Here is a 121,896-nt window from a genome sequence, read left to right on the forward strand (position 1 = left end):
GAAGATACTTTTAAAAAACCCAAATCGGGGACTTCCCTGGTGGTCCAGTGGTTAAGATTTTGCCTTCCAATTGTAGGGGGTGTGGGTTTGATCCCTGGTCAGGGAGCTAAGATCCCACATGCCTCGGGGGCCAAAAAAATCAAAACATAAAACAGAACAATATTGTAACAAATCCAAGACTTTAAAAGTGGTCCACATCAAAAAAATCTTAAAAAAAAAACAAAAACAAATGGAACTTCTAGAGATGGAACTAACAGTAGACTATATACTACAAAAGAAAAAAAAAAACAAACAAGATTACTGAACTTGAGACACAGAAAAAGAAACCAGTGAAAGTGGAACAGAGGGAAAAAAAAGACTTTAAAAACTGAACAGAGCCTAAGTGATCTGTGGGACAATATCAAGTGATCTAACATAATTGGAGCCTCCCCAAAACAAGAGAAGGCACAAAAAAAAATTTGAAGAAGGGAATCGCCATTGTAAATCAACTATACTCTAATATAAAATAAAATTTTAAAAACACTGCTATATATAATCACTGCTATATAAAAACACTGCTATATATAATCAACAAGGACCCACTGTAGAGCACAGGAACTCTACTCAATATTCTGTAATAACCTATGTGGGAAAAGAATCTGAAAAAGAATGGACATATGTATGTGTATAACTGATTCACTTTGCTGTACACCTGAAACTAACACAACATTGTAAATCAACTATAATATAAAATAAAATTAAAAAAAAAAAGAATCACCAAAATGTTCCCAAGTTTGATACTATTTGAAGTAAAAAATAATAACAATGTCTTATGGGGTTTATAACATATGTCGAAGTAAAATGTGTGATCACACTAGCTTAAAGGATGGGAGAGAAGAAATGGAAATACTTTGTTGTGAGGTACTTACATTTTACATGGAGGTGTATAGTAACATTTGAAAGTATTCTAGGATACGTGGTTTAGCCAAGGTTGCACATATGGAACTGGGATTCAAATCATGGGTTCTAGCTGGCAAAGCCTCACATGGAGAGAGAAGATGGGAGAACAAACTCACATAGACTTAGAGCCATACATACTCCAAGACAGAGATTTACCAAAGGCTGCGGGAATTAAGCTCTTTTATCCCTGTAATGGGTAGAATTATGTCCCCTAAAAAGATATGTTCAAGTTCTAACCCCCCTGGACCTGTGAATGTGACCTTATTTGGAAATAGGGTTTTTGCAGGTGTAAACAAGTTAAGATGAGGTCAGACTAGATTAGGGCGGGCCCTAAATCCAGTGACTGGTGTCCTTATAAAAAGAGGGAAATTTGGACATGCAGGGAAAATGCCATGTGACAGTGGAGGCAGAGAATGGAGTGTTTACATCTATAAGCCAAGGAACACCAAGGGTTGCCAGCACTACAGCAGCTGGAGGAGGTGGGGAGGGACCCTCCCCTATGATCCTCAGAGGGAGCACGGCCCTGCCCACACCTTGAGTTTGGACTTCTAGCCTCCATAACCATGAGAGAATACATTTCTATTTTTTCTCTTGTTTTTAAGTTGAAGTATAGTTGATTCGCAATGTTTCAGGTGTATTATAAGATAGTGAATATGGTTCCCTGGGCTATACTGTAGGTCCTTGTTGATTATCTATTTCATATATAGTAGTGTATATCTGCTAATCCCAAATTCCCAGTTTTTCCTTACCCCTCCCCTTCCCCTTGGTAACCACAAGTTTGTTTTCTGTCTGTGGGTCTATTTCTGTTTTGTAAATACGTATCATTTTTTTTAGATTCCACATATGTGATGTCATATGATATTTGTCTTTCTCTGCGTTTCTATTATTTTAAGTCTCGAAGTTTGTGATACTTTGTACAGAAGCCCTAGGAAACTAATATAATCTCTAAAACTTTCTTTTCCCTGACGTCCCCAGTCTTTTTTTTTTTAACATTAAAATTTTTTTTTAAATACTTTTTTTTTTTTTTTTTTTTTGCGGTATGCGGGCCTCTCACTGTTGTGGCCTCTCCTATTGCGGAGCACAGGCTCCGGACGTGCAGGCCCAGCGGCCATGGCTCACGAGCCCAGCCGCTCTGCGGTATGTGGGATCCTCCCAGACCGGGGCACGAACCTGGGTCCCCTGCATCGGCAGGTGGACTCTCAACCACTGTGCCACCAGGGAAGCCCCACTTTCTTTTTTTTTAAATTAATTAATTAATTAATTAATTTTTGGCTGTGTTGGGTCTTTGTTGCTGTGCGTGGTCTTTGTTGCGGCGAGCGGGGCCATTCTTTGTTGCAGTGTGCGGGCTTCTCATTGTAGTGGCTTCTCTTGTTGTGGAGCACAGGCTCTAGGCGTGAGGGCTTCAGTAGTTGCAGCACATGGGCTCAGTAGTTGTGGCTCGCAGGCTCTACAGCACAGGCTCAGTAGTTGTGGCACACGGGCTTAGTTGCTCCGCGGCATGTGGGATCTTCCCAGACCAGGGCTCGAACCCGTGTCCCCTGCATTGGCAGGCAGATTCTAACCACTGCGCCAGCAGGGAAGTCCAGTCCCCAGTCTTTATAAGCTTAAAAAGCTCTGGGGGCCCAGGTGTGAAGAGAATGCTGAAAGCAGGGCTCTAAGCTGACAAAATAAACCAGCCTTAGGATATAAGAGCCATGAAGGAGGGAACTGGTTGGACTGGTTTTCCCGTAAAACTCAGTGACTTTAATCCCCACCAGGTCGAATTTTAAAGTTAACTGATTCAGTGAGTGGGGCTGAGCAGCTGTGTGTGAGGCCCTGTGCTAGGCCCACTGGGGAAAAGCCGGAGGAGTCACATGCCCTCTGTCTGTGAGGAGCTCTTTCTAACAGGACTCGTCTGAGCGCAAGGTGTAATGGAATCCATGAGTGATTAATCAAAGTGTGACTAACAGGCTGTAGAGGCTCCAAATCAAGAGAGTGATTCATTCCACCTGGAAGACGATCAGCCAGCCCCTCCTCAGGGGTGGGGAGGGGGTGGAAGAGATGTCACCAAATAATGCCTGACTGTGGAGTCCACAGCCCAGAGGAGATACCAGTCTTATGAGACGATCAGAGACCAACAGGGGAAAGCAAATCTGCCAGGAATGCTGGTGTTTTTCCGGGGAGTGTTTCACCACCCATTAGGTAGTGTTGTCCGCTCTGTGGAGAGGAATAAAGCTGTCCAGCCCCTGCTTGATTGGGGGCAATTCTTTGGGCTCTTAGAATCTTCTCTTCTTTTTCTACCTGGTTTTCCACTCAAAGTCAATGTTCCTCACCATCTTCTGCAGAGGATGAGGAAGGTGGCGAAGTGGAGAAGGTATGGGGGGATGTGCAACTGCTAATGAATGATCCCTTAACTACTACGTTTTCTTCGAGAGATGGTGGTGTAAGAAGGAGGGGACAGGCCCTTGTCTGACATTTGCAGTTTCCAGGGTAAAAATACAGCCTGCTTGTCCGAGCTCTATCCACACTGCCAATAAGTGACACTCCTTGGCCCCAGGTGGGCCTCTTCAGTAGCATGGCCCACAGGTCTGGAAAAGGGACCCAGAGAAGAGACCATGTCAGCCTTGAAAGCAGACTTGACCGTTTTGAGAAAGGAATTTTGACGTGCCAGAATGTGGTCCGGAAGCGAGGCGAAGGCTCCAGTGGGCATATTCCCTTGACCCTGTTGGTCCCTTGTCCCATGGGAAGGGACATGGCTGGGATAGGCCTAGAGCAGGACCCTCTAAAGCCTAGGACCCCAAGCTGACTGACCCTTAGATTTATCTAAGGTAAAACTGGGCAGGAACACTCTTAAACTCAGCATGTACTGACATTAAGTTTCTTGGTTTTGTTCTGGTAGCTGGTTGAACTAATACCCATCATCACAATAGACTCTATGAAGAATTTCACTGAAGGTAACTTGTCTGAGGCAGTGGCTCTCAACTGGGGGCAATTTTGCCATCGAGGGACATTTGGCAATGTCAGGAGACATTTGGATTTTCACGTTTGGGGGATGCTACTGGCATCTAGTGGCTAGAGGCCAGGATGTTGCAAAATCTCCTACTACCCTACAATCCTACACAACAGCCCCCCTGCAACAGTGATCCAGCTCCAAATATCAATAATGCTGAGTGTTTGATAAAGTGAATTTTAATATCTCGAGCCTGCGCATTCGGACCTGCCTGCTGCAGGATGCTGCCGTGCCTGGAAAGTGTAAGATCACAGGCAGTCAGGGCTCCTAAAGAAGGACCCGGAGTGACTGCTTCCAGAAAAAAAAAATGGGTCAGTATCAGCAGAAAAGCAACTTGATGGCGAACTTGGAACTGTACTATCAGCCTCAACAAGTGCACTTGAGGCCCAGCAATTGGCCATGCCAAGCTCCCATGAGACCAACCAGTCCTGAACCATGGATCCCTCTTCTTTGTGCAACTTGGCAGCCATTGCCCCCCACCCCCAATCCCCTTGTCTTTGGTCTTCACAGGAGCAGCTCTCATTCAAACAAATCTCCAAGGTTGAAACGAATTGGCTGAGTTTTCTTTACAGCTTAACACCATGCCCCACAGTGTCTACTTTTCTTTTATCAGACTCTACACCTCAGGACACAGACAGAATTTGGACTTAGGTCTGTGTGGTCAACAGAGCAACCAGTACTATCTCCCCAGAGCAGCCAGGAGTCTGGGAGAGATGCTTTGGGCAACATTTTACCAAATGTTTCTGTCTTCCCTCTTGCCCGTAGCAGAAAGTGGTGGTCAGGACTGGTTGGGTTCTAAACACCAAGCCCCCTTTACCCCTTCCCCAGGTTGATGACAACTTTTTAAGGTGAGAATACTGCAGCCACTTAATTCTTCTAGACATAAAATAATCAGTAGCTGTGTCCACTCTGAGCCTGTGAGCAGGATGGACCAAGGTCAATACCACTGCCTTGTCTGCACTGTAAGGCCTGGGATCCCAGCAGTTCTGGGGTCTAAAGGCTTTTCAGTTTCCTAAAACTTCCTCTATATCCAATAATATTTTTCTCTGAAAATTTCCCCAGTAATTAGCTAAGCGAAAAGGAAAAGGTGTACCTTTATTGACACTCAATTCTTTTTTTTTTTTTTTTTTTGCGGTACGCGGGCCTCTCACTGCTGTGGCCTCTCCCGTTGCAGCCCAATACTCAATTCTTGATTAAGAGGAATCCTCCCATTTTAGATATCACCATCTTCCTCTTTTGTTCCACTGTTCTTCATTCATTCATAAATATTTATCTGACATCTCCCAGGTCCCTTAGCACAGGGGTGTACAGTGGTGAAGGGTCATTTTCCTGTATAAAATTACCGAGGCTGACTCTAAGATTTGACATCTCAGTCATGAAAAGGGGAAAAAGTTTTAATGAAATACGTGTCATGCAACTTCACCAGTGTAAAAACAACATCCCAGGGAGATAATTCTTTATACCTCAGTTATTTGGGTGATATATGAAGGAGACTTAAAAATAGTGATATCATCCTAGAAAGGGAAGGGAAGGATCCTGAGTGACTGGTTGTTTTTTAAAAGCACCTTGATCTCGTGCATTTCCTACAAGTAAATAGGCGCCCATCTTTCAAGATCTGAGAACTACTAGCGAGTGGCAGTTTTATGCAGAAATAGAACTAAGCTTGCTTTCTGCAGTAAGGATAGATTAGCTTGATGTTGCTTTTTTAAAAAAGTTTCCACTGACCTTAAAAACACTGAAATCTACGAAATTGGATACTGGAGGGTGAGGGAATCCCAGGGTTGTGGACACAGAGCCACATCCACGAAAAAACAAAAGGAAAATGACAGAAGGGGGCTGCTGCCTGAAAGACTAGGAATCATGGTCTCTGCAGGGATCCCAGGGGACTGCGAGGCACACGGCTCCATTTGTGCCACGTGACCCTTCTCTCAGCCTCCCCGGGGCCTGGAGACAAAGGAGACGGGAGGAGACTTGAGGACAAAGAGCTGTGGAAACCAGCCCTCGGGTGAGAGTTTCTGCCTTTGTTTTTGATCTCACCCCAAGGAAGTTAAAAATTAACACAAGCTGGTAAGAGGACTCGAGTCTGTAAAGGCTGTGAGGATCCTTAAGGGTCCCTGCTCCTCCAGTCTGTTCGCCGTTCTGAGACCAGAGAGCGGACGAGAAAGACTTTCGTGACAAGCTCGAGCCTCGCCCCTCCCTTCCGGTCTCTCCTACCCTCAGGGTCTCCCCTCCCACCCGCCGGGAGCTCTGAGCAAACCTCCTCTCCCTGCCACCATCTGAGCGTTTGTGCCTTACGTTCCCTGTGCCCCGGCCGACTGGTTACAGAAGAGAAACTGTGCAAATGAGTGTCACCGAAAAGCCAAGTGGTGGGAAAAGAGATCTTTTATTTGTTATTTGATGTTGTTCAGAAAAATGCAAACATCATGATAATGAGGCCAGACTAGAACAGGTCGGGAAAGCGGGACTGAGATTCAGGTCCCTGCATGGCCGTGGAATCCATTTCCTCTGGGTATGGTGAAACTATTTCCTCTAGCTTCAAATTGATGACGATATTCATTATTTGGAGTGTTTGTGAGTTTCTCCTCACTCTCTTCTCCCCCTGCCCCCTCCCGGCCGCCCCCCCCCCCCACGCATACTGAGAGCGAGATGCAGTTTAGAAATCATCTCTGTTGAACAGACTATGAAATTAAATTTTGGAGAAAAGGAATAAAAATCCCAGTTCTACAGCTCGATGTTGAGTTTATCTGCCTAGTCTTTTTATTAGTGGTTTTGTCTTGGTTTCCCATCTGCTCTCTTCCCCTCTGATTTATCTTCTGGCTGATGGAGAGGAATCTTGGAGTTGCAGGCTCTTCTAATCCTTTTCCAATCTTAGAGTGAGGATGTCCATTGATGAGGTCAGGTTCTCGAAAGCGGCCCGGTAGGCAGATATAAGGAAACGGCACGTCATATGTTTTCTTTGGTTGCTTATTAGTCTGTCATTAGCTCTAAGGACGCCATTTTCCTTTACTTTTCACTTTTTTGAAATTGAGTTACAATTTACAAACAATAAAATGCACAGATCTTAGGGGTAAGGTTCAGGGAGGTTTTTTTTGTTTTGTTTTGTTTAAGCATCTTTATTGTGGTATAATCTACACACCATAAATTAACTTAAGCATACATTTCAATGAGTTTTAGTAAGTTTATGGAGTTACAACCATCACCACTATCTAATTTTAGGACATTTCTCTCATCCCAAATCTGTCAACGTATTTTTTTTTTTAAATAAATTTATTTATTTATTTATGGCTGCGTTGGGTCTTCATTGCTGTGTGTGGGCTTTCTCTAGTTGCAGAGAGTGGGGGCTACTCTTTGCATTGCGCGGGCTTCTCATCGCGGGGGCTTCTCTTGTTGCGGAGCACGGGCTCTAGGCGCGTGGGCTTCAGTAGTTGTGGCACGTGGTCCCAATAGTTGGGGCTCGTGGGCTCTAGAGCTCAGGCTCAGTAGTTGTGGCGCACGGGCTTAGTTGCTCTGCGGCATGCAGGATCTTCCCAGACCAGGGCTCGAACCCGTGTCCCCTGCATTGGCAGGCAGATTCTTAACCACTGTACCACCAGGGAAGTCCCAGTTCAGGGAGTTTTGACAAATGCATACAGTAGTGTAACTCACACCTCTATCAAAATAAAGAACATTTCCATTACCCACCCCCACCCAAATTTCCTTGTGCCCTTTCGGAGTCACTCCCCTCCCAATCCCACCCCTGTCCAAGGCAACTTTGTTCTGATTTCTATCACTTTAGATTGATTTTGCCTGTACTAGAATTCCATGTAAAGGGAATCATACAGTACGTCCTGTTTTAATCTGGCTTTTACTGCTTAGTATAATATTCTTGAGATGCATCCATGTTTTTGCAGTTATCTGTAGTTTGTTTTAAAGGTACTTTGATAACAAAAGCCCACAATTTACTGGGCACCCTCTGTGTGGAGGCTGATGTTAGGCACTGTGCTTGGTGGTGAGAGCATGTATGGCTTTGTTTTGTGTCAACTTAGCTGAGCTGGAACTATGGTTCCCAGAATTCCCTTCCCTGTATTTTCTAGGTATGTGTTGGCTACAAGAGAAATTTGTGTGGTATTTGGAAGATGTATATGGAGCAGCAGCCATGTTTTTCATTCTCTGAAGGCAGGTGTGGGGCAGCAGGCACTGAAGCAGTTCACATGCTCTGCTAGTAGTTCACAGGCATGAGGCAACATCCAGTCCGCAGCTTTGCCAGCTCCCGCCAGATCTCCCTTAGCTTCTCTACTGTCCGGGTCAAGTGCGTGTGGCTCCAGGTGAAGGTGACAACATCTCTGGCAGGGCACCCGTAGCATCAAGATTGGAAGTTGTGAACATCAGGCCTGGGTTTTAGTTTGTCCTCATGAGTTCCCGTTGTCCTTGCTCTCATTCAAGTCCAGCTCTCTTTTCTGACTGTCAGTATGGTGACCCATAGAGCCTGAAGGCTAAACACTAGATACACTGGCAACAGCCTTGCTATCTTCCACCAGTTTCCACAATTATGTAATTCTATATAATCCTTATAATACATTGCCTATTCTGTATCATTCATAAAGTTTCTGCTTCTCTGTTCAAATCTTGACTGATTCGGGAAGAACTAGAAGTCAATATTCCTTGTAGGCAATAGGCAGTGCATCCAACATAAAACATAGCCTCCTAGCTCCTTAGATTTAAAACCCAGCAGTCCTGGACTCTGAAAACCCCTGGAACTGCTCCACCTCTACATCTCCCAGCACAAATGCTCTTACTTACCTTCCCCTCACTACATCTGCTCCTGGACCTGATCTAGACTGTCTGCTCTTGACTGCTCCTTTTTTTCTCAGTCCATAGCCTTCTTCTGGCTTCCCTTTATCTCTTCTCCAGTCTGCATCTCATAGAAGACCGCCTGAATGACTTTCTTGCCAGCAGCTTCAATGCCGTTAAAAAACAATTTCCAAACTTGGAAACTAGGCAAGAGGATGACTACATGTCCTTTCCATGTTAAGCATGGTTTAACAGGCTTACCCATGATTATTTAGTTATCTAGAAGAAAAAATCCAAGATTGACTTTGCTACTTACTATTGATTACATCCCAGGCACTGTGAAGTTACACGTTAACTTACACTTAAGTGAAGTTACACTTAACTTAGATTGTTGTCCAATAGAGATGCAAATGATTTCCGTCCAGTGGGAAAGATAAACTATGGGTTTGTTGCCCTGTTGGCCATCAACCACTTTTGTATCTAACTTAGCAAACATATTCTAGCATTTTGTTTGTTTGTTTGTTTATAAATACCCAGTTTCTCAGTGTTCTTAGAACAATCTTTACCATCTCACTGGTTCATTCATTAATTGATGAAACTTTGACACGTGTTTGTTTCATATTTGTGTCAGAATCATGTTTTTAAATTTTGAAAATTTTACTTTTTTAAAAAAAATTTATTTATTTGGCTGCCCCAGGTCTCAGTTGCAGCACACGGAATCTTTGTTGCAGCGTGTGGGATCTTCAGTTGTGGCATGTGAACTCTTAATTGCGGCATGTGGGATCTAGTTCCCTGACCAGGGATCAAAACTGGGTCCCCTGCATCGGGAGCGTGGAGTCTTAGCCACTGGACCACCAGGGAAGTCCCCAAAATTTTACTTTGACAATATCTTCACTCCTGTCCATTTGGAACATCAGGTCTATAAACCACCAACCCTGTGTGCATCCAGCCATTTGCACCAAACTGTTCTGGGATGTGGTTTTCCTCCAGCAGTGTCCAGCAAGGCCAGATGTGGATAAGGCAGTTATGGTTACTCTGCAGTAGCTGCATTAACCACCACTCTTTCCTATATCTTCCCCTTCTTCCTCCACTCCTCACCCTCAGCCGCCAAATACGCTCAAATTTCGCCTATCTTGAAAAAATATCACTCTTGACCTGAGAGCAAACACCATGGTTGTTGCTGGGGTTGTCACACTCTTGAATCACTGACCTTTCCTCTCTTGGAGTGGGATGAGCCAAGATTTAGGTAAGAAATTAGCAGGGAAGGAGGAAAGACAGGCCTGTTTTGATTCTTGACTTGAGGTTACCCTGACCCCAAGCAAAAGTAGTTCTTCATCTTTTCTGTCTTTGCTTACTGGATCTTCCTAGAACCTGAATTTCGAGGCCGAAGTCTCACTTATAACACTGGATTCCTTTGCTAGCCACATACCTTTCCGTGTGTATTTCTTATGAGGACCCTCGTTCATTCATCACATATTTATTGTCTACATAAATAATGCACTGCACTAATTGCTGGTCCTTGCATCACAGAACCCATGGTCTGCTGTGAGAGATGGATGTTATTCAAATAATCCCCCAGTACAGAGCTACATCTGTAAAAAGTACAATAAGGGAGAGCTACTTAGGACTCTAGGAGGATCTGACCTATTTGGTAGGATCAGTAAGGGTTCCTTTGAGGAAACCATGATCGTGCTGATGTCTGAAGGATGAGTAGGTATTAATTAGACAAAACTGAGGAGCCAGGACGTTTTGGACAGGGAACAGAGCACTGGCAAAGCCCTGCAGAATTGGGGAGGGCCAAGGGAGAGCACAGCGTGCAAGGGAGGAGCAGAGAGAAGACTAGAATGACAGGGGCTCCACGAGGCTGGACAGGCAGGCAGGACCAAACCACGAGGCACTTAGGAATTAGGATTTCATTCTTAGAGCAACGGAAGGCCAATGGAATGGAGGCGGGGCAATCAGATTTGTGTTTTGGAAGATTACTCTGGTTGTTGTGCACAGAAAGAGTCTAAGGGGTACGTGAGTGGATATAGGAAGGGGTGGCTAGAGGAGACCAGGATACAGCTTAATGCCAGGTCCCTTGACTAAGGGACCTTCGTCTCACACCAAGCACTCCCACACACCTTCAACCTCTTCTCTGTTCCTCCTTGGAGGTCTCCATTACCCTATTTCTCCCTCTACCCCAGCCTTTATAAAAGTGTATAATTATTGTCTCTTTCACTAGCATGAGCACTTTTCAATGGCAACGACTGTGCCCATCACTCTCTCCCTTCCTCACCCTCCCGGTGTTTGTAGCCTGATGATAGATGCATAGTAGGCTCTCAGAGAAATGTCTGTAGACCTGAAGTGTATCTTCCTCCAGTTTTCACTCCAAGGTCAGGGAAAGGCTGTACTCGCTGCCACCGCCCTTCCTCTCCCATTCATTTCCACCTCCTCTACATTCTGCCTCCAACACGCCAGTGAAACTTCTCTTGCTAAGATCATCGCAACCTCTGGGTGGCCAAACACGATGGACAATTTTAGTTCTTGTTTTAGCTTGAACTCTGCCCATTAGTTTCTTTCAACTGTTCCTCCCTTTCGAAAACTTCTCTGCCCAAGTTTCTACAACACCACTCTCTTCTGGTACTTTATTTATTTATTTATTTTTAATGTTTTTTGCCGTGCCTGACGAGGATTGAACCCACACACTCGGCAGTGAAAGCACAGAGTCCCAACCACTGGACTGCCAGGGAACTCCCTGTTCTGGTACTTTAATCCTCTGATTGTTTCTTCTCAATAATCTTTTTTTTTTTTATAGAGTTTCTTTCTTTTTTTTTTTTTTTTGGCTCCGTTCCGTCTTCATTGCTGCACACAGGCTTTCTCTAGTTGCAGTGAGCGGGGTTTACTCTTCGTTGTGGTGTGCAGGCTTTTCTCATTGCTGTGGATTCTCTTGTTGCAGAGCATGGGGTCTAGGCGCACAGGCTTCAATAGTTGTGGCTCACGGGCTTAGTTGCTCCGCGGCATGTGGGATCTTCCCGGACCAGGGCTTGAACCCGTGTCCCCTGCATGGCAGGCAGATTCTTAACCACTACGCCACCAAGGAAGCCCTCAGTAATCTTTTAAGAACTCTGGTTCTTCCATCTGTCCCTCAAATTGATGTTCCTAGAGATCCAGTCTCAGCTTTCTTTTCTTCTCTTCCTGGCTGATTAATTCATACAAACTTACAATTTCAATTATGACCTTAGGTATTGATGACTCTAATATCTATCCATATATCCATCCGAAAACTTTCTTCTTAGCTCCAGATGTGTATTTTCAACAGTGCTCTAAATAGCTGTACTTCGATGTACAACAAACACCTCAAACTCAAATATGAACTCATCCTCTTCTTAGAACCCACCTCCAAACCTGCTCCCTCCCCTTCACTCCTTGATTCTGTAAATGACACAGCCATTTCCCTTGTCACCACGTCTAGAAAACTAGACTCATCCTAAACTGCTATCTTTTTCTTATCTCCTACATCCTGTTGACTCTACCTCCCAGGCACCTCATAGGTCTGTACCCTCTTCTCTGGGACTTTCTCCCCGTCAGTATCAGTTCAAGCCCTTGTTTGCTCTACCCATTTTTATGGTCTCCCTGCCTTAGTCCTCTGCCCCTCCAATCGATCCTCTGTAGCACTATCAAAGGAATTTTTCCACGCATCTGACCTCACCACTCTCAGGATTAGTCATCACTTAGATAAAATCAAACTCCCTTAACATCTGGCCTTTACTTCATCCATCTCTCATCATCTCCCTGTATGCACCTTTTACTCAGTTTGGGAAGCTAAACTACTATTAGCTTCCCAAATTTGTCACACAGTTTCCCCATCTTTAGACCTTTGTAGAGCTGTTCCTTCTGTTCCGAACGCCCTTTCCCCACTTGCTGACCTGACAAATTCCTGTTCATCTTCAGGACAATTTGAGCACCCTCTCCTTTGTAAAGCCTTCACTGTGCTCTCATAGCACCTTCACATTTGTAAACCACACTACTTACCTTCTACTGTAGTCATCTTGACCTGCCTTCATCCTGACTATGAAGTCTTTGAGCAGGTTGACCATGTCTTGACCATCTTAAGATCCCCAGTGCCCAGCACTGTGGTGAATCCAGTAAACGTTGATTGGAAAGACAGATGATTATGTGAAAAGAAAACCTCTTCAGTCAAGAATTTTACTATTGGATAAAAATAGCTAGTATATAAATAAAAATGCAAAAGGAATGTAGAGTTATATTCAAGTGAATGGAAATTAGTAAAATGCCATTAGACTAAGACCAGAACTTACTAATAAGACAAGCATCATGAGTCTCTTGGAATGAAATGGGTAATTCATTTAATGATATTGGAAATATATTTTATTTTAAAAATATATTAATTTAAGGTCTTGACCTCATGCCATGCCCCAAGATTAAGTTCATATGAGTTAAAGAATTACTGCAAATAATAAAATCATTTTTATTTTTTTACTATTATTATTTTTTTAATAAAATCATTTTTAAAAACTAGGAGAAAAATTCATCAAATAGTTATTTGTTTTCTGAATAGGAAATCTCTTTCTAAGCATAACAGTAATAGAAGGAAAAAAACCTGAAATGGCTGATAGATGTGATCACATGAAAATATAAATCTTCTGTAAATAAAAAAATCATAAATTACAAGTCAAACAATAAACTGGGAAGAACACTTGTCTATAAATATGACAAAGAGTTTTCACCTAAGTGCTTACAAATTTTTTTCTTCCAGGTTTATTGAGATGTAATTGACATACAGCACTGTATAAGTTTAAGGTATAAGCATGATTTGACTTACATATATCATTAAATGATTACCACAATAAGTTTAGTGACCATCCATCACTTTATATGATACAAAATAAAAGAAAAAATATTTTCCTCGTGATGAGAAATCTTAGGATTTATTCTCTTAACTTTCATATATAACATAGAGCAGTATTAATTATATTAATCATGTTGTAATTATATACCTAGTACTTATTTATCTTATAACTGTTACCCAGCTTGGGTCTGCTCACCTGATGCACAGTAGAGCCAATCTACTGACACCAGGTTGTGGTAAAGGAAAGTACAGCATTTATTGCAGGGTGCCAAGCAAGGAGAACAGGTAGCTTATGCTCAGGAGACCCAAACTTCCCAGTGGCTTTTAGGGAAGGATTTTTAAAGACAGTATGAGAGGACTTCCCTGGTGGTGCATTGGTTAAGGATCACCCGCCAATGCAGGGGACACAGGTTCAAGCCCTGGTCCAGGAAGATCCCATATGCCACGGAGCAACTAAACCCATGTGCCACAACTACTGAGCCTGTGCTCTAGAGCCCACAACCCACAACTACTGAGCCCATGTGCCACAACTACTGAAGCCCGCGCACCTAGAGCCCGTGCTCCGCAACAAGAAAAGCCACCACAATGAGAAGCCCGTGCAACTCAATGAAGAGTAGCCCCCACTCTCTGCAACTAGAGAAAGCCCATGCATAGCAGCGAAGACCCAATGCAGCCATAAATAAATAAATAAATAAATAAATTTATAAAAAAAGAAAAATAAAGACAGTATGAGGGAGAGGGTTGAGGTGTATGTGATCAGCTTGTGCACAGTTCTCTGACTGGTTGATGGTGAAGTAACAGGGTTATGTTTCAGTAATCTCAATCATCAACGTTCTGGCTCCAATTTGTCTAGGGTCTACGTGCTGGTGGTTAGCATGCAGTTAATTTCTTCCACCTGGTGGGGGTTTCAGTATCTGCAAAACAACTCAAGGATATGTCTCAGAAAATTATCTGTAGCCCTTGAGGAGGAACTAAAGGTCCCTGACTTTGCTTTATGGCTACACTATTACTATTTTGTCTCACTTAACTGTTTTCCTTTGTTTCTGCATTTTCTCATGTCTCTGATTAAATCTGCTGTTTCGAATTTGGGGAAAGCCTAGGAGGCTAAAGCTTTTCTACAAACAAGAGGTAGGGGATACGGGGGGTGGTCCCTCCCCAGGAAGACCCTACAGGGTACTGCTCAGTTTCATAACTGGAATTTTGTACCTTTTGACCACCTGCATCCAATTCCCCCTCCTTCACCCAGTGCTTATAAAAATTTATTTTAAAAACCACTAAGATTTCAACAGAAAATATACAAAGTACACCTACACATAGTATAAAAAAAAGAAAGTGTAATAGTTAATAAATTAACATCATTTGTTATCAAAAAATACAAATTAAAACAGTGATTAGGTACTATTTTTTTGCCTATCAAATTGGCAAAGATTTAAAAGATGGTAATAGTCAGACTTCCCTGGTGGCACAGTGGTTAAGAATCCGCCTGCCAATGCAGGCGACATTGGTTCGAGCCCTAGTCCAGGAAGATACCACATGCCGCAGAACAACTAAGCCCGTGCGCCACAACTACTGAGCCTGTGTGCTACAACTACTGAAGCCCGCACACCTAGAGCCCGTGCTCCGCAATAAGCCATCGCAATGAGATGCCCGCGCACCACAACGAAGAGTAGCCCCCGCTCACCGCTACTAGAGAAAGCCCGCACTCAGCAACGAAGACCCAGCGCAGCCAAAAATAAATAAACAAATTTATTTTAAAAAATAGTATATACATTAAAAAAAAAGATGGTAATAGTCAATGAAACTGAGGGTCCAATGAATCACACACTCATGCCCAGCAGGAAGAAGCTTAAATAGAATAACTTTCAGAAAAGCAATTTGTAAATAAGTATCAAGGAGCTAAAAATGCTCTCACCCTCTTACTCACTAATTCCATTTCAAGAATCCATCCTATGAAGAAAAGAGAAATATATGTAAAGGTTTATATGCAAATATATTTGTCTTGCCATCTCATACTGAAAAAAAAATAGAAGCAACCTAAATGTCTAAGAATACGGAAGTTATTGCTTAATTATAGCATATTCATACAATGGAAGATTATGCAATAATTTTTAAAAATCATGTTTTTGAAGAATAATTAACGGCATGGAAAATATTTATGATATAATGTTAAATATTCAGTGTATAAAACTAATATACCAGGGCTTCCCTGGTGTTGCAGTGGTTAAGAATCTGCCTCCCAATGCAGGGGACACAGGTTTGAGCCCTTGTCCGGGAAGATACCACATGCCACGGAGCAACTAAATCCGTGCACCACAACTACTGAGCCTGTGCTCTATATAGCCCGTGAGCCACAACTACTGAGCCTGCGTGCCACAACTACTGAAGCCCACGCACCTAGAGCCCGTGCTCCACCAACAAGAGAAGCCACTGCAATGAGAAGCCTGCACATCACAACGAAGACTAAATAAAAAAAAAAAACTATATACCATGTGATCTAATTTTTTAAATTACATGTTCTATAGCATTCTAAATATGAATACAAGCAGATATTCTAGAAAAAAAGTAAGTATATGTGGATTTATGAGTGATTATGGTTTTCTTTTTTAATGATTTTCTTCTTTTTTAATGATTTTCTTCTTTATGCTTTTATATATTCCTCCAAGCATGTGTTATTTTCATAATTATAAATCAGTTTGGAGTTTTTTTTAACATCTGATTATCAATATATTAAAAAGGTTGGTTTAAGCATCTGCAATGGTGACTTCAGCCTCGACTCCTGGCTCAATACTGATGGAAGTAATCTGCTTGTCAATCTTACAAGGACTGTGCAAGTTAATGAGTCGCTTGTGGATGCTCAACTGAAAACGATCCCAAGTCTTAGAACCTTTACCACAAGGAGTTTTCCTTGTAGTTATTCTCAGAGTCTTGGTAGGCATCCGAACGGGTCCTTTCACTTTGAGATTGTTTTTCTTTGCACCTCTGATCAGGTTAGCACAGACCTTCTCCAAAGACTTCACGTTGCAGCTGGTTAGAATAATTTTAATTCGGTGAATTCTCCACCTCTGGCTCCACCGGAGTCTTTCTGGTATCTTTAAAAGCCAAGGCTATGGCGAGGCATCCTGACCAACTCCTTCCGCGAGAGCGAACAGCGGTGAGTCAGAGAAGCGGGCAGTCCGGGGCTCTGTTGCAGCAGCGACGGGCGATCGTGTCTTCCTCAAAGAGCCAGTTTTGTTTTTTCTTTTTTGGGTTTTTTTTGACCCACATAGGTTTGAGGGGAAGCTGAAGTCCATGTGGAGGTGAGATCCATCAAGTAAAGCTGACTGCCCAGCAGGCGGCTGATGCCACCTTCACCTCTAGTCTTCCCATCTACTGGAGATGCATAAGTTAGCAGCATCAGTTAGGAAACTGTGCTTCTACCAGCAAGTCATCTATCTTGGGCAGAGCTAGCTCATGGGGAAGTGGTGTAGTTCCCTGGGTTCCAGCCTGGCTCTGCTATGCTCTACCACTCTCTCTGCTCTTGGGAAGCTACCTGACTGCCCTGCATGCATTTATAAAGTGGAGGCAGTAATGGTAACACTTAACACCCATTTCAAAGAAGGAAGGTCCCCTGTAAAGATGAGCATTCAATTACAAGCTTCTTTTGGAATCAGCCGGAAGTTAGTAAGTGCCAAAGTTTATCTGATACACAAATAAACATTTCTTTTTTTAAAATATTTATTTTATTTATTTGGTTGTGCTGGGTCTTAGTTGCAGCAGGCATGCTCCTTAGTTGTGGCACGTGTGCTCCTTGGTTGCGGTTGGTGGGCTCCTTAGTTGTAGCATGCAAAATCTGAGCTGTGGCATGCAAACTCTTAGTGGCGGCACGCATGTGGGATCTAGTTCCCTGACCAGGGATCGAACCTCAGCCCTCTGCACTGGGAGCACAGAGTCTTAACCACTGCGCCACCAGGGAATTCCCACAAATAAACATTTCTGTTAGTCTTCATGACTTAGACATAAACTTTAGGGTTGACATCTGCATTCAGTGGGTTAATGCATATATCCAATCAATGATTTCACAAATTATTGAAATATTGTAGCTTAAGGTCTAAATTGTTACAATTTCTTAAAACTGGACTTGCATGAGAAATTAAAATATAATAATATGGTACTTAATTATTAACCAAAATGCTCTCTCAGCTGAAATGCTTACCCATTGGTCTGCCATGAATGTGTTCAAATAAGAATCATTCTCTTTGCTGTTAAGGAGAAGGTCAGTATCCAGACTGAACTTTGGAGCCCTGAAAGAAAAGCAATTAAGTTCTCCTGAAGGATTCTTCTGGAAATTAGTTCATGAACTCCCCAGACCTCAGTCTCATGATGGATTTGGGTACCGCAATGTATCTTTCTTCTGGAAAGCTTAATGTTGTACGCTAGTATTATTGTCTGGTGTTAATATGCAGCTCTTTAGTTTTTAACTTCACGTGTGTCTGATCTCTCCCAGCTGGGCTGGAGGTTCTTGAGAACAGGCTCTTTTTCTTCCTAGACGCCATTAATTACTCCTTGGATGCCATTAAAGCTTAGTACAGTGTTGTATAACTTAAATAATTTAAGTACTTAGTATCTATGTATTAAGTAAACAAGTTACAATTTAATGCCAAGCCAGCCCTGTGCTTCAGGGCAGCGATTTGACAGGTACGGAAAAACCGTGCTACCTCAAACACCTCCCTCAAAGACATGCTTCTATGCCTAAGATTCCTATCATCACTTGCCTCTTTTGGATAACAATTGTCTCCAGAAGGCCTGAATTAAAATGTAAATATCTAACCTTGGAGATGTCACTCACTAGCACATTGTCTTTAATAGTTTCCTAGCAGGGAGCTTGGGCCTAGGATTGTGTCCAGGGAAAGAGTCAGAGAACCTAACATCCAACTTTGGGGTGCAGATTACATGGAGTACCCCAACCACGTCTGTGACAGAGGAGGGGTGGAGCATAGAGCAGGAGTCCACTGGGCTGGGCACCGGTGGGGTGGGGCCGGGAATGCCTAACTGGGCCAAAGTGCATCTCCCGAATGGAGCTATAGCAGAGAGCCTTGGCAAAGTAACACAGCGCTGCTGGGTATGAACCAAGTATTAGAGTGAATTCCCATCTGACCAAGAGGCACAAATGACTGGTCCAAGGGTACACTCAGAGCGTTGTCTGAGTGGTGACTAGAAGCTGGGTCAGTGCTCTTTGCAGGCTGTTCTACTTTCAGAAATAAGTGCTGATTTCATTGCAATTGCAAAGAGAACCAAAGCAGGAGAGCGGAGGAGAAACAATTTAGGAGGGAACCAGGGGGCTTTATTAACTCAAGCCCTCAAGAGTCATGGGGAGATGGGTCGATGTGGTGTGGCCCTTGACCCACAACCAATATAGCTTCTGAATTCTCAGCCATGTGTACATAAACATACATGCCCATGTGCAACATACCTACGCTCAAGTGCCTCCACATATATAATTCCAATTTTTTTTTTTCTATAAGTTTCCTGCTAGGATGGGGTAGGAGTCAGAAGTCGGCAGCCTCCCGAAGTCAGTGGAAAGATCATGGCTAACAAACAGGGTCCTCTCTCCTCTACCAACCCCCAGCAGGAAGCAGACAGGGAGGGTTCCAATGGTCGTAAGGGCTTGGCTGCTTTATTATGTTCATTCTTATGGGCGTTTTTACAAGAAATAAGCAAAGTACAAAATATTGTATAGCCTCTCAGTTAGAAAGTATGACATCCTATTTTAAAGAATGAAGGCCCCCTGTAAAGATGAACACCTGACTACAAGCTCCTTTGGGAATTAATCCAAAGTTATTAAGTGCCCGAGCTTATCTGATACACAAATGTTTATTTCTCTAAGTTTTGACAACCAAGACATAAGCTTCGGGGTTGATAGCACTGAAGCTACATGACGTGGGGAAAGAGTATAGGTTTTGGTGTCACAGACCTAGGGTCAAGCCAGCCGTAGCATCACCATTCATTAAGGAGATTTTGGGCATTACTTAACTTTGTTTAACCAGTTCTCTCACTTGTAAAATGGAAATAAGTGACACAGTCTCTGTGAAGATTAAATAAGATAATGTGAAGAACGCATCTTTTGAGTGTGTACCGAATGTTCATTTTCTCTTCTCTTCCTTTCTAAATGGTCAGCTGAATTAACAAACCACTAAGGAAGATTTCTGACCAGGAGCCAAATAAGGCTCTGAAAACTTTTGAGGGTAAGAAGAATCCAAAAAAATAAGCTGAAAAAGAGAAAACAGCCTGTTTCATTAACATTTACAATGATCTAGAACTGGGTAGTAGCCAGACCAATCCAGATCCTATTAATTCTACACACTGGAGTTATCGGTGTGGGTATATGTCTCACCACTGAAGCTGGAAACTCATCGACTGAGAACCCTAAGAATTCTGTCTTACTGAAACAGGATCTCCACAGAAGCAGAATGGAGACCCACAGTTTGATTGTTGATTAAAACAGAAGCATTTTAATCTCCCCTCCAACTGGTTCTGAATCATTTTAATCTCCCCTCCCCTCCCCTCCAATTGGTTCTGAAATATCATTAGGTAATTTTGGATTCCCTTAAGGCTTACTCATTGGCCAGCTTTCGCATTTTTGCCCCCACTTTATGCCTCCAAATGAATTTACCTATGCTTTCAGATGGACCTATTTCTACGGGGTGAACTAGCTTGAATGGCATATAAGCTGAGCTACAGCTGTGTCCTTATCTATACTTGTGAAATTCCACTGGTTAGCGATCGCCATTCAACACACCTGCAGCTTTCTCCTACAAAGCCCTTTGGACCTAAGGATAGAAGCAGAGTGTGATGTCCTCCATGTTCACATGGCTTACTAACCCTTCATCAGTCTGAGATATTCTTTGAACTATTGGCAGCATTTAGACCCGCATGCTATTTTTTCTGGGCTGTCTTTTTGACCAAAGAGGAGATAAAAATTGGTCCCTAACAGTACTCCAACTGTGTAAGTGACTCAACTCACCACGCATTAGCTCCTAGCTGTATTCCAGCAAGTTCTGTCAGCAGCTGACCACAGGGGAAAATGCTAACTGTAGATTTGTTCTCTACAGGACTTTGTATCATCACCATCATCACACCACCCCTATTATAACCTGCTGCTTGTTCACCTAACAAATCTTTTGTGGAAATGATAATGTGGTCATTACTTTATCACAAGACTTCCCTACAAACTCCTGGCAGTTCCCCTTCTTTTTTTTTTTACAAACAGGGAACCAACAAAGAGATGACATGCCCTCCCTCCCCTCTCCTCTATCCACATTAGTTATTTCCTCCTCTCACTTCCTTCTACCAGTTCAAGGCAATCATTCTCCCTCTTACTCGGTCCTCAGTGACTGCTGATCCTTAGCACTAGGACAGGGGACAGCCCAGACTCCCTGGAACATTATCAAACCGAGTACATTCTGAGTCAGTACTATATGCAGTGATGTGTGTTGTATGTGGTTCAGCTGGACTGTGACACTTGGTAATTCACTCATCCCGAGGAGGAGTACCAATGAAATTAAGTTTGTGACATTTAGTTCATTCTTATCACACATCTTGATTTTCTAGGGACATCTCAGGAGTCCCTATTGGGACATACAGATAATTTCAGAAAGGAAAGCAATCTAAGTGTGCATTTTTATCCTTTGTTGTTTCCTTATCATGCTTTGTAAACTGCCAATGCATTCATTCTCAACCAGCAACATGAGAACCCGGGGCCACTATCTTGTTGGGCCCTGTCTAGTTACCAGGACAGGGAACTTCCTCACAATTGCGTATGTATACTTGGTTGCTTCAGAGATGTCATTAAACATGAACACTGAAAAAAGCTCTCAGGTTTCATCAAGGCTGTTGCCAACACCATAAATGACCCATCATAAAGACCCCACCCCTCTCTGATACGGATAAGGCAAAGGTTAAGGTCCATCTCTGTTTGTTACACTCTTATTTCCTTCTGTCTAGGCCAGAATACAATTTCTGGAACCAACTGATTCCTCTCTCAGCTGTCTTTAAGAACACTGTATTCTTTTTACACTGTTGAATTCACTCATACACAAAGTAAATGCCCAATATTTGTTATGATCATGACTCAATCATTCAGGTGGTTATGAGCTAAGACTGGTCACTCCATAGCCCCTATGTTACCATACTCTCCAAGAGACCACAGCCACCCCTCCCCATAAGACTGTCACCACCACTACACTCTGCGGGCGTGGGCAGTCATCCTGAAGCTCCTGGACCTTCCTACTAAGTATCCAAAATCCACACATCTCGGGCTGATTTCCCGTCTCCCTCCAAGAGCCTGTCGGGTTAATCCTGTCATGCTTTATATCTCATTTGCCTCAGTCACTGCCAGGAAAACAAGCCCTCTAGGAGACCCAGCATCAACACTGGACACTCATCCCAGAGTCCCTGAGTTCATCACTTAATCTGATCCAACCCTTCCCTGCCCTCCCTGAACTCTTCCGCTGTTCCCTTTGCAACTCCAGATCCGTCCCCATCAAACATCCTGGTAACCTCCTCTTCTTTGAACATTCCCTCCATCTCCTGGCAGTAAGTGAAACTGGTGGTCCCTGATTATCCCATCTCCCAAGCAGCCCTCTCAGGTAGGAGGTACTCATGTCCCAGGCACCTAAGGGCCAGCGGGTATAGTAGGTGTGCTGCTTGCCATTCCCAAATTCTTTCTTTCCTCTCCTCCTTCTAAACATCCAGCTCCTTTGAAGTCCCTCCTATCACCTCCTGTCCTTCCACATCACTTACTCAAGAGCTCCCATTGTCACAGCCCTTCAACCTTGTCTGGTAGCTGCTTTTCTCTTCTCTCATCTTCACTTCCAAACCCTGCTTAGGTTCCATGGCCCAGCATTTTCATCGCACTTCTGCAAACATCTTCCCTAACAATCTTGTCCTTCTCTCTTCTGTCATATCCTATTCTCTTTGAACCCAACTTCCTACCTTCTCAGAGCCTGCACCCAAGCAGCTGGTCATTGCTGGAGGAAATCACACAAAGTAGTTGATAGATTTCACTTTGAGTTGGTGATCATGAACCTCAAATGGACACTGCACACTGCCTGGCAAATACTATCAAGTTTTCTGGGAAAGTTCACTTTCCCACTCTAAAATGACTTTCTCCGTTTTTCCTCAAAATCTCCCACATTGCAAAGTTTTAAGGAAAAATAGAATGTTTACATAACCTCAAAGTATCTCCCCCAGAATATCTATTAAAATTCTGATGGTTTCAGGGAACTCCCTGGTGGTCCTGTGGTTAGGACTAGGTGCTTTCACTGCTGGTTTGGGCCCTTGTCAGGGAACTAAGATCCCGAAAGCCACGTGGCATGGCCACCCCCGACCAAAAAAAAAAAAAAAAAAAAAAGCAAAAAACCGTAACTCTGATGGTTTTTAAAAATTAATTTAATTTAATTTATTAATTAATTTTTTGCTGCGTTGGGTCTTCGTTGCTGCACGGGCTTTCTCTAGTTGCCGCGAGCGGGGCTACTCTTTGTTGCAGTGCACAGGCTTCTCATTGCAGTGGTTTCTCTTGTTGCAGAGCACGGGCTCTAGGCACACGGGCTTCAGTAGTTGTGGCACACGGGCCAGTAGCTGTGGCTCACGGGCTCTAGAGCGCAGTCCCAGTAGTCGTGGTGCACGGGCTTAGTTGCTCCGTGGCATGTGGGATCTTCCCGGACCAGGGCTCGAACCCTTGTCCCCTGCATTGGCAGGCAGATTCTTAACCACTGTGCCACCAGGGAAGCCCTGATGGCTTTAACATCTGTCCACAGTTTCTTTTATACTTCATCATTCAGGAGGTGATACTTAACTTTCCTCCCCTTGAGTGTGGGCTGGATAGAGTGACTCAAATGAATAGAGTATGAAAATGGAAATGTAGCAACTTCACAGTGGGAAAACCTGGCAGACACCACCTTATACAAATGATCCAAGTAATAAATCATGTTGATATCTTGTACCCCCGATATGATTCAATGTGTAACACCTCTGTGGCATTCTTCCCCCAAACACATAACCTCTGACTACTCATGAGAAAACCTCAGACAAACCCCAACTGAGGGACATTCCACAAAACTGTACTATACAAAATACTCTTCACAAGTGTCAAGGCCATGAGAGAAAAGGAAAGACTGAGAAGTTGTCACAGATTGGTAGACACTAAGGAGATATGATGCCTTAATGAAATATGGGACCTTAGATTGGTTCCTGGAACAGTAAAAGATCATTAGTGGAAAAACTGGGAAATTCCCAATAAAGTCAACAGTTTAGTCAATAATACTGTACCAATGTTAACTTCTTATGGTTACGTGAGATGCTAACACTAGGGGATACTGGGTAAAGGACATACGGGAACTCTATACCATATTTTCATCTCTTTCATAAAATCTAAAATTATTTCAAAATAAAATTTAAAATAACTCATATCTCCTCATCCTCATACCCTTCTTGCAGCTGGTGAGCTCACCTCATACATCCTTGATAAAATAAAATGGTCAGAACAGTTTCATTCTCCACCACATTAGTTAGTATATCTGCATCTGCCTCCATCCTCCTGTTACGGTAGGAAACCTGTCCCTGCTCTTCTCAAGGGCTCACCCCTCCACTCTGGGTCCCATCCTCTCTCCTCTCTCCCTTTCTCTATGTTGTCCCTCCTCTGGTTATTCCACATCTCCCCTATTTCGTCAATCTCCCCTCTCTCCTGGACCACTTCCATCACCATAGAAACATGTTATATTATCCCTGGGATTAATAAGACCCTTCCTTGAGCCCTCATGTCTCTCAGGTTACTACCTTATTTCTCTCATTGCCTTGGCTACATAATTTCCAGGGCCCGGTACAAAATGAAAATATGGGTTCCTTATTAAAATATTAAGAATTTCAATATTGTTACAGTAGAGCATTATACCAAGTATGGGGCCCTTCTAAGCATGGGGTCCTATGTGACCGAGCAGGTTGTATACCCATGAAGCTGGCCTTAAGTGCTAGACTAGGCAAACTAATTTATGGTGGAAAAAATCAGAATTAGGATTGCATCTGAAAGGAGCAGGGATTGATTTGAAAGAGAAAAATAGAACTTTCTGAAAATGATGGTTATATTTATCTTGATAAGAGTCCATATCACAGGTGCATGAATTTGTCAAACTCATTTAATGTTACACTTACATTTTTTTTCTCCTTATTCTTTCACCACACCAAAAAACCCTCTAAGCAAACACTGATCTCTACATAATGATACACGTACTGAAGTAGTTAGAGAAAAATGTGTAATGAAGCCTGCAGTTGACTTGGAAATGCATCAAAATAATAAGACAGATGAGTAGATAAATGGATAGCTATGTGATAAAGCAAGTACAGTAACACATTAATGGTATAATCTAAGGCTGGATCTCTTCTCTCAACAACTGATAGAAGTAGACACAAAATCAAAAGGAATTTACAAGACCTGAAAAATACCATCAACCAACCTGAACACTCCACCTCACAAAATTGTTATTCTTTTCAAGTGCACATGGAACATTCACCAAGACAGACCATATGCTGGGGATGAAAGACACCTTAAGAAAGTGGTTGCCTCTGGAGGAACAAGAATCAGGACAGGAAGGAAGCTCTTATTTTTCAAACTTTATAGTACTACTTGACTTTTATACAATGTACATGCATTTCTTTGATAAAAGTAAAACTTTACTGTATTATTTTAATTATAATAGATATCACTTAATAAGCATGTACATATTGATATTAATGTACTAAATAGTATACTAAGTGCTTATTATGTGGTGCTTTGTATTTTATAAAATAATTTCAGGGGTAGAAAGATATGAAAAGGGTTTTTTCATGGTAGGGGTTAGGCATTTTGCTTTGGAGACAAAGTTTACTTTAATCACAAACATAATGACACTTGATAAAAAATTATGCACACATATGCATACGTATTAAGGTGGACTCTGAATATACAGACTATTTTTATAAACCTAAACCAAACTAAATAATATTTCCCACTCTGCAGAGAGTACATCCTATGTAACCAGGTTCTTTAGGATATGTGAGAAGTAATGAACAAGTAGTATGAATACCAAACTGTTAACAAGGATTATCTAGGAGAGAGGGGTTTGCTGAATAGTGGTCAAAAAGAGCTTTCATTCTTCATTCTATATAATGTACTTTTGTTTTCTACTAATGTATTATTCATGAAATAACTAAAATTTTAAGAACTAGTAGCCCTTTATAGCAAATGTTTACACATTACACTCTCCTCTAGTCATCTGCAAGAATAACATTCATCCCATTTAAGGTTTCATTAAATTTTACATATTACACACATATACACACACACACACTCTAAAATCTATGTGAAGAAACTATACTATAGAATATTAAATAAGTAATTTTCTTAAATAGTACCCCTAATTGTTTCTTTTTAAGGAACATGATACTTAACTTTTCTCCAATACTATTTATATTTAACATGTTATCTTTTTGATTTAGAAGTATCTCTTAACATTCAAGAGAAAGTCACAACCAAAATCCCTAACCTAGCAATACTTTGCACTACCCATTATATCTTTTCTTAACTAGTTTCTCTCCTTTTCTATCCATTCTTTAGCTTTGATGTTGGTTTTTTAATTGGGTTCTTAACTGACGGACTGCAAGAGTTTGGTCAGAAAAGTTTAAATACAATTTTTTAGTAGTGTCATATTTTTTCTTAGTCAAGTATATATCAAACTGACTACTGTGAAAATTAAAAAGCAACACCTGTAAATTTTAAGAACAATTTAAAGAATATACTTAGGTAGGAAATCTTACCAAGATTTTACAAAATGTTCTTAAATATGGCACTGGAACTAAAAAAGATTCACAAAGCATAAAAGGAGAGCAATTTTGAGCAGTGACAAATTGAGAAGGTGTTAAAGAGCTATCAAAATAAATAATATCTTGGATGTATACTCAGATACTATGAGTCAGATTAGTGTGGTGTTTTGTCATTTATTTAATAATCATGTTTTTTCAATTCACATTATTGAAATGAACCATTTAATAAACAGCTGTCAAGTTATAAAAAGATGAGGTTTTTCTTGATTAGGTAGGTAACAGATTTAGACCTGGCAAAGGAACATTTTGCAAATAAAGCCACAATAACCAGTTTTATTCTTGGGAAAAGTGTGTGCAGTTTGGGGGCTGGCAGTGTGTAACTTCTTGAAAACATCCAAAATGCAGAAGATAACAAAAATCTGGTTGATAGTTGTTCCTGACTTGATAGTACTATTCTTTTCATTTAAAGAAATTTTTGAACAGATCACCAAGCTCCAGAACTAGGTCTAGCTCAGATTTAAAATACTGATAGGATTTCCTTAATGTGTCAATAATCAAATAGTTAAATAACTTATTTAACGTCCAACTAAAATTCACATTATACTTGTATTTACTGCAACAAAGTTATTATTTACATTAATCAACTGGCAATAGGCGGATACAACACACTTAAATTATTGCCCAATAAAAGCATAATCCATGACTTGATATATATTTATAGAAATTAATCAAATTTAGTTGAATCTTTAAATTGCCTGTTCACTTTTCCTCTTTTGAACTCTTTTTCCGATGATTTAAACTGAAAAAAAAAAAGACTTTTAAAAACAGGTCATAATAATATTACAGCTAACAAAAATACCATTAAAAACACTTAATACTTTTAATAATTATTAAAAGCTTCAAGTCACTACTTAAGAGTGTAACAACAGCGTGTTGTAATTTGAATTCATTTGCACTGAAATAAATTATTGTCCTTCGTTTCTACTTCTATTTTCGAAGTACTCATCAACATTGTTCTCTAATATGAATCGACCCTGGTAATCTCAGTTTCCAGCATTTCGCTCTATGGGAACACCTTCAAGCGCTAAAAAGGCTTATAAAAAAAAGAAAAGAATTATTGAGAATAATTATAAAGATCACATGAGTTTGTCATCCCGAGAGCTAGGGAGATTCTCCTTTCTTTCTAGTTTCAAAGGAGTACAATTAAACGTACAGGTAAAGCTCGAAGGTCTTTTTTTTTATTGTGCGTGGGACGGTCTTCCGCTTCTCTTTGTATTCCATTTTACCTTCAGCCTTCATCCTCCCGGCCCCCTCACTCTTTCCTCCAGGTCCAATTTCTTCGAGGTTTCAGAGCCGTGCTCCCTCCGGTAAAAAGGAAGTCTCGGTATTTTCAAACTTTCTCCGTGGCCACCCAGGCTCCCACCCTCCCCGCCCCTACCGGCCGCAGGAGCAAGCACCTGGCGAACCCGGCGCGCACCTGGGGGGGGATGGTATCCCAACGGCCTCGTTCCGAGTGGGGGAGGGGAGGGGAGTCTGCTCCCTCCCCCCGCCTCCCGGCGGTGACTCATAGTCGAGAACTGGCCGGCAGAGGTGAGCAGCCGCGGGCAGGGGCCGGGGGCGGGGCCGCCAGGTCTGGAAGGTCTGCTCCGCCCCGCCGAGCGTCCAAAGCGCGCAGCCCGTCGGCCAGCTCGCACCGTGCTCCTGGCCCCGGGGCACCTCGCTGTCGTCCTCCCGACGCGGACCCGCGCGTCCCAGGTCTCGCGCCTTCCCGCCGGCCAGCGGGCTCCCGGCGGCCTACTCTGTCCGCGCGTCCTCCCGCGAGCCCCCGGCCCGCCTCGAGCCCCTCGCGCCCTTGTCCTCGGCGCGCGCAACATGGCGCCCCCCCACGTCCTTGCGTTCGGGCTCCTGCTCGCCGCTGCGACGGCGGCGGTGGCCGCGGCCCAGGAAGGTGAGGAGCGGAGTTGCGGGGTTAGGAGGACCAAGGGGTGGCGGCCCTCGGCGCCCTAGACGTAACCTGCGGGGACTGGGCGGGCGGCCGCGCTTCTCCGCCCGGAGACGGACGGCGCGGGGCTGCCTAGGCTCTGTGCGGGTGGTAGGCAGCGGGAAGGCGCCCACTCGCGCGGGCTGGAGAGAGCAGCCTCGCCTGGCGCTCTGCGCGCCTCTCTCGGGATATGGACCGGGGCAGGGGCGGAGGGGCAGGCGGGGAGCAGAGCGGCTGCGGCCGCCTCGACGCGCCCACCTTCTTCGGCCCCTGCGCACTGGGGTTTTGGCGAAGTGGAAACCTGCCCGGGCCGGGAGGGGACTCTGCGACTGCGACCTGCGGCCCCGCCCCTCCCCGGGCACCTGCGGTGGGCCCCGGATGTGGGTCTCGGGCGGGGACTAGCGGCTGTGGTGAGGCCTCTTGGGCCGCTACGCACCTGTGCGCGGGGAGGAGGGCCTTAACTACGAGGTGTGTGGATGTTTTCTCTTCAAGGATCATATAAATAATGCCAAGTTTATTGTAGGGAACCCAGATGTATCGATAATCGTAAAAAGTAAAAAAAAGTCATATTGGGGCTTCCGTGGTGGCGCAGTGGTTGGGAGTCCGCCTGCCGATGCAGGGAACACGGGTTCGTGCCCCGGTCCGGGAAGATACCACATGCGGCGGAGCGGCTGGGCCCGTGAGCCGTGGCCGCTGAGCCTGCGCGTCCGGAGCCTTGCTCCGTAACGGGAGAGGCCACAACAGTGAGAGGCCCACGTACCGCAAAAAAAAAAAAAAAGTCATATTGGAACCACGTTAAGAGAATCCCGTAATTAATAATTGGGTATTTTTTTCTTTTAGATATTGCTCTAAACATTACCCTAAACCTAAACACATTGTTTTATGTCTTGATTTTTTCCCCCCTACATAATATCCAGAGTTTTCCATTTCCTTTAGTCTTGAAAAGCATGATTTAAATGGTACAAAACAATTTATAGCCTGGAAGGTCGCACCATTATCCTAATGTTGGACATGTAGTTTGATTCCAGTTTTTCTTACTCTGGAATAAACATCTTGGCTGCCATCTCTTGATTTATTTGTAAGGTCGTGGCTAGCAGTGAAGTGTCAGTTAGCCACAGTTTTGTGGAAAGGCTTTTGTAGTCTTACCAGCAGGGCTCAGCCTAATTCACTACACTTTCAAAATAATGCAGTTTAATCAACTCATGTTTTTTCAACTTCAGTCTGAGGCCAAATACTTAATTTTAAATTGCTTTAAAGTGATGATAGCTGCTGTAGGAGTATGTTCAGAAAGTCTGATTGGTCTCTTTTAAATTTCACATTGTTTAGTCATAAATATGTGCTCTGAGCAGGTATAGCGTAGTGCTGCATAAGATTTTAACGCCTTGAGGACCGCTCTATACTTTCTCCTTTTATGACCCCGATACTGAGTTTAGTGCTGGACAGATTATATAGGTGGTTCGTATTGATTATAATTTAAACAGGGAAAAACTAAAGCCAACTTGAGATATGAAGGAGCAATATATAAATTCTTTGGTCTGTTGTAATTAGTTTTTATTTTTAAAGATTGCACTTTCTTAGCTAGACGAAGAAATTAGATGTGCTTGCCATTTGAAGTTAAAATGAACTTTTGAGGGCTTCCCTGGTGGCACAGTGGTTGAGAGTCTGCCTGCCGATGCAGGGGACACGGGTTTGTGCCCCGGTCCGGGAAGATCCCACATGCCGCGGAGCGGCTGGGCTCGTGAGCCATGGCCGCTGAGCCTGTGCGTCCGGAACCTGTGCTCCGCAACGGGAGAGGCCACAACAGTGAGAGGCCCGCGTACCGCAAAAAAAAAGAACTTTTGAGATAGTCGAAGATATAACTATTAAATTGACATCAATATCCAGGATGGGCTGCTTAATAGCACTTTCAAAATCAGGTTCTAGAATTTAATTTAGTTAGGAAACGCACATCTGGAGGTACCTCCAAATTCAATTGAAAGTATAATTTTTCTAAGATACGAAATTGTCCAAGGGTTGAATATGTTCCCATTAAGTCTCAAGAAGCATCTCTTATTAAGAAAATGAGGTGGGAAGAGGGAGGTAATGTGAGTTATTCATTGATCATAGAATTGGTACTTTTTTAAAGTTAATTTTTATTATATATTGGGATCTAGTTGATTTTACAATGTGTTTCAGGTGTACAGCAAAATGGTTCAGTTATACATATATCCATTCTTTTTCAGATTCTTTTCCCATATAGGTTATTATAGAATATTGAGTGGAGTTCCCTGTGCTATACAGCAGGTCCGTGTTATCTATTTTATTTTATTTTACTTTTTAAATTAAAAGAATTTTTGGCCACGCCGTATGGCATGTGGAATCTTAGTTCCCCGACCAGGGATCAAACCCACGGCCCCTGTACTGGAAGTGTGGAGTCTTAACCACTGGACCGCCAGGGAAGTCCCTTGGTTATCTATTTTATGTATACTAGTGTGTTGATTTTGGGGAGAAGACTCCGTGACCGACAGACAAATGTTTATCTAGCAGGACAGGAGGAGGGAAGAAGCTGAGTCTGGGAGTATCATGAAGGCAAAGCTGAATCTGCTGTTTGGAGGGTTTATTGGTTTAAAACACAAAAATTGGAATGCATGCAAATTAGACTGTCTATATAATATGTACAAACTATTTAGCATAGTGTCAGCCACTCCAATTATAGCTGAAAAATGACACATTCAGGACCACTTTTTAAGGCTGTATGTTCCTGTAACTTGGGCATTATTGTCAGAACGTAATTTAGCTGATCCACCATCAGAGTTGACAGTTGGATCCTCATTTTTTTTTTTTTTTTTTTTTTTGTGGTACGCGGGCCTCTCACTGTTGTGGCCTCTCCTGTTGTGGAGCACAGGCTCCGGACGTGCAGGCTTATCGGCCATGGCTCACGGGCCCAGCCGCTCCGCGGCATGTGGGATCTTCCCGGACCGGGGCACGAACCTGTGTCCCCTGCATCGACAAGCGGACTCTCAACCACTGCGCCACCAGGGAAGCCCTGGATCCTCATTTTTAAAGTGGATTTTTTTCCCCTGCAGGATGTGTGTGTGAAAACTACAAACTGACCACAAACTGCTCTGTGAATGCACATGGTCAGTGCCAGTGTACTTCAATCGGTACACAACATTCCGTCATTTGCACAAAATGTGAGTAGAATATCCTCATTACCTTTAAGTTTTATTTTGACTTATACTTCTTTAATTGATTTGTCTTGAGTCGGGAAGCGTTTAATTGGCTTAAATCTGAATCATGTTATTTTGTCAACATTATCTCATCTCTGAAGTTTCTCATGATTTAGAAAGTAAACCTGGGAACTTATAAGTCTACGGTAATCTTTGGCCCTGGAAGTTTGGAGTAAATTAAATTTTTTCCTTAAGCATACAACAGCAGTTATTTTTCACTTTGACGTGATGCTTTCTTTTCAGTGGCTTCCAAATGTTTGGTGATGAAGGCAGAAATGAGTGGCTCCAAGGCTGGGAGAAGAGTGAAACCAGAGGGCGCTATCCAGAATAATGACGGGCTCTATGATCCCGAGTGTGACGACAAGGGGCTCTTTAAAGCCAAGCAGTGCAATGGCACCTCCACGTGCTGGTGTGTGAATACTGCTGGGGTCAGGAGAACCGATAAGGACAGTGAAATATCCTGCTCCGAGCCAGTGAGGACCTTGTGAGTTGGGCTGCCTATAAATTACTTATTTTCATGCTTTTCGGATTTGTTTAATTAAATTTAGTTTTGAACATGTAATATGATTTTGTGATTTAGAATTCAAAAGATAGAAGAGAGTGGACAGTGACAAGCCCCCATCCCATCTCAATCCCCCATTTACTCAGTTTACTTCCGTAGAACAGATGTCATCAGTTTATGCCATAACCTTCCAGAGATCTTCTGTGAATTTACTAGCAATGTAGTTTTTCTTATTTTTAAATTTTTTTCTTATGGTAGCGTACTAAACATAATTTTCCTTAATTTATTTTTACTTAACACTCTTCAGTATTTTAAAGTACGATTAGTGTTAAATGTATATGAATGATTTAAGTTATGTATATATTTGCTCATTTATTGTGTCTTACAGCGAGGTATGACTGTTTCAGGGATTAGGTAATGGAAAGGAATGGAAACACACTGCAGCTATCTTAAGCCAAAAAGATTTTATTGGAAAGGACTAGAAAGACCAAGGCAGACACTCTCTCCACTTCTGTCTTCTGGAGCCTTGTGGCCACTTTTCTGTTTCTCTCAGTGCCTTTTTGTCTCTTCCCATGAACGTGACCCAACATGACCAACTAAGCCTTAGCTGCCTATATGTTATTTGTTTTCGTGCTTTTTGGATTCATTTAATTAAATTTAGTTTTGAATATGTAATATGTGATCTTGAGTGTGGTGACCAGAGGCCAGAGGGTCCATGTTAGAAAGCCTGAGTTCTTTATGAATGATGTGTGTGAGGGCCAAGGAAGAAATGAAGGGCATATCTTTTATATAGATCCTTTTTCTGTTAATTCTCCTGTAATTCCACTTGGGAATTTGGGTATTAGCATATTAAGAAAATAATATAAAAGGCTGAGTTGTTATGGTCAATCAATACTGTCTTTTTACTTTATAGCTGGATCATCATTGAACTAAAACACAAGACAAGAGAAAAACCTTATGATGTTCAAAGTTTGCAGGCGTAAGTGCTATTAAATGCATTATGTTTGCACAGTTGGTACTCAGAACTTCCATCCCACACCATTAGATAAACTAAAACAAGTCTCAATTCATTTTCATATTTCTGAAAAATAAAATACTGTAAATAATATTTTTAACTTTTTTAAAAAATAGAGGTGCAAGAATTGTATATTGTAGTACAATTGTATCCTGTAGTACCCTTCGCTCAGATTTACCAGTAAACATTTTGCCACATTTTCTTTTTATATGTGTATGCATATGTGTGTGTACTTTCTATATCTGAGCATGTATAAATATTATTTCCCCAGAACCATTTGAGAGCAAGTTCTAGATGTCATGCACCTTGACCCCTAAATACTGTGGTGTATCTTTTCCTAGGAAAAAAGGGCATTCTCTTACATAACCACTATACAGTTATCAAATTCAGGAAATTTAATGTTAAACCACATCGTGCCAGTTTTCCCGATGTCCTTTGTGGCAATTTTTTCCCCTCTGACCCAGGACCCAGTCTAAGATCATGCATTTAGTTGTTATGACTGTTCAGTCTCTTTAAATATGGAACATTGCTTTGGCATTTCTTAGTCTTGTTTTTCCAATAAAATTTAAATTTTTAATAATATTTGAATTATAAACCATGACATTGATATTTTTGAAGAGTATGGGCAAATTGTTTTATAGAATGTCCCTCAATTTTGGATTTGTCTCATGTTTCCTCATAATTAAATACAGGTAATTCATTTTTGACAGGAAAGCTACTTAAAGTGATCTTGTGTCCGTCTCAGTACTTCACATTGGGAGGCACACAACATCAGCTTGTCCCTTTACTAGTAATGTTAACTGGTCAGGGTGGTGTCCACCAGGTTTCTCTGCTATGGAGTTACCACTTTCCTTTTTGTAATTAATAAGTATAACCTGTGGGTAGATACTTAGATACTGTGTAAATATCCTGTTTCTAGTCAAACTAGAACGCAACAGTTTTTGTATCAATTATTATGATGATAGTTGCAAAATGGCATAAAATTTTTTATTTACAGTGCACTCAAGGAGGTAATCACAAGTCGTTATCAACTGGATCCAAAATATATCACAAATATTCTGGTAAGATTTTTTTTTTTTTTAGCAAGTGAACTTTAACAGAAAATTGGTCAGATAGTTTGGTTTGGGTATGATTTTTGATAGTGGTTAAACTGCATTTGAATAACAGTTTAAGCCCTGGGCACTTAATCCTGCAAATCCCCTGTTATTGTTTTCCTTCCGTAGTCTTTGAAAACCTCAGTTTACCCTTAAAGAAAATGTAGTATCTCTTACTATTCCTAACACATGCCAGTCTTCACACCTTGGAAAACCTCTGTCTGTGGTTGTTTTTGGCAGTACTTAGGATGCTACGTAGTCCTGTTTCCTCTGGTTTCAGGAGCTAGTCTTTAACCAGTTAGCCCTTCCTTAACTCTTTCAACTTTGGTTGAAAAATGCTTGAATAGTGTGATGGAACTCTTTCAAGGCAGAAAATTGCTGTCATTTTTTAAAAGACTTTTTGGTAGGGACAGACTTTTTTCCTTCCTAAAAACAGAACATGGTAAATGCCACTGCGTTTTGGATTGCATTTCTTTAGCATTTTAGCATTAAAGTAGTTCTAACCAAATAAGGTACTTTAATATCTTGTTTAAAATCTTTTAAAAATTCTCTTTTGAAAAGAAAATTATAATTATCTTTGGTTGCATTGCTATTTTAATTCCTTTGGATAGATTTTTAAAGCCTCCCAAAGATTTTGAAATTATTAGTGATAAACCCAGTTATCCACTAATGGCAAGAAACACTGACACATGTAGATTACAGAAAATCAAACACTGAATATTCCGATTATTGAACAATGATATTTTCATACAGTTTCGGTTATAGTAATATTAATTTGTATTTTTCAATTTTTCCCCCAGTATGAGAATGATGTTATCGTTATTGACCTGGTACAAAATTCTTCTCAGAAAACTCAGAATGATGTAGACATAGCTGATGTGGCTTATTATTTTGAAAAAGATGTGAGTATAATCTGCCTCATTTTATTCCTGTGTTTAGAAATGTAATGTTGTCTGTCATGCCTCAGTGGTTTCAAGATCTTTCACCTGTTTCTCTACTTTTAGATCTACTGTATGAATAACTGTTCTCCAACTGGTTCTCATGCTGCAATTAATTTTGTCCTCCTTGTCGTTCATACTCATCTTTCTTATACCCCTTTCTTACTTGCTTGTATATTTATGCCTTTTTATCACATTGTTCTGCCCAGAATATCTTCTCTCCTATGATTCTTACTACCTCCCTGGCAGTTATTTAGTTTGTGAGTGTAGCCTTCCCCTACTATAATTTCCATTAACAAGAGACTATGTAAAAAATGCTGTGTGGGGCTTCCCTGGTGGTGCAGTGGTGGAGAGTCCGCCTGCTGATGCAGGGGACACAGGTTCATGCCCCGGTCCGGGAGGATCCCGCATGCCGTGGAGCGGCTGGGCCCGTGAGCCATGGCCGCTGAGCCTGTGCGTCCGGAGCCTGTGCTCCTCGGCGGGAGAGGCGACAACAGTGAGAGGCCCGCGTACCGCAAAAAAAAAAAAAAAAGCTGTGTAACTGGTGTGATTAAAATGTTTGTTTAAACTTTAATATACTGAAGTGAGCTATTTTCTTTTTTTTTTTTCCTGAGCCCATCTCCTGGAGTTTCAGTTACGTGTATGTTAGACCACTTGATAGTAACGACAGGGGCACTGAGGCTTTGTTCTTTTTTAAAAAGTTTCTTTGGCTGTGCTGTACAGCATGGGAGATCTTAGTTCTGACCAGGGATCGAACCCGTGCCCCCTGAAATGGAAGCATGGAGTGTTAACCACTGGACCACCAGGGAAGTCCCTTAAGTGAATTATTTCCTGATGAAATCTGGGATTCACTTCAAAATAACAAGGCCAAGGAATTCCCTGGCAGTCCAGTGGTTAGGACTCCGCGATTTCATTGCCAAGGGCTTGAGTTCGATCCCTTGTCAGGGAACTGAGATCCCAGAAGCCAAGCGATGCAACAAAACAAACAAACAAAACAAAAAACCAGGCTGGGAGGGGCTGGGGGGTGGTGGGGATAGAAGGAAGAGTAGATAAAATAAGGTTGGCCATGTGTTTATGTTATTGAATCTGAGTTAACAGGTACATGGGATCTGATTATTCTCTTCTCTCTACTTTTGTATATGTTTGAAATTTTCCTGTCATTAAAGTGGTGGGTATTTTTCGTTTTTTCTTCCTTCTGTTTCAATGGATGAGATTGTTATCACCAAAACCGTAAAGGTTCTTGGCAGCAGTTCTTTTGGTACATAATTGGCATGTAATTCTATGTGGCCGTGGTAGGTTTTCTTAACTATTTTAAATTGCTTTTCTCCTTCTCAATGTAGGTTAAAGATGAATCCTTGTTCCAGTCCAACAGGATGGACCTGAGAGTAAATGGGGAACTACTGGATCTGGATCCCAGTCGAACTTCAATTTACTATGTTGATGAAAAACCACCTGAATTTTCAATGCAGGGTCTACAAGCTGGTATAATTGCTGTCATTGTGGTTGTGGCAGTAGCAATTACTGCTGGAATTGCTGTGCTGGTGAGCATAGGACAAGTAAAATTTCATTTCAGGGTCTCTTCTTTGAAGAAAAGGTGATAATATGAAAAAGCCACAACGGTGTGCCAAAACAAGTTAATGAAACCAAGTCTTCATTTTTTGTAATCCTTTATGCTGAATGAATCTATTGCATTTCCGGTCCCTTTTTATAAAATAGTCAACCTTATGAAGCAAGAAAGGATACTGATCTGAGAAAAGCTTGTAGCTGAGCACCTCACAGGCTGGTTACATTGCTGTCAAATAGCAAACGTCCTTCAGTTGTCCTCACTGCACACAGGAGTGCAGTTCAACACTGTTGCCAGGGTTAGTGCAAAGTAACCTGAATTCCCAAACCATTCACTGAGATGAAACTACAGAACACAAATCAATGTTAGCATAAAAAAGAATTAAAAGGGATAAGTGTGAAGCAACAGTTCAAAATAAAAGATTTAATGTAAACTGAACTTAGCAGTGCTTCAGAAGAAGACTGTATCACCTGAACAAGCAGCATTTGTTCTAGATATGTAAGGGTGCTTCAGCATCAGGAAATTTTACCAACACAACAAATTCAGAAATAGATTTGATGGTATATGAGAAGTTATATTTTCAGTTCAGCAGCATTATCACACTTGGCTGTCCATCTGGAAGAAAACAAAAGTTGGATACCTGTTTCACCCCACCAGGGCTGGCCGTATTGCTCAACTGTGTGTGAATAGCACGTTTTGGAGCACAGCAGCGTGAAAGGAGTTGGGCAGTATACCCATGTTCAAACACAAATTCTAGACGGGGTATAGTTCAAAATGTTAAAGAATAAAGTAAGTCTCAAAATTAATTTAGGAGATGTTGTACAACCTTGTGATAAAAGAAACCAAGTAAGGTGGGAAATCTGGAATCCATGAAGGAAGAAGTATATATTTGACTTCATTGAAATTAAATATTTTGTATGGCAGAGATACTGTAAAGTGAAAAAAATGTCAATGATAGGCTCAGGGAAAATATTCACTACGCATAAAACAAAAGATTATTATGCATACTATATAAAGGGTTCTTAGAAAATGATGAGGAAACTAAAGAAAGAGGGGTAACAGGTGTGAATAGACAATTTACAGAAAAGGAATTCCAGATGGCAGATAAACACATGAAAGGTTCATCATAGAAATCTAATTGTTCTACAGAAATGAAAGCATAAGTACATAAGGAAGCATGGTCAAGGTCATGTATTCCAGCGTTGCTAGTAAGGTGAATCTGGAAACAACCTGAGTGTACATCCAGCGGAGGATGGATGAGTAAACTGTGGGATATCCATGCCGTGGAATAAAGTGGCTATTAAAAAGAAGGAGTTCAAAAAAAAAGGAGGAGTTCAATCTATAACTTTTGATCTGGAAGGATTCCTGTGATGTGGATACAGGCTGTGCAAAGAGGGAAGTGATACTCTGCATGATCCCATTTGTTTTTTGAGACCCCCTAAAACTTATATGCATATGTTCATATATTTGTGTTAGGATGGAAAAAGATGTGGAAGAATGCCCACTACGCTGTTACATTTCACTCAAGATTATTCATTGTTTTCTCAGTGCATTTGAGAAACAATGTCTACGGATAGATTTTAAAATTAAATTTGTTCATATCAGAATTGTGTTCATTAAAAGCATATGTGTCAATTTAGACTAACTTTTTGTTTGGGTAGCAGTCCTCAAATAGTAATCATTTTTCTTCCATATAGGTTGTTTCCAGAAAGAAAAGAATGGCAAAATATGAGAAAGCTGAGGTAAGTGGATTATTTAATTAAAAGGCCCTTGTTTTAATCTCTCACTCCTAATAATCCCTATACCTTCCAGACACTGACAGGTCTCAATTACACTTGAGTCCCTTTATAGTATAGTCCTTAGGGTCTTAGGGAGAGTCTCACAATGCTAAATTTTCTTGCACGAGTTCTATAGCAGACCAGATTATATTGAATTCTGACCACTTATTGGCTAGGCAAGTTATTTAACTTCCCTTAAGCCTCCATGTTTCCTTTATCTGTAAAACGGGGATAATAGTACAGACCCATTGTAAGGATTTAATAAAGTAATCTGTGTAAAGTGCCGATCCCATGCTTGCCGCACAGCAAGATGTTTGCCATCCGTAGTAGTTGTCATCTTGTCTTGGTTCTGCCTATGATTAACTGTGTGATCTCAGACACATCATTTAATTCTAAACTTCAATTTCCTCACCCATAAAGTAAAAGATTCAAAATAGAAAATGAATTAGTTCTTCCTATATTTAAAAATGGTATACATTTAACAAAAATATTACCCATTCTTAAAGATTTAGCTTACCTGCTACTTCTCTCTGTCACTTTGGCCATCTTCTCTCTAAAAAGCAATTTGGATCATGTACTTAATGTGTGTTTCCTTGTAATATACCTTTTTTAAAAAAAATTTAAGTCATAAATGTGGAAGAGAATTTTCTTGCGTTCCTTTTTGTTTTTTAAGCTATTTCCGGAATAAACAAAAGACTGGGTCCAAAATTATTTTAATTTTTTCTTTTTCCCTCTTATTTCAGATAAAGGAGATGGGTGAAATGCATAGGGAACTCAATGCATAACACTAATTTGAAGAGTAACTATAAGAAGGGAAATTAGCAAACAGACTCAGATTACAAACGTATGAACATGGGGCAAAGAGAAGATCTTTGAAGACCACTATTGTGTTAGTTAACATCATATATTTGTAACAGTTAAACCTGTACTCAAAATATAAGCAGTTTGAAATTGACTTTACTAATCTTAAAGTTTGACCACAAGTATCATATATATGCAGATCTGATATAAAACCCAGAATTTGAACTGCATAGTTTGAATTATTTATGCCTAACATTGAAGGGTATGCATTAAATATGCTTCCACAGTAGAGTCTGAGTGACTACTGTCTCGTCTGTTTGTGATTAAATAGCTGCCTTTCTGTCTGCTTTGAGTCTTGTACATATAAATGTTTTTTATGAACTATGAAATAAAAGATTTAAAAAATGACTTTCCTAACTTCATTTCAATCATATTGAATCAAATTTCATAGTATACAAATAAGATAATAGGTTAAGAAATGCTCTGAATCCTAGCTACAAATTAGAATTTGCATGAGTCCTTATAATCATGTATATTCAATATAAAATTTATAACCTGTAGTGTGTAACTTTTTTTTTAATAACATCTTTTTTTAAAAAATATTATTTATTTATCTATTTTGGCTGCGCCAGGTCTTCGTTGCAGCACGCAGGCTCTTTAGCTGTGGCATGTGGACTTCTTAGCGGCATGCAGGATCTAGTTCCCCCACCAGGGATTGAACCTGGGCCCCCTGCATTGGGAGCACGGAGTCTTACCCACTGGAGCACCAGGGAAGTCCCTGTAGTGTGTAACATCTACACAGAAAAACCAAACAATTTTATTCTGCATGCATCTAAGATTCTATTTTAGTCAAAGTGACATTTTGAGAGACACTTAATAGAATTGATGGAGAATGTTGTGAACCATGAATTCCATGGTTGGTTGAATTAGAAGCACCATTTTTTTCAACTGAATAATTACGGTACAAACACATTTTATATGAAGTTAAAGTATCCTGAAATGTTTTGCTTTTCTTAGGAAATTTTTAAAAACACTATGAAAAGAACATTAAAGAAAATATAAAAACTAGATTTAAACATTGGGATATGTTTTTTAACATATGTTTAACATTTTTTAACATTATGTTTTAAACAAGGGATATGATTTTTATCCCTTCCGTAGTAGGCAAATCCTAGGATGGCCCCTAAGATTTCTTACCCATGATGTATATGCTCTATGTAATTTCTTCCCTTAGAGTGTAGGCAAGATCTGTGAATATGATAGGCTGTCACCCCTGAGATTGTTATATGGCAAAGGTGAAGGGATTTTGTAGATGCAGTTACGATCCCTCATCACTTGACTCAATTAAAAGGGAGATTACAAAAGAGTGCCTAAAAGTAAGAGACAAAAAGCAGAAATAGACGTGCTCTCCTGTTAACCTTAAAGCAAACTGCCGTGTTTTGGAGAGAGTCACCTGTCAGGAAATGGCAGGCCGACCCTAGTGGCTGAGGGCATCAGTCCCTCAACCATGGAAGTGAATTCTGTCAACAACCAGTGAGCTCAGAAGAGGACCTCAGCTCCTGATGAGAGCAACCCTGGTGACATTTTCACTGCAGTCTCGAGACCCTGAGGAAAAGACCCAGTCACGCTTTGCTTGGACTCCAGACCTATAGAAAGTGAGGTGATAAATGTTTATTGTTTTAAGATGCTAAATTTGTGGTAATTTGTTACACAGCAACAAAAATTAGTAGTAGAAAGTAATGAGAACTTTAAAGACAGAATAGCAGATACAAGGAACAGGCACCACCCCAGGGCTGAGACAGTACCCAGAGAAGAGACCCTCTACTTCCGCCAAGCCCCACACCCTGGGCTGGAATCCAGACCTTGTGGGAGAGGGCATTATGGTTTGATAAAGAGCAGAGAAGTTGCTGTGGTGCTGCACTGGCAGAACTTTTTGAAAATCTCTCTTGTGGAACTTACTGGAAAAATTTGCTCTTAAGGGCAGGAGTCATCAAACTATAACCTGCAGCCTGGTCTGCCACCTGTTTTTAAACAGTCTGGGAGTTACGGATGGTTTTTGCATTTTAAATGGTTGAAAAAATTTAAAGAACATTTCATGATATGTGAAAATTACATGGAATAAAAATCTGTGTCCATAAAGTTTTATTGGAGCACAGCTACACTCATTTGTTTATGTGTTGTGTGTGGCTGATTTGCACTACAAGGGGAGTTGAGTAATTGTAACAGACCGGGCCAGTGGAATGCAAAGCCTATCTATTACTCTGGTCCTTTACAGAAAAAGTTTGCTGACGCCTGCTCTAGGGTGCTGAGGGATAGCTCCTCATAGGGAGGTGTCCTGCCCGACACCTACGGCACTGTATAAAGCTGCCTTTTATAGCTGGGGTGTAGCAGTTGGTGCTCCGGGAAGCTGCCATCTGCTGTCCAGGGCTGCAGAAGCCCTGGGTGCTGCAGGAGCTGGGCACTGGGGAAGCAGCAGGTGCCACAGGGGAAACAATACCCTTTCTTCTTGCAGTGTCTCTCCAGCGCCCTCTACCGACAAAGCTTCAGAGCATGCACAAAGGGTGAATTTGGAGCTGAGAGGTAATAAATCAGTAACTCTTCAACCCAGTGCCCTCTAGTTTCTGTTCTACCTCTTCTGAAGCTACTCCTGCCAAAAGTCAACACTGACCAGCTAATTGCCAGTTTCCCTGGTATTGAATCATTTGATCTCTCCACAGCTTATCACCACAATGACTGCCCCATATCCTACCCCAGTATGTTGCCTACAGATTTTCTTCTTTGGCTTCACTGGCATTACTCTCCTCTGTTTTGTTTTCTCTTCTTCTGACTCTGAAATACTGATGTTCCCAGGATTTATCCTTTCTTCTATTTTTTCCTTTCTTTTTCTTCCGGGAGGATTTCATCATTCCCTTGCTTTAGTTACCATCCAAGTCCTGATGATAACAGAAATACCATCTCCATTCTTTTTTATAAAAAAATAATTAATTTATTTATTTTTGGCTGTGTTGGGTCTTCGTTTCTGTGTGAGGGCTTTCTCTAGTTGCAGCGAGCGGGGGCCACTCTTCAGCGCGGTGCGCGGGCCTCTCACTGTCACGGCCTCTTTTGTTGCGGAGCACAAGCTCCAGACGCACAGGCTCAATAGTTGTAGCACACGGGCCTAGTTGCTCCGCGGCATGTGGGATCTTCCCAGACCAGGGCTCGAACCCCGTGTCCCCTGCATTGGCAGGCAGATTCTCAACCACTGCGCCACCAGGGAAGACCCAATCTCCATTCTTGTAATTCACCCTGAGTTCTACACTAAACTACGTTTCACTTAACTAGCCTTTAATGACCTCATCATCTTCCTCCAAAAACCTAGTGAACTCTTATATTCTCAGAATCAGTTAATGGCATTGTCACCAGGTACCAAGTCCCAAGTTCTTTTTTTCTCTCTTAACTTCTCCATTCTTTTAGTCATCAGGCCCTGAGATTCTCCCTCAGGAATAAATCTGCCTCTAATTTGCCTCTCTTACACATTTTCACTGATCTCTTCACCACCAATCTATTCCCTTTCTAAACCAAATCCCACGTTGCTCCCAGAATTATTTGCCTAAAGTTGATCATAGCACTTTTCTGCCCCTTCCCCCTGCCAGTCTGGCCCTGCACTGGGTGCTGTTTCCCCTTTTGGCTGACCAGCTTCCCATCTCCTCTTCCATTTGGGGAGAATCCTCCTGTGTGTGGTATTGGCAGCCAGTTCTCCAACTCCCTCTGCAGAAATTTAAGGGTGGTTATCCTCCCTCTGCTCTGAGCATCAGGGTACAGGCACCTCCACCTAGGACTTGGAATCTTGTGATGAAAACAAAGAACAGTTGAGAAAACTCTCAAGGACAGCGATGGGGTGAGACCAATGGCAGCCACAGGAGTGTTCCACGAGTGGGATCCCAGCCCTCTAGCTATGGTCACTCTGCCTGGCCTCTCTTGGTTCCTCCTTTGTCTCCAGTGCCAATACCCTGCTCCAAAACTTTACCACTTGCCTAGATGTAATTTCTGGCTTCCTTCCTCTTCGCTCTCAATCCTTCCTGTGTATTATTCCCAGAACAACGAAAATGGTCACAATCTACCTTATTTCCCATTATACTTCAATATATCCAACTTTGCTGCATTCAAGATTTTCCTTCCCATTCCTCAAATTTTCCTGTTCCCCAGTCCTTTTATACTTTGCTTGGGCTTGACCATGCCTTTGCTTATGTTCTTTCTTTTCTTTTTTTTTTTTTTGCGGTACGCGGGCCTCTCACTGTTGTGGCCTCTCCCATTGCAGAGCACTGGCTCCGGACGCGCAGGCCCAGCGGCCATGGCTCACGGGCCCAGCCGCTCCGTGGCATGTGGGATCTTCCCGGACCGGGGCACGAACCCGTGTCCCTTGCATCGGCAGGCGGACTCTCAACCACTGCGCCACCAGGGAAGCCCTTTTTTCTTTTTTTTTAAAATTGAGGTATGGTTGATGTACAATGTTATATAAGTTTCAGGTGTACAACATAGTGATTCACAATTTTTAAAGTTTATATATTTTTTAACATCTTTATTGGAGTATAATTGCTTTACAATGGTGTGTGAAAGGTTATATTCTTATGTTCTTTCTTACATCTGGAATATCCTCTACTTAGTCAAGGCCCAGCTTAAGATTCCCTTTCATGAAGCCTTTCTTAACACTTTAGTCTCAGCTCTTTCTACTTCTTTCAACATGAAGGGGATCAGGATATGCTACCCCCAAATATGCCACTTTGGCATAAGGATTTTTTTGAGCTAAAGGCAATTGAGAATCAACAGATGCAGAAAGAGTTCTCTGCCCTCCACTTATCTGCCTAAAATCAGGGCATAAATTCCCTTTGTGAAGGTGTTTCCCCCGACCCATCACCAGAGAGAGAGAGTTGACACTGAGATGAGTTTGCATAACTAGACCTTACTACAACAGCCCTTATCTTCCATTAGTTCTCCCATATATTTCCTGGTTACTTCCCCACAATTGTCATCTCTGGAAGCCCAAAGCCTCTTTCCTTTGTTAAGAGGATATATGAGACCCTGAGTCTAACCGATTCTTTGATATTTACTTTTCTGTGAACTCCTGTGCATGTATATATTAATAAAAATTGTGCCTTTCCCCCCATTAATCTGTCTTTTATTAGTTTAATTCACATACTACCAGTAACTGAACTTAAGAGAGTAGAGAAAAAGTTTTCCCTCCTCAATAAACACAACGGTTTCTGTAGATACAACATAATTTCAGTTATTTCCCATCATCCTAAAACATGGCCCCCCAACCCCTCTAAAAATTCCCACTGACCTTGCTTCCCTAACAAGCTGCCATTTCTATCTCTTTTCCTTTCTTAACAAACCTCTTAAATAGAACTAACACATTTTGTTTTCAGAATGAAAATTTCAATCCATAGAGCTTCTGTTGCCCACATCAACCAACCAAAGAGCTTTCTCAAAAACCAATGACTTCTTCAGATCATTTGCCCACTTTTAAATTGGGTTATTTATCTTTCTATTATTGAGATGTAAGATGTCTTTATGTATTCTGAATACGAGTCCTTTGTCAGATATATAATTTGCAAATATTTTCTCAGAAGAACATACAGAGCACATGAAAAGATACTCAATATCATTAGTCGTTAGGGAAATGAAAATCAAAACCACAATAAGATACCATTCATACCCACTAAGATGGCTAGAATCAAAAAGACAGACAGGGGCTTTTCTGGTGGCTCAGTGGTTGAGAGTCCACTTGCCGATGCAGGGGACACGGGTTCGTGCCCCGGTCCGGGAAGATCCCACATGCCGCGGAGCGGCTGGGCCCGTGAGCCATGGCCACTGAGCCTGCGCGTCCGGAGTCTGTGCTCCGCAACGGGAGAGGCCACAACAGTGAGAGGCCCGCGTGCCGCAAAAAAAAAAAAAAGACAGACAGCAACAAGTGTGGGTGAAGATGTGGAAAAGCTGGAACACTTATACATTGCTAAAGAGAATGTAAAATGTTGCAGGCATTTTGGAAAAGTTTTACAATTCCTCAAAATGTTAAACATAGCATGTTAAACATATGGGTTATAGTTTAACATGAGGACTACAGCTAAACATATACTAAAAGTATGATACAGTAGTCCCACTTCTAGGTATATATCGAAGAGAAATAAAAACATTTGTCCATATAAGAACTTGTAAATGAACGTTCATAGCAGCATTGTTCGTGATGGCCAAAAGTGGAAACAATCCAAATGTCCACCAACTGATGAATGAATAGATAAAATGTGGTATAGCCATTCAATAATACATTATTTGGTAATAAAAAGGAGTGAAGTATTGACACATATTATGACGTGAATGAAATTTAAAAACATTATGCTTAGTGAAAGAATCCAGTCACTAAACACCCTATATTGTATGATTCCATTTATATGAAATGCCCAGAAAAGGCAAATTTATAGAGACAGAAAGTTGATCTGTGGTTGCCAGGAAATAGGGGGAGTAGGAAATAGGGAGTGACTGCTAATTTGTATGGAGTTTCTTTTTGGAGTGACAAAATGTTCTAAAATTAGATTGTTGTGATGGTTATACAACCCTGTTAATATACCAAAAATCATTGAGTTATATACTTTAAATGGATGAATTATGCAGTATGTAAATTATATCTCCATAAAGCTGTTTAAAAAAGAAAAAGATGTCTTAATACTTAGCTCCAGGGGCCATTTTTAGTCGTCCTTTCTCTGAAACTGCAGCTTCTGACATTGTTGACAGCACTTTTCTTATTGTCATTTTTTAAAAATGGAATAATACAACCAAATTACAAAAATTTTAGAAACTAGAGAGTGATGGCAAAATTAGTGTTGAATATGAATTTCTCATGGGCATATTATCATAGAAAACTGAGCTAACAATAATTTATTTATTTTTATAAATTTATTTATTTATTTTATTTTTGGCTGCATTGGGTCTTCGTTGCTGCGCCCGGGCTTACTATAGTTGCGGCGAGCGGGGGCTGCTCTTTGTTGTGGTGCATGGGCTTCTCATTGCGGTGGCTTCTCTTGTTGCTAAGCATAGAATCTAGGTGCGTGGGCTTCAGTAATTGTGGCACGTGGGGTCAGTAGTTGTGGCTCGCAGGCTCTAGAGTGCAGGCTCAGTAGTTGTGGCACTCGGACTCAGTAGTTGTGGCACACGGACTTAGTTGCTCCGCGGCTTGTGGGATCTTCCCAGACCAGGGCTTGAACCCGTGTCCCCTGCATTGGCAGGTGGATTCTTAACCACTGTACCACTAAGGAAGTCCCTGAGCTAGCAATAATTTATTTTTAAGATTAAGTTAAGATGCAAGAGGGAGGAGATATGGGAATATATGTATATGTATAGCTGATTCACTTTGTTATAAAGCAGAAACTAGCACACCGTTGTAAAGCAATTATACTCCAATGAAGATGTTACAGAAAAAAACGATTGTTAAACACTTTAAAATTTACTAAACACTTCTATTTTTGGTTGTTTAAAAATCTTAATTATTACTTCTTTCAAGAGTCTCTTTGTTAGGTACATGTGCCTTTTTGCCCAATACTTACTTACTCTGATTATAACAGTAACAGTCATTATGAATTTGGAAAATATGAGAAAATTAAAACCCATTTGGTGGTAATGATTTTATTGCACCCTATCAATAATATTGTACCATGTCTTCCAGTTATATTTTTGCAAAATCCCTCTTTTCTGTTATTTTTAGAAATTCATAGTTTCCTCTGTAGGACTAGAAAATATAAAAAATTTCTATGACAACTATTTGACATAACTTTCGAAATTATCATAAACATTTAATATGTGCACATGGCTTTAAAGAAAAGATATATATATATATTTTTAATGAATTTATTTATTTATTTTTGGCTGTGTTGGGTCTTCGTTTCTGTGCGAGGGCTTTCTCTAGTTGCGGTGAGCGGGGGCCACTCTTCATCGCGGTGCGCGGGCCTCTCACTGTCGCGGCCTTCTCTGGTTGCGGAGCACAGGCTCCAGACGCGCAGGCTCAGTAGCTGTGGTGCGCGGGCTTAGTTGCTCCGCGGCATGTAGGATTTTCCCAGACCAGGACTCGAACCCGTGTCCCCTGAATTGGCAGGCAGATTCTTAACCACTGCGCCACCAGGGAAGTCCCTGAACATATATTTCTAAAACAATGCAGCAAATATAATAGAGATATGAACAAAATCATACTCCAGAAGATAATTCAACTAATTACACCTGGGGGAACTGGGCATACTTAAGCCCTGAGGACGGAAGAGTGACCAGTAGTTTGCTACACAAAGGGCAGGGCAAGCCCATTCCAGAGCACAGGGACAAGTTTGTGTTAGAGCCACAGGTATTGAAAGGTAAGGGGAAGTTTATTGCTCCAGATCACAGAGCTGGGGTGGGAGGAGGGAGCACTGCAGGAAGTGGGAGATGTAGTCAGCAGTCAGATGGTTCAAACTTTCTGCTTCTGAAACTATTTGAATCAAGTGGTTTCTAAACTGAGCTGATTGTCAGGAATGTCCAGGGAGCTTTCTTACAGATCCCAAGATCCCACCTTCAGAAATTCCAACCCATTATGTGTGGGTGGGGCCCAGGAACACCTTTGAAAAGCCCCCGGGGTAATTCTGCTGCTGAATCAGGGTTTGGGGCTGCTTTTATGGGGGAAGGGTGAGCAAACAGGAGAGTGCAATACCTTTTGTAAGGCAGGTAACTGTGCAGGACGTATCCTGACCTCCTTCAAGTCTTTGCTCAACATTAAAAAAAAAAAATCACCCCCCCCATCTTTTTTACCTAAACACTTATCTTCTAGCAGTTTACTTACTCTAAGTTTACTTAGGATATTATCTGAATCCATTCATTAGAATGTAAGTTCAACAAAGGCAGTGGTTTTTCTCTTCTTTACTAGTGATCCTCAGATCCTAGAAGTCTGGCGCATAGCAGGCCTTCTGTTTTTGAAGGTATCAATCAATCAAGGAGTGGACGATACGAGAATTTGGCCAGGACAGAGGCTGTGGAGAAGAAACGTGTAAGCTTGATGCAGGCAATTTGCTTAAAAACGAAAACTGAGGCAGTTGGAGAGAGAGGGGCACAGGTTAAAAAAATACTGTGATAGGGAGGAAGGCTAGTTTTTCCTTGTTTTCAAGTTTCTTTCTGATTTCACTCTCTTGCTTCCGGGTACATAACAAACTCAAAACCTGCCAGAACTTTCCACCTGGTCTCCTAAGCTAGCTAACCATACACCTGGGACCCACACCAGTGCAGCCGAGAAAACCCGGATAACTGTATTCTTTCAAGGACGGGTGTCTGCCGCGGCGGCCTGCGACCTAGGCTCAAGCATGCGCAATAGACAGAGTCACCAGCGTGCGCGGGAAGCTCGGCCGCGTCCGATTATGATTGGCTGTCGCGGCGCACTCCCACCCACCGAAACGCAGCGCTGGATGCTGATTGGGTGTCTCCTCAGAGGCCGGACGCCTCACGGGGGGCGAGGGAGGGGAGGCGGGAAATAGCTTAGTGGGTGCGGGGTCGCGCAGTTCCATCAGGCAGGCGGCGAAGAGGTTCCGAAATGGCGGTGCAGCCGAAAGAGACGCTGCAGCTGGAGAGTGCGGCCGAGGTCGGCTTCGTGCGCTTCTTCCAGAGCATGCCGGAGAAGCCGACCACCACGGTGCGCCTCTTCGACCGGGGCGACTTCTACACGGCGCACCGGGAGGACGCGCTGCTGGCCGCCCGGGAGGTGTTCAAGACCCAGGGGGTGGTCAAGTACATGGGACCGGCAGGTGAGGGCGGGGACGGCGCGGGCTCAGGGGAGGACCCCGCGGAGTTGGCTTCTCTCAGGAAGTGGGAGGGTGTCGGGCAGGGAGACACGGGGGCGGGGACGCTGGTGCCTCGTGGGGCCACTGCGCGTGCTCCGGCCCCTGCCTGGCCGAATGGGGCGCCACCCGCCCCCTGCCCTGCCTCCATCCTGAGTCTGTCCCTCCGGAGCTGCCCCGGATCAGACCTAATAGCGACCGCTTCGTGCGAGGCGTTTTAACACATTGTTCTATTTAATTTTGCTGCAGTCCGCGTGGGTGTCTGCTTCTCGCTCCAGCCTTGGCGCTGTGGATATCATCACAAACGCCGCCAGACCTCTTTATCACAAACGCCAGTCCAGGATTGAGATTTAGAATAGAAGGGGGTTAGGGAGACCGATTTATGTCGCCAGCGTGATTTTGCCTGTTTAGCGAACGTCATTTATATCGCTGTTCAGCGCAGGGACCTATAGTGTCTACTGTTAATAGGCAGTATTGCCAAGTGGTCAGGACCTCGAACTGGAGCCAGATTGCCTGGCTTCAAGTCGCAGCCCCTCCACTTACCAGCTGTGTGGCCTTGAGCTAGTCATGTATGTCTGCCTCAGCTCGGCATTCAGTGCCCTCGGTAACCCATCCCCATCTCTCTAGCATCATCTCTCCCTGGAAAGCTATAAACTTCTCACCCTCTTGTAGTTAGATATTCTGAATATCGAGTTTTATGTTAATCTCTTTTATCCTTGGCTCCTAGGAATGAACATAATAGAAGGAGTAAGGAGTTGTGGGTTTTAGTCCTGCCTCTGCCATATGCAGATGGAAGGTTACTGACAAAAGCTGTTTCATTCATTAGATAGACATTTATTGAGTGCTGCCTTGTCGAGCAGGGTTATGGACACTGGGAGTACATAGATCAAAAGGCAGTATCCCAGGGCTTCCCTGGTGGCGCAGTGGTTGCGAGTCCGCCTGCCGACACAGGGGACACGGGTTCGTGCCCCGGTCCGGGAAGATCCCACATGCCACGGAGCGGCTGGGCCCGTGAGCCATGGCCGCTGAGCCTGTTGTGCGTCCGGAGCCTGTGCTCCGCAACGGGAGAGGCCACAACAGTGAGAGGCCCGCGTACTGTTAAAAAAAAAAAAAAAAAAAAGGCAGTATCCTCACCTTCACAGAGCTCCCCCTTGTGGAGAGCAAGGCAGAAGTAATTCCAATTCCAGGTGAAGACCTATGGAGGATGCTCCATAACAAGTTGCCAGAGGCAGAGGCAGGATTGCCAAAGACTGGAGCCATCAGAAGAGGCATTATAAGAGAGGTTAAAGTTCACTTGAGTCTTGAGAAACCCTGTACCCATTAGCAGGAACTTTCCGTTTCCCCTGAGTCCTCCCAAACCCAGGCAACTGCTAATCTGCTTTCTCTCTCTAGATTTGCTTATAACATTGGTCTTTTGTGACTGATCTCTTTCACTTAACATTTTAAGGTTCATCTGTGTTATCAGTACTTCATTTCTTTTTATTGCCAAATATTCCGTTGTATGGATATACAATATTTTGTTTAATCCATTCGTTAGTTGATGGACATTTGGGCTGTTTCTTTTCTTTTTTTTTTTTTTTTTTGGGCTGTTTCTTGAACCAATACTTTTAATGTCGTCTGTACCCATTCTCTCCTTCCCTGTTGTGCCAGTGAAGAGATGAGCCTTTTGCTGTGGTCTGGATCCCCTCTCCTCGTCTCACAGATGGCTTTTCTGTTGATCATTTCTTCTCTCTTTGGCTCATTCTTTTGGCATTTAGACTTATTCATATCCTTTTAGCTACTTTTCTCTTACTTTTCAACAACTATCAAAACATTATTTTAGGGGCTTCCCTGGTGGCGCAGTGGTTGAGAGTCCGCCTGCCGATGCAGGGGACACGGGTTCGTGCCCCGGTCCGGGAAGATCCCACATGCCGCGGAGCGGCTGGGCCCGTGAGCCATGGCCGCTGAGCCTGCGCGTCCGGAGGCTGTGCTCCGCAACGGGAGAGGCCACAACAGTGAGAGGCCCGCGTACCGCAAAAAAAAAAAAAAAAAAAGAAAAAAAATTATTATAATAAAGCTCTGTGAGGTGGGTTAGTACCTAGCTTCAATTTATAGATAGGAATCTGAGTCCCTAAAAAAGGAAGTTCCTTATCTTTTGCCTCTTTTGCTGTCAGAACTCAGCTTAGAAGCATCTCCTCTTGGAAGCCTTTCTTAACTCCCATCTTAAGGCTGCCTGGTTAGCTGCCCCTCTCATGTGTTCCTTGCCCTAGGACCTTCTCCTTACCTTAGACACAGCATTTATTTTACTCTATGCCAATATACTGAAAGCTCCCAGAGGGCAGGAACTCTGTCTTAACCAGTCTCTGCCTTAGAATCCCAGCACCTGGCACAGTGCCCACATGTAAGCAGACACATTATCAGCTGAATGAAGATGGGGGCTCCAAATTATTCTTGAAGAGGAGAATCTTGTATCAACCTGAGGTTTTTTTTCTGCACCACGTGGAGGCTGGGTAGCTTTCTCTTCCAGTTCCCCTTCAGTCTTACTTCCCAGCTTTCAGACTTAAAGCATACAGCCAGGCTCTTCACCAGGAACATCCAGTGTGTCACAAACAGTCCTTTGAGAGAAATAGTATCTTCGGAGGATAACCTTTTTTTTTTAATATAAATTTATTTATTTTTATTTTTGGCTGCGTTGGGTCTTTGTTGCTGTGCGTGGACTTTCTCTGGTTGCGGTGAGCGGGGCCTACTCTTTGTTGCGGTGCGTGGGCTTCTCATTGTGGTGGCTTCTCTTGTGGAGCACGGGCTCTAGCCGTGCAGGCTTCAGTAGTTGCAGCACGTGGGCTCTAGAGTGCAGGCTCAGTAGTTGTGGCACACAGGCAGCAGGGATTCTTGTCCACTACTTATAACTAGTGAACTGATATTGAAAGTATCAGCTGCGTTTTGCTGTACAAAACAATTGTATTATGTCATTTAATTAATCTTTATGCTTATTTGTATTTGATATTTGTACTTGATATGATCTATTGTTAAATTTAGTTTAAATCTTTCATAAGATCCAGAATTGTCAGAATAATCTACAACTATAATCTGAATTACCTTTAAGTGAATAATTTGTATTACCTATATTATATGAAAATTGAACTTTAATTCCATTTGATGATGTGGGTGATTTTATTTATTTTGTAAAGAAATTGTTATTTACAAATCAGAACTAAGGTGAGACACTATATTCCATCTAAGACAATTTTTTAGCCTTGGCACTATTCATATTTTGGACCGAAGAATTAATTTGTTACTGTGAGGGGCTATCCTGTGCACATTTAACAACATCCCTGCCTCTTCCTACTAGATTCTGTTATTATTCCCTTTCCCCAGTTGTAACAACCTAAATGCCCCCCAGGCATTGACAATTGTCCGCTAAGGGAGCAAGATCTTCCCTTTTGAGAACCAGTGATGTAAGATGAAGGCCAGGAAGTTCGAAAACTCAGTTGACTGGATAGGGGAAATAGGTGCACTCATACTTTACGGGTGGTAGTGTTAATTGGTACAGCCAACCAAGGGGGATAGTCTGCAATATTTATAAAAATCACACGTATCATCCTTTGATAAAATCCAGTTTTAGGACTTTGTCTCACAGATACACTCAGATATTTGGAGAGTGAAGCACATACAAGGTTATTCATGCAACACTGTTTCAGTAACAAAGATTGGAAACAACCCACAGGGAAGAGGCTAAATTATAGAAATTCCTTAGGTTCATTGGAACGTTTGCAGCTGTAAACAGAAAGAAGCTGATTATGTACTGATGGAACAATCTCCAAAATACTATATCAAAGTTAAAAAAAAAGATACAGTACAGTGTGTATAGTGTGCAATTATTTATGTAAAAGTGGAAAAAAGCAATGCCTTATATTTGCTTGTGTGTGCCTAGACTATGTTTGGAAATATATTCTATAAAGTGATAACTTGGGTGGTGAACTGGATGTGTAGGGGACAGTGGTGGAATGCAAGTCTCCTTTTTGATGTACCTTTTTGAGCCTTCGTTTTTTTTTTCTTTTTTTTTGAGGTGGACGATTTTTTTTTTTTTTTTTGCGGTACTTGGGCCTCTCACTGTTGTGGCCTCTCCCGTTGCGGAGCACAGGCTCCGGACGCGCAGGCTCAGCGGCCATGGCTCAAGGGCCCAGCCGCTCTGCAGCATGTGGGATCTTCCCAGACCGGGGCGCGAGCCCGTGTCCCCTGCATTGGCAGGCGGACTCTCAACCACTGCGCCACCAGGGAAGCCCTAAAGTCTTTATTGAATTTGTTACAATATTGTTTCTGTTCCGTATTTTGGCTTTTTGGCCGCAAGCCATGTGGGATCCCACCTCCCTGACCAGGGATCGAACCCACACCCCCTGCATTGGAAGGCCAAGTCCCAGCCACTGGGCTGCCAGGGAAGTCCCTGAACCTTCAAGTTTTGAACTATGTTACCTAGAACATTTTATAATGAATAATAACTAATTTATTTTTGTAGACCTTTTGAAAAAAATCCTATACAAATACTATTGTAGTTATTACATAAGAGTTTTATTCAAACTTGTGAAAAACAAATGATAAAAAAGGACAAGTAGGATTAGCTGTATGTATATTGACTCATTCTTTTGTCTTTGTGTCTTCTCAATTTTTTATTTTGATGTGTAGGCTCCACAGGTGCAGGGGGTTATGTCTATCCACCATTTTATACCCTTTATCTGCTAAAGTATCTAGGACATGTAATAGGTGCTTGATAAATAGTTTATTGAGTGAATGAATTACTGGGAAAACAACATAGCTTGGGGGGAGGCATTGTGTTAGGTCTTCAACACTTATGACTTCAAATCCTCAAATCCGTAACATGTATTTTTAATATTTTTCTTTAGGAGCAAAGACTGTGGAGAGTGTTGTACTTAGTAAAATGAATTTTGAGTCTTTTGTAAAAGATCTTCTTCTAGTTCGTCAGTACAGAGTTGAAGTTTATAAGAACAGAGCTGGAAGTAAGGCCTCCAAGGAGAATGATTGGTATTTGGCATTTAAGGTAATTATCTTCCATTTAAATTTAGTTGTGTTTAAGAGTAGACAAAATAAAAACATGAGAGAATTCTGTGTTGGTTTAATATTTTAGCCAGGTTGTGATAGTAAAATGCTGTGAGAAGCTTTAATATTCTTTAGCATGTGGTTTTTAACATAACAGTTTAATAGCAATTCAGAAATTCAGTAAATCCTTATTATGAGTATGAATACTCTGAGCTTTGTCACTGTCCCTAAAACCTAAATAATAAATAGCCTTTACATAAAGTTGAATACCAGCATTAAAGAATATTTGATTTTACTGTTTCTGAAGTAATATCACGCAAATTTACATATCCCAAATATCTATTTATACACGTTTGTAATGTGTTTGGATATTTGTATGTTCCTTTCTCTTTCATTAGACTGTAATGTTTTTAGAAGTGTGGAACTTTGTTTAATGCTGATCATATTCCTAGGTGTGCGTAGAAGGGCTTATTGACGTGCTTCTAATGCCTTCATGGAGATGGGGGTACTATTTTGTTTTATTTAAGGACTATCTTTATTTTTAGTCTGTAAAATCATGTTTCTGTTTGTTCACACACAATACCTTCACATAAATATTGGATAGTGGTTAAAATGTTGGGGAGGTGAGATTTACCCTCGAAAGGGAGTAAATGTGTGGTGAGGCGGGACAGCGCTCTGGCCTTGTATTTGGCTGGTCTCATTTCTCCTCTGTCCCTCTGCATGACCTTGGCAAATTTCCCAGCCTTCTCCTGTATCTGTTTCTCTTTAAACAGTAAAATTAGAAGGTTTTTAAGATGTTTTCTGACCTGAAAGGCCTGTGAAAGTTTTTTTGTGAGGTTTAATACAACATTTCAACATTTGATGTTGGTGTTGCCCCAAATAGAATATTCTTCAGTATTCCTTCCATATTGCCTGCTGTCACCACCCCCCGCCTTTGTAAATGTTGACGTTTACTGAAGATTATATCTGAGATCTTTTATTCTTTATTATGGAATTTCCTCGGAATTTTCATTGCTACTTTACTGAGAAAAGTGGGACTTAAAGTTTTATCCTACATTTTGAAAGATTTTAATAGAAAATTGAGGGTACCGCAAAGTGATGTTTTTCTATCTCATTCTTCACAGAGCTCAGTTAGTAACAACACCAAAATGTGGTATCATGAGTTCAGCTGATTAACTGGATTATCAGCCCATCACACCTCACTCCTTTGTGTCATCAGAATCCTTTGAGATGCATTGTTTTTAACCCCCTACCTTTTAGGTCAGGCGGAAAAAAATCTTCAAATATGTATCTTCATCAGGTTAAAAGATAGTATCTTCATCCTGATATTTATTTTAAGAAGTTCAGATCTAAAACTGCTAAAACTGATTTATCTTTTAATTTTTAGCTTATTGATTCTTTTGTAAAGTATTAGTGATATTTAGGATAATTGACCTCTATAATTGACTTTTTGTTTGTTTAATTTTTGGTCTTGCTGTGCGGCTTGTGGGATCTTACTTGATAAGCTAGCTACTAGTTCACTTCTGAGGGTTTTTTTAAGGTGTGCATAACCTGTGCGTGTAAATCCAAAGCATGTATGTGAAAATATGATGTTCATATTTGTGATTGAATCAGTGCTTTTTAAATTTGAGTATCAGGTAATACTAGCTTTCCATTTTTTTTTTTTTGGTCACAGGGATTGAACCCAAGCCCCCTGCAGTGGAAGTGCAAAGTCTTGACTGCTAGACCGCCAGGGAACTTCCTCCATTTCATTTTTGATCCAGATTTTAATCAATAATCCATACATAGTTACAGGATATTCAGAACCATATTGAGAAAACATAAATGATTATCATGATTATGATGCTAAAGACATTTGAGAACTATTGATGGCTACTGGTTGCTTAAATTTGGCTTGTCACTGTGCTCATTTGGACTGTTTCTGACTATCTCATGTTTCATACTGTGGTCCATCAGTTGCCCCAGAAATGCCTCACGTTAACAGCAACCTGTTAGCTTCTGATCATGTTGAAGTACTGTTACCCACCAGCTTGACACAGGTGGAGCCAAAAGCAAAGAAACTTGACCCTTTACTTACTTTGTACAGTCTTAAAGAGATTTCTAATCTTTTTGAAATTTTGAAAATAGGTCAGGAACTTCTCTGGTGGTCCAGTGGTTAAGACGCCGCACTCTCAATGCAGGGGGCCCGGGTTCGATCCCTGGCCAGGCAACTAGATCCCACCTGCCACAACTAAAGATCCCGCATGCCGCAACTAAAAGATCCCGCATGCCTCAACTAAAGATCCTGTATGCCTCAACAAAGATCCTGCATGTGGCAACAAAGATCCCGTGTGCTGCAACTAAGACCCGGCACAGCCCAAAAAAAAAAAAAAAATTGGTCAAAGACCCTTTATTTGGAAATCATTGATCTAGAAGAATCTTTGCATTTTACAAATAAATACATTGATATAGAGAGATGTCTATCCAAGGTTAATATTTAAGCTAATAATACTGTTTTTCTATGTGGTATAACTACTCAGTGAAAATTCTGATACGTGCAACCAGTAGGTAGTTTGGCAGAGTGTAGAAATTTAGGCGTACCATTGAGAGGGTTATCACTTTGGGTACCTCAGTGATTGTGTGAGTGAGTGTAAACCTAGATGCCAAATTTCAAACTGAAAATCGCTTTTGATACTGTTATTTTTAGATGTGCCCAAGTGTTCTGAAATTAATTGGAAAAGTAGAGAGGATACTTTATAGAAAGTGTGGTAATATTAATTGGACTATATGGTTATAAGTAATTTTTTTGGTAAGAAAACGTTTCATTAATAAAATTCATCTAGGTTGGGTAATTTCTGTTGGTTAGTAAAGTTTTAAAGTACATTCAACAGTTTCTTAAAATTTTTCTTTATTTTTGCTTAGGCTTCTCCAGGTAATCTTGCTCAGTTTGAAGACATTCTCTTTGGTAACAACGATATGTCAGCTTCCATTGGTGTTGTGGGTGTTAAAATGTCTACAGTTGATGGCCAAAGACAGGTTGGAGTTGGGTATGTTGACTCCATACAGAGGAAGCTAGGACTGTGTGAGTTTCCTGATAATGATCAATTCTCCAATCTGGAGGCTCTCCTGATTCAGATTGGACCAAAGGAATGTGTTTTACCAGGAGGAGAGACTGCTGGAGACGTGGGAAAACTGAGGCAGGTAAGGAAATGGAGTGTAGAGATAGAGGAGGATCCAAGGCTAGGAATGGCTCTAAATTAACATAATACTGTTTTACTGAAGGAAAAAAAATTTAAAGGCAAAACCTTTTAAATCTAATCACAACAGGATTTTGAGGAATGTCTTGATGTTTATCTTTGATAGAAACTTTGTATCTTTAATAGGACTTCAGAAGGAGCTGTTTCTTGTTTAAGACTTGTTCTACCTCAGATCATCCCCCCTCCCCCCACCTCCCGAAAGAGTAACTCAGTGCCATTTTAAAGAGATCACAATTGATAAAAGGAGTGCTTTCACAGTTGGGGGGTGCAGGGTGGGGAAGAGATGATTTAGGGCCATTAAAGAAAAAAAAACTATGACTGTATTTAGCCTGGATATATCAAATAAGTTGCAGTTCTTCAGGATTAATTTTTAATAGTTCAAGTGGAACTTTAGCCTATTATTATTATTATTTAATTTTTGACTGCGTTGGGTCTTTGTTGCGGTGCTCTGGCTTCTCATCGTGGTGGCTTCTCTTGCTGTGAAGCACGGGCTCTAGGCACACAGGCTTCGGTAGTTGTGGTATGCAGCCTCAGTAGTTGTGGCTCGCAGGCTCCAGAGCGCAAGCGCAGCAGTTGTGGCTCACGGGCTTATTGCTTTGCGGCATGTGGGATCCTCCCGGACCAGGGCTCGAACCCATGTCCCCTGCATTGGCAGGTAGATTCTTAACCATTGTGCCACCAGGGAAGCCCTAGCCTCTTATTATTTTACTGATTCTTTTATTTTAACAAAGTTCGATTTTGCTATTTATGTAGATATATGGTTTATTATTTAGATGTTTAAGGGATGTTGTATTCCCCCCAAGGATTCTTTTCTTCTCATGAGCCTCAAATACAATAAGAACTACTTGAGAGTTAGCATATCTGTGATGGGCATTTTTAGCATAAATAGTATTTAGGCAACTTTCCACAAGTATTATTCTGTTAAGAGTTTTTACTATTTAGACTATTTTTTGAAAGCTTTATGTGAGCCTAATTTTAAATTTCCATGAAAATTTCATTTACAGATTTTAAAAATACATGTTAATACATATATTACCAGTGTCTTCTTGCATGTTGCATAAAAATTTAATGTGGGTTAATAATTTGTTAAGCTGTTGTCACTTTATATTTGTCAGTGATACAGCATTCCTTATTGCTTTTCTTGTTCCTTTTCTCCTAGTAATTTAAAATATTTCTTGTAAAATAGGTTATTCAGAGAGGAGGAATTCTGATCACAGAAAGAAAAAAAGCTGACTTTTCCACAAAAGATATTTATCAGGACCTCAACCGGTTGTTGAAAGGCAAAAAGGGAGAACAGGTGAATAGTGCTGTGTTGCCAGAAATGGAGAATCAGGTATGTGGATTACAAATGTGAATTTACCATTAAATAGTGACTTTTTAGAAGGCTGCTTCTGTCATCTATATCTCAAAGCCTAAACTAGATCACTGATATTTAAGCTTATTTTAATCTATGAAGAAGCTTGTGAAAAACTCAAGGACTGACTAGAAAAATTTAAACATAACCTTAAATATAATTTCATTATATTTACACAATATGTATCCTTGGGGTAAGGAAGAGTTTATTGTTTTATTGGTTTCACCTGAAAGAGCCTGATTACTGTCACCTAAGTAGGTGAGGTAGCTTAGTTGTTTAGGGGGAAAAAGACCTATCAAAGTTTTATAATGTACGAGCTGTGGGGTTTTTAATAAATTACTTCAGTTTCATTATCTGTCTTAAAGGATCGTTGTGGAGATTAGGAAGTAATACGGGTGAAAGTATATACAGTGCATAATAATTGCATAATAAATGTTACATTTAAACAATTCAAAAATTGGCACTGGTTATGTATGTTCAGTGTAGAAATGAATATGCAAACAATGTAACTTTTTATAGGATTTTTCAGTGGTTGAAGTTTATCTTCAGTTTTTCAAATCTTTGAGGCAAGCATGGTTTGAGGGATGTATTTTTATGATAAAATATTAGAAACTCTTGACAGGTTATTTGTGGATCACTGATAAGTAAAATGAAGAATTGTATATTTAAATAAGAGCAAGCTCTAGCTTATAATTTTGAAAATTGATTTCAAACTACAATAAACAGACTATTATTACTATCATGATTTTGCAGTGATTGCTTATCACATGATAGTTTGATCCTTATAAGCTAAGTTTACCTGTTTTACTTTTCTTGTGTGACAGAATCGGAAGCAGTTGTGTATGAGCAATAATCCCAATATAGACGTTCCCTGACTTACGATGGTTGAACTTACAATTTTTTTTTTACTTTACAATGGTGCGAAAGTGATATGCATTCAGAAGAATCTATACTTCGCATTTTGACCTTTTCCTGGGCTAACAATACCAGTGCAATTCTCTCGTGATGCTGGGCAGGGCAGCGTGCAGCAGCTCCCAATCAGCCACGCAATCACAAGGGTTAAATGGCCGATACACTTACAACCATGCTGTCCCCATAGAACCATTCTGTTTTTCACTTTCAGCACAATATTCAATAAATTTTGAGTTATTCAACTTTATTATAAAATAGGCTTTCTGTTAGATGATTTTGCCCAACTATAGGCTAATGTAATTCTCTGAGCACATTTAAGGTAGGTGAGGCTAAGCTACAATGTTCAGTAGGTTAGGTGTATTAAATGCATTTTACATTTATGATGCGTTTATTGGGATGTAACCCCATCATAAGTCAAGGCAGATCTGTATTAGAGAAACTTACTTCAGCGTTGAAAATGGGAAGAAGCTTTTAGGGCTACTAAAAGGTGTTATCATCTGTGCCTTGTGGTGACGTAGCAGGAGATTCTTGTGACAACCTTATATATTTGTTAGAGTTTGGCAGAGGCAGATAGATGACTGTGTTATCAATTAGGAAATATATGCACATTCACAATGAATCTGGTATCGAGTATAAGTAGAACTTGTCATTGGGCTATCAGTTTGATGTCCTTAGCTTCTTTATTTTATGTAGTAGTAATATAGGCAGTTTATTTAAACATTTTATTTAAATACACATATAGGAAAGTGCATATATCATAAGTGTATAACTAAATTTTCATAAATTATAAGTACCCACATGACCAGCACCCATGAAACAGAATAGTATCAGGATCGTAAAGACCCTTTTTGTTTTCTTCCAGTTGTTACCTCCACCAGGGGTAACCCTGCTTCTTACCTGACAGTATGGATTAGTTTGGTCTATTTTTGTAGTTTATATAAATGGACTCATACAGTTCATGCTCTTGTGTTTGATTTGTTCAGTATCGTGTTTGTGAGATTTATCTATATTGTCGCATGTTTGTGCTTTGTTTGTGCTTATATCTGTTGTTGTGTGTAGTATTCCACAATGTGAACATGCCAGGCTGTATCCATTTTACTCTTGGTGGACATTTGCATAATTTCTACTTTGGCTATTATAAATAATGTTGCTGTTACAGTAAATTTTCACTTTCTGAAAATCATTTTTTAGTCTTAGGTTTATTTAAACTTTGATTTTCTTGCTTTGGATTGGGAAAGAACAGGGAAAATGATAGTGTTTGAAATTTATTTTCATCTTGCCATTTGTTTTTTTAAAAAATCTCTGGAATTCTGGTGATAGTCATCTTTTATTTTAAATTCTTAATCTTAGGTTGCAGTTTCTTCATTGTGTGCAGTAATCAAGTTTCTAGAACTCTTATCAGATGATTCAAACTTTGGACAGTTTGAACTGACTACTTTTGACTTCAGCCAGTACATGAAATTGGATATTGCAGCAGTCAGAGCCCTTAACCTTTTCCAGGTAAGAAAAAAATACATGGGTTAAAAATATTGAGTGGTTAAAAATGTTTCTCTCTCTCTCTCTCTCTCTCTATATATATATATATAAGACTCTTACTAAGGAGCTTAAATATTTAAAAATATTATACTTAAAAGAGATAGTTTTGAATTACTGTATTTTTCTGATTGCAAGCTATATAAATAGTATTTGTCCTGGTTTTATGAATAATTTTGTGTATTAATAGCAGTTTTTAAAAATTACATTCTAAGAAGTTTTATGTCTAGAACTGCAGTAATTTTGTGGTTTTGGTTTGGGGAAAAATATACAGCAGAAAATCAGATTAACAGGTTGAAAGTTTGATTTTCGGATGAGGAGCCTTTGTGTACATTTCTGTTTAATATTTGAAGAATGTTAAGTGTTTTTTGTTTGTTTGTTTTTACAAGTTTGGGGAGTTTAGGGGTTGGTTATTTTTAAATTTTGTTTGGCTGTGTGGCTTGTGGGATTTTAGTTCTCCGACCAAGGATCAAACCCAGGCCCTCGGCAGTGTTGGCACAGAGTCCAAACCACTGGACTGCCAGGGAATTCCCAGTGTTAAGTGTTCTTGTTCCCCAAATTACTTAATCATTATTCATGGCATAGTAAAGTTTTCACTAATGAGCATGCCATTTTTCTATTTTATTTTTTGTTCACTAGGGTTCCGTTGAAGATACTACTGGCTCTCAGTCTCTGGCTGCATTGCTGAATAAATGCAAAACCCCTCAAGGACAAAGACTGGTTAACCAATGGATTAAGCAGCCTCTCATGGACAAGAACAGAATAGAAGAGAGGTATATTACTAGTGTATTCTTTTGTAAGCTCTGAGTAACTTCCAGTCACTCCATATGATTATACCACTTATTGTAACATGCAATTTTGCACCTATATTTTAGCATCTAGCTGCACAGAAAGCTAATAAAGTAATAGAGTAGTAATGATTTAGATTGATTAAATAACTTATTTTCTTAATTATTTTTTTTTCCTCCACTATGAAAAAGTAAAATTTTATTAGGGAGGTGCTATGGATAATGTCTCAGCATGAGCTTGGGAGCCGGATGACCTTGGTTCATGTTAAGGCTCTACCACTTAGGAGCTGTGTTATATTGGGTGTTATTCAACCTCTGTGTGGCAGTTTCTTCCCTTTTGAAATGACAGTAATAACACACCTACTTCTTAGGGTTGTTATGAGGATTTGATGATTTTCTGAGGATTAGATGATCTAATGTGTATAAAGTACTTTGAACAAGGTCTGGCACATAGGAAGCACTTATGCTTTATTATTCTAGAAAGGATTTAAGGCAGCCTAAATGTATTTCAGAAAATCTTCAAAATTGAGGAAATAAAAGTTATATAATGCTGCTGTCCTAATATAATTAGCATTGGAGTAGGTTTTATTTTTATCTTTTGTTTTAGATACAAGTTTTAAAACTTAAATGAAGTATACTGTGCATAAGAGCACAACTCCTAAATGTGCAGTTTGATGGATTTTCACAAAGTGAACACATTGGTAATAACACACAAGTCAAGAAACAACATAACTAGCATCCCAGAAACTCCCCTCAATTATCCTGATAGTTACTACCTCTCCTCATTTCAAGAGTAATTACTATCCTTCTAACATCATAGATTAATTAGTTTTGCCTGTTTTTGAACTGCATATAAATAAAATAATTTTCTATAGTGCACTGTTACGTTTGATAGTCTTTTTAAAAACATAATTGTAATCCTAATATAGTTTTGTGCCCTTGTTTTTTCCCACTTGTGCTTACATTATCATAAGCATTTTTTAGTGTTGTTTTATGTTCATATTCAGCATTTTTAATAAGTACATAATTTATTGACTGGATATACTTTACCTTTTTCAGTAATTAGGTTTTCATGTGACCTTATTGTATACCTAATGTTTTTTTAAAAAATTAATTAATTAATTAATTTATATTTCTTTTTGGCTACTTTGGGTCTTCGTTGCTGCGTGCGGGCTTTCTCTAGTTGTGGCGAGCAGGGGCTACTCTTCCTTGCGGTGCGCGGGTTTCTCATTGCGGTGGCTTCTCTTGTTGCAGAGCACGGGCTCTAGGCGCGCAGGCTTCAGTAGTTGTGGCGCACAGGCTTAGTTGCTCCCTATACCTAATGTTTTTGATTTGGTAAATTAAGATATATTGCCAGGATAGGTAAAAGAGAGTCAGTATTTTTATGGATTTGATGTTGTCAAATTGTTCAAGAATTTGTTGAATATCTACTGAATTCTGATGGTATAAAGCATGGTGATCACTTGACTATTTGGGACTCTGTGTATGCCAGGCAAACGTAAAATAGTTGATCAGTATCATAAGACACCCTGCAGATAACTACCAAGCTAAGTGTTGATCCTGTGGATTCTCAAGGGTCTTACAATAAAAATAACTTATGAAGTCAGTGATTCGTGGGTATGTTGATATATCATTGAAAATGCAAAAATGGAAATGCTAAGGCAACTTTCTGAAGGTAGTTTTGTTGGGGAAGAAAAGTGGAATTTAGTAACTTAAAATAAGAAATAGGGCTTCCCTGGTGGCACAGTGGTTGAGAGTCCGCCTGCCGATGCAGGGGACGCGGGTTCGTGCCCCGGTCCGGGAAGATCCCACATGCCGCGGTGCGGCTGGGCCCGTGAGCTGTGGCCGCTGGGCCTGCGCATCCGGAGCCTGTGCTCTGCAACGGGAGAGGCCACAGCAGTGAGAGGCTTGCATATCACAAAAAAAAATAAAATAAAATAAGAAATAGGAAGGATTGGATATTTGCAAGTAATTAAGGCAGTTTACAATTTTTTATTTTAATTATTTGTGAGTAAGTAACTACATTAACGTGTGTCAAAAGTCCAACAGAACAGAAGGATATACAGTGATGAGTCTCTTACTTTTGTCTTCCAGTTTCTCAGTACTCTTTTCTCAGGGCCTCTGCACAGCTCCAGGGACACATTTCTTATTGTACTCTCTGTGAATTGCCAACACCTGCCCTGGGAGCAACTGGTCTTAATCAGTTTCTTGAGTATCCTACCATGGAAAGCCTGTGCCTAAACAAGTAAAAGTTTATGTCCGTTCTCTCTCATCTTTTAGTTGTTTCTTAAAAGAAATATTAGGTAATTTAAATAATTCCCAAGATCTAGGTCATTGGTTTTATTTTTAACTTTGGGCTTGTGGGAACAGGGCACCTGTCAGTGGTCCTCTTCCGGCTTAACAACTAGAGCCTGCATGTATTTAAACCCTTCAAAAACCTTACATACTGTTACCAGAATAACAAATTATTTAGAAGACGAGATATCAAAATTAATTTTTTTGACTGTAAGTAAAGGTTATTTTCAAAGGACATAGCAATAATTTCCAAAATCTGGTGGCGTTATAAGACTTATTAATTAGAAATAACATTTGTGAGAAAGGCTTTATTAGTCAAAATATGATCTACTAAGATAAGAGGAAATATTTTCCCCTTTTTATCTTGGGGACAATTTTTTTTTTTTAACCAGCAGTTACTAAGGCCTGTGGTTTTCAAAGCCAAATGCTGAAATTCCATAGACCAGGAAGAAAAAGTTATACTCCTTAAGGCAGACTTTCATTGGAACAGTCTCCTTTTTTTTTTTTTTTTTTTTTTTTTTTTTTTTTTTGCGGTACGCGGGCCTCTCACTGTTGTGGCCTCTCCCGTTGCGGAGCACAGGCTCCGTGCACAGGCTCAGCGGCCATGGCTTATGGGCCTAGCCGCTCCGCGGCATGTGGGATCTTCCCAGACCGGGGCACGAACCCGTGTCCCCTGCATCGGCAGGCAGACTCTGAACCACTGTGCCACCAGGGAAGCCCCAGTCTCTCTTTTTTTTTTATCACCGTTTCTCAATTCCACCTGCTGTGATACCTCATACTTTCTAGTTAATGCCTTCCTGGGGTTCTCAGGGCAAGTCTATTAACTCCCTCTCTAAGCATTTAAGATTGATCTTCAGGATTACACACTGAATCAAGTTTTTTCTTTTTTAATATTTATTTATTTTTGGCTGCGTCGGGTCTTAGTTGTGGCATGCCGGCTTAGTTGCCCTGTGGCATGTGGGATCTTAGTTCCCTGACCAGGGATCGAACCGGCGTTCCCTGCATTGCAGGACGACTTCTTAACCAGTGGACCACCAGGGGAGTCCCCAGTTTTTTCTGTTTTTTACTGTCATTGTTTTGGGATGATTTTCTAACAGAGAAAGTGGTGGAAATCTCTACTCCACCCTCTTAAACAGTAAGTGAGAAGTTAATTTTAAAGTGTGTGGCTGTGCGGTGAATTCTGTTAAGGAAAGGAAAGATTTCTCTTTTTCTTCTATTTTTATTAGAGCAGACATAGGGACAATTATGACTAGATCTTTGAGTTTGATGCATACATCTTGTCCAGGACTATAGCCCAGTGCTAGGTTCAGGAACAATGATGAAAATAGGATTATTTTAAGTTACTGTCAGGCTCTTAGGAGGAAGAGAAGACAGGTTGCCTGGCACTGTGCTAAGCATCTCATGTTCATTAGCTGTGTGGTGATGGAGGCTGGCTTTAAAGCCAGGCTGGGCTGACTCCAGAGCCCATGCCCTTAAACGCTGTACTGTATTTCTTTTTTTTATATAAATTTATTTTATTTATTTACTTTTGGCTGCATTGGGTCTTCGTTGCTGCATGCAGGCTTTCTCTAGTTGCGGCGAGCAGGGGCTTCTCTTTGTTGCGGTGCTCAGGCTTCTCATTGTGGTGGCTTCTTGTTGCAGAGCACGGGCTCTAGGTGTGCGGGCTTCAGTATTCGCAGTGCGTGGCTCAGTAGTTGTGGCTCGTGGACTTTAGAGCTCAGGCTCAGTAGTTGTGGCGCATGGGCTTAGTTGCTCCATGGCGTGTGGGATCTTCCCAGACCATTAGCAGGTGGATTCTTAACCACTGCGCCACCAGGGAAGTCCCTGTACTGTATTTCTTGTTTCTGTCAGTTGTATTTAATTTGATCCAAGTTGGATTAACATCAGAAGTGAAATGTACTATTTTGGCTTTTATTTAAGTTATATCCATGGAATTGCGTTGTGTGTTGTAATGCTCATTTTTCCATTCATTAAAACCTATTTGCACTGAGACTACAAATACTTTTTAGCTAATGGCTTAAATACTTTAATCTCCAAAGAGAATTGATATGTTATTACCTTTTAGGAGTGAGTTTCTGGGTATTTCTTCCTTTTGTGCTTTATCTAACAATCAAATTAGGAATTATAAGAACACTGTCCATATTACTATTTTTGCACTTATTTTCTGATAGGTCCAAAGAGTCCTCATGTTTGCACATACACTAGGACTGTTACTATTACTTTTAATCTTCTGGGATTTTTTTTGTTTTTGTTTTTTAGTCTTTCCATAGATTCATCTGAAGCCTTGGTAATTTTCCCATGTTTTTTCAAAGTTACAATTCTTTAAAGAACATTGAATATATGCTAGCATATGAAATAGTTCACTTGTGAAATTGCTGATGATATCATTTGCATATGTTGAATTTGGTATTCTTATTGCCTTCTAGTTTAAAACTGAGTATTTCTTTTTCTATGACATTTAATATGATTAATGTAGCAATCTTATTAGAAATATATATCTCCAAATGAAAGTGGTTCTGGGCTTCCCTGGTGGCACAGTGGTTGAGAATCCGCCTGCCAATGCAGGGGACACGGGTTCGAGCCCTGGTCCGGGAAGATCCCACATGCCGCGGAGCAACTAAGCCTGTGCACCACAACTACTGAGCCTGTGCTCTAGAGCCTGCAAGCTGCAACTACTGAAGCCCACATGCCTAGAGCCTGTGCTCCACAACAAGAGAAGCCACCACAATGAGAAGCCCGCGCACCGCAACAAAGAGTAGCGCCCCCTTGCCGCAACTAGAGAAGGCCCGTGTGCAGCAACGAAGACCCAACACAGCCAAAAATAATAAATAAAGTAAATAAATTTATTAAAAAAAAAGTGGTTCCTATAAATGTAGAAGTGGTGGTGGTGCTTATGTGATAATATATCATGCTTCTTGAGGCAGTGTACTTCCAGGGTTATATTAAGACTTAGACCTAGACTTCTTTCCAGGTTATATTAAGTATCCTTTTGTGCAAGGATGTCTTTAGTTAGTAGTCTGTATTCTGTAGAAACAGAGAGGTCTGGAGGTCATACAGTGAGTGCAGTTTCTTTAAAACAGCAAAGCATTGCTCTGGCCTCAGAGGAAGAACAGGAGGGCTATCACTCTACTGCTTTTCCACCACTTTTCTCTGCTTCCAAATCGAGTTTAGTGGAAACCCGTTTTTTCTGGTCTCTGGGCTGATCTGCTAGTCCCTTTGAATTTTATTTGCCTTCCTGTCCAGTCTGCACCACAAAGGCAACCCTCTTTCCAGTGCTTTCATGGGGGCCATAGAATTTCTTGCCCCATTGGTTCTTTGTCATACTGGCCCCTCTCTCCTTAGCTTTCTTTCTCAATTAAAAGTTTCTGGGGCTTCCCTGATGGCGTAGTGGTTGAGAGTCCGCCTGCCGATGCAGGGGACACGGGTTTGTGCCCCGGTCCGGGAAGATCCCGCTGGGCCTGTGAGCCATGGCCACTGAGCCTGTGCGTCCGGAGCCTGTGCTCCGCAACGGGAGAGGCCACAACAGTGAGAGGCCCGCGTACCGCAAAAAAAAAAAAAAAAAAAAAAGGTTCTCGATAAGGTCACACAATGCTGATTGGACCCACTGTACTTTCAAGCTATCTAGTTTTCACTGCTGCCTGGTATTACTTTTGTTACATGACTCATTTCAGTGACCAATCTAACATTTTTTATTTTCCCTTCAGCTGCCTCCTACGTGTAAGCAGATGATCTCCTCCCTGATTCTTACAATCTCAAAATGTACCTGTATTTTCAGTCTTTTACTCCCTGGCTCTTTCTCAGAAGAGGAAATAATGCTCTTTCCTTTCCAAAGGCAACCTTTCCATTTTGCCTTGGTTATAGTTTTTTTCCCTATTCCTTCTCTGCTTCAGTTTTCTTCCAGTGCATCCTGTACTGTTCTCTCTTCAAGTCTCTGCTCTTGCTGCTCCACCCTCCCCTCCCAAGCATTTTCCTCAAATCCTATCTCTTTAAATCCCAACTGTTTAGAATATAGGCAAATGAAATACCCCAAAATGAGGTTCCCCAGCTCCCATAGGAATTCTCTGCTTTCTTACTTGTATCACATTTCATTGCATTTTGTATCTTGGTTGTTACTCAGCACTAACTGTAAGATGCAACATGTCCTTCTCCTCCACTAGATTGAAAATTCCTTGAAAGCATGTTCCTTTCTCTTATATTTTGCCATACTCTTTTTTCTTTTTTAATTTTCTCAAGCCTGTGTAGCAGATTATCTGCTATTTAATGTATCAAATGAGTGGTTCTGTCTGCGTTAAACCATGTGAAGAACAGATAAAGAAGAGGCTCAAAAACTTGTATTTAGGTACCAGATTTGTTCTCAGCCATATAAATAAGCTGTCATGAAATTCCAGTCAACTGTTTTTACAGTGAGAGATCAGAAGTGCTGGTTTTAAAGAACAGAATGGTGATTTTAAAATATCAAAAATTTCATGACTAATTTTATAATTTATTCTTTTGGAATTTTAGAGATTAACTGACCCTAAAAATTATCTTGTATTCCAGTCAACTTGTGCATTAATGTATCAAATTGTGACAGCTGAGTAATTTTGAGTAGAATTGACAGGTATACTCTGTTTTGCCAACACTAACTTTGGTACTTCTGAAATTGTGATTTGAAAGTGGGATTGTCATGGAAACAGTAGAGCAGTCTTTTTTAAAAAAAACCTCTGTTAGCCAGAGCACAAACTAATACTGTAATTATTTCTGAAATGGCATGTCGAATAGACTTGTGAAACTAGCAATTTATTAGACTTTTTTAAAAAAATAAATTTATTTATTTTTGGCTGCATTGGGTCTTTGTTGCTGCGCACGGGCTTTCTCTAGTTGCGGTGAGCAGGGGCTACTCTTCACTGCGGTGCACGGGCTTCTTATTGCAGTGGCTTCTCATTGCAAAGGACGGGCTCTACCTGTGTGGGCTTCAGTAGTTAGTTGTGGCACATGGGCTCAGTAGTAGTGGCGCACGGGGGCTTAGTTGCTTCGTGGCATGTGGAATCTTCCCGGACCAGGGCTCGAACCCGTGTTGCCTGCATTGTCAGGCGGATTCCTAACCACTGCGCCACCAGGGAAGTCCATTATTAGACTTTTAATGATATCCAGACCAGAGACTGAGGGGGCTGTGTATCTTGCCTTGTGCTATGTGTTTTAGAAGCTTTTTCATTCTCTTGCTGTTTTACTTAATACTCTTTCTGGAACTTTATGCTCTTTTTTTTTTTAAAATTAAAGTATAGTTGATTTACAATGTGTTAGTTTCTGCTGTACAGCAAGGTGATTCGGTTATATATAGGTATATACATTCTTTTTTTATATTCTTTTCCATTACGGTTTCTCATAGGATATTGAATATAGTTCCATTTGCTATACAGTAGGACCTTGTTGTTTATCCGTTCTATATATAATAGCTTACATCTGCTCACTCCAACCTCCCACTCAATCCCTCTTGCCCTTGGCAACCACAAGTCTGTTCTGTATGTCCATGAGTCTGTTGCTGTTTTGTAGATAGATTCATTTGTGTCATATTTTAGATTCCACATATAAGTGATATCATATGGTATTTGTCTTTCTCTTTCTAACTGACTTAGTACGGTAATCTCTAGTTGCATCCATGTTGCAGCAAATGGCTTTATTTCATTCTTTTTCATGCCTGAGTATTATTCCATTATATATATGTACTACATCTTCTTTATCCATTCATCCATCAGTGGACATTAGGTTGCTTCCATGTTTTGGCTCTTGTGAATAGTGCTGCTGTGAACATAGGGGGTGCATGTATCTTTTTGAATTATAGTTTTGTCTGGGTATATGCCCAGGAATGGGATTGCTGGATCATATGGTAATTCTATTTTTAGTTTTCTGGGGAACCTCCATACTGTTTTCCAAGTGGCTGCACCAACTTTCACTCCCACCTTTTCTCCACACCCTCTCCAACATTTGTTACTTATAGACTTTTTTAGTAATGGCCATTCTGACTGGTGTGAGGTGATACCTCATTGTAGTTTTGATTTGCATTTCTCTAATGATTAGTGATGTTGAGCATCTTTGCATGTGCTTATTGGGCATCTGTATGTCTTCTTTGGAGAAATGTCTATTTAGGTATTCTGCCCATTTTTCGAATGGGTTGTTTGTTTTTTTGTTGTTGAGTTGTATGAGCTGTTTGTATATTTTGGAAATTAAGCCCTTGTCAGTCACATTGTTTGCAAATATTTTCTCCCAATCTGTAGGTTGTCTTTTCGTTTTGTTTATGGCTTCCTTTGCTGTGCAAAAGCTTCTAAGTTTGATTAGGTCCCATTTGTTATTTTTGTTTTTATTTCTATTGTCTTGGGAGACTGAGCTAAGAAAACATTGGTAGGATTTATGTCAGAGAATGTTTTACAAAATTATTATCTCTTCTAGGAGTTTTATGGCATCATGTCTTATGTTTAAGTCTTTAAGCTATTTTTTTTTTCTTTCTTTTTGTGGTATGCGGGCCTCCGCGGCACGTGGGATCTTCCCGGACCGGGGCACGAACCTGTGTCCCCTGCATTGGCAGGCGGACTCTCAACCACTGCGCCACCAGGGAAGCCCTTTTAAGCCAATTTGAGTTTTTTTTGTGTGTGGTGTGAGGCTGTTTTAACTTCATTGATGTACATGTGGCTGTCCCAACTTTCCCAACACCACTTGCTGAAGAGACCGTCTTTTTCTCATTGTATATTCTTGCCTCCTTGGTTGAAGATTAATTGACCGTAGGTGTGTGGGTTTATTTCCGGGCTCTCTATTCTGTGGAACTTTATGCTCTTGAACAATGTTGGTTACTTATGATTCTGTGGTCAGCTTGAGAGGAAACAGTGATAAGATACTTGGTGGAACAGGAAAGAAGCATAGGGAGATTCTAGATCAGAGATGTCTTCTCTGTGAATACTTACCATTTATGGAGAGTGGCCTAAGGAGTTTGAGGAAAAGAAAGATGAGGTAGGTGAAGCCAACATCAGGTTTTCCTGACCCCCTTAAACTTCTCTTCCTGCTTTATCATGAGAACTCAGAAATTTCTTGTGATTGTTAGAACTCACTTTTTTATACTGTTCTGGGCCGAAGAATCGCTTGAGAAGCTCATTGCAATTTCACAGGTGGGCCCCAACCTTGGGGATTCTGTATTCCACCTCCAAGTGATTTTAATATGGGTAATCTTGGATCAAACTTGGAGAAGCCCAGTTAGAGCCAGAGGATTAGCTAGGAAGGCCCAAATTTGCTGTGATTTGGCTGCATCCCTGACTCAGTTTTGTTTGCTTTATTTTTAAAATCTAGAGTACAAGCCATAGAAATCTTTTCTGGAGCAGTGAGTGCCTGAATAATTGCTTGTTTATATAGCCTGTGACTGGTTCGTAATACAAGCTTGGTAGCAGATTATTTCCCCACTAATTTGGCATTTGCTACAACAAATATATCTACTACCAACTCCCTGAATATTATCTTGACATTCTATAGAGTTTGTTATTTTTCTCTGTACTTTCATCTTTTAAAGTGATTCAAGGTCCTTTAAACCAGTGGCCTAGCCTGGGGCTGTCCTCCCCTCCCCCGCCGCCTCTGGGACATTTGGCAGTGTCTGGAGACATTTTGGGTTGTTACTCTGGAAAGAGTATAGTGGGTGGAATTCAGGGATGCTGTTAAACAGCACAGAACAACCCCTCACAGCAAAGAATTATCTAGCCTAAATGTCAGTATTGCCAAGGTTGCAAAATCTTTTTTTTTTTTAACTTTTTACTTTATATCGGAGTATAGCTGATTAACAATATTGTGATAGTTTCAGGTGCACAGCAAAGCGACTCAGCCATACATAAACATGTATCCATTCTCCCTCAGGCTCCCCTCCCATCCAGGCTGCCACATACCAAGGTTGCAAAATCTTGCTTTAATATTTGTAGTCATTATATGATAACTACAGGGGCAGCATATTTTTCCCTTCACATGACATGCTAGATGAACATTATGATGATGCAGGAATTGTAAATGCTGATGAAGAGATCAGTAAATAGTTAAGAAATTTAAAAAGCTGATTTGGCTCCTTTTCCTGTTCCTGTGCAATTTGAGGATTAATTTACTACTCATATAATTTACATATGTAAGGAAAATCGTTGTTCATCTGATAGCGTTCTAAACCTAGGATTGTCTTCTGTGCCCACGCCATTTCCCTTACCTTTGAATGTTAAAGTTTACATTTCAGCTATTACTTCAATACCATCTACTACATGGTTTTTCATACTGCATGTTGTGACCCAGTGGTGGGTTGTGAAGTTAGTGTAGCAGGTGATAACTAGCATTTTTGAAAAGTTAAATACAAGAGAAAAATAAAAGAGTGCACCACATATAGTAAGAGTTAAGTTTTGTCTTGCAAAACCTATTTTAATTATGTTGTCAGGGAGGAAAGTTTCTTTTTCCTACTACTCTCCTAGTTCTTTGGCTGTGGCCCTGTGAATTGGACTGACAAAAGACAGATTAACAAGAGAAAAAACAAACATGTTTATGCTTACATGTGGGAGCGCTCAGAGATGAGTAACTCTAGGGTTAGTTGGAACTTGGGCTTATATAGCATCTTAGCAAAAGAACAATAAATTTTCAGAGAAGTGACAAGACAAAGGAAAAGGACTTTGAGTTCCTAGGGCTACAAATTGTGGGAAGGGAAACGTATGGAAACTAAAGGTAGAGAAAGACTAGCTGGTAGGGTTATGTACATTCCTCTGTTGCCATCTCCAGGCTGTTAAGGGTCTAAAGTTGAGATTAATTGTTGTCCTTCCTGGTAAAGAAGGAAGGGGGAGCACCTTGGTAAATTTATGTCCTGCTTTTGGGCAATTAGGGAGAAGGCAAAGAGCTTTCCTTCTTTCTGCTCCTTCTCAATTGTCCTCAACTAAAAATAGTCCTTAAGGACCAAAGTAGTCCTTATGGACACTAGAGTGGCATGTTTTGAGGTGGCTTATTTTGCCCGCTTCAGTATCTGTGCATGTGTATGCTGGGTCATGATGTAAAACTATATTTCTTGCTGTGGATTACAGGGAAAAAAATGGAAAGCGACTGATTCCAATAAATTACAAAAGCAATATAAGCTGTGTGTTTTATAGTTCTTGAAACAAGCTAAGATTTTATTTACTGATTTTGTGAAGCAATAAACTTATTTCAGTTTTTTAATTAGAAAATTTTGGCTTTTACTATCATGAGGTAATTTTAGAATGCATTTTCAATTTGTAAGACTTTCTGATAGAATAAGTACTGAATTTGGCAACATTCTTGAATTGTAATTCTGTTTCGTTAAAGATGTTTCATTAAAGATCATTTTGGCTTTGTACTATCATGAGGTAATTTTAGAATATATTTTGAATTTATAAGACTTTCTGATAGAATAAGTATTGAATTTGGCAACATTCTTGAATTGTAATTCTGTTTCATTGAAGATCATTGTTTCCATGTGCAATAATGTGTCAATATCAACAGTCCCAATAATGAGATTCCTCTATTTAAGAAATGTCAATTTGATGAAAGGCAAACAAAATTGGGTATATTTCAGTATCATATGATACTACTTAACTAAACATTAATTTGGTTATTAACTAATCACAAACTGCTTACATCACCGTGTTATGGAGCTTTCCATCCTCTACAGAAAACTAACATTTCAGAATAGATTCAAGCTTCTTACATGGAGTTTTTGAGTTGAGACATGCACCTAGTTGCCAAATTTTAGTTTCACACTAAAATATTTAAGATTGATTCTAGTATAATTTATTTCAGATTAAATTTAGTCGAAGCTTTTGTAGAAGATGCAGAATTGAGGCAGAGTTTACAAGAAGATTTACTTCGTCGATTTCCAGATCTTAACCGACTTGCCAAGAAATTTCAAAGACAAGCAGCAAACTTACAAGATTGTTATCGACTCTATCAGGGTATAAATCAACTCCCTAATGTTATTCAGGCTCTGGAAAAATATGAAGGTAATAAAATGATTTTGTTTTTGTTTTCCTTCACTCTCAATATACTTAGCAAATGTTCTGTCCTTTTAAAGTTGGTTCTGGTGGCTCATCTTTACGTTTTCCTAATAGGTTTGTATTGCCCTCTGGCTGTATCACAGAAGCCAGAAGTCATGAGACAATTTAGAATTTTTGTTTTTTAGAAATGAATATTAGGATTACAAGGTTTATTAATAGGTGTCTTGCACTAACAGTGGCAGTTGAACAGGGTTTGATTGCTAAAGACTCACAGGACCCGAAATGACAGTGCTTACAAACACATGGTTTATTACGGGAAAAGGATACAGTCTAGCAGCCGCACTAAAGTAAGGATAATGCATCACAGAGAAAGGCTGTCACAGCAAGGGGGCCGGGGAGGTCAGGTGCAGGTACCTATAAAAAGGTCCTTGGTGAGGTGCACCTTCTCCGATCAGGGACCATTATTGTATGCAGAACACCCTGGAACCAGGGAGCCTAAAACAGTCTTGCTGGGCTTCTTAATATTTTGCTGGTCTTGTGGGCGTATTCCTGTTCTGTAACTAGTTTCTACAGCAGAGCCCTCTTGGGGCCTCAGTGAGACCAGGTGCAAATCATCGATCACATGGTGCTAAGCTGAATGAACCACCTTGAATCTCCTGGGAGGAGAGATTACAAAACAACACAATTAGTATGTTTCATGCCTTGACCAGGGGTCATTGCCATGCAGGAACTTGAAGAAAACACCGGAGGCTAATTCCAGGCCTGCTGGAATTAACCTTTCCAGTACACCTATGAAAGAAAGTTAAGACAGAAGGTGTTGGTGGTAACAGTTGAAGTCAGAGGGAAGTTACTACAATAAAGTAAGCAAAGTCATATATTAGTTAATCAATATAGTATTGGTGGATAAAACCAACTTGCTCTTACAAGCATAGTTTTTAACTTTAAGTGAACATTAGTTTCTACAACAAAATATTTTAGTAAGTACAAAGTTGTATGTCTAATACATAAAGCATTTTAAGTTTCAGAGTTAAAAATCAACATCTCTTAGAGCTATGGAAAACAAACCTTTCAATATTATGAGAAAGCTTTATGAATTTTTTTGTAGGCAGACTTAAAAAACTATGATGACTGGTACAAAATAAGTATAGATTTAATTTAAATTTTATGGTAACCTTCCCTCTTATTTATCTAACAGAGTGTAAAAGAGGAGCTAACTGCTTATCGTTTCAGAGTACCACTGTATGAAAAGTATTGCTATTCTAGTCAAGGCTCCTCATTAGACTGATGAGGCTTAAATGCCCTAGAATTTAATTTAGTCCCACCAAAGTGGAATTAAAGAAAATGGGTCTTTAATCTTTTCTGTTTCACATTTCTTTAGTGTGGCTTAATTTCCCTCCTTTGTGCCTCAATTTCCTCGTCCTGTAAATGAATATCTTCTACTGCTACCATTTTCTGATTGTCTCCTCTGGCCTCATTCCAACAGGATCAGTTGGAAGCACAAGGGGATTGACCGGTGTTAGGGATGTAATCATGGAGATAGGCTCTCTAAACAATTTACTCTTACCACTTAACATCAGCTGTTTTAAACATTTCTCTCACATCTCTTCCCTCATGAGGTAAAAAAGCCATCCTTGTCCCTGTGTCCTCCTCTTGTACCTGTACTCAGTGAAGTTTCTGAAAGCCTACATTTCCATATTCCATTCACTCCACTGGCTTTAGCCCTGACCACTGTACTGAAATGGCATTTGCTAAGTGACTTACTTGTTGCTAAATTCAGTGAACACGGTCCAGTCCTTATCTTACTAGGTTTCACTGGTGAGTGTGACAGGCTTTTTTTCCTCCCAGTTTTACTGAGATATAATTGACATATAACATTGTATAAATTTAGGTGTACAACACGATTTGATATGTATATATATACTACATAACTGATCACCACAATAAGTTAACATCTTATTAACTTATTAACATGAGTAAGTCACCTCACTTAGTTTTTTTTCTTATGATGAGACCTTTTAAAGTCTAATCTCTTAGCAGCTTTTTGAATATACAATACAGTTTTTGTTTTTTGTTTTTATTTTTTTTGCGGTACGTGGGCCTCTCACTGTTGTGGCCTCTCCCGTTGCGGGGCACAGGCTCCGGACGCGCAGGCTCAGTGGCCATGGCTCACGGGCCCAGCCGCTCCGCAGCATGTGGGATCTTCCCGGACCGGGGCACGAACCCGTGTCCCCTGCATTAGCAGGCGGACTCTCAACCACTGCGCCACCAGGGAAGCCCTTATTTTTGTTTTTTAATTACAGTCACCATGTTGTACATTACCTTGCCAGGACTTAAATCTTATAACTTGAAATTTGTACCTTTTGCCCACCTTCACCCATTTCCTCCACCCCCTGCCTCTCGCAACCACCAGTCTCTTCTGTGTTTATGAGTTTGGTTTTATTAGATTCCACATATAAGTGAGATCACAAAGTATTTGACTTTCCCTGTCTCACTCTTTTCACTTGACATAATGCCCTCAAGGTCCATTCATGTTGTTGCAGATGGCAGGATTTCTTTCTTTATCGTTGAAGGATACTCCGTTGTACATATGTATCACAGTTTCTTTATCCATTCCTTCGCTGGTGGACACTTAGGTTGTTTCTGTGTCTTGGCTGTTGTAAATGATGCTGTAGTGAATGTGGGGGTGCAGATATTTCTTCGAGATAACGATTTTGTTTCCTTTAGATATATACTCAGAACTGGAATTGCTAGATCCTTCTATTTTTTGCCATCCTCTTCAGTGTAGTCACCCCAAACCCACCCCACAATCCCCAGTTGTATTTTTGCGCCCCTTTTCACTCAGTACCTGAAACTTTAAACCTGGGATTTTTGAATGAGTTCTTGAAAGTATCCTGAAATTTTATGCAAAATTTTGTGTATATGTATTTTTGGAGGGGTAAAGGATCTGCAAGTTTCATCAGATATTCAAAAGTATATGTAAACCACCACCACCCCCCAAAAAATGTAAGAAATATTGCTCTGCATATTCTCTGGGGAATCTTTCTTATTCCCTGAGATAAGCATGGAAGTTAGGAATTGGATTTGAAAGGCTTGGCTCTTTTCATGAACCTCTCTGCATATGTGTAGATTAATGTACTTGAGAGTTTTCAACAAGTCAGTAATTCCCTACTTTTTCGGTGTTACACTTAATATAAGTCCTGTGAGATATCATACCATTAGACATCATCACATATAGACCTGTGAGATATCATAACATTATGTAAATCAAATGCTTTACATTATCAGTTTGATAACTGATGTCCAGTTAAGGTATTTGAAATCACCCAGCCTAGAAAATATTAAAGGAGGAAGACTGTTCCAAGTTTTGTGGTGCTTAGAGCTGTGTATTTTCTTTCAATAACATGGAACATTGGAGAATCTAGGTATATCCTAGTCACTGGGAACCTAACTAATCTCTCTTGAGTTGATTTACAGTATTAGTTTCAGGTGTACAACATAGTGATTCAGTATTTTTATAGATTATACTCCATTTAAAGTTATTATAAAATACTGGCTATATTCCCTATGCTGTACAATATATCCTTGTAACTTATTTTACCCATAGTAGTTTGTACCTCTTAATCCCCTACCCCTGTGTTGCCCCTCCCCCCTTCTCTCTCCCCAGTGGTAACCACTAGCTTGTCCTCTATATCTGTGCATCTGTTTGTTTTATTATATTCATTTGTTCGTTTTATTTTTTAGATTCCGCATATAAATGATAACATACAGTATTAGGCTTTCTCTGTCTGACTTCATTAAGCATCATACCCTCCAGGTCCATCCATGCTGTTGGAAATGGCAAAATTTCATCCTTTTTTATGGCTGAGTAATATTCCATATATATATATATTTATATATATGTGTGTATATGTACACACACACACACACACAGACACACACACACACACATCTTCTCTGCCCATTAATCTGTTGATGGACACAGGTCCCTTCCATATCTTGGCACTTGTAAATAATGCTGATAGGAATATTGGGATTTGTGTATCTTTTTGAATTAGTGTTTTCATTTTCTTTGGATATATACCCAGGAGTGGAATTGCTGGATCATATGGTAGTTCTGTGTTTAGTTATTTTTTTTCCATACTGTTTTTCACAGTGGCTGCACCAGTTTACACTCCCACCAACAGTTTATGAGGGTTCCCTTTTTTCTACATCCTCGCCAACAATTTCTTATTTGTGGTCTTTTTAATGATAGCCATTCTGACAGGTGTGAGGTGATGTCCCATTGTGGTTTTGATTTGCATTTTTCTGATGATTAGTGATGTTGAGCATCTTTTCATGTGCCTCTCTTGAGTTTAAAATGGCATTTTGCAGAGTTCAGCATAGCTCCTTAGCCTACTGACTTCATGGAGAAAGTCAAAACTGAGGCTAATTTATGAGGAAAAACCAGATGCACTCTCCTTAAAAGTAAAATCATTAAAAGTTTTAAAAAATATATTTGTATATTACTAGAAATTGAGTGTATTCTGCCATCTTGTGATGTTTTGGTTTTGATTAACTCTAGGTTTAATGTTATTTAAATGTTATTCCTGGGAAAAAAATGAAAAAAAGTAAATTCAGTGACAGCAGAGGGCAGCAACAGTTTAGAAAGTAGATTTGCATTGAGTGATAAAAGCTCTACTCTAAATTATCTTTCTCCTGTTAAAAAAAAAAAAGGCTATGTGAAAAATGTACTTGGCCTCCCTTATTCCTTATCTTTTAAAATTGAAAAGCTGAGACACACATTTGCAGCAACATGGATGGATCCAGAGTTTATCAAACTAAGCGAAGTAAGTCAGAAAGAGAAAGACAAATACCATATAATATCATTTATATATGGAATCTAAAATACGACGTAAATTAACCTATCTACAAAACAGAAACAGATTCATAGACATAGAGAACAGACTTGTGGTTGCCAAGGGGGAAGGAGGTCGGGGAGGGAAGGATTGGGAGTTTGGGGTTAGCAGATGCAATCTATTATATACAGAATGGATAAAAAATGAGGTCCTACTATATAGCAAAGGGAACTATATTCAGTATCCTGTGATAAACGATAATGCAAAAGAATATGAAAAAGAATATATACATGTAACTGAGTCATTTTGCTGTATAACAGAAATTAATACAACATTGTAAATTAACTATAGTTCAATAAAATTTTTTTAAAAAATGGAGGCACAACCTAAAACAATGGTATTCTGCATTTGGAGCAAATTTCTGATAGTGCTTAAAACAACTCTAAGTATCTAGATTTTGTTGATGAATTTTATTGTAACAGCTATCACACTGAGGTTTGTAACCCTTCCTTCTGCCCACGTCCAAGTAATCATCCTTTTCTGTTTCAGTATATTTAAAAACCTTACATGTGCTATTTTCCCTCCCCTGGTCATTCATTGCATCCTCCTCAGTGAACCCATAGTAATCTTTCTTAGCACGTCTGATCATATCATTTCTTCACTTTCGGTTATGAACACATTAATTTGCTTCCCATAACCTACCAGAAGAAGCCCCATTCCTGTGCCTGGCTGGCTGTTACTTCTCAGTCAGCCTCCCTTATACTCCCTCACCTACTCTTCTCCTCACTGTACTGGTTCTCCAGACTGCTCTGATTTTTTATGCTTTTCCCCATGTCTTTCCTTTGTCTTAAATGCCCTTCAGTACCTTGTCCACGTGATGGAACCCTACTAATATTTAAGATTGAGCTCAAATATCACCCTTTTTGTGAAGCTTTCTCTGCCCTCCTCATGCAGTTTTCTGGTTTCCGTAGCACCTTCTGCTTATCTCCATTGCTTTCTAACCCTAAATAACATAGTAAGTTAGTCTAATAATAATCCCCCCTTTTAACCTGATTGCTCAGTTTCCTTCTAAATAGAAGATAAGAATATGAAAGCAATTTGGCATTTCTGAAAAGGAATCTGCTTTACTAATGTAGCACTTTTTAAACTTTAGCCTATAAAGCTGCAATTTAAGATCTGGTTGGATTTTGTATTTTGGAGATATTTTCTTTAAATTTCATCTTTATCAGTTTATAAAAGCAAGGTAAACTCTTTGTAGTAATTATACTACCATCCAGAGGTAACCATTATTAATATTTTGCTTTATGTTGTTTCATTCTTTAAGCAAAATTATAGAAGGTCAGTTATGCTTAACACTTTCTTTGACAAGGAAGACTTGTTGTAATGTAGTTCATATATTAGGAAACAATTTGAGCATAATGTGAATTTTTTGTTGCTTATGCACATTTTGCCCATGGGAAACACTGGGTGAATGCAGAAAATTGCACCCAGCTGAACTGAGCAGTGTAGGCATACACAAAATGTACACAGACACACACCTCCAACATCCACCATGTGTTCATGAGCCACACTCGTTTGCATGTGGTGTTACAGCTTTGCACTCACTGCACTTCAGAGGACTCACCATGTCACAGTAACTTACAAGCTGCAGCCTTTTGGAAGTCCACCTCCACAAGCAAACTTCAAGTCTTTTGTGAGGTAAAATGCATTATTTATTGTAGTATTTTTGTATTTCCTATACATTTAACTTAATTTAACATGTGTAAAACTGCCCTTTAAAATTTTTTTGTTTTTTATCTCTTTTCTTAATTTTATTTATTTTTTCATGGACGTATAATTGACTTACCCAGTTAGTATCAAGTCATAGAGGTTAAATTATGGCAACTAACAATTAGTACTATTTTTACTATTGTAAAATCAGTACTATTTATTTATTAAATGTACAATTAGAACATTTTTATCCCACCAATATATTCTGTTACACTTTTGCATACAGCCAGTTCTGTTATAATGCAACATATGCATCCCTGTGCAAAACTGTGCAATAAAAACTAGTTTACGAGATAAAAGAGGTCAAGACACAACACTCAGAAACTTCATCAGTTACATTTCTGGTCACCAAATGTGTGGAGGTTTTGCCCCCCACACCAAGTGATTTCCTGTGACACTAACTGGGTGTTCTGCAGTTTAACTCAGTTGTGACACTGTCTCCCTGGGGATAGCATCAGATCCCATAGGTTAAGGGTTCAATCCCACAAGCCTGGTACCCTGCAACCTCTCTACCCAGTCTCAAGCCCAGGGTATTACCTGTACTTCTGACCAACCAGTTACAGATGAGGTCCCAATGACCCCCTTCTTGGGTTTAATCAATTTGCTAAAACAGCTCACTGAACTCAGGGAAACACTTACACTTAACAGTTTATTGATAAAGGATGCAGATGAACAGCCAGATGAAGAGATACAAGTCTCGGGGTGGGGGGCGGGTCGGGTCCTGAGCACAAGAGCTTCTGTCCTGTAGAGTTGAGTTGCGTCACCCTGCTGGTGGATGTGTTTACCCTCCTGAAAGCTCTCTGGACCGAACATGCCCCCCGCCACCACTACTGGGGTTTTAGGAAGCTTCCTCACGTAGGCATGATCAATTATGAACTCCATTTCCAGCCCCTTTCCCCTCTCTGGATGATGGGGGAGTGGGGGGTAGAGCTAAAAATTCCAAGCTCCTAATCATGACTTGGTCTTTCTGGTGACCAGCCCCCATTCAAGAGCTCATCTCGGGTCACCTTATTAGAACAAGAGATGCTCCTAGTGCTCTTGTCACTTAGGAAATTACAAGGGTTTTAGGAACTCTGTGTCAGGAACCAGGAGCAGAGACCAGTACATTTTCTCTTATCTCACAGAGACTAGCATGGTGTAAAATGATACTCATAACTAATCAGTGGAATCAGAAGAGAAAGTCAGCATAGGAAAGAAAATTACTGTTTTGTCAAAATGACAATAGTAAGAAAGGAAAATGAGGTATATTGTCAGGGAAAGTATTACCTGCAAATGAAGGAACGGAAACAGGTGGCTGTGCTCAACAAAAGGGGTGACGTGACCCGAGAATCTGAAAAGGAAGAGAGGGCAGGGGCCATGAGGGAGGATAAGAGGCCAAAACTATAGGGCGGCTTGGTGGTGGTGGAGGAATAACGGAGATGCCCTTGTGCTAAAGGTTGTTATTCAGAGCGATAGAATTATTTTGATCTTTTACCATGATTGACTGCATTTCAACTGTTGGCTTCTTTGCTAATTTGGTAATGTTTTGGCTCCAGCCTCATATTTGTGTGAATACTGTAAACTTTCATTAGCAGCATCTTGCTAGCCTTTTTTCCACTTACATGAATTTTTAAATCCATTTCATAAATATATTTAAAGAGTCAGATAAAATTTAATTGTACTTCATAAAACTTCTAGGTTGGAGTTAAGGAAATTACGTTATATTAGTCAAGGGAACATGGGCATAGAATAAATTTTTAAATCTTTGTTAATTGAAACTCATGTCTTTTTATTATCATTTACCAAAATATTTACTAGAAGAAGGATGTTAATACTAACTTGATAAGTAATTTAGACTTTAGGTTGGTTTTTCCGGTCGTATTCTATTTGGAAAGTCTGATTCAGCAGATTTGTGACTAGTGGTGGGCCTTGGACCTGAGTTAGTGTCTGGAGGACACATGTAGGGAGGCACCTCATACCTGTTGCCCAGAACTCTCCTATAGTTCATTTTGATTTTAGTGTTACTTGCTCATTTAACTTGATTAGAAAATCTTAGTGTCTTTTTCTTAATTATTTTGCCAGCCGTTTCCAGTTACTTCTCAGTTACATTAAATAAAATGTAAATGATTTGAGAGAGAAGACGTTTACCAGTGAGTATCAATAATTTAGGTGCAATTACAGCCAATTTACCCAGCAACCTCAATTTTGCCAGACACAGATCTGGAAAAGTCTTCTCGTGGTGGGAAGTTGGGGGCCTGTGGTGTGGTTGGTGTCTGCCTGTGGTGAATAAGACCGGGCATTGCAAGCTCATGCCTGAAGGGGCCCGTCAGTTTGCAGATAATGAGGCAGAATGGTGGGCTGATATTCTGATGAGCTGGGGAAGTCATGGTCTGACTAAAGTGGACCGCTGCTGGTTGGACTACCTGATTATCACTGAATGGGAATTCTGACTGAGGATTTCTCATATGGACACATGTTTCAAAGTCTACTCTGAATTCCTCCCTCTAAACTCTGCTTTTGGTGTTCTCTCTCTCAGTAAATGGCCCCATTATCTACCCGGTGGTCTAAGCCTTGGGAATCAGCCTTAACTGTTGCCTCTCCCATTTTGCATTCACTCAGTCACCAAGTCCTGTTGGTATCGCATCATATATATCTTCACTTTGGACACCTTTCCATCCCACTGCCAGCACCCTAGTCCAGGCTGTAGCATTTCTTACCTGAATTAACTGTCAGCCTCTTAATGCTTTTACTGTCTCTTGTCTTGGCTCTTTCTAATCCTTTCTCTTTGCTTCAGCCAACTGTCTTTCTCAATATGTAAATATATTTATAAATAAAAATATAAATGTCTCGTGAACGCTTCAGGGGTTTTTCACTGCCTTTATATATTTACTGCCCTTATATTTCACTGCCTTATATTTTTGTGCGATTACTTGTCTAATGTCTGTTTCCCTCACGTGCTATAAGGGCAGAGACAGGGCTGTTTTGGGGTTTGACAGGCCCCTCATAAATTGTTGCCTCTGCCTATCTGTCTATCCTTTCCCTCCTAGGACTCATTGCCAAAGTTTCTCAGACTTTTTTGACCATGTCTCACAGTAAGATACACATTTTCATTTGACTTAGTGCATACCCATGGGTGTGTCTATGCAGTGTTAAAAAACAGAATTCAACTGAGTGAATTTTAAAGATCTTACTGGCTTTATTGAACAGTTCATGAATTGGGCAACATCCCATCCAGGAGATAGAAAGGAGCTCCCTAGAGCTGTACAAAATGAAAGACTTTCATAGGCAGAAGGGAGCTGAAACAAGGAAGTTATAAAAAGCAGGTTGGTTATTGTAAGATTACTTTCCTTTAGGGTATTGTAGGGGTCTGTCAGGTGTATTACCTAACTGGTGCTGATCAGGTGATTCCTGATTGGCTGGTTTAAGATTCCATTTCTGGGAGAGCCGAAACTGTAATTAAGGTAAGCCTTGATTTGGGTACATGAGGCCTAGCATAAGCGACTCCATTTGGGGCCTGTTGTCTGTTTTAACAACATGTATACATGGTATATATAAAAACTGAAATAATTATATAATAAGTTGTATAAGCTGAAATAATATGTAAAACTGAAACAACAATACAGTGTACTTTGACATTTTTCAATGAAAAATGCTAAGATTTATTAAATTTATGATGGAGAAAAGTCTGCAATTTGAAAGAACAAACTGCATTTGTTTTTTGCATCTGTTCAAGTGAACTTGAACATCCTCCGGATCTCAAATATACTGCACACTCTTTGGCCTTTGTATGTGCTGTTCCTTTAGAATCAGACATTTATCCCTTCCTGTCTCACCTGGCTTTGTTGTCTTCATGTTTAGATTTTCACCTTCAAAGTCATTTCTTTGGTTAGACCTACATTTGAGTACACTCCTGTCCTAGTTATGCGTTTCCAAAGCACCCTGTATTTCCCTGTCATTATACTTGCCATCCTTCTTAGTAATTAGTTTAATGACTGTGTCATCTCTCCCCGACACCTGAGTGTACGGTATGTCCCCAGGGAACAAGTATTCCAGCCCAACTTCTGACATGTAATAGGCCTTCAGAAACTTCTTTTGGGAGAATGAGAAAATACCACTTAGTGTAGGAGAGAGAATGTGTCAGAAAGGAAACTGAAAAGCAGTAAAAGAATGGGAAAGTACTTAGTGATGAATGGTTGTGCTAGGGGTTCAAGATGCTTTGTCTTACCATTGTTATTTAAGAGGTCCTGAAAACTTACCGTGTTCTTTATTTTACTTTAGTGTCTATACTAATAAAGGTATGTTAGCAAAAATTGATTAATTCATTGCTTACATCATAACAAAGGACTGGTACCCAGAGGTTGTTAGGGCAGATAAGGGAGAAGCAGAAACAGCGAGAAGGTTTAGCAAACACTTGGAGTACTCACTGTGTTCCTGACACTGCTAGCTGCTGAGGCTGTGATAGGACCCCAAAACAGTCTCTGCCCTTATAGCATGTGAGGGAAACAGACATTAGACAATGACTGTCACACAAAAATATAATTTTGATAGATGTCATAAAAGGAGAATTCTAAAGTGGTATATCAAGAAAGTGCAACATTTTATTTTGGGGCAGTGCACATGCCAAAGTGGTTTTCATTGGTGTTTTTGCCACTTGACAAGTAGCCATACGGTTTGCGGGCTCCTAGTTCCCTGACCAGGGATTGAACCCGGGCCCCAGGAGTGAAAGCGCTGAGTCCTAACCACTGGACCGCCAGGGAATTCCCCTGAAAATTAGCCTTTCTAAATTCACTAAGGATAGTCTCCATAGTATTTCTCTCAATCGATGATTAAGTAGCATGAACATAGGCAAGATGGAGAAAACAAGTCCCCAAACTGGTGTTAAAACACCAGTTAAGGCTTAGATTTAAAGCTGGCCAGGGCATCATTCCAGGAGTATATTTAATGAACCACTTACCTTTTTTTTTTTTTTTTTAGTATTTAAATATTTATTTATTTATTTATTTTTGGCTGCATCGGGTCTTAGTTGCTGCACGCGGATTCTTCGTTGCGGCATGCGAGATATTTCCTTGCTGTGCGTGGGCTTCTCTCTAGTTGTGGCGTGCGGGCTCAGTAGTTGCGGCGCATGAGCTCAGTAGTTGTGGCTCATGTGCTCAGTTACCCCACAGCATGTGGGATCCTAGTTCCCTGACCAGGGATCAAACCTGCGTCCCCTGCATTGGAAGGCGGATTCTTAACCACTGGACCACCAGGGAAGTCCCTGAACCACTTACTCTTGATAGACTTATGGGCTTTCAGTTTATCCTGAAATTTGTTATAATTTTTATCATAGTAAATGATGATGAAATGTTTGATAGTGATTAAATTATGCTTTGGGTTGTTACAGAATTGTAAGTACTTATGCTTATTGACCTAAACATTGCAGCAGTTTCTGAGGCACATAACAGCATTCTTTTAAAATTTTTCCTTGTGATGAGAATTCTGAGGATTTACTTACTCTCTTAACAGTTTTCATACATATCATACAGCAGTGTTAACTGTAGTCGTCATGCTGTACATTATATCCTCAGTGCTTATTCATCTTGTAACTAGAAGTTTGTAGCTTTTGACCACCTTCCTCCAATCCCCCTCCCCTCCCAGCCACAAATCTGATCCCTTTAACTATGAGTTGTTTTTGTTGTCTTAAGATTTCATGTATAAGTGAGATCATAAAGTATTTGTCTTTCTGGAGTTCCCTGGTGGTGCAGTGGTTAAGAATCCGCCTGCCAGTGCAGAGGATGCGGGTTTGAGCCCTGGTCCAGGAAGATCCCACATGCTGTGGAGCAACTAAGCCCAAGCACCACAACTACTGAGCCTGCGCCCTAGAACCTGCAAGCCACAACTACTGAGCCTGGGGCCACAACCACTGAAGCCCACACGCCTAGAGCCCGTGCTCTGCAACAAGAGAAGCCACTGCAATGAGAAGCCCGCACACCACAACAAAGAGTAGCCCCTGCTCACCGCAACTAGAGAAAGCCTGCGTGCAGCAATGAAGGCCCAATGCAGCCCAAATTAAATAAATAAATAAATATATTTAAAAAAAATAAAGTGTTTGTCTTTCTCTGACTTATTTCACTTAGCATAATGCCCTCCAGGTCCATTCATGTTGTTGTAAACGGCAGTATTTCCTTTTTTTTTTTAATGGCTGAATAATATTCCATTTTGTGTGTGTGTGTGTGTGTGTGTGTGTGTCTGTGTGTGTGCGCACACGCCACATTTTCTTTATCCCTTTATCCATCGATGGATACTTATGTTGTTTCCATATCTTGGCTATTGTAAAGAATGCTGCTATGAACATGGGAGGTGCAGATACCTTTTCCGATTAGTGTTTTGGGTTTCTTTGGTTATATTCCCAGGAGTGGAATTTCTGGATCATATGGCAGTTCTATTTTTGATTTTTTGAGGATCCTCCATACACAGTTTTCCATAGTGGCTGTACCAGTTTACAGTCCCACCAAGAGTGCTCAAGTGTTCCCTTTTCTCTACATCCTCACCAGCATTTGTTCTCTTGTCTTTTTGATGATGACCATTCTAACAGGCATGAAGTGTTATCTCATTGTGGTTTTGATTTGCATTTCCCTAATGTTAAGCATCTCTTCATGTACCTGTTGGCCATTCATATATCTTCTTTAGAAAAATGTCTATTCATGTCTTTTGTCCGTTTTTAAATTGGATTAATTGGGGTTTTTTTGCTATTGAGTTGTGTTGTTAGTTTTTTATCTATTTTGGATATTAGTGCCTTATCAGATAAATGTTTGTTTGCAAATACTTTCTCCCCTTCCATAGGTTGGCTTTTCACTTTGTTAATTGTTTGTTTTGCTGTGCAGAAGCTTTTTGGTTTGATGTAGTCCCACTCGTTTATTATTAATTTTATTACTTGTGCTTTGGGTATTATATCCAAAAAATTATTGCCAAGACCCATGTCAAGGAGCTTCTCCCCCATGTTTTCTTTTTTCTAAAAAAAATACTTATTTATTTATTTATTGGCTGTGTTGGGTCTTAGTTGTGTCATGCAGCACCTTCGCTGTGGCATGTGGGATCTTTCATTGCCGTGCATGGGTTCTTTGTTGTGGCACGTGGGCTCTAGAGTGCACAGGCTTTAGTTGCCCTGCGGCATGTGGGATCTTAGTTCCCCCACCAGGGATCGAACCCACGTCGCCTGCATTGGAAGGTGGATTCTTAACTACTGGACCACCAGGGAAGTCTCTCCCCCATGTTTTCTTCTAGGAGTTTCATGTTTTCAGGTCTTAACAAATTTAAGTATTTAATCCATTTCAAGTTAATTTTTTGTAAGTGGTGCAAGATAAGGGTCTAGTTTCATTCTTTTACATGTGAATATCCAATCTTCCCAGCACTGTTTATTGAAGAAGTGTCTTTTCTCCATTGAATATTCAGCAGCATTCTCAAAAATGAAATCTTCAGCGAGTTATAAATGAATCTTTAGGGGCTGACAATGAATCTAGAGTTCTTAGTGAAATTATTGAATTTGATTGCTTAGATACTCCCCATTTTGATGCATTTAAGGAGTTAACAGGGACTTCCTTAGCAGTCCATTGGTTAAGACTCTGTGCTTCCACTGCAGGTTCAATCCGTAGTCAGGGTGCTAAGATCCTGCATGCCAGGGCCAAAAAATAAAAATTATTAAAAAAAAAAAAAAGCAGCAGCAGCTAACAGTTATTTCCCAGTGTGATCTTTTGTATTTTTCCTAGGTGACTGTTGCATGTATCAGAACTAATGACCAGTGATTGGTTGCTTCATAAGCCCCTTGCTCCCTTCATAATGTCATTCATTCAGCATAGAGTTATCCACTGCCTGCTTTGCGCCAGGCATTGTTCTGGGAACTACAATGGTAGATATGACGGATAAGGTCCCTCTTCTTATGGAGGTTCAGTAACAGTGGAAGGGTAGAGAGAGATAAATAAATGAGCAAGAATTTCAAAGAGTAGTAAGTACAACAAAGAAAGCATAATACTTTGATGTGACAGAGTGACTTGACTGGGCCAGGAAGGTGCTGGACATGGTGGTCAAGGATGGCCTCTCTATGGAATTGCTGTCTCAGGTGAATCTCAAATGATGACAGAGAGCTCACTGTTAAGATCTAGGGGAGGCTAGTGGGGCCAGCTAGTATAAGTACCTATAGCTTGACTTGTTGAAGGAGTGAAGGGAAGCTAGGGTTGTCAAGCATAGCGATAGAGAAAAAGGGCGCGCTTGTTAGGAGGTGAGGCCAGAGAGGTGAGGCCTATCCAAGGTTCTTAACATTTTTCATGCTGTGGACCCTTTTGGCTTCTAATAAAGTCTGTGAACCACGTGTCAGAATAGTGTTTTTAAATGCGTAAAATAAAACACATAGAGTTAAATAGGAAGCCAATTATATTGAAATACACTTATCAAAATATAAAAGAAATTCTTGAGAAATAAGTCCTTTTTATTAATGCATCAAATAACATGATCTGAGGGAAGTTCGAACTTCTTTAATTTTGAGCTAATGAGTTTAAATGTTAAAGTTATCTCCAAAAAACTATAATATGATATGAAAATATATCTGGAATTTTAACTGATGACAAAGACACAAGTACTGATGATACTACAGTGGTTTATTACTTACATTAACAATGGAAGAAAATGCTTGATTCCAGTTAGAGGTTAGAGAAAATGAAGATGGGATTTACTTCTCTTCTTTGTTTATGTACTACGTTGAATTCAAGGATCTATGGACCTTTGTTTAAGACCCTGGGATAGATCATGTAAGGCTTTTTAGGTTGTGGTAACTAGTGGAAGATGGAGTTTATCAAAACCCAATGGTGATGCTCGCTTTGGCAGCACATACACTAAAATTGTAACGATACAGAGAAGGTTAGCATGGCCGCTGCGCAAGGATGACATGCAAATTCGTGAAGCGTTCCATATTTTTAGGTAATAGTGTTATTAAGATTTTATTTTAGTTTCTGTACTTCTGTAATTGAAAACAATCGTACTGAAAAGTATGTTATTTTGTTACTAGAAATAAACCAAAAATGATTTTTAAAAAAACAACAACCCAATGGTGCCCATCAATTGATGAATGAATAAATAAAATGTGGCATATCCATACAATGGAATATTGTTCCTCAGTCAAAAGTAATGAAGTACTGATGCATGATACAACATGGATGAACCTTGAAAACATTATGCTGAGTGAAAAAAAGCCGTCACAGTATAATGTGATCCATTTATATGAAAAGACCAGAATAGGCAAATTTATAGATTCAGAAGGTGGATTAGTGATTGCCTAGGCTTGGAGGAATGGCAGGAGGTTGGAAGGAAATTGTAAGTTACTGCTAATGGGTACAGGGCTCCTTGTTTCTTTTGAGGGCAGTGACAGAGTTTGAAAATTGATTGTGGTGATGGTTGCACAAATCTGTGAATATACTAAAAACCATTGAATCATACACTTTAAAATGGAGAATTGTTTGGTATATGATTTATATCTCAATAGAGCTGTTATTTTTAATTAAAACCATAACCAATTGGGGGAAAAAAAACCCAGTTGGAAATTGCCAACTGGGGTTCAGTACAAATTACAAGTAGGGGAAGGAATTCAAGATGCTAGTGAAGGCTTTGCATGATATGGAACAAGTGAGCAGAGGAAGGGACTTTAACTCTGAGAAGAGCTGCAGCAAGGTGTGAGGGGCTAGAGGACATGTTCTGAAGTTTATACAGGTACTTCTGTAATAATACTACTTGTGTTTTCTTGGAAAACCTTACCTTCTTCAAAGTCATGTGCTAGAAAACAGAACTTACAGAAAAAAATAGAGATAAGGTAGACCTCAAAATATGAAAAATTTTAAGTGATTAATAACAAAAGCATTAACCTTTAATAAAAACAATAGCCTGCGTAAATCTCCGTTGCATTTGTAGCCAGCATCAAATGACACTTTGCAGCTTTAAAGTCTGGGGCTCATTTCCTCCTTCGAGATGCCCTTTGAGGGCATTTGCTTCAAATGTCAGTTTCAACAAAGTTAAAAATCTGAACTGGGTATATAGAATTCAGTTGAATAAAAAATTTCTTTTTAAACAGTGGCAAATGTTTTTGTACTCTTCATCTATACTCAGCCTTTCCACATACCTTAACATAGTGGAAAGTATAATGGTCATTAAGCCAGCTATTCTGAGGTCTTTGTATGTTGCTAAGCTTACTCTTAATTGTGTGAAGGCTTTCCCTTGATCTCTTCAAGACATTAATGGGCTGGGGAAAAAATCATTCGTGAACCAGTGCCACCACCATGTTTTGCTGCCATCATTCCCCTCTTTACCAATAGCATATGAGCTAATTCAGAATAAAGAACCAGGCATTGTAGCACAACAGACATTATGTAGGCAAAGTTGTTTATAGACTGTCTAATGTTTCACACATATGTACTATTTTCTAAATATGTCTAGATGCTGTTGTGATTAATAATAAAATATCAATTCTCTCAATAGTTTTACTGATTGCCATCATAACGTTTTCATCATTTTCTCAATCAAGAGCTACCAATACGTCTGGAAAATGTTGGGAATTGTTGCTTTGGAGTGAAATGCAGTATGGTAGAGATTACTTGCAGCATTCTCCTAAGGGAATTTATTGGAGATCAGAAGAAAATCCTTGTGTTATAACCAATAATAATGCGTGGTAACTATTGCTGAGCTTCTGTTGTGTCAACTACTGTATATATACTAAGCATAGTTGTCTTATTTATTCATCTTCTAGGTAGCTGTTGTTATTACTCCCATTGTAATAGACAAGGAAAAGGAGGCTCCAGATCACAGAGCCTAGATACCAGAGCAGGGATTGGCTTCCAGGTCTCTCTACTCATGCCTTTCACACTATAGACCCTGTTGCTTCACTTACTTCTCCTCACATAATTCCCCAGCATGTGCTCTTGAACAGCATCAAGCGAAGTTCCATTTACTTGTGGCTTGATTTAACCTCTGTTAATTGGAGCACTGTATTATTAATGGAAATTAGGGATTTATAAGGTAAGTTAGATATTTTATTTTAATGACTTCAACTTTGGGTTATTAAATCTAAAAAGAAACGCTATTCATTTGGTTGTAATTAATGTCACGTTTCTGCATCTATAGTACCTCTTCTGAAGGCGATTAACAGACATGCAGGGCAGGCAGTGTTTTATTAGTAGGAAACTTTGAGTGCCAGATCATCTCCCTTATTATATAAGTACTAAACACATTTGAATTAAGATACCTGAGTGAGTAGTAACTTCAGAGATCTGCTACACAGTTTGTGCTTTTGGGATCAAAGGCTGCTCATTATTGCAAATTTTCATGATTTGTAGTTTTGTATTTTTAATATAGGACCTATTTATTTATTTATTTACTTTTTGCTTTCTTTTAGGAAAACATCAGGCATTGTTGTTGGCAGTTTTTGTGACTCCTCTTATTGATCTTCGTTCTGATTTCTCGAAGTTTCAGGAAATGATAGAAACAACTTTAGATATGGATCAGGTATGCAATATACTCTTTAAAACAAGCGGCAGAATAGTTTTGAAAAGCAAAGGCACATCAGAAAACTTTCCAGGTTTCTCTTTTTAATATTTAATTTCGGCACTTTTCTAAGGCACCTTTGAGACAGTGGATGTAAGATTAAGTGATGGGAAAAGGTTTTTAAACTTTTTTTTTTTTTTTTTTTTTGCGGTACGCGGGCCTCACACTGTTGTGGCCTCTCCCGTTGTGGAGCACAGGCTCCGGATGCGCAGGCCCAGCGGCCATGGCTCACGGGCCCAGCCGCTCCGCGGCATGTGGGATCTTCCCAGACCGGGGTACGAACCCGTGTCCCCTGCATCGGCAGGCGGACTCTCAACCACTGTGCCACCAGGGAAGCCCTAAACTTTTTTTTAATAACAATCATTTCAGTGGACGAAAATTAAGAAAGATTAACAGAGGAAGTGAATGTTGGGCATAAGTGGCCTGGTTAAAGGAAATTTCATAAATAAAAGATTTCACATGTGCAAGCTGAGTTTTGTTTTAATTCCAAGAAAGAAGGAAAGTTATAGTCACTGGAAAAGGGAAAGGTATAGAGGTAAACATAGAACGTAAGAGAAGTCAGCTTCTCTTGTTTTTTTTTCCACGTAGAGAAGGTCTTTGGGGGAGGAGGTTAGAGTATGGATGTATCTCCTGAGTGGTTGTATACTAAAAAGTTAACCATGACTCTAAATACTAATACTTTGAAATTTTTTACACTAACTTTCCTGTTAAATATAATCATGCAGGAAATATGTGCTTACATTATTCTTAATAAAGAATAGATTCTTTGCATTCTTCTTGATAACTGGATTAAGTGGAGTTAACATTTGCCATATATGATGTTGATTTATTTTGTTTTTACTGGATCATTAACTGAGATTTAAAGAAATTAAACCTCGTTTACTCTGTGCTCTTTGGATTTTAGAAGCACACGTGTGTGTGTGTGTGTGTGTGTATAAATGCTCTTTTCTGGTAATTTGTCAGTGATAGGGCAATCTTTTCCATTTACTTGTAGGTTAAACAGTCAGAAAACTTGCATCATTCATCTTTTGTTTAGGAAAACTTGTGTTTTAGCTCTTGTTTCCTCTGTAATGTTGCTGTTAGTGGAATGGTTTTAGGTGCCCAACTTTTAGATCATTGGGAGCCCAGCAATCTGTTTTAACAAGCCCACCAGGTGATTCTGATACATGATTAAGTTTGAGACCCACAATATTAAGGCATGGAGATAGCAACTTAGAAGTTTCTAATAAAGCTGGCCACAAAGGTCAAAATCAACTGCAGCATTTCATCAGAGCTTTGCCTGGCCTCGGGGTTCCTTCAAGTGTGTAAATAGGTGTAATGACATGGAAAAGTTCAATTCTTGCTTTCCCACCTCGATTTTAGTTAGAGTTTTTGTTGACCATCAAGAGCTACACATTTACTTGCTTTCATTTAAAGGAATGTTTACAAATATCCAACTCTGCCCAGTCACAGGTAAGGCCACATCCTCACCTGTTGGGAAGGAGGGGGCAGCAGTATCCAGATGTTTAAAATCTTTGGATTTTAGAAGCACATGAATGTGTGTGAGTGCGTGTGTTTGTGTGTGTGTGTCGTCTGTGTGTGTGTAGGTATAAATGCTTCTTTTCTGGTAATATTTTGTCAGTGATAGGGCAGTCTTTTTCATTTACTTGTAAGTTAGTGTGCTTGTGGGTAGTTTTCCAGAAAGAGATTTAAAATACCAGGATATAAATTTTTAAACTGTTTTTCTTTATTTAGTGCATTTCTACTTATAAATGGAACATGTAGTATTAGAACAAGTGAAACAAAATGATGGAAAGAAATACAGAGTCAAAAATGACCGTCCTTGATTTTTCTCCTTCCCTCTTTTCAGATGAACAATGTTAACAGCCTGGTGTGCTTTCTTCAGCTCCATTGTATTATCCTTATTGTGGGTTAAGATTTTTACTTTGCTCTGAAATACTTGACACATATCTGTTAAACTAGAATTTGCTGTGACTGTAAAATAGTAGTCAGTGTTCACTCTTGAATGACGCTATGGGATTAGAGCGTTATAAGATTTTATAAATGTCTGGGAAGAGTGGATTGCGAAGGTAAGCAGTGCAATAATTGGTTGGATATAGACTGCAAAAGAAGAGGTCATTTGTCCTCATTTCATTGCTGTCACTTTAGATACGACAAGCCTCAGTTTTTAAATCTGAAAGTAGAATATTAAGTAGTTAACTTTGTAGGGGAAGAAAACTTTTCTTCTCCTTTCTTAGGTTCATTGTTTGGGGGACTGGTAATTAAACTGACCCCCCAAAAAAAATTAGCAAGAGAACAGACTTGGAGTTCACAGAAAAATGTGACTCAAGGAAGCTGTTAGAATTTGGGGATATTAGGGGAAGGGGAGTGGGAGAAAAGGCACTTATTGTAAAACAAATGGCTTTTAGGAAAGATAAATGAGCTCTTTGGAGAACAGATGGAAGATATGATAGTTTTGACTTCCCTGGTAGTGAAACTCCCTGGGAAAGGACTTAAGGACAATTGAGTTCTTTGGGGAGGCTCTGCTTTTAGGGAGATAAGAGAGTTCAGAAACAAAGTCTACTCTCATGCTTTCACCTCAATATAATTTTTATGCCACAGTGACATGTTGTGGACCCCTTCAACATTAAGTACTGTGCCAGTAAGATGTGAGTTATGGGTTTGCTTTTTTAAAATTTTCTGAGTAGATTATTTGTGGTTAAACTTAATATCAGTTAGGACTCTATTTTTGCAGGTAATCTAAACTCTCAATATACCTTGGCTCATGAAATTTTAAGTCTAGAGATACGGTAGGCTTTATTTAGAGTCGCTTTATTCAGCAGCTCTGTGAGGCCATCCAAAGGACCTAATTTCTTGATCTCTTCTATTTTTTTATGATTTAAATTTTGACCTAGGGCTGGTTCCTCTTTTGGCTCTAGGATGGCTACCTACCAGTAGCAGTTCATGCCATATTGCAAGAAAGAGTCCTGAAGTTTGCCTTGATGGGACTATTTAAGCAATGATTGTGGCCAGAGAAATAGGATGGGATGTTTGGCCTAAGATACAAGGGGTAGGTTATTTGTCTAGTTGGAGATACACAAAGTAAGAGCACTACTGGGAAGGGAGAAGGAGGGAAATAACTGTTGTAAGACCACCAGGAGTGTCTCCTAAGATTCTGTCTTTATTCTCAGTTACAAACTTTTAAACTTAGCTCAGGTTATGAGATGAATTCAAACCTTCACTGTCATTGTAGATATTTGTAGTGAATTTAGGTATTTCAGTTACGTGACTCAGAACCACTTTGAGAAAACCTCAAGAGGATATCAATCATTTCATGTATGATTTCATATTTTCTACCTGTGCACTTAGGAATTCATGTGATGAGAGGAGCAGTCATTTATATGAGTGGTTGGGTTAATTTTTGTTTTTTCCTAGGCTTAGCTTTTTATATAAATGCGTTGGGTGTTTTTTGTGGCTGCTTTCCATAAATCTTATAGAAAGGTTTTTTTTTTTTTTTTTTTTGTGGTATGCGGGCCTCTCACTGCTGTGGCCTCTCCCATTGTGGAGCACAGGCTCAGCGGCCATGGCTCATGGGCCCAGCCGCTCCGCGGCATGTGGGATCTTCCTGGACCAGGGCACGAACCTGTGTCCCTTGCATCGGTAGGCGGACTCTCAACCACTGCGCCACCAGGGAAGCCCCGGGTTTTCCATTTTTGAAGTAAATGTAGAGCAAAACTACCCCAAGACGGGGTTCAAAAAAAACAATGATTTTTCACAAAAATGCAAACAATATTTGTTTATTGGGTGATTCAGTGAGATGTATTAAATTTTTAAACCTTTCTGTATGTATTTGGACCATTTTATCTTTGAATCTTAGTTTTTACATACACTTATTACTGATAATTCATCTACTATTGGAAAAGTAATGACTTTAGATAAATTTTTATTGAAAATACTGGGACAGAAGAAATTGAAATAGTTTTTAAAAAACCACAATTAAATAATCCTCATACAACTATATCATTATTGTATAAGTATATGTAAGTTATAAAGATACTTTATAACTTTAAATTAACTATAACTTTAAATTAAATATAAATACTTTAAAGTTTTTGTACTCGGAAACGAAAAAGAAATACAAAACACGGAAGTATTCATATTCTTCCATCTAGAATTAACTGTCAAAATGTTGGCATTTTTTCTTATTGTTGTCCTATAAAAAACAAAACACTGTTTTTGTAAAACTGATACCTATATAAAATAGCATTCACACAATGCAGAAAGGTAGAGAGATGGTAGTTAAAAATATCCTCCACATCTACCACCCAGAAATAACTGTTACTAACATTTAGTCTTTTCTCAAGTATGGGCAGTATTGAAGGTTTAGAGGACAGATGTTGAAATTTTGTGTTTTAGTCCCTTACAATAAAGTATTGTCCCACTCAAAATCCTAGTAGTGCCTCCATTGAGACACAGCTAATGGTACAGCTAATGGTCTTTTTATGGTTATGTACAGACAGATGCATAGATAGAGAAATGAGCTTATACTATAGACATAACTTCTAATTTTAAGAGGGTCCAACCTAATGGTTTTCAGTGTAACAGAAAAAAAAAATTATGGGAGGGAATTGTTGAACTTCAGATGAATAATTTTTTACCATAAGAGAGGGAAAATAATCTAAAACATAGGTTAAAGAAACTTACATTAGGAAAAATATGAGGAGATTGGAGATTTCTTTGAAGGACATATTTCAATTTTGGAGTATTAATTACCTGCTCTGAAAGTTGAGCAGTTAACCACTCTTGTATGTGCTTCTGTAGAACTCCCTTCATACCTCTTGGTATTTATTAATAGTTATATTTTTACACTGGCCAGGGCTAAAATACGCACAACATGTCTGTAGCCTTAATTCCAATTTCCAGGCTGTTTAATGTTCATGTTTATATGTAAATGGATTCAGTGCTTACCATGTCCTTTTACCATGGCTTCTTCATTCCTGGCCTTAAAATGCTTGATTCCACTTTTATTTGGCTAGATCTGTTTTTCAGGTGTTTTGGGTTTTTTAAAAAGAAAGGTTGATGGATATTATAGTCCTTGAATTATTTCATGCTTGATAAGCATATCTGTCTTTTAGCTTTATTCTCGAGCAAATCTTTATTATTATAGTTACAGCTTTCCTAAACTTTAATGGTGATGCACCACTATCTTCTGACATTCAGTGTCAATGAAATGTCTGTTATCAACTTTGATTTACTACCGCCCTGTCCTCCCACCCGCCTCCCCATCCCCGCATTCCAGGTAATCTTCTCTGCCTGGATGCCTGAAGAATTCTTCGTTCCTGTTCCCTTTCCTTCACCCCTTTATCTTTCCCCACTTTCACCTTCCCCCTTTCCTCTGTCTGGCCCCCTCTGGGCCTTGACCTCTTTTTCTTTCCTTCTTTCTTCCCACCCCTTTTCCTTCCTTTCCCCTTCTTTCTATCCACATTCTTTCTCCTGTTAATTTCTCCGTCCACTTTCCTCCTTTTTGAGGTATTTAAAGGTTTAAAATTTTGATTATAAATTACTTGTCATACTAATATAATCAACATTTATATGCACACTATAAAGTCCTGTTTGCATACATCCCTCCACAGAATTACATGCTATCCTGAAATTGGTGTTTATTATAATTTTCATGCATTTCATTAATGTTAATATTTTCATCATATCATTAATATGTGCTATTGGTTATTTCTAAACTTTATAAATAATATTGTCTTAAGTATTTTGATTAAAATTGCATTTAATTTAATGATTAACTTAGGGGAGAATCAACATCATTACAACATTGAGTCTTTTTTAAAATTAATTAGTTAATTAATTAATTTAACATCTTTATTGGAGTATAATTGCTTTACAATGGTGTGTTAGTTTCTGCTTTATAACAAAGTGGATCAGCTGTACGTATACATATATCCCCATATCTTCTCCCTCTTAGCATTGAGTCTTTCCATCCATAAATATATTTTTCCTTTTTTTTTCTTCCCAATGATTACATTTTTTGGAGGGAAATTTACATAAAATTAACCAATTTAAAGCATGTTATTCATTGGTATTTAGTACATTTACACTGTTGTGCAACCACTACCAGTTAGTTCTAAAATATTTTCATTATCACCAAAAGAAAACCCATACCCATTAGCAGTTACTTACTTTTCCCAGTTTCCCTAGATGCTGGCAACCACCAATTACTTTTCATCTCTATGGACTTGACAATTCTTGACATTTTTTATAAATGGAATCATACAATATGTGACCTTTTGTGACTGGCTTCTTTTATGACTCAATAATATTCCATTATATGTATATACTACATTTTGTTTATCTAGTCACTTGTTGATGGACTTAAAGGTTGTTTCTACTTTTTGGCTATTATGAATAGTACTGCTTTGAACAGTCATGTACAAGTATTTGTTCAGTTCTTTTAGGTATATACCTAGGAGTGAAATTGCTGAGTCATATGGTAATTTTATGTTTAACTTTTTGAGGAATCACTACACTGTTTTCCATAGTCCCGGCACCATTTATCATTCCCACCAGCAATATATGAGGATTCCAGTTTCTTCACATTCTTGCTAATACTTGTTATTTTCTGTGGTTTTTGTTTGTTTTGTTTTGTTGTTTTAATAGCCATCCTAGTTGGTATGAAGTTGTATTTGATTGTGGTTTTGAATTGCATTTCCCTGGTGTCTAATGATAAGTATCTTTTCATGTATTTGTTGATCATTTTATTTTATTTTTAAATTTTATTGATTGATTTTTGGCTGCGTTGGGTTTTCGTTGCTGTGCCCGTGTTTTCTCTAGTTGCGGTGAGGGGGGCTACTCTTCGTTGTGGTGCATGGGCTTCTTATTGCTGTGGCTTCTCTTGTTGTGGAGCATGGGCTCTAGGCGCGTGGGCTTCAGTAGTTGCAGCACGTGGGCTTCAGTAGTTGCAACATGCGGGCTCAGTAGTTGTGGTTCGCAGGCTCTACAGCACAGGCTCAGTAGTTGTGGCGCACGGGCTAAGTTGCTCCGCGGCATGTGGGATCTTCCCAGACCAGGGCTGGACCCCGTGTCCCCTGCATTGGCAGGCGGATTCTTAACCACTGCGCCACCAGGGAAGTCCTTGTTGATCATTTTGTATCTTTGGAGAAATGTCTCTTCAGATCCTTTGCTCATTTTTATTTTTTTATTTTTATTTATTTATTTTTTTGCGGTACGCGGGCCTCTCACTCTGGGGCCCCTCCCGTTGCGGAGCACAGGCTCCGGACGCGCAGGCTCAGCGGCCATGGCTCACGGGCCCAGCCGCTCCGAGGCACGTGGGATCCTCCCGGACCCGGGCACGAACCCGCGTGCCCTGCATCAGCAGGCGGACTCTCAACCACTGCGCCACCAGCGAAGCCCTGCTCATTTTTAAATTGTGTTGTCTTTCTGTTGTTGAGTTGTAAGTGTTCTATTTATATTCTGAATATATTTCTAGTAGATATATATTGCTGAGTTTTCCAATTGCTAAAAGTTGTTTATAGTGATTGCTTATTATTTTTAAAAGGACTGCTGTATTTGCAGATAGATTTCCTGTTTATTTTTAATATAATTTGTTTGTGCCTCCCTTGACACTTCTTCCTTTCCATAGTTTGTCTGTTTTTTAGAGAATCAACTTGTCTAAATCAACCTTTAAAATCCTCTTTTGTATCTTTGGGGTTTTTTTTTTTCCATTAATTTCCATTCTTACATATATATTTCATCTAATTTTGGTCTCTTTTCAGCCTCTTTAGTTGAGCATTCACTACTTTTCCAGCCTTTTCTTTTTTAGTAAGCACTTAAGATTATACTTTCCTTTCATTGTGTTGTTTTAGCTGACTGAATCCTATACGTTTTGAGAGGTACAATTTCTTACTTAGTTTTAAGTCCTTTATTCCATTATCATTTATTTGTTCTTTGGTTTGTCATTTGTTTAGAAGTAAGTTTTTGTTTAGAAGTAAGTTTTTAAATTTCCAAGCTTGGTATGTGTCAGTGTCATAAAACTTCTCCATGTATGTGTGTATTATGAGTGCTCCCTAATTTTGGTTGCAGAGTTCTCTATATGTCCATTAGATAAAGCTTTAGTTGTTTTGTTCACATTGTCTGGATACTTGCTAATTTTAATCTGCTGAGTTACTGAGAGAAATGTGGATGTCTTCATAAATTCAGTACATTTTTGCTTCATATGTTTTCAAGGCACAGAGCTGTCATTTTGTGTGTGTGTGTGGGCAATTGAACCTTTATCATTCTTAGGGATATTTAAATAATAGTAATGCTATTATTATGTAATGCTTTTTGCCTCAGATTTATTTTGTCTGATCATAAGAAAGCAGTGCCAGAGTCCTTCTTTTTTGTTTTTTACATGGTATATCTTTTCCCATCCTTCGTGAGTTTTTTTGGTTTAGGTAAAAACTTATAGCTGGATTTTATTTATTTTAAAATTTAATTTGAGGACTTCCCTGGTGGCACAGTGGTTGAGAATCTGCCTGCCAGTGCGGGGGACATGGGTTCGAGCCCTGGTCCGGGAGGATCCCATGTGCCGTGGAGCAACTAAGCCCGTGTGCCATGACTGCTGAGCCTGCAGTCTAGAGCCCACGAGCCACAACTACTGAGCCCGTGTGCCACAACTACTGAAGCCCACATGCTGCAACAAGAGGGGCCACCGTGGTGAGATGCCTGTGCACCTCAGCAAGGAGTAGCCCCCGCTCGCTGCAACTGGAGGGGGCCCGTGGCAGCAACAAAGACCCAACACAGCCAAAAATAAATAAATAAATTTTTAAAAAATTAAAAAAAATTTAATTTGATAGGGACTTCTCTGGTGGTGCATTGGTTAGGAATCTGCCTGGTGGTGGGTTTAATCCCTGGTGTGGGAAGATCCCACATGCCATGGAGCAACTAGGCCCATGAGCTACAACTGCTGAAGCCCGCGTGCCTGGAGCCTGTGCTCTGCAACAAGAGAGGCCAGCGCAGTGAGAAGCCTGTGCATTGCATCGAAGAGTGGCTCAGCTCACCGCAACTAGAGAAAGCCTGCACGCAGCAACGAAGACCCATAGCAGCCAAAAAAAAAAAAAAAGTTTAATTTGATAATCTCTTTTTTTAAAGTGGCAATTTGGATTTATTTCTACCGAATTATTTTGTGATTCTTACCGTTCCTGGTTCCCCTTACCAGTTCTTTCTTAATTTTATGTTGATTGGGTTTTAAAAATTCCCATTTTCCCTCTTATGCTCCTCCTCTATCCTATCACACATGCACTGGTTTGAAGTTCTTCACAAATTTTTTAAAAAAATGTGTATACATAACTCATCAAAGTCAAAAGTGTTATCAGCATCTTCTTACGTCTCCCCCAGAATACTAGGACCTTAGAATACCTTAGATCAGATTATATTTCTTCGTTACTGGTTGATATTTTAGTCCTATCTTTTTTACCCCTTAGATTTCTCTATAGTCAGTGTTAAGATTTGCCCATCTGCTTACCATTTTCTTTGCTGTTCATTTCTTCTTCCTGGATATTCTTTAGGAGTTCCTTTATTGGTGGGGGGGAGTCTGTTAGTCAGATTTTGTTTGTTGGAAAATGTCTGCATTTCACCCTTGTTCTTTTTTTTATTGGGGTATAGTTGTTTTTACAATGTTGTGTTAGTTTCTACTGTACAGTGGAGTGAAGTAGAATTCCCTGTGCTATATAGCAGGTTCTTATTAGCTATCTGTTTTATACATATTAGTGTATGTATGTCAATCCCAATCTCCCAATTCATCCCACCCCCGAACCCCTGCTTGATGTCACCCTTGTTCTTGAAGGATATTTTATCTGAGTGTACAATTCCACATTGACAGCTACTTTTCCTTAGTACCTGTAAGATTGTGTTGCATTGTCTGCTGGCTTGCACTATTATTGTTTACAAGTTTTGATCCCAGATATTGGTTCCTTTTACTACACTGGGCCCAAAAGTGGATTTCTTTTTTATTTTTCCTATTTGGATTTGCTGTGTTTTCTTAATCAGAGAATTCATGTCTTTTATTAGTTATGGAAAATTATTAGTCATTATCTCTTTGACTATTGTGTTTACTCTTTTTTTCTAAAGTTATGATTAGACATGTGTCAGACTTTTGCATTCTTTTTCTGCCACGTGTCTGTGCTTCTCTCTTTGTGATTATTTCAGATGGTCTCATTCTTCAGCTCTAATATGTTGTTTAACAATCCCATTGGGTTTTTAAAAATAAATTTATTTTATTTATATTTATTTTTGGCTATGTTGGGTCTTCGTTGCTGCGCGTGGACTTTCTCTAGTTGTGGCGAGCAGGGGCTACTCTTCGTTGCGGTGCACAGGCTTCTCATTGTGGTGGCTTCTCTTGTTGCAGAGCACGGGCTCTAGGCGGGTGGGCTTCAGTAGTTGCAGCACGTGGGCTCAGTAGTTGTGGTGCAGGCTCTAGAGCACAGGCTCAGTAGTTGTGGCCCATGGGCTTAGTTGCTCCATGGCATGTGGGATGTTCCTGGGCCAGGGCTCGAACCCATATCCCCTACATTGGCAGGTGGATTCTTAACCACGGCCCCATCCGGGAATTGTTTTTTTTTTAATGATTATATTTTTCATTTATAGAGGTTGTTTGGTTCATTTCTAAGTCTGCCTAGTCTTTTTTTTTTTTTTAAGTAGTAGCTTGTTCTTTGCTCAGGTGTTCCATTCCCATTCTTAATATTCCATCTCGAAAATTTCTTGCATTTAAATCTGTTCCTTCTTTCTGCTGAGTCTTACCGTTTTTTTTTTTTTTTTGACTCTCTTACTCGTGATGGCTTGTTTCCTTGTCTGTTATGTATGTTTAGATTATGAATTCTCGTTTATCTGGGTTCCTTCTGTGCAAATCATACAGGCAAATCATATATCTCTCAGATAAAATTTGCTTTTGCCTTATACCCTACAAATGTAATTAACCCAATAACACATTTATTTCTCAGCCTGTAGCTTTCTACATTTGTTAGGGCAAAGATTTAGCTGTTGAAAAAGAAACCTCAAATAAATCGATAACAGTGGCTTAAACAGGAATAGGGGTTTCATTTTCTATCACGACAGTGTGGGCATAGCAGCACAGGGCTGGCAGGGCAGCCCCACTGTCTCTGCACCCTGTCTCCCCTTTACTTCTCTAGCATCCTTAGGGTGTTGCCTTCATCTTCAAGGTCCAGGATGGCTTACTACCTTATCTTTATTCCAGCCAATGGGAGAGGACTAAAGGGGAAGAGGAGGACACATTCTGGAAATGGTACACATCATTCCTGCTCACATTCTGTTGGTCAGAATTTAGTTACATGCCCACACCAGCTGCAAGCAAAGCTGGAAAATGTAGTCTTTGTTCTTAGTAGCTACGTGTCTCATGAAAAATTGTCGGTTCTGTCACTGTAGAAGGAGGGGATAATAGAAATGGCCATACCCAGCAGCCTTTTTCACTGCTGAGACATACAGCAGACATTTGAAATCCCAACTCCAGTGAAGGCAGGCTTTTATTTATTTATTTAAAATTAATTTTTATTGGAGTATAGTTGATTTCCAGTGTTGTGTTAGTTTCTGCTGTACAGCAAAGTGAATCAGTTATACATATACATATATCCACTCTTTGTTAGATTCTTTTCCCATATAGGTCATTACAGAGTACTGAGTAGAGTTTCCTGTGCTAGACAGTAGATTCTTATTAGTTATCTATTTTATATACAGTAAAGGCTGGCTTTTAGTCACACATTGTCAGAGAGGAGATTCTGCCCCCGCCTTCCCTTTTCCAGGGGCCCAGGCTGATAGAGGCACGTTTCCCTAATTGTTACCGTATCTCATGTTACCATATCTCATGAGGTAGGTTTTTAACATGGTCCCCAGCCTTGCTCTATGCTGGGGACTCTCCACTTTGCAGGAGCTCAGACATAGTTTTCCCTAACTCAACTATACACTTATTTGAAAAAGTGCTTATAATATTTTATCTAGTATTTCTAGGATAGTGGAGTTTTTGAAGATTTCTAGTATCTTCCATACTTACTTTCTCCTCTCTAATTACTTTAATCTCTTTCATGTGAATTCTCTCTGATTATATCAAGTCTTTTCTACTATGTCAGTACAGGTAATTTGATTCAACAGTATCTCTCCTCTTCTTTGTTATGTTGTATTTATTTGTATTTTAATGATATTGCTAGGATCTAACTTCCCTTCCTTATTCTTTTTATCTTGCTTCTTGATTTCATTATCCCGTTTTGGAGTTCTAAGCCTGGGTTTATTTTGTTCCATTTCCTTTGTGTAGTCTGGTGTAATGTGTGTGTGTGTTTCTGGAGCTAGGTGGGTGATAATCTGAAAGACAACTCGTAGAGGTCATTATGTTGTGTTTGTTAGAATACCTCAGTTCTAGGTTAGAACACTTAGTTGGGTGGTATATTTTCTTATCCATTGTTTGGGAGGAGTAAGGCATTAGTGAAGGATACTCCAGTTGGTGTGTGACCTAAGAGTGTTTACTAAGTTAGAGCTCAGTCATCACTTTCCCTTGCTTCACTGGGGTCTCCCAGCAGCATTTTCAGAATAGTATTCCCCCATCTGCGGAAGGAAACTGTAAGGGCACCCCTCAACTTTCTGCTCTCCAGGTTGGGATTATTAGTGAGATTTCTCAGGGTTTTGTTGACTCACCAGAGGATTTCTGGAAGGTGGGAGTGAGGATTTGAACTAAGCCTGGCTCAGCCTCACTTCTCTTTAAGTTTCATTGGAAGAAGGCAGTTCTGTAACACTGTCAATCCACCATTGTAGCATTATTTTTTTCCTTGGATTATCATAAGTCTTGGTCCTTGTTTCTAGATCATCTTCATTGTTTGTTTAAATAACTGTATAATATTCTAGTGATGTACGATTGTGCAAATATTGTGATGTTCTGTTATTTCCAGGTCTTGTTGTAACAGATAAATCTGTAGAGATTTTATTCATCCCTGTGTTGTTTGCTTCTGTTGCATTATTTCCTTAGATTGAATTCCCAGGAGTAGAATTGCTAGTCAGAGTATAACAAATATCTCTGAGTCTTGTCTCATATTGCTTTTTCTTTTTTAAAGGTTATAACAACTTAGATTCTCACCAGAAATGAATGAGTATACTAATTTCACTATAGCCTCATTAGTATTTGGTGATAGGGTTTTTCTTTTTCCTTAAAAAAAAATAGCTATAGGCTTCTCTGGTGGCACAGTGGTTGAGAGTCCGCCTGCCGATGCAGGGCACACAGGTTCGTGCCCCGGTCTGGGAAGATCCCACATGCCACGGAGCGGCTGGGCCCGTGAGCCGTGGCCTCTGAGCCTGCGTGTCCGGAGCCTGTGCTCCGCAACGGGAGAGGCCACAACAGTGAGAGGCTTGCGTACCGCCAAAAAAAAAAAAAAAAAAAAAAAGCTATAGAATAATATCTTAAGGTTGCTTAAATATTCATGTGTTTTATTATTATGGAGCTTTAGCAGTTTTCTGTGGCTTTAGTTTACTACTTATTTTCTCATCTATGAGTTGTGTGTTTTTATGCCTGCCCATTTAATGACTTGATGTTTTTCTCATACATGCAAACAAGTGCTGTTTTATAAAAGAAAATGTCAACCTTTACATTTTTATATTTTGCAAAGCTATTTTTACAAATCTTTTGCCTTTTAAAAAATTAGGTTTATTTGAAATGTTAAATTTTAGTGTATTATATAATTAAATCTTTTGTTGGTTTAAATTGAGAAAGTTATTTGATTAACGTTTTATTCTCTTTTTTTGCTAGCTTTCTGTATTGTGATTTTATTTCCCTATTGTGGTGTTCAATTTTGGTATGTGAAGAAGGTGTGCTCTGATTAAGTGAATAGTAATTGGGAAGAATTTATATCAATCTCACTTACTGAAGTTTTAAAAATCTTGTTTTAGAAAACTGACTCTTATATTTTTACATAAAATTAGGTCTTTTCAGTAGTTCTTAATGTCTATAAGGATAGGATTCATTCTTTTTAAAAAATATTCTTTCATAATTTGTCTGTTCAAGTTTTAGTCATTTTGTTTCAAAAAGGGATTTCAAGAGCTAACTTTTCGAGATTCCTAAGATGGATCCTTGATTTGGGCAAAAACTACACATTCTGTTACAGTCTTTAAATATTGCTTAGGGAAAAATATAAATAAAAATAATAAATACTGTTAGGGACAAAATTATCATCAGCACTATGTTTCATATGAATAATTTTTCTGTATCCAGTGATCTAAGCTCCTAATAAACAGAACTCTTTATATCTGTTAATATATAGAAACTCCTTATAGTGTGACTGAGTAACTTATGGATAGTGAATCATTTAACTCAAAACATTAGTGAATTTTAAATTAAGCAAAATACTTTCATGACTTCCATCTTTACCCATCATTGATAAAATTTAGCTACTCTTTGTTCTGTCTCCAGGTGGAAAACCATGAATTCCTTGTAAAACCTTCATTTGATCCTAACTTGAGTGAATTAAGAGAAATAATGGATGACTTAGAAAAGAAGATGCAGTCAACATTAATAAGTGCAGCTAGAGAACTAGGTAAGAATGGGTTCTTGGAAGTTTGAATAATTCTTTTGTCTACATAGTATCCATACTGGAGTCAGAATTGCTTTCCTAGAAGACACAATTGATCGTGCCACTTCGTTGTTTAAAGTGCCAGCCCCCTTTTCTGCTGAATAAAATTACAGTCCCATAAAGTCTGCCTACAGGGTTCTTTACATCTGGAGCCTGGCCTCCCCTTCAGATTCTTCTCTTACTAATTTCCCTATCCCACGTTCCTGCCAGACAAATCACCCTACATGCCCTTGCATCGTGTCTTTTAAATAAGACCTGTTTTAAATGTTACCTCCTCTATAAGCCTAATTCTACTAGGAATAGTTCATTGATTTGGCTTTGGGGTTCCCAAGCACGTCATTAATATCAACTTAAAAAAATTATTAGATTTAAATTCCCTGGATTATCAGTTCCCTAATTAGTCACACTGTTTTGTTCTCTTTTGCTCTGAATTTATAAACCTCTTTGTTCTGAGCATCTCTCACATGTATGTTGAACAAATAAATCTTAGCATAGTAGAAGACCCCTCAGAGCAGCAGTACTCTTGTATATGCCCATACCAACATATATAAAAATTTTTACAAATAGTTTCCTTGGAGAGTCCTTATATGAACTAGATCCTAGATTTAAGAATCTTTGCCTTGAAGGATATTGAAATTTACCCTCCTCATTTCATAGATCTCTCCATGTTCTCTCTATGTCTCTTTCCTCTCTGGTCAAGTGAGGTCTGTCTTTAGTTGTTTGCTGCTTCTAACATTCCATAGTCATGCTTTAGCAAATAAATTTGTAGACAGTATCTCTCTCTTCTGGTTTGGGGTCTAAAGATCACAATGATGAATGAGATTATGAGGACAGGACAAACATAAAAACTCAAAAATCTTAGGTGCATGAAGTCTAGCTGATTGGTCATTGCTTGTTTTGTGAAGCTTCCTACACTTAACACGAAGTATATGTCCTAGTTTTTCTAGGGCTTCATTGTCAGAGTCTCAAGTTTTTGTTTGGAAAGTATATTTGTTTTCTTTAATTATACTCTATATTAGTTCCAGAGAAATGCTTTGGTTAACTAAAGAACCCTCAGCAGAACTCCTCAAGGACAGTGACCATTTCTTATCTACCCTCATGCCCACAGCATCTTAGAACAGTGTGTGCTACCCACTGCTGGTGCTCTGCAGCCTTGGTTGGGTTTACCTAGAAAGGCCTCCACATCAGAAGCTAACATTAATAAGGGGGTTTAAGTATTTTCATGTAGTTTTTTGAGTGAAGTAAGTGAAGTAGGATGTGCATCTTTCCCAGTTGGATAATATTAATAATTTCCAGTATGCTGTCATGTAATAAAAGTGTATTTTTCACTATTTAGATTTAAGTGTTTTAAACACTTATATTGAAAATGGCTGTAGATATCTATGACATACTTTTTCTTTCTTTTCCTGATCATGAAGGCTTGGATCCTGGCAAACAGATTAAACTGGATTCCAACACACAATTTGGATATTATTTTCGTGTAACATGCAAGGAAGAAAAAGTCCTTCGTAATAATAAAAATTTCAGTACAGTAGATATCCAGAAAAATGGTGTTAAATTTACGAACAGGTTTGTAAGCCTATGTTAAATTAAGTCTTTACTAGTCCCATGAAACTATTCTCTGATGAAATGTGAATGTTCTATGGTAAGGAAGTTTTACCGTATTTATTGTTAATATAAGGCATAAGATAAGATTGAAGCTTTTTTTCCCTTACAAGAGGTTGGTCAGATATCCCAACACCACTTGTTAAGTAATTCATTTTTTCCTCATTGACTGAAATGGCACTTTGGGTCTATTTTTAAGATTATTCTTTCATGTATGTCTCTTACCATCCTTTTATCAGTATGAAATACATTGTATTACATTTATTTTATGTTTCCATATCTATTACAGTTAGTTCCCCTTCATATCTCTGTTAGTTATTTTCACATTTATTTTTTCTAAGAAAACTTTGTTATCCTTGATCATTAAATTCTTCTGGTATATCAGTTGGTTGTATCATTTAGTTTAGGGAGATGTCTACCAGCCTTAATAAGGCCATTCATTAGACTACAGCTTTTTTTTTTTAAAAAAAATGTGTTCCATGTTGTAAAAAATCTTACCAGTTTTTTTCTGCGTTTTCTCTTGCTGATGTTAGGAAGTTCCTGAGGCAGATTATTCATGGGTGAAAAAAGAATTATTTAAAAATAAATCTTCTGTGACTGGTAGAGTGAGGGCATTTATTCTTTCTCTTCTGTAATGTTCTAGAACTTATGGCCAGCCTTACTCCCACCCTCCTGAATATTCTTAGTATTTACAGCTAACTTTTGTATATATGATCCTCTTTCCATTTATTTAGTAAGTGTTTTGAGTGTCTGTTACATGTAGACATTATTCTAGGTGTTCAGACAACCTAGTAATGAAAACAGTCGGTCTGTTTAGTTTGTTTCTCATAACAGCTCTCTGAGATAAACAGGACAGGTTAAAGTTCTCTCACTTTTTAGATGGAGAAACTGAAACTCCAGTTCCCCAGGATTGGACAGCTAGTAACAATAGATACTCTAACCTGGATCTTCTGTTGCCAGATTTATTAGTTGCTGTTTCTCAATCACACTACATCCCTGATTCAAGAAATTTATATATGTTATAATTAACCAATGGGTGACTGGAAGATGATTATAACACCTCAAAAGTTCAGTCTTACCTAAGCCAAAATATATATAGAGGTTGAACTGACCACAGTGGTTCCAAAAGTTGTGAAAAATTCATTCGTTCATTCATTCATTGCTTGTTGTCAACAGATTGCTTGCTGTGGATCTGACTCTGAGATCATATAATTGTCCTTCTTAAAAACCTCCAGTGTCTGTCATCCAGAAAAATTTTAAATCTTTACTATAACCCGTACAATCTGATTCCTGCCCACCTCTTCTTTTCTCTCTGTCAGCTCTCCCCGTCACACAGCAGTCTCACTTTTATAATGTCTTTGCTTCTTTCTTTTCTTCCTTTAATTCTTTCCAGTTGCCTGTTTCATAGTCTTTTTTGTGCCAATGTACTGTTCTCAAGCTGTATATGCATGTTATGGCATTCGCTGGTTCCATCATGTTCACAGTTATTGCCTTGATTGACTAATACTGCCCTCCTTCTGATAAGTACTTCCACCTCTTTCTTGTATCCTCTGTGACCCCCTCATCTTGTCTTTTTGTTTTTAATTTCATTCCCTTCCTTTGATACCAGTGAATATTTTTTCTCTATTCTCATCTTCAGCAATTTTTATTTCAACCTTTAATTTTCATTTACTCTTCAAATTGCTCAGTAAAATTGTTTTCAAAACATTTACCTTACTTCGACAACTTTCAGTATCAAAGACCGTTTCCTACAGTAATGAGAGAAACTGTGTGTGGAGGTGTGTGTTATTTATTTTTTAATCGAAGTATAGCTGATTTACAATATTAGTTTCAGGAATACAGCATAGTGATTCAGTATTTTTATAGTTTATACTCCATTAAAAGTTATTATGAGATAATGGCTATAATTCCCTGTGCTGTACAATATATCCTTGTTGCCTTATCTATTTTATACATAGTAGTTTCTCTTAATCCTATATCCCTAATTTCCCCCTCTCCCCACTGGTAACCACTAGTTTGTTTTCTATATCTGTGTCTGTTTCTGTTTTGCTGTATACATTCGTTTTATTTTTTAGGTTCCATTTAAATATTTTAGAAAAGGTCACAGACCAGAATTTTACTCAAGGGAATAATTGTTATAGCAAGAATACTATTGGTGCCATTGGACCATTCCAAACAGCATAAATGTTACTACACTGAATTCCAGCCACATCCGCCCCTAATGAGTTGCCCATTTTCTACTGATATTTTGATTTTAATTGTTTTGATGCTTTATAGGATAATACTCTGGATATGTTTTATATAGTGCACATTATCTCCAGTAGATGTTTTAATATATACCATTATCTTGATTTGCAGTAAATTGACTTCTCTCAATGAAGAGTATACCAAAAATAAAACCGAATATGAGGAAGCCCAGGATGCCATTGTTAAAGAAATTGTCAATATTTCTTCAGGTAAATTTAATAGAACCAATACATTAAATGTTGAAGGTTTGTGGCAACCCTACCTTGTCAAATGATGGTTAGCATTTTTTAGCAATAAAGTATTTTTTAATTTAAGGTATATACTTTTTTTGTTATTGCTTATAGACTACAGTATAGTGTAAATGTAACTTTTATGTGCACTGTGAAACCAGAACATTTGTGTGTTGCTTTATTGTGATATTCCCTTTATTGCGGTGGTCTGGAACTGAACCTGCAATATCTCCAAGTTATACCTGTAGTAGTCTTGAAAAAAATGTTTAACCTGGGGCTTCCCCGGTGGTGCAGTGGTTGAGAGTCCGCCTGCCGATGCAGGGAACACGGGTTCGTGCCCCGGTCCGGGAAGATCCCACATGCCGCGGAGCGGCTGGGCCCGTGAGCCATGGCCGCTGATCCTGCGCGTCTGGAGCCTGTGCTCCGCAACAGTGAGAGGCCCGCGTACCACAAAAAAAAAGAAAAAAGAAAAAAAAATGTTTAACCTGAATAGTAACAAGAAGAAAAATAATTGGATAAATTTAGATTGTGGGACATACTTTTTAAGGCCTGCACTCTTTAAAAATGTCAGTGTCATGGAAGCAAAGAAGGAATGGGCAGGTTCTGTTCCAGATTAAAGGATACTTAAAGTGACAGAAGAGTCAAAGGCAGAGGATGATCCTTGATTGGATCCAGTACTAGGGGTTGGAATTGGGGACTAGCTATAAAGGACACTATTGGGACAAATTGGCAAAGTTTAATATGAGATAATATGATATTGGTGTCACATTTCTTGGGTGTGCATAGTGATTAAGTAGGAAGATGTCCTTGTTCTCAGGGTATGTGTGCTGGATTATTTAGGGGTAGTAAGTCATTTAAAAAGTATAAGCATGTATAATTCTGTAAATTGTTTTACTATTATGAATTTTTATAGTAAATCAGAAAGAAACATAAAACTTTTAAAGGGTTTTATTTGTGTTGAGATGAAAGAGATTTGTAAAGATTACATTTTTGCTTGGTGGTATCAGATTGCTGTAGCATGGTAATCTTCTAGTTTAATTATGTTCCTAGCCTAGATTGCATTTGTAAGGACCCTAAAAAACACTACATATATTCAAACTGGGAGTCTTCCCCCAAAATAATATTAACTAATATTCATTAAATACCTAGTAGGTTAAAGCTGCTAGATTTTAACATTTAAATTGAAGGTTTTGTATTTGGATTCACCTTGAATTTAAATGAAACCTTTTCTTGATCTAATATATACATTATAAACTATCTTTATTAAAAATGTAATAGATCATTTTTGTAATTTATCTTGCTCTTAAACCAGAAAAGGTGATGCTGTGAAGAGCCAGGTGTTGTGAGATACCAAATATAGACTCTTGATTAAGAGGCTTTTGGTTTTCTTTTATTATAAACCTATTCTTGTTGGTATGTTAGAAATTTTATGAGTTAAAGTAATTATGTAAGTACTCCACTAATATTTAAGTAATTCTCACAGGTTCCTATTGCTATATGGTAGGGTAGTATGATGAACTCTCCCCCTCCCCCCCCTTTTTAATATGTTAGGTAAAACAGGAATAAATTTAAAAGTGGTTTAAATTCATAAGTTAATTTTTATTTTCAAAAAATATTTTATCACTTTTATGGGGAACAAGGGAATCAGAGATTAGTCAGATTTTCTGCCATTTGATTAAACTCATAATGTTGTATTTTTCTAAAACTAAACAGTGTTCTCTTGATTGTCTTTTGAAGCTTTTGTCACATTGATGTCCATGTGATAGTTCCGTGTGAGCCATGTGTCTGTTATACCAGCCCCTCCAACCTATTAAAATTTTAGAATCTATTCTGAAAATTTTGACCATTTTTATTGCCTAATCATGCTTTCCCTAGCATGTGTCAGGGACTGTTTAATGTATGTAATAGCTTTTAGTTTTACTGCTCTAGCAGAGTGGAATCTTGTTGAAAGTGTTTTAAGAAACAGTTATGGGACTAAATTTATGCTAAAATTTAACTGCATGGGAGAAAAACCTCAAGTAACAATCTTGACAGTCACATTATATCTTATTACCTAGTGTTTGCACGTTTCTTAGGATAATTGTGAAATGCCGTCCTGGTTTCAGACTCTTAAAATTTAGAATTGTGCCTCACATATCACTGCACCCTGCTTTTCTTACCTTATCAATATATCATGAAAGCTTTTCCATAGAAGCTTTTTCTTGTTAGTTTTTTTTTTAACCTCTACCTCATTTCCTTATATAAGCAGCTATGCACATTTTTTTTTTTGAGAACAGGCCATTTATTTTGTAGAACATTTCTCAGTTTGAGCTTGTCTGATGTTTCCTCATGATTGTTTTCAGGTGATACAGTTTTGTCTGGAATACGCAGACATTACTGTTGTCTGTGGATTCATATTAAGGGGCACATGATGTCTTTTGCCGTATCATTGGTGATGTCAACTTTTGCTGCGTGTGGGTTTCTCTAGTTGCCGTGAGCTGGGGGCTACTCTTCGTTGCAGTGTGCAGCCTTCTCGTTGTGGTGGCTTCTCTTGTTGCGGAGCACGGGCTCTAGGCACACCGCCTTCAGTAGTTGTGGAACATGGGCTTAGTTGCTCTGCGGCATGTGGGATCTTCCTGGACCAGGGATTGAACGGTGTCCCGGCATTGGCAGGCCGTTTCTTAACCACTGCACCACCAGGGAAGTCCAAGCATCTATGCACCTTTTATATTTTAATGGATCTTGGTAAGGGAGGGCATCATACTCTATTTTTGAAATCTGTTCATAGTAAGGGAAAATGTGACAACACATTTTAACCTCATGTTAAGTTTTAGGTGTTCCTTTCATGTTTAGTTATGGCAAACCTCGGTTAGTTTTTAAAAATTATATAAATTAGGAAATGGTTTTTGAATTCCCAAATGGAGGAGGGTTGAATTTATTCTTACAGCTGCTTATATGTATTTTTTCTTATCCAATATTCCTGTGTACCTTTTCTGTTTTTATATAGGCTATGTAGAACCGATGCAGACACTAAATGATGTGTTAGCTCAGCTAGATGCTGTTGTCAGCTTTGCTCACGTGTCCAATGGAGCACCTGTTCCATATGTACGGCCGGTCATTTTGGAGAAAGGACAAGGGAGAATTATACTGAAAGCATCCAGACATGCTTGTGTTGAAGTTCAAGATGAAGTTGCATTTATTCCTAATGATGTTCACTTTGAAAAAGATAAACAGGTGTTCCACATCATTACTGGTAAAAAAACCTAGTTTATGGGCTTTTTGTGGGTAATGTTTCCCATTTATTATGTTGGAGTGGAAATATATTTTAAGTTGATGAAGAAAATCCTAGTCCTTGATGTTAGAAAAAGAACGTTGTTCATTCTAGTTAGTAGTATATTAATAATATATGAATGAATGAATGTGAACAGAATGAAACCCCTGTTCCAGGGGTTCAGTGCATTTAAAAATGAACATCTCTTCATCCTCCAAGCTTACCTTTGGGCCAAACCTTTCAATAGTGAGGTCATTGAAAGTCAAACAGAATTAGGTGCTGGAATGACCTCAGCTTAGGGTAGCAATTCTTTAAAAGACATGACACTATATTCATGTGAAACTCGAAAAAAGTAGACTTGTATATAGACTAAGGTAGCTTGTCTCAAACTAAAGGGTTTTGAGAGATCTTAATGAGATTCTAGAAAATAAAAGTGTTAGGGTGCAGGGGTGATAGGAGTCTTTGGTGTGTTTGGGAAACAGTCAGTGATTGTATTTTATTTCCCCAAATGGATTTTCAAGTTGTTCATATAATCTAACACCATTAGTTGGTAAATTGCACATTTTCCAAAAGTAGGGTCATGTCTTTGGGTTTTAGTGTGGAATTTACTTGATTTGAAGGACTTGATCATACTGATTCATTCTGTGATAGATGCATTTATTAATGAATTATAGTGTTTAGTTAATTAATCAGTTAGGCCTGTACTGTTTTCTGAATGTCATAAAATTATCCTGCAGGCAGCTTTGTGAGCTGTGGGGAAGTGGTCTGTATGTTCTTTCTAGACCATAGTCAAATTATAGGTAAGATATATTTTTCATGGGTCCTCTTGAAGAAGGGCACAGCATAGGCTTGTCTGAAGAGAAAATAGCATTGTTTCAGGGACTAGTATAAGGCAGGAACTCTGTTCATGCCTTTGGGCAGCCTGTGGTCTGCTTCTTGTAAGTCATATCACATGACCTAGGTAATTAGTCACCGATGTGCAATTTAGGAGTAATATTCAATTTATTAGTAGCAAAAATAAGTTAATAATCTTGCTTTTTGATATCATGTTTTGTAGGTCCCAACATGGGAGGTAAATCAACATATATTCGCCAGACTGGGGTGGTAGTTCTCATGGCCCAGATTGGGTGTTTTGTGCCATGTGAGTCAGCAGAAGTGTCCATCGTGGACTGCATCTTGGCCCGGGTAGGGGCTGGTGACAGTCAGTTGAAAGGAGTCTCCACATTCATGGCTGAAATGTTAGAAACTGCTTCTATTCTCAGGTGAGTTCATTTCCCAGTCTCCTGAAAATGGAAATGGATGTCTCTGTCCTTTGAAAAGTAAATTTGCAGGTTCATCTATAAAACATCTGTGATCTTTTATCTAGTTTAATAGTTTTCCTGTGAGCTTTATGCACTTTATATTATCTTAAAAGGGTGACTGGCGATAGTTGTGGAAAGCTTCTTTGATTTTTAATATTGTCTTCTTAAGGTTTCTGGTAGTTGTTTACCTTATGAATCTCCCCACTGCCATGCTTTTGCTTACGCTGTTCACACTACCCGGAATGGTCCTTCCCTGCTGTTTACCCAAGTCCTTTCTAATCTTTACAGGCCCGTAATGACAGAAATTCTACTTCTCTGATGACTTTCCTTGTCACATGTGCCTAAGGTCATGGGTGTTTCTTCGAACTCTTTGACATGCCTGTAATTTATTAGCTTTTAATTTTAGAGTTTATGAAATCTCTTGTCTTTATTTCATTTTTAGGAGCTTCTTTGAAGACAGGGAGGCTATGCCTTCTATTCCTTGGAGTCTTCTAAAGTACTTTGCATATAGTAGATCCTTAATAAATTATGTTTTGATTATTGTTTGTGGGGAATTATAGAAGCAATACAAATGTTCAGTAATTAGTCAATAAGTTAATATGCATAACTTAAAAAATTAAAGAAATAAGCAAAAGGTGTCAGTGACATTTCATGGAGAAAGAAAGAAATGACCAATAAGCACATGAAGAACTGTCAAATTCTCTAATTAAAAAAAAGTTCCCCTCCTTTCATTTGGTTAAAGAGAAAATAAAATGCTAATATCTGGTGCTGGTAGGGCTGTGGCAGGCACACAGATTCACGTGACCACCAGCCGTGTATGCGAGTGTTCGTGTCACCACACCCTTGTCCCATCTTCTTGTATTATTTTTTTTAATCTTGACTGATTTGATTGTTAAGAAATGAATGATAGCTGCTTTATTTGGAAATTAATCTTAGATTACAGCTAATGAGATTGGTAATTTAAAAAATATTTATTCACCATTTGTTTCCTCTTATGTTAGTTGTTTGTTCATGTCCATGCCCATTTTCTTACTGAAGTTTTAGTGCTTTTCATTGACCTTATTGAATTTTTGTGTATATTAAGATAATTAATCTGTTACATTTGTGGCACATCTTTCCCATTGTATTGCCTTAATTTTGTTGTTTGCATTACCACATGCTATATCATGGGAAATTTTCATATAATTATGTGTTTCAGGTCTGCAACCAAAGATTCTTTAATAATCATAGATGAATTGGGAAGAGGAACCTCTACCTATGACGGATTTGGGTTAGCGTGGGCTATATCAGAGTACATTGCAACAAGGATCTGTGCTTTTTGCATGTTTGCAACCCATTTTCATGAACTTACTGCCTTGGCCAATCAGATACCAACTGTTAATAATCTACATGTCACAGCACTAACTACTGAAGAGACCTTAACTATGCTTTATCAGGTGAAGAAAGGTGAGTGCATACCACTGGTGGACTGTAAATTCGGTGTTCCTATCCTTGGAATCATTAGTAATTGCCTTATTCTGCATTAGGATGAATTATTGATGTTTTTACAGAACACATTTACCTCTTAATTTACAGACTGGGGACAGGGACGTGGTATGTTATCTGTATTTCTATGTGTCATGGTAGAACCACTCATTTTAAAAAGGTCACAGAAAGAATGATCTGCACTTTTGAACATCGTCACAGGGGTTTTGTTCTACCTCCCATGGCAGCATGTTTTCTTGTCAAATTAGCTACTTGATAGTAACAATAAGCTTTGAAGTTCTGAGGCTCTAGCTGTTACTGTTTAATAAACTGTCATAATCATCTGATTGTATTTTTAAGAATGTGTTATATAACAGGTTCATTTAAAGCTGGGGTCTCCAGAAACCTTGAAATTGTTAGTAGTTATCAGGTAAGGAATGACTTATTTGTTGGCATTTCATCCTTTGAGAAAAGTTTGTCATTAGTGGACCTGGCAGCTAATCAGATGACTGCGTTGATGAGATTAACATACTGTAAAGTTTTTATTGCTTTAACATTTCACCAGTCATCAGAATAGCTTTTTCAGATGGCTCTCTGATTTTCCATGAACGCATTTTTCTGCATCAGTTGGTTGCATATAAATGAGATTATTTTTGATTCTTTGTTGCTTATGCTTCTTAGGAATCCTTCTGAGTTACTGTTTGCATTGTTGTTGATAGAGAATATAGATACTCTTGGTTGGACATGGCATTTAGCATGAAGTTGAGGTTTTGCTTTTAAAAGGTGTTTTGTGTGAGAAAGAAATGGGTTCAGGGCTTCCCTGGTGGCACAGTGGTTGGGAGTCCGCCTGCCGATGCGGGGGACACGGGTTCGTGCCCTGGTCCGGGAGGATCCCACATGCCGCGGAGCGGCTGGACCCGTGAGTCATGGCCACTGAGCCTGCGCGTCTGGAGCCTGTGCTCCACAACGGGAGAGGCCACAACAGTGAGAGGCCCGCATACCACAAAAAAAAAAAAGAAAGAAAAAAGAAATGGGTTCAAGGTATTAAAAAAGACCAGGTGAAATTAGGAGTCGATAGGAACAGGTTCCTCCTTCACTGTGGATGTTTATCAAGCACTTGCTTCTATTTTATTTTTGTTTCTCTAAGCTGTGCAGAATATCCAGCTCCAGAATGCATGGGATATATAACTAGGCTAAAGGAAAATTTACAGTTGAGGCAAAAATGGGAGCTCCATGATAACACTGTGAGAGCATCACTGGTATTTAACATTTGGAAGGAATGTCTTAAGTCAGTTTATTTTCTGCAAATGTGGGTGAAGTTAACATACCTAGTCTAAAAATTTACTAGACTAGATTTGGGTCAAAAATTTCATTGTCATTTGAAATACATTTTGAATTAAATACTCCTCCTAATTAGTGACACTTTACATTTATCTTTTTTTTTCCCCACAGTACTTTAGTTCCTCCCTTATGAAATGAGAAAACCTCAGAAATACTGTGTTGATTAATTTTTCTTCCGATTCAGATATTTGTCTAGGCTTTTGAGGACTATCTGTCAAGGCTTTTCTCTGCTATTTTTATTTTTCCTACTACATTTGTCGAGGATAAAATATAGCACTGTGTGCCAAGTCATAACCACTTTTCACTGGAGGCTTAATTAAAATTTCCTTAAGTTACTCTGAAACATTTGGCTAATGTATTTGAAATAATACAAAGTTAAGTTTCCTAATGACAAAGTGAGAAAGTAAGTTCCATTTGCATAAATTGCTGTCTCTTCCTACCCTGCCCCTCACATGCCTCAAATTTCTTACAGGTGTCTGTGATCAGAGTTTTGGGATTCATGTTGCCGAGCTTGCTAATTTCCCCAGGCATGTAATAGAGTGTGCTAAACAAAAAGCCCTGGAACTAGAGGAATTTCAGAATATTGGGAAACCACAGGAATATGATGAAATGGAACCAGCAGCAAAGAGGTGCTATCTGGAAAGAGAGGTTTGTCGAATTATTTTTGTAGTTGTTTTTTTCCTGTATGATTCTAATGTTTACTTATTGAACATTCATTATTGGTTTCCACTTACATTTCTTTGCACTGTAAAGAATCCATCTGTATCATTTTGGTTTCACCACTGCACACATCTGCACAATTGAAAGATAACATTTCAAGTACCAGATTTCAAAAGTAGGAGGATAGGAATATTAGTATAGGTTAAAATACATAATTCAAAGGAGTTATAGAGGTCCATGCACATCTTTGATTACTTGTAAACAAATAGATCGAGTTCAGTTAAATTACATATTTACTCAGTGCTTAGCTAAGATGATGAAGAAATGAACACAGTTCCTTCCCTCCAGTTGTTTAGAAACTAGTTGGGGAGGTAGTAATAGTGAACATGTCATAGAGAATTATGACAAATGTTTACTCAGGAAAGCTCTCTGTGGGCAGGATGTTTCAGTTCTTGTGGGAGCAGTGGATCTTAAGTTAGGCCTTCTGAGTGGTGGGTGAAATTTAGATGTTCACACAGAAAGGTATAAGCATATGCCCAGTGGATTTTTAAAAAATTAAAGGATTATTAGTTTCTTGTAATAACGAAAATAAAAGAATCTTAATTTACATCTAGGTCCTGGCAGCACTTACTGTGATTATGCATTGTGACAACCTCTTGTCACATTGTTAGATTTTTTTTTTTTTTTTTTTTTTTTTGCTGTACGCGGGCCTCTCACTGTTGTGGCCTCTCCCATTGCGGAGCACAGGCTCCGGACGCGCAGGCTTAGCGGCCATGGCTCACAGGCCCAGCCGCTCCGCGGCATGTGGGATCTTCCCGGACCGGGGCACGAACCCGTGTCCCCTGCATCGGCAGGCGGACTCTCAACCACTGCGCCACCAGGGAAGCCCACATTGTTAGCTTTTACCTGGTGAATTTTTTGTTGTTCTTACTTGAAGGATAGATGATGTTACAATAATAGATGATGTGTATGATTTTGGGGCTTAAAAGATAAGGTTTTATCTGTTGTACCTATACAAGCAGGAGATATGTATTATAACTTGTTAATAGTTTTAAGTAGGGAAGGTTGCCATCCTGGATATGAAACGGTCTTGGTATCAGCCCCACAGCTATCCAGGATTAGGTAGGCTTCTTTATGTAAATGATTCCCAATTAGAATAGAAGTCATATCCCATTGATAATATTAATTACAATGAATTTTTTAAAAATTTTAAGCTAAGGGAGACATATAACAGAATTATCAATGTTACTCAATCTAGATTTTATTTTTTGGGAAAAAGAGGCACTTGTTATTTAATAGAGATGTGTTTCTTCTCTGTCTTATCATTTGGATTATCTGCCTTTCACCTCTAAGGTACATATTACTAACTGGCTCCCTGGTAAAAAGCAGACTTTTCAGTTCAGCTTCACATGCAGTAATAAACATTATATCCTTTGTCAGGCACTGTTCTTAGCACTTTGCACGCTTTAACTCTTTAATTCTCACAACAGCCCTGTGTGGTTGGTAATATTATTGTCCCCATTTTACGGATGAGGAATGTGTGTTAAGGAATTAGCCCACGGGTCACGTAGCAAGTAATAACCACGTTCTTTAGAATGGCAATAACTAGGCAGTAAAATAAACAAAGAAGAAACATCCCATGTGTGTATGAGTATTAAATTTTCAGTGACTGTTTATAGCTTATAGTGTTTGTAAACCTTGAGTTCTTTTTCCCCCAGAAGGTTAAGTTTATATATCAGTTATAAAAGCTGAGGGATTTGGGAACTACTAAAATATTCAGTTTCTTTGGCATTAGCAGCTGAAAATATATTTAGAAATATCCTTTTAATGACTTGCTATGAAGAAATACAGTCAACTAAGGCCTTTGCTATAAATTCTAGATGGTGCACACTTAAAACTTAAAGAATGTTGTTTAAATATTGGGTGGAGTGTTTAGATTGAAATTATAATGGGACAATTCATTACTATTTAATGTGACTTTTAGAAAAGTCATTTTAAAGACTAATGAAACGTTCACATGTTTTTCAGCAAGGTGAAAAAATTATTCAAGAGTTTTTATCCAAGGTGAAGCAAGTGCCCTTTACTGAAATGTCAGAAGAAAACATTGTAATGAAGTTAAAACAGCTGAAAGCTGAAGTGATAGCAAAGAATAATCGTTTTGTAAATGAAATAATTTCAAGAATAAAGGTAACTACATGAGTAAATTCCACTAATGGAATGAAGATAGTATTGATAAGCTGTTGTCTGTAATGCTTTTGTACTGTTTTATATTAACCCTTTTTCCATAGTGTTAGCAATTGATGTCCATGGGATATCAAGTTAATAAAATATTTAGTATACCTTGCTCTACCTGAGTATATTTTCAAAGATCTTTATTTTGAAAAATGAGAGCTGTAAGTGAGGAATACTTAAATGGACATGGGCAATAGTAGGCAATATGTTGAATTTTATAAATAAAATCATGTAGTTTTTAGAATTTGATATGTGTTGTATTTCTTTGTGATAAGACTTTTACACATATTCCCGAATGGTATGGAAGAAACAAGTAGCCCAGAGACTTTGTAAAAAAGTAAGGGATCTTAAAGCTAGAAGGAAGCATGGAACCCATTTCCAGTGATTCCCCACAGTGTCCATCTGTTGGCACGAGCCAGGTTGGCTGCATATGCGTTAGCTAAGGAACTTACTATAAATCCAGGGTCCTAGTGTGATCCTCCAGCCCATCTGCCATTCTCCCACCCCAAGTTTGTGATGAGATTTAGAAATCTGGGTTTTAACAAAATCTTTCAGATTGAGGATGCTGATTTAGTCTACCTTTTTTTTTTTTTTTGTGGTACGCAGGCCTCTCACTGTTGTG

The 121,896-nt window shown here is 39.5% G+C and overlaps 2 protein-coding genes and 1 pseudogene across 3 annotated transcripts; 2 read left to right on the plus strand and 1 right to left on the minus strand.

Moving 5' to 3' along the window:
- Window positions 1–16,291: 16,291 nt before the first annotated feature.
- LOC309970149 (small ribosomal subunit protein uS10-like) lies at window positions 16,292–20,164 on the minus strand (annotated as a pseudogene). Its single transcript has 2 exons — window positions 20,145–20,164; window positions 16,292–16,680 (listed from the first exon to the last, which is right to left on the minus strand). The product of its transcript is annotated as a small ribosomal subunit protein uS10-like (transcript).
- An 8,059-nt stretch (window positions 20,165–28,223) lies between these two features.
- Window positions 28,224–39,671, plus strand: EPCAM (epithelial cell adhesion molecule). Its single transcript, XM_082852357.1, has 9 exons — window positions 28,224–28,329; window positions 31,428–31,535; window positions 31,815–32,055; window positions 32,987–33,052; window positions 34,086–34,149; window positions 34,983–35,084; window positions 36,461–36,661; window positions 38,382–38,426; window positions 39,206–39,671. Exons 1-9 carry the CDS (start codon window positions 28,254–28,256, stop codon window positions 39,245–39,247), a joined length of 945 nt encoding a protein of 314 aa, XP_082708483.1. The 5' UTR covers window positions 28,224–28,253; the 3' UTR covers window positions 39,248–39,671.
- Window positions 39,672–48,828: 9,157 nt separating this feature from the next.
- Window positions 48,829–121,468, plus strand: MSH2 (mutS homolog 2). The gene is made up of 16 exons (XM_082852348.1): window positions 48,829–49,048; window positions 53,959–54,113; window positions 57,014–57,292; window positions 58,535–58,681; window positions 60,965–61,114; window positions 61,787–61,920; window positions 74,020–74,219; window positions 92,208–92,317; window positions 106,785–106,908; window positions 108,363–108,513; window positions 110,908–111,005; window positions 114,013–114,258; window positions 115,334–115,538; window positions 116,776–117,023; window positions 118,855–119,030; window positions 121,071–121,468. The coding sequence occupies exons 1-16, from the start codon at window positions 48,838–48,840 to the stop codon at window positions 121,239–121,241; spliced, it is 2,805 nt and encodes a 934-aa protein (XP_082708474.1). The 5' UTR covers window positions 48,829–48,837; the 3' UTR covers window positions 121,242–121,468.
- The last annotated feature ends 428 nt before the right edge of the window (window positions 121,469–121,896 follow it).

Source organism: Leucopleurus acutus (assembly GCF_964270905.1).
Source record: "Leucopleurus acutus genome assembly, chromosome: 12".
In the NCBI taxonomy this organism is placed as follows: domain Eukaryota; kingdom Metazoa; phylum Chordata; class Mammalia; order Artiodactyla; family Delphinidae; genus Leucopleurus; species Leucopleurus acutus.

Excerpts from the sequence above, each read along its gene's own strand:
- EPCAM (XM_082852357.1), top strand. The coding sequence starts at position 28,254 with ATGGCGCCCCCCCACGTCCTTGCGTTCGGGCTCCTGCTCGCCGCTGCG. Across the intron at positions 31,536-31,814 it reads TTCCGTCATTTGCACAAAAT|TGGCTTCCAAATGTTTGGTG; the intron begins GTGAGTAGAATA and ends CTTTCTTTTCAG. Across the intron at positions 32,056-32,986 it reads TCCGAGCCAGTGAGGACCTT|CTGGATCATCATTGAACTAA; the intron begins GTGAGTTGGGCT and ends TTTACTTTATAG.
- MSH2 (XM_082852348.1), top strand. The coding sequence starts at position 48,838 with ATGGCGGTGCAGCCGAAAGAGACGCTGCAGCTGGAGAGTGCGGCCGAG. Across the intron at positions 58,682-60,964 it reads TGCCAGAAATGGAGAATCAG|GTTGCAGTTTCTTCATTGTG; the intron begins GTATGTGGATTA and ends TCTTAATCTTAG. Across the intron at positions 108,514-110,907 it reads GGTGTTAAATTTACGAACAG|TAAATTGACTTCTCTCAATG; the intron begins GTTTGTAAGCCT and ends CTTGATTTGCAG.